Source organism: Suillus plorans (assembly GCF_016647745.1).
Source record: "Suillus plorans strain S12 chromosome Unknown HD556scaffold_54, whole genome shotgun sequence".
In the NCBI taxonomy this organism is placed as follows: domain Eukaryota; kingdom Fungi; phylum Basidiomycota; class Agaricomycetes; order Boletales; family Suillaceae; genus Suillus; species Suillus plorans.
In genome coordinates, this window is record NW_024537438.1 from 9,165 (window position 1) to 140,665 (window position 131,501).

A 131,501-nucleotide genomic window follows, 5' to 3' on the forward strand; every position below is an offset into this window, starting at 1 on the left:
CCGAGTTTCCGGAAGTTCCTCCGGAACTTTCCCGCGGTCCTCCGGACCTATTCTGCTTCGGACTTTGTCCTTGCAGCCTTTCCTCTGTTTCCTTCTACTCAGGACGAGTCCTGAGTAGCCATTATACATATCCCCGTCAGGACGAAACTCCATCGTAATTTCCGGAAGTTCCTCCGGAACTTTCCCGCGCTCATCCGGAAGTTTCTCGCACTCGTCCGGAAAGTCCTTCCGAAGTTTCCCACGCTCCTCCGGAAGTCCTTCGGACTTCACTGGACTTTCTCCGGACTTCATTCTGAAGTTAAGGGCACATACTCGGGTAAGGGGCGCAGCGCACGAGCTGAAGCCAAGCCCCTTGGAATCAGTCCTACCCTTTGTGCATGGTCTTAACACTTTCCTAGGATTCTGCAATTTCTACCGGACGTTCATCGCTCACTACTCGGATATCGCTCGACCCCTTATCGACCTCACGAAGAAAGACCACCCTTTCGTTTGGACTGACAAATGTCAGAACGCCTTTGACCACCTTAAAAACGCCTTTTTATCGCAACCAGTACTAAGAAACCCGGACCCAACTCGTCAGTTCGCAATTGCTACCGATGCATCATTAGCAGCAACCGGAGCAGTATTGCTGCAGACTGATGACAATGGAATGTACCACCCATGCGGTTACCTATCCCAATCTCTCAACCCCGCAGAACGAAACTATGAAATCTTTGACAGAGAATTGCTAGTGGTCATTCGGGCACTCTCGGAATGGCGCCATTATTTGGAAGGAAGCCCCCACACCGTGATAGTATTCACGGATCATATGAACCTCCTATACTTCCGCTCAGCCCAAAAGCTGACACGAAGACAGGCACGTTGGCAACTCGTCCTTTCCAATTATCAGTTGGAATTGCATCACGTCGCAGGAACCAAATTAGCCGCTCCTGATGCCCTATCTCGACGTCCGGACCATTCACTCGGAAAAGATGATAACGAGAATCGCGTTCTCCTCCCCGATACCATGTTCGTACGACTCATTGACAATGATTTGTCAGGAAGTATTGCACGCAACTCCGCCGAAGACCCTGTGTACCAGAAAGCCCTAGAAGCATTGGACGGAGTATGCCTTCCCCCAATGAAATCCGCCCTCTCCGACTGGACGTGCATCAATGGCGTCCTCTTTTATAAAAATAGAGCTTACGTGCCAGCAGCCCAATGGCATGATGTGTTATTTAAACACCATGATCATCCCATGGCGGGACATCCCGGCCGATTCAAGACGGAAGAACTCGTCAAACGAGATTTTTGGTGGCCAGCCATGGGGACTTACATCCGTAAATACGTCGACGGATGCGCTTTATGTCAGCAGATGAAGGCTGACACACACCCTGTCACCCCGCCATTGCGCCCGATCCCCTCCGTCGCCACTCGCCCCTTCTCCCAAGTCTCCGTCGACCTCATCACTGACCTGCCTGTGTCGGGAGGTTTTGACTCTATCATGATCGTGGTAGACCATGGGCTTACGAAGGGGGTAATTATTTCACCCTGTAACAAAAACATCACCTCTGAAGGAGTGGCTAAACTATTTCTCAAAAACGTATTCAAGAGATTCGGTCTCCACGAGAAAGTAATCTCAGATAGAGGACCACAGTTCATTTCGAAATTCTCTCGAGAACTTGCCCGGCTCCTCGGATATCAGATTGCCGCATCAACCGCTTACCACCCTCAAACAGACGGACAAACAGAACGACTCAACCAAGAACTAGAAACCTATCTACGGATCTATTGCAGGAATAACCCGTTAGAATGGTCTAACCATCTTCCTATTGCCGAATTCGTCCACAATCATCGGAAACATGACGCCAGGAACACATCCCCGTTCTTTCTCATGATGGGCTACGAACCACGTGGGATCCCTCACATCTTATCGGTATCAGACACGCCAGCAGCAGAAGAAAGACTCAGAAACCTCCAAAAGATACGTGAAGAAGCACTCGCCTGCCATAACATCGCTATGCAACGAATGGCGGAAAGATCTCGCCATGAGAAGTACCGACCATGGAAGATAGGAGATAAGGTATGGCTCACAGCCGCCAATCTCCTGACATCTTTACCTTCTAGGAAACTTGCGCCCAAACAATACGGCCCATTCGTTATCACCGCAGTCTTATCTCCCATCACGTTTACCCTGAAACTCCCAGATCAGTGGAAAGTTCACCCCACGTTCCATGCTTCTGAACTATCGTCCTATCGCGAAACAGAGATACACGGACCGAACTACACCGAACCTCTGCCTGACATTATCAATGGCGAAGAAGAATATGAAATAAAAGCTATTCTTAGCCATAAGGGCACGGGTAAACGAAGACGCTATCTGGTATCATGGATAGGCTACTCCTCCGGAAGCAACGAATGGATACCCGAGGAGAACTTGCGGAGTTCGAAAGAACTTCTGACAACATATAAAAAGAGGCACAAGCTGAACTGAACGAACCATTCCCCTGCAAACGAAACCCAAGTAACATGACTCCTCCATTGACACCTTCCCCTACTGGATCCTCTTCATCCTCGCACTCTCTCGGAAACTCCACGTATAAAAAGAATATCCTTGACCTTGACGACGACGCCATCGTCGAGACAACCTTGTTGTCCCTCCCCCACGCAGTTGAATTAGAGAAACAACTCGCTGAAGCACCCGCATTTGTTGCCGCCCCCATCATTTCCCAAATCCACGTCATACGCGCCACCGCCGCCCTTGAACTTAGGTTCAAAGAAATCGAAGACGATGCCCTCAGACTCGCCTGCCAACACCTTCAGAGACAGATACGCAGCCTTGAGATTCAGCTGCTTCCTTCTGCTTTTAGCACTGTCTGCAAATCAGTTATACGGACTGTTGAAGAGCGAAGCAAGACCGAAGTCGGTCGCCCGCCAAGCCCTTCTACTAGCGCTCCCCTCAGCAATGTACTTGTTACAGATACAGCTGGAGAAGAAGCTCAGCCTGCTGCTCAGCCAGCACCTGCTGAAGAACCACTCCCCATCCCCGAACCCGCCGTCGTCTTCAAACGAAAGACCCGCAGAGGAGCCACCGTGCACGGAGTGTCAAAGACTAGAGCTTCTAAGGGAAAGAAGCGTGAAGTCATTGACCTCACCGAAACCCCCGACGTCATCACAGTAAAACAACCCCAGTTTTCCGCAGACAACTTCGTTTGCCGAGTCTGCAAGAAACTCGGGCATCGTCACAAGAACTGCCCCGAATACTATTGCCGCGTATGCCAGGCCCAAAAGCCTGGCCATCTCTCTATCTACTGCCCTTACGCTGCGAAGAAAGAACTATTCCCATTGGTTTATACCGATGACGGCTTCTATGAAGCACTAGCGGCATGGGAAGCCAGGAAAGATGAAGAACTTCTGGAAGAAATAGAAAGGGCGAACCGGGATTACGCCACCAGGTATAATGAACCAGAGTTCTGCAACGCTGACGCGGATCCCATCCACTACGACTACATGAACGAATACTGCGACACCGAAGAATAATTGAAGTCGGAGACTTCAACCGTAACAGGGGGGTAATGTTACAGTAACATTTAAACCCCTATAACCATTTCTTTCTTTGTCCTACAAACGGGCCGTCCGTACCTTGCTTATCGCTTATCATGCTTATCTCTTATCTCCACCAAGCGGGCTGTCCGCCTTATCTCCATCCCTTATCACGCTTCCTTCTTGATAACACATTTACAAGCTCCGCTTGAATACTTGTATATAAACCTAGCTACCTACGGTTGTATTCTTTACTTTAATCTACTGGGTTTTACCTGGAACATTGTCCTTCAGCAAGGTCTCCAACCTTGCTGTCTAAGAACTACTATTCTAAGGGAGTCAGCGACACTCGCCTTAGCCAGAAACACTTGATCTCTCAATCGAGAGCAGACTTACGTCTATCTGGCATCCTGCCGATTGTCTACTCAGACAGAGATAGCTCGACTCATCCCAGTCGTAACACTTGCAGGGAAGCCGCTTCTGCGTGAATCATTCGAAGTTCGGATTCGGCTGCCATCCTGGGCTGGGAGAACTGACAATGACAGTAAGTACAGGACTAGTACTTGGGTATTTATATGCACACACCTGACCACCGCGATCCTATGTCCGCCAAGTTGGACAACTGATGTGGCCAATAGAATTTGCAAACGGACATTCTTTCAGGGCGAACCGATAGTCAGCTCTGAAAAAAAGAAGGCCTTATAAGAGCTAGCGCTGGTCCAACTTGAACGGGACGTAGTCCATGGCGAACACGATCCTGCCATGGCGAGTGAAAGCTGACGTTCATGGACATCCGGAAGTAACAGACATGTCTGTGAAGGTGGTTCGAGATGTTTACACGTAACTTAGTAGGTGGTGTATGTGGTGCATACGACTGCTATACTTAATCCTGTTAGGGCGTATGCTCGAGTGTTTTTATAGATTCAGATCAGACGTACTATACATATTGATGGCACTCAGATATGTGCCAAAGTGGGAGATATCTTGGTACTCATCACAAAGATACCTCACACATCACCACCACATATCGAATATGACTCGGAGGTCCGTGCTCTTGTGCTCCTGCCAGCGTGCGTTACTATACTTTCGGAATACCTAAATAGGGATACCAGGTGGAACTTGGAAATACTCCAACTAGGAAGTATGGGATACTCGCCACCTCCAATACTACTTTTGAGTCCGACATGTAGCTTGCGGAGAGCTGCTTGCATGAGTCGAAGTCCCTCAGTCCTGTCCGGTGCTTGAGGCATCAAACGTCAAATTGTGTGTGCAGTGATTTACACCTTGACGCCAAAGGTGGCGCTACAAGCAAGTGCCACGTCTCTCCGAGTGCCACACGGAAGTTGATGTGTCATGCTGGCTCGGTGCATTGATGTGAAATTGACAGGCTCGTCGAGTGATGGTGAAAATAAGTGTTGAAGCTGAAGTGCTGGTGAGGACCGTGGGGTGAGTGCAAGGTGTGTATAGAGTGCGAAAATTTAATAACAATAGCATCACCTGATCAATTAAATTTAAGCTTTAAGTTTTCAACAGCATCTCTGCGGAGGCTCAGCCTTGGCCTAATCAGGGGGAGGCCCAGCTGATTATCATTACTAAGCGGGACCACGTGATCCAAAAGTAGATATGATTCACTGATTGCACTTGTTCGTTTTCTCTTCTCGTGTTTGCTCGTTGTCATTTTTCTTAGTAGAGAACCCAACATACTTACCCCATTTTCCGTCGATTAGTATCTGTCAGTGCACGTAGCATCTAACACGTCGAGTTCTAGGCTGCCCGCCGGTATTGGGGAAGAAGACACCTCAATGTTGCCCAGTGAGATTTGAGAATTGGCTGTGCTCGAATAGGGCTTTCAGGAATATGTTCAACCGTTTTAGCACTGCCAGGGTTTTGTTCTGTAATGGGACAGATACTTGGCACAGCTTCTTTCGGTTGAAATCGATACCCGTCCATTGTAACACATTGTAATTGCATCTTTTGTTCTGTTCTGCTTTCTTGCTTGTCGGAACGAGATCTGATGATGTTGATCCACGCAGCGTCCCATGTTGCGGTCAACATGCCAGATGCTGTTGAGATTTCGGATGGGATGATAGAGACGCTAGTGATTGATGTAAGTACCTGTTCTGCGCTGCTTCTAGTTTTGACCTTTGTGCCTGTGGTGTCGGACGTTGATACGCTGGGTGAGAGTAATACTGACAGGTTTTTATGAAAGCATGAGGATTTTGAATACATCCGGGTCACTGAACGGTATCATACTCTCATCCTTCCCCTTGATACAGTGTTCACTCGACCGCTAGGCAGGGAAAAGTAGGACAGGACACGTGCAGCAAAATCTATCATTCGTGTTCCTGGATCACAGAAAGAGTCAGAGACGGGATGTGATTTGTGATGCATGTAGGAGCTGGCGGCGATAGTGGAGACAACATATTGTACAGCTGTGCTTTAGTACGAGACGAAGTGAACTGAATGAGCTCTGGCCAAGATGAACACGCATGGTACTAATCATGTGTAGTGCGTGGCGCGACATACAAGGGTATCATAACGAAGACAGGGCAGCCTGCTGTTCCCGACACGTGTGCCAAGACGTGCCATGCGCAAAACAACTCAAGTCGATTTGTGAGGGACTATCGTGTTGCCTGAGGCATACACCGCTGGGTGCAAAATGGGTGAGATCCAGAGAAGATGTCCGTCAGGACCTACAACCCATCCATCCTTGTTTGTAGCAACAGAGACTGGGGTTGAGAAATCCTGGAGAAAGGAGGAGGCGGAATGAAGAGCGTGGAATGGGTTATGTGAAAAGCACATCACAGCTGGCACTTTGGAAGGGTGGGGTTGGTTGAGAAATTCTATATCCCAGACCCGGATGGTTGTCTTCTGAACCAGATACAAGGTGCTTGCCGTCAGATGAGATTGTGACAGACAGAACGCATCCGGATTCCGGTGTGCCCTTGGAAAGTGGGACCCACTCCCTGGCCAGTCTTCATATCCCACACCCGGATCGACTTGTCATCTGAACCGGACACAATGTGGTGCCCATTTCGTGAGAATGCAGCAGAGCGAACATAGTCGGTGTGCCCTTGCAGAGGGGCACCTAGTGCCCTGCCACTGCCTATATCCCACACCTGGACGGTTGTGTCAGTTGAACCAGACACAATGTGTTTCCCGTCCTGAGAGATTGCAACACACAAAACCGAGGCAGAATGGCCTTTGAGAGGGTCACCCACTGCCTCGCTACTCTCCATATCCCACACCCTGGTTGTCCTATCACTTGAACCAGATACTATGCGATTGCCATCCAGCGAGATGGCAATGGACTGAACCCAGCCAGTATGACCTTTGAGAAGAGTACCGAATGCGTCACGAGGGTGTATATCCCGCACCCTAATGGTTCTGTCGTGTGAACCAAACACAACATGAGTTCCATCGGGGAGATTGCAGCAGAGTAGACCGACCGTGCTAGTGTGGCCTTGGAGGGGCGCACCCAAAACCTCGCCAGTGCCAATATCCCACACCCGAATGCTTTCATCAACTGAACCAGACACAAGGGCTGTTGAGGAGGTTATTGAGCATGACCGGATGGATGATAGCACCTAGCGATGAGCCTGTAACAAAGAACGTCATGATCAGTGTGCGCCTCTGTCGGAAGTGATGCGAGATGATAGCCACACTAGGAATATACAAGAGCCTCGTCGCGATACCCAACCCTAATCCTTGAGAGAGAAATATCTGACTGAGTCAGAAACAGAGATTTAAAAATTGGGGAATATTACCTGGTAGTACTGATCCGGTTTCGACAAAAATAACATGAATAGAGATAAACACTCCAGAAACGATCCGGCAATCATGAGATGGTAACTAGCGAAGCTTCCTGAGTATCGTCAAGAACTTCCAACAGAACTACATTCACAAATACCCTCGGTCGTGCAGTGAACCTGCCACGAGGCCCACAAGCATGAGTAAAGACGTGCTAGTGCTCCCGATCCATCTACAAGTCTTGAGGATACTCGCCATGAAAATGTAGATAGAAACTCACGATATAGCAGACGACGTCTCATTTGTCAGGTAATGTTGGGTATAGAAGTCTGGAGGGCAATATCTGCCATCCTGGGCTGGGAGAACTGACAATGACAGTAAGTACAGTACTAGTATTTGGGTATTTATATGCACACACCTGACCACCGTGACTCCATGTCTGCCGAGTCGAACAACTGATGTGGCAAATAGAATTTGCAGATGGAACATTCTTTCGGGCCGAACCGATGGTAAACTCTGAAGAAAAGAAGGCAATAAGAGCTGATCCAAAACGGGGACGTACTAGTCCATGGCGGCGAACACCGTGACGATCTTGCAAGATGATGAGTGCTAGTGAGAGCTGACGTTCATGGACATCCGGAAGTAAAGACATGTCTATGAAGGTGGTTCGAGGTGTTCACCGTGACACGTAACTTAGTAGATCTTAATCCTGTTAGGGTGTAGCTATTTTGACGCGCGCCTCATCAGCAAAAACAGCGCTTGCAATATCGAGCTATGGGGCCTACATTGCCCTTGTTGTCTGGTTGCAACCCCCCCCCTCAGTGTAGCACAACATACCCCCCATTGTTTAGTATTTTGCAGGATATTGCATCCCATATCTCACAGGCCATCCACGTTGCAATGCTATGTAGTTCACCATAGTACCATAGTTTACGGAGTGTCAATCAATAGGATCAATGCGGCAACAATGCCATGCCATTAACACGGAAAAACTCGCTGACTATTCTACTTGACCTCCATCATCTGATATCTCCCCATCAGGCTGCTCGTCACTCACATACCCTTGCTCACTATCATTGTCCTCGCTACCCCTCTGAAACTCCTCAATCGCATGTTGAATATCGTCATCGGATAAGCAGTCGTCATCTGCAACGTCAATCGGCTCTGCTTTGGCATGTCTACTGCAGAATCGGGTGAAAATTGAGTAAATAACATCAACAACGAGCAAGCCACTTACCGGCCAACATCATTGATCTCCTTCTGAATGGTGTCGAGTATTCCATGGTCCTTAGTACGCGAATTGAACTTGTTGAGGTTAGCAAGGTGTTTGGCGTAAACTTCCTTGTATTCGTCACCCGAAAAACTGATGTCGACACGTTCCCCATCAGCCCACTCATCGATACAGCATTCGGCCTGCAATACATGTTGTGAGGTGTAATCAGAACACAAATAGCAAAACTCACCGCTGTGTAGCATAAGGCTATGGCCGGAATGGCGAACGGAGTAAAATACTTTGCGAAGACGATACCTTCGTCCTTTTTGTTGCAGTACCAGACTAGATTGGCGGCCTTCTGGGTTAACTTGGTTTGAAACAGCCCGCTGCGAGGGAGGTTCTTCTTTTTATCCCCGAGGCTCTTCCATGAAGACATTAGGATATTTTAATAAACAGAACTTTGATTACTCACGCGGTAGCACAAGCCGAACTTGTGTTTGAGCTGTTGAGCGAGCTGGCGGTTACGAGATTTGACTGATTCTCTCGCACTTGACTCAAACCCGTAAATGCTCTCGACGAGCGGTCGGACCTTGGCTTTCACCTCGCTAGTGAGATGGGACGTGCGACGTGTGATCTTGAATAAAATAATAGCAGTGGTGCCCATACAACAATAGCAAAGATTTACGTACCATTTGTATAATGTCGTTGTTGAACGCCATCTCGGTCTCATGATATTCACATGCTTCCTTCCATGCTTCCTTCGCCCATGAGACTTGGGTGACACGATCAGGATAAGCATCATCCGATGCAAGTCGACTGCGAAAGTCACCGATCGTGTATTTAATCAGTTATTGCACCGCATCCTCGTAGTCATGGGCTGCAACTCGGCCCTTGCTGTCGCGAACCTTGCGGGGAAGTCGTTGGTCTCTTTGATGTGGGGATGGCTGATCGTCATGGCGGGCACGCTTATGATAGCGCGTGCCGTCGCTCTCTTCTAACGATGTTGAACGACTGTGTTTGAGAGAATCTATTAAAAAAATAAGAAGCAGCTTGGCTACATATATGAGACTTACACTTATTGTCAGAAAGGCACTCGACCTCATCGTCATCGGCCGCTTCATTGTCATGACTTACAAAGACTTGAGTGTCATTCTCGTGTCCATCAGCAAGAGCTTCATCGTCATAGGCATTCTGATCCTCATCTCCATTGTCCTTCTCGTCCAAGGTATTGTTGAGTGATGATCTCGCGTGTCGGAGCTCAACAAGTTCTTGGACCCGGCCTGCTGTCAGTCGATGCAAGGGTGATTTCGGCTGAAAGCACATTAGCATCCCAAACTAATAGTACTTGAAGAGCCCGCAAACTTACACTGTTCACAGGGACCTGCCACTGGTCACGTTTGACGGGTGCTTGCAACTGACTGCGTCGGGCATTGGTGGTGGTCTTATTGATGAACCCCGATTCCTCGAATATTGGTATATCAGCCCATGCAGCGTTGTGTATAACGAGACAAACAACATTACCTTACTGAGTCCATCTTCTTGCCAGCCATGAGATGGCCTCTGCGCATTGGGTGTATTTAACTTTCAGTCATATGGTAAGCCAGCGCTTTGAAACAAAAAAAAAACTTGCCGGTTGTGGTCCTCTAGTAGACCACGGTATTTGCTTCCTAGTCCCTTCAAGTGAACTGTCCGATGACCGAAGTTCTCTGATCGCTTCTCACGAGGTGGGATCTTGCTGAACCGGGCCTTTAAAGATCCATCAACAGCTGGCGCACTGAAAAGATTGATGTCCTCTGTAGTGAACTGTGAGTGCATGTCAGTCACACCATTCCTCCCATCTGAAAGAGGCGCATACCTGTGTTCCATCATCGCGCGCTAGATCAGATTTCTTGCGAGATGAGTTGCTTTTGGGTTGTCGTCGAACCTCTCGAACTTGTTCTTCCTCAGCTGAATGGTACAAAGCTGTGAGTCGCAGAACTGTGTATACAATAGACGCATACCTTGATATAAAGCTCTCTCAGACGGACGACGCTCACGGCGTTCACGCTGTGAGAGTCCAGCATGGCCTTGGTTGATAATCCTGTTGAGGGCTTCTCGAGTTGGTCCTTTGGATGACATGTTGAATAAAAAAGAAGTCAAGATAGTGGTCACGGTATTAAGTAGATAAGATCGCGAGAGACGCACCAGGTTTTATATGTTGGGTGAACGCAAACACGTCCACATGAGAAAACAAATCAACAAATCAACGAACGCCTGAAGACATAAACGCGTCCACCAAGTCAGCAGCTAACAAGAGAAAACAGATCAACAGAGATCGGACGTCAGATAAATGTGGTTGTCACGCCATCAAGTGCAAACGACTCATGAAAAAAATTTCTAACCCAGCCATGGCGGCACAAGGACAGTTGACGGCGTGACAGAAATTCGGACATGTCGGGTTCAATGCACGCACCTTCGAACACCACCGCAATCCAGTGATACATCAGTGAACACCATGTCCTATCGCTGTGATTTCTGCCTTAAGGGCAATTTCCGAACCACGCGAGCAGTCAGCGCTCACATAACAAACGCTCCTGAATGCAGGCACCAGATGGAAATGTTTCGTGAGCAAGTGAACGCGAGCCCAACCGATAACTCACGATATAAAGAAAACATCGATTTTGAGGCCTTCAATGCCTTTCAACAAGAAGCACCACAGCCATCGACGTCACCCACGCCTGATCGTGATCGGGCACGTGCTCAAGAAGTTGTAGAATCGGATCAGCGGGCCCGCGTTGAAGACGTTGAGGATGAGGAACAAGTCTGGATGTGATTCATTCAATCGTATCCAGGCCAAGTTGCCAAAACACTTGGCGAGGCTCAAACAATGTTCCATGGGATACGAGCTGAGCAAGAGGCCCTAGGGCTGGACCCATGGGCACCCTTCGCGGACGAAGAAGAATGGGCCCTTGTCAAGTGGTTGATATCACGGGTGGGACAGACCGCAATAGACGAGTTCCTCAAACTACCAATTGTGAGTTGTCCTGCTAGTGGCGCTTCAATCGTAGACTTACAATAGGAATCCGATGTCCTGCCAGGCACAACACATGCGCACTTCTTTCACCAGCAAATACACATTGATGAAATCTGTGGATAAGCTTCCACACGGCACTGAGTGGAAATTGAAGAGAATCAACGTCGAGGGGAACTTACTCAGAAATGGCCAGTGTGAGCGCGAGGAACTCGAGTTGTGGTTGCGCAATCCTGTCGACTGCATACGGGAGCTCATGGCGAATGCGGAGTTCAATGGTGTGGTGTCATACACACCAGAGAGGGTGTTTGCAGATGTGGAGGGCAAGGTACGACAGTTTGATGAAATGTGGACGGGAGACTGGTGGTGGGAGATGCAGGTAAGTGTCTACTTGTGCCGTAAGGGATCAGACGTACTAAGACCATTGCGCCAGGGAAGATTGCCTGAAGGGGCTACAGTTGCTCCAGTTATCCTCGCTTCAGACAAGACCTCACTGTCTCAATTCCGAGGTGATCAAGAAGTCTGGCCGGTCTATTTGACCCTCGGCAATATTTCCAAGGACATCCGTCGTCAGCCCTCCAAACACGCCTCGATACTCATTGCCTACCTACCTATATCGAAGCTGGAGTGTTTCTCGCGCGACACTCGATCTCTTGAACGCTATCGTCTTTTCCACTACTGTATGACCCAACTTCTCGAGCCACTCGTCAGTGCGGGCAAGGACGGTGTTGACGTGATTTGCCCTGATAGCCGTGTCAGGCGGATGCACCCGATTCTTGCAGCCTACGTCGCGGATTTCCCAGAACAATGCCTGGTATCGTGTTGTATGGAAAATAGATGCCCCAAATGTGTCGTCGGACGCAACGACCGTGGTGACATGAGGCGATCAGCTCCCCGCGAACGAGACTCAATTATGGAGTACCTACGCCAGCACTCGCAGGGTGAATTGAGCATTGAACGCTTCGAGGGAGAGTTAGGGCTGCAAGCCATATACAAACCTTTCTGGGCCACACTGCCCCACAACGACATATTCCTGGGTATGACTCCTGACATCCTGCACCAGTTGCACAAGGGGGTCTTCAAGGATCATCTCGTTAATTGGTGTACAGACATCATCGGCGAGGAGGCACTCGACACCCATTTCAAGTTGATGACTTCATACGCCGGCCTTCATCACTTCCACAAGGGTATTTCGAAGCGGAAGCAGTGGACTGGCGCTGATTATAGAGAACTCCAGCGTGTATTCCTCGGCGTTATTGCAGGAGCAGTTGAGAACAGGGTGATATCAGCAGTACGTGCTGTGTTGGATTTTATCTACTATGCTCAATACCAATCGCACACGGAAAATTCGCTGGCTCGCATGCAAGCTGCGCTCGCCTCGTTCCATGCCAACAAGAACGTCTTTATCGAACTTGAAGTCCGCGAGCACTTCAACATACCCAAGATTCATTCCATGGTCCACTATATCGACTCGATTCGTTTATTTGGGAGCGCAGACGGATTTAATACCGAGCTTCCAGAATGTCTTCACATCGATCTCGCCAAACGTGCTTACCGTGCAAGCAACTGCCGCGACTACGTCATTCAGATGACGACGTGGCTACGTCGGCAAGAGTCACTTTCCATTAAAGATGCATACCTACATTGGTGGGCTTCTCAACGTCTTATCGACAAACCGTCGGACTCTGCAGCTGCACTGGATCTTGTTGAACAAGATTCGGATATCAGCAAATCAGATTCCGACGATGATATTCCCGACCACTCGCGCCAGCTTCACATCATGCCTCGCCAGATCCACCGCTTCACAATGTTGTCTGCCACACGTGGCTACTTTGTCCCCAAGATCTGCTCATTCCCCAACATACCGATTCAACGTCTCATCGAAAACCACGGCACCTCTCAGTTCGTTCCTGCGCTTCAAGCATTCGTAAACGAGCACTTTCCAGGTCAGTTGCATAGGCAGCTAAATGCACAGGACCGTGTCGACGTCTTCAAATATTTGTCAGTGCTCTCGCCAGCTCGACCCCACATTACGAACTCCAAGTGTTTTTTCAAGATACGCGCATCACCAGTGGTGGCTTCGAGGGATCCGCGTAAACTGCCAGCACCTGCTCGGTTTGACACCGCGCTTTTCATCGAAAACCGAGAACTTTACACGGCGAAGGGCATATCAGGTCAGCAATCTTGTTTCGCACTTATCTATGTCGCCTCACTCACCTGTGAGTCAGGGCTGCGAGTTGGTGAGGTGAAGGTTGTTTTTAATCTGCCGTCACGTCTTGGCAAATTTTCGCATCCACTTCTGTATGTTCACTGGTTCAGACCTCTACAGACCTTCGACGATAATTTGCAGACCTTCCGACTTGCTCGGTCATCACGACAGCACGGACCTCATGCAGCCATAGTGCCTGCCACAGAAGTCATTCGTGTGTGTCACGTTATTCCGCGTTTTAGTCGACAGCACGTTGTTGATGAGGAGCAGTTCTATCTTAACAAGTATATCGACTTAGATTTATTCGAGCGCTTGGTGTTGTAGTAGTATATAGCTGATGTATTCATGTTATTATCTATGGAGTATACAGAACGAGGTAACAAGTACATGGTAAGAATTTGCAAGGGGGAGTGATATGGGTTGGTATAGTGTGCTATGGATCGTGGCCCAAAGCTCGGTGGTGCTACGGAGGCTACGGGTAGGTATATGATGTTGTAGGTGGCAACTGCCACCCGAGCTTTTTTCTGATGCTGCCGCGGTCGTGACCAGCTGTGATGCCGCATGACGCGCATGTGACACCTCACATCATGATTTTAATTCACCCCCTTTCTTGCTGCAGCCTGATGGATGGATGATGGAGCCCAATCATCCGCTCCTTTTATGGGTACCTCCAGCTTCCCGATATGCATTTTATCCTCCTGACACTGCACTGGTGATCCCGACGGGATGGGTCGAGCTTGACTTGAGCCGCATGGCGCATGGGCATCGCTGGTCGAGTTGCCGAAATGTGAGTTCTTAGTCTTTACAGATCATCCTCGTAGTTGCTAACATCAACCCTGCTAGCTCCATGTAATGATGATTTTATTGTTGCAATATCGAGTGTACCACTTCATTTTTTGATTCTTTGTCAATGTTATACCTAGCATCGAGCCTGAATTTCCGGTTGTCGGGTAAAGCGGTGCAAGTGGTACTGTCACAGAAGCTATCGATATTTCAGGTTTCAACTATACCACACTGTGGATAGTGATTCCAATCAAAATCATTGGAAAAAGTACTGATGCTGAAATTTTCATTGGAACTTCTACTGAAATCGCAGGTAGTTAATTTTATTGGAGTGCTGAATCCATTTCAGCACCAAATTTCAGCACCATTTTCCAATGAATCCAATTCAGCACCACTTTCAGCGCTATTTTCCAATGAATCCAATTCTCCAGCATAGTCTGGCTTAGGAAGAGTCGGAGCTGGTCCGAGTGTTAGCTTGGGGAGAGACACAAGCAGGTGGAGCCACTGGGAGGGCGGGAAACTTGCTTGTGAATCTGGTCATGCACTGACTCTTGTGCGGCATGAATCAAGATAAGCATCTTTACACATTCTAACAATTATGATAACACTGGAATACGCTCAGGCTGCAGTAACAGTCTGCCGAGATAAATAAGAGAGTGTGCTGGGTGGGGGCAAGGAAGAGGAAATAACGAACGTCAAATTTGAAGAACGAATGTCGTAGGTAGTAGGTCGAAAAATGTAGGAGAAGGGTGGTATATATTAGGGGTTATAGCTAAACCTACTAAAGATACCATGGCTTACTGGTAATGATGCTATGTACGATGGTCCAGGTCATCCATTCAATCCTTGCCCTTGGTGAATTCTCAATGGGTAATAAGTGACACAGTATGTCATGTCACTAGTGACATAATGTCACCATAGTCAGCACCATTTATTTTTGTCATTCTTGAGCAGAATTTCAGCGCATTATTTCAGAGTAAAAATTCAGCGCAATATCACTGAAATTTCAGAGTAAAAATCGGAACTTTCAGCACCTCGATTTCAGCACCTTGTACTGTGAATTTCATTACATTATCAACTGATTTGGCCTAATGAATTTCATTGGATTTACTACCCACAGTGACCAGATATCTAAAACCAATCGGGTCTCGAAGCTCATTGATATCCCTTACATCCTGTTCGTTCCTCTCAATCTACTGATTCAAATGCTTCAAATACAAATACATACCACCAAACATGCCTGTCGACACTTCATGTGCAGCGATGCGATTCAGATGTCATAGGAATAACGATGTATCGGGCTCCAGTTCGACGGCCATACATACCTAAGCGTCGTGAATAGTCAGCGAGAGCAAGAGATCGATGATGATGTCACTGACGATCCAAAAACATTGTTTGTCTGCCCCAGTGTGTCCACCAGAGTAATAGCAACGGCGCGCTTCGCAGGTTCTCTTGAGAAAGTGTCGCTGATCCACTTCAAGAGCAACAAGTATCGAGCGGTAACTCGAGCTGCATCAGGAACCTGTATATTTCTGAGTATAGGAGTGACGTATCTATGGACACTGGGATCTGTGCGGGAAGTCCATGCATCTTTCACGCTCTCAGCGACCAACTTTAAATGGGTGCGAGTGCCGGCGCAGCATGCAAAACATCGGAATTTGACTTCGGCAGCATTCCGAGGCTCGGAAGTACCATAAAAGCTGAAGTACGTTGACCCGCGATATCAAACAGTTGGTGCAGGCCATCGGCTACTGTGGGAAGAGCACCAACCCTTCTGATTCAGGGAAAGAAGGCTGAACTAAACTCCGGCAAATCAGACACGGCCTCTCTGATTCCAGTGGACGACGGTTAGTAAAGAGTAATGCGGGAGGGAACCACGCGGAATGTAGGACACGACCTTTGATATGAAACAACGTACATGCGTGATGCATCAGTATTGTAATTTTAATGTGCCATAGAATATTAGCATTTCGCTGAAGAAGATTTACACTGACGTACGGAATCGTAAACGTCTCTAGGGATCAGACTTGCTGAGGTGATTGCACAGTCATTCCTCTAGGGACTCCGAGTATTGGAAAATGCGATGCCATTTCTGTCATGCTATGTTCTACATTGTTATTGTGAGCTCCAGCGCATATCTAGTGTCAATAAGCAAGAATAGCTTCTAAATAATTCATACCAATCCGGGGTCTAAAGCTGAAGAAACTTGATGCGAGTGTGAAACTTCATACCAGATCGAAGAGACCATCTATCACAGCCAAACACCATATCTGGCAAATCACTTCAGGTCGCCTCTTCTCGCGTATCGGAATCCGAATCGGAAGAAATTGCACAACACGCCTCTTTATCATCCTGATAGCAATCAAGCGAGGGATGAACCTTGATGGAAAGGACCTGCTGCCGTTCCCTAGTGTTGTTGGCCAAGTACAAGAAGAGAGCTAAGTCTTCATCTCCGGAAGCCATGAACCAGATGAAGACCTACCTAGGACACGCGCCTTTTGAGAAACATGTGTCGCATTATGACAAATGTCATGGCACCAGCCAGTGAAACGATCTGTTATGTAGTCGATTTAATTGCACTCAGCATGAACTCTGGATAAAATGACTGTAAGGGTCGACTTACCCCGGAGAACAGACCCGGTATCCACCACGTATAATTAGATGTTAGCAGAGCGCCAGATATGGGTGTTCCTGGACAAAGAATTATAATCTGAAGCTAGAACCGACACCATTGCGCCCACCAATCAAACCTCCGATTCCTATACAGTGATCGCGACAAGTTTGAATAACATGGAAATAATAGTAATGATAATATTCACCAGCAGTAAAGAGACAGATGCCCATCCGTGCGCTACGATCCACGTCAGATGGTTCGTACGTTCAAACATAAATGATCACTTGCCCAAGCTCAGAGACGTCAGGCGTTAAAGTAGCCATGAGTGGAGTCAACATCGCAACGTCTACATGCAGCGATGAACCCGTGTTAATGATAGCTGAAAATTTACTTACTCAGCCCTGAAAGATAGCCATAAATCACGCCAAGCACAACGACGCTTGCCAAGCTACTCAGCCCAATCATGGCAAAAATGAGGACACTGCACAAAATTGCCGTCACTGTGGTTAAATTCACAACCCCCGTGAACCCTGCAATAAACCCTGACGTGAATCGCCCTAAGCAATTGGACCCATTCAAGATCACTAACTAGAGATTCTGTCAGCAGACGCCGCGGATGACTTGCACATTGCTGGAACCCACAGAGTAAAACGAAAAATGAACACTGATACCGTGCTTGATAGAGTCTAGTTGAAAGAAGAATAATGGGTAGTAGAAACCGATCTGGCAAAGAAAGCTCCTGCAGGATGGTTATTTGGAGAAAGTCAAGAATGTGCGTTGCAGGTCTCACCCTATGACCATGAGCATAAATGGTAGATCACGAATACATTTTCTAGCCGCCACGATATAGTTCACCGGTATCGCCGGCGGATCAAGGCGAGTTCGCATGCACAAACATGCAGTTAAGAGAAACAAGGTGATCAACCCTGCGCTTATACGGACGCCGTTGGCAAAACCAAGAGGGCCGTTGATGAGGTTGTTGAGCATGATCGGATGGATGATGGCACCTAGCGATGAGCCTGTAACGACGAACGTCATGACCAGCGTGCGCCTCTGTCGGAAGTGATGCGAGATGACAGCCACGCTAGGAATATACAAGAGCCCCGTCGCGATGCCCAAGCCTAATCCTTGAGAGAGAAATATCTGACTGAGTCAGAAACCGAGATTTGAAAATTGGGGAACATTACCTGGTAGTACTGATCCGGTTTCGACAAAGATAACATGAACAGAGATAAACACTCCAGAAACGATCCGACAATTAGGAGATGGTAACTAGTGAAGCTTGTTGAGTATCGTCGAGAACTTCCAATAGATCTACACTCACAAATACCCCCGGTCGTGCAGTGAACCTGCCACGAGGCCCACGAGCATGAGTAAAGATCCGCTAGTGCTCCCGATCAATCTACAAGTCTTGAGGATACCCGCCATGAAAACGTAAATAGAAACTCACGATATAGCAGACGACGTCTCATTTGTGAGGTAATGTTGGGTATAGAAGTCTGGAGGGCAATATATCAAATGGTCCATGCTCGCTTTTGTCTGCAGCAATACCTTGATAGACACCAAATGAAGTGATATAACTATTAAATTAAATCAGCCATAGAGCTATTTCCTGCCAACACCTCCACCAGACTCACCCGAACCCGCAAAACTGTACCAGAAACCTGTGTGAACTGAGTAGGAGCCAGCTCAAATATTTTGCCTTCTTACGCTCCAAAAGCAGTTGCCCAACCTGCCAAACCACCTTCGGAAAACTCGTGCGGGCTTGAGGGAGAGTCCCAACTCTTGGAGACTCGACATGCTTCCAATATCTCTGGGCCCTCTTTGTCGTCTTGCAGGGAAGCCACTTCTGCATGAACCATTCGAAGTTCTGATTCGGCTGCCATCCTGGGCTGGGGGAACTGACACGGACAGTAAGTACAGTACTTGAGTATTTATATGCATACACCTGACCACCACGACTCCATGTCCGCCGAGTCGGACAACTGATGCTGCAACTAGAATTTGCAAAAGGACATTCTTTCGGGCCGAACCGATGGTCAACGTTAACAACTCTGAAAAAAAGAAGGCCTGATAAGAGCTGATCCAAAATGGGACGTAGTACATGGCGAACACGGTCCTGCAATGGCGAGTGAGAGCTGACGTTCATGGACATCCGGAAGTAACAGACATGTTCGTGAAGGTGGTTCGAGGTGTTCACACGTAACTTAGTAGGTGATCTGTGTGGTGCAACTGTCGAAGGGACTGGCATCCGTCAAGTAGCAGGTTGAATAGGGCAAGCAGAATAAATATACATGAAGTGATGGAACGAGTCTGATATGAACGTTATGTAATGCAAATGTGTCGAACAGCATGCACATTGCAAAGTCAAGTTGCACGAGATCTTTCACCTACACGTATTGGAGCCGATGTCCGTGCAGGCTGGGAAGGAACTGATGCCTGTCTGCAGGCGGTTTGAGGTAGGCTGTTGATACCTACATACGTAGCTTAGGTGTTGTCTATTATAATTTTCATCTTTTTGGACTATGCTCGAGTGTTTTTACAGAGACGTACTATACATATACATATATGACATTGACGGCACTCAGATATGTGCCGAAGTGGGAGATATCTTGGTACTCATCACAAAGATACCTCACACATCAGCACATATCGAATATGACCTGGAGGTCCGTGCTCCTGTCCATCTGCCAGCGTGCATAGCTATACTCTCGAAATTCCTAAGTAAGCAGTGATACAGGTGGAACTTGGAAATACTCCAACTAGGAAGTATGGGACGCTCGCCACCTCCAAAACTACTTTTGAGTCCAACATGTAGCTTGCGGATGGCTGCTTGCATGGGCCGAAGCCCCTCAGTCCCGTCCGGTGCTTGAGGCATCAAATGGTGCGTGCGGCGATTTGCACATTGACGCTAATGGTGGCGTTACGAGTGCCACGTCTCTCTGAGGTGAACTTCAATGGCCGAATACCCAGCAAGAATCATGCATGGAGGCGTCGTCAAGGTCGTAGTTCCCGACGAATAGAAAAGACGACAGCCTGCTGAGCTTGAGCAAAGGCCGGAAAATTTGGGAGGGAAGTGGTATGGGGAGCACAGGACGGACCATCCCCATTGCGTTTCGTCGACCATGCAGATGTGTTCCAAGGATCCTCAGACACAGCCTCAGATTCCAATCCGCAAAAGTTGGGGAACAACACTGCAGGTGGGAACCACACCAAACTCTGAAGGATACGACCACTGTCATGTGTCTTTGGTGGACGCGTGTAATGGGCTTCACTGATGTCGTGAAGAATTCTTGACACGCTCCCACTCCGTGGGTAGCGGCTCCTTGGAAAATCTCTGCGATTTAGAGTGAGAATTGTCCTGTTAAGACACAAATGTCATATATAACTCACAATGCTATGATCCATCGCGACCTTCCAGGTAGACACATGATGAGGGGTGCCAGATTTGACTGTTCGGACCAGAGTGTATTGAGGGTGGGAGGTACCAGCGTGGAATATGTCATTGCGATGTTTATCAACTCTGCCGTCGAGGGACATTCCATCATTGAGCCGGGAGAGGCGTGATTTGAGTTGAAGCGGAAGAGATAATACAGGTACAGTGCTAAATGTCGTGGATGGCAATGTCCAAGTTTGTGATTTTCTTTCAGGCTCAGTAAGCCTAATTGCGATGCGCAACAGGACCTAGTTCGAATGGGAGTATGACAGGGAGTGATGGATCTTCAAAGATGAGTGATTGGAGTCGATTCACTGCGATTTTATAGGCGACGAGGACAAAGCCAGGAGTGGCTCATTTATTTGATACAAAGGGAAGTCTGTTGCCAGCGGAGTAGCACCCTTTACAAAGGCTGAATGTCATGAGGCGGAACGACCACGTTAGTGCACGGTGTGAATCTGAAGATGGTAATGTAGCCTTCCGGTGTTTTGGGACCACGACTCACCAGTATCCATATACAAACCACTCAACGATTCGGACAACAACAGCGCAGGCAACACAGGTACATATAATTGCAGCTAGGAGTCAGTTTACAGCCTAGTTGTCCGCTGTCAATGTCAATGTCAACACGTTGCCTTCTGAAAAGCACAAATCGCATGATCATAAACGTCTTACCAGCAGCCAGTGCAACGATCTATCATCATTTGGTTAAATCGACTCCACATTCTAGAGACAGCTGACTCACCCCAGGGGCCAGAGAACAGAGCCGGTATCCAGCAGGTAGAATTAGATGTTAGCAAGGCTGGGTATTCCTACATGAAATCTTAGATATTTGAAGAGAAACGACACCACTGCACACATCAATTAAACTTGCAAATCCTGTACAACAAGTTAGAACATAAAAGTAATCATGATACTCCGAGCCAACAAGAAGGAAGAGATCTCAGGCTCCCATCCGTGCACTGTGATCTAGATCAGATTGTGTGAAGTTCAACTTGAAACGATCACTCACCCAAACTGAGAGGTCGGGCATTGGGAAGAACCATCGGTGGAGCCGCTATCTGAGTCGCAATGTCTACTAGTAGTGTTCAAACTTCAAATGAGTTCATCGTAGCCTTACACATAGTGATGAAGTCATATGGAATTTGAACACCGTGGTGGAAAGACGACAATCACAGTGTGTATCATACTGCGTCGGATGACCAGCGATATCAACTGTCAAAGTCTACTGTGAAATAGTAAGCCTACGCTGCCAGAGAGGCAGTAAATAAAAACGGCTACCTTCAACTCGATTCGGGCATGTCGGAACCTTCCGGCAGAAATTTGAACTGCCGTAAGGGCTAGGTCTTGACCCACGCAGCGACGCTACCTAGTAAGTACGACCATTATGATCAATCAGAGTCAAGTCAGCTCGTCCTGTCTCTTTTCCCTTGCCTTTATCACTTTCTTCCGCATGATAGTCATGGCAAGATCGAGAGGTCAGAGACTCAACGATCCTAACACGTTACTACAGACTTACAGAATTTCAGGAACAGCTCGAGGAGAAAGATGAGGCTCTTTCGACGAGGCAGAAACTGTTCTCTGGACCCATGTCCAACAGAGTATAGGCCCGTCGAAGATGAGCACTAAATTGAACGAATAGATACAAACCACATGCATAAATATTGTAAGTTTAATGTGCTATAGAATGTTATGCAGCAGCACCGTCTGCAGTGATGATCGATACGGACTCGAGGAATTTGATATCTGATGTTGCTGTTGCAACCGTCGCCGCTGACCGCTCAGATAGAGTAAGCTTCTCAAGAGCATCCTCGAACGTGTCGACATCGCTATCATCACCGTCCTCCTCACTCTCTTCACTTTTCTCCGACGCAGACCCCTCGGAGTCATCTGGAGGTTCGTCTTCAAAATCAAGCTGCCGCTCTTGTTTGTACATTTCACTGAAGAAGATTCACATGACGTACCGGATCGTAGACAACTCTGATGATCAGACTGCAGCTCGGACACGTCGCGATATCTTCGTAGTTGGCAAGCTGCTTGCGAGAGATCTCGAAGCGGTCTCCGCAGGGACAGGGATAGTGGTAGACGCCTTTTACCTCATCCCATACCATATCTTCAATTTCAATCTCGTCGTAATAAGCCCCCATATTGTGAGAGAAGGATTCGTGGCTGGAAATAGTTGATCGGGATCAACTCGGGATGATCAAAAAAGGAAAAAATTAGTAGACAAATTGGCGGGCATGGAGTGACTCAAACGTTGACTACTACCATGAACTTCCTCTAGGCTAAATATGACTCGAACAACGACCAGTATACCCAGTCTTTTGAACGATCACATTTTCAACCTTTCAATTCGGAACCTAACTGAGTCAAGTATTCGTGAGGTGGGTTACACTTCAAGTTCCCATGAGCTCTCATCAACACTACAAGAAACATATCGTTTGCTACTTGAACAAGAACGTGACTTCGTTGAAGTTCAGGTGCGTCATTAACTAAGATCCAAGAATGTAGTGGAGGAGATGTGATTGACGTGAAAAGGGAAATCGGCCATTCAGTGCGTACGGTAGGAATGTGGAGACTCGGTACTCAGATCTCAGATGCGAAGGAGACTCAAAGCCTGATGTTGTGAGCGCCTTCTTCACACCTCTCGAACCAAAGACACAATGCTAGTACAATAGGGCGAAATAAAGGTCACAGCTCGACAAAGACCTTCAGGTGTCGTCCACATAAGAAAACAAAAGGTCTCGGATGGCCAAGGAGTGCCGACCGACCATGTCGAAACCACCGGCGAGCGAGATCACTAGCACCCTTCCACATATTTTACAGGCATTCGCACTGACACCCTTTGCAACAATGCAGGATCTCTAGATATGGATAGCTGGTGTAACAGTGGTGTTGTACCTAAGACCCGCTATGAGAAACTACAATAGAAAGGTGTGTTTGTTGTGGACTTGTGGTTTGCGAAGCACTGTAATTTAAATAGGGACGCGACAGTTGGCCGAACGCTAGAATATCTCCAACCTCCATTTCCAACGTCTCAACCTCCTTCAAGTTCGCGTTAATATGCAGACGTTCAACTCAAACGCTGATTCATCAGCAGTCTCTGATACTATCAGTGCTATGCAAAACATTGTAAGTATTGTGTTTTAGTTGACGTCTGAACATAATAATAAACATTCACTTCAGCAGTTGGATGTAGTCATGCATAAGGCCTCAAGCCAAAAAGGTGTCAACTATCGAAAGAAAGCCAAGGTTGTGCAGTCAAACAAGTCTCACAGCACACTTACATCGCCTGTTTGGCGCTTGCCCACGGAAATCCTCGCTCAGATTTTCCTGTACTGCATCCCAGAAGACGGAAACTCGATTCCCGCGCCAGATCTGGCCCCCATGCTGTTGACCACAGTATGTCGACGATGGCGGGAGGTTGCTGTGGATATGCCGGATTTATGGCGCAGGCTCCGACTGGAAGTTGGGCACGGTGACTGGCAACAGAGAGCTTTCTGCTATGACACCTACCTCAAGCGATCGCGAGGACGTCAACTGTCGTTGACACTCGAGTGTCATGACAATAACTGGACGGAGCTACGAAGCCTGCTCCAGCCATACGTCGATCAAGTATCGTCGTTGTCTGTTGGGTTTTTCTCCGGTGCCGGCTCCTTGGCGATGACGGACTTTCGGGGACTTTCGGAGCTGGTCATATACACGGGCGGTTCTGATACTTTAACAGCTGTCATGCACTCCATCGCGCAATTGCCTCCCAACATGCGTAGTCTCAAGTTAATGGACCTGTGGCTTAACCTTAGGGTCTTACCTCACCTCAATTCTCTCAGATGGGCCGGTCTCACAAATCTTGACATCGTGGTAGACGGACTGGATTCCTTTGTCCGCTTGCTCCACCTGTGTCCCAACCTCTCGTCTTTGACGATGATTGGGATATTCACGACTATCGAGACCTCGGAGACATTCGTGCACCCCAAACTTCAATCTTTGCGCATGTCCGGGCATTTGCTTTTGGACTCGACCGTAAACCTTGGGCTATTCAATACCATCACGCTCCCCAATCTACGCACGGTCGAAGTCCGCAATATGGGCCAATGGCCTCACGAAGAGTTCAAGGCGTTTGTGACACGGTCGCAGTGTCCCCTGGAAAGTCTGATCTTCGGCGGTGGAGTGAGGAAAACGGATCAACAGTTAGCAGAATATGCTACGCTTTTTCCTTCCCTTGAACTAGTGACAGATCCTACGCGTTCCAGATTTTACTTTTAACTTTATCATGTAGTATATACACGGTGACAGGATCACTATATATTGTTTCATGCCATGTACATATGGAGTATGCTTGAATTTCAAATGTTTCAACAGCTGGAACGGCACAAATGCCACTGGCACTGCTACTGAATACCGTCAGGCTCAAAGAACGAAGAACGTGTGAACTCTGACAACGCCGGACCAAGTTGAAGGGACTGCTGTATAATTCAAGTTGTTCAACTCTGGAGTAGACCGAGCTCTCTCGACTTTTCCTAAACAGCGTCTCTCAATACTTCATTGCACTTGTGATGCGCAGTGCACACACATGGGCCCGCCCGCCGGAACCCGGGCCGGTGTGAATTGTGTTAGCGCTCAAAGTCAACGTGCTGGTCATCCGAGTCATGCTTCGAACGTTCTTTGGAGTTCTGCCAAAGAGCGGGACGCCCATTCCCTTCTCACACTACTTCTCAGCGTACCACACCGTTTCTTTCACAACGATCTAAATCTACAACCACTCGCGATGACTGAAGATCATAGGCCAGATATCGATCCTTCTCCACGAACTCTCAGATCCAATCAGGTAAATGTTGCTGAAAGCTCGGTACGTGGTCTCTTGAAATCTATCGTCGTCCTTACCCATTATTCGTCCAGAACCAGCCTCGTAGAGGATCTTGTCAGTTCCTGCGCAAATTGAAGAATGGGTTAACCAAAAAGCTTCCTGTGCGTAGACGTGAATACTGTTTGTTCTGAATACGCCGGCTAATATTGTACAGAAATGCTCCAAGCGAACACGCAACCGCACCACTGCGGTCCACGACGTCGGAATTGAAGAGGCTTCATCGAGTCAGCAAGTCGAGGTAAGTGCTCGAACTTGCTATCCCAGTCCTTCGGTATTCTTAGAGGCGCTCAGGACACGTTGCATCTCCATCCTTCCAACGACAACAAGCATCCCACCACATCTGAGATTCCCAGTGACTCCGTGAACCAAGGGCTGTCCGGAGAGCCTGCTCCGCAGGTATTTCCATCAACCTGTGATGGTACACAAAACATGCGATCACTCGGGAAACATGCGACTTCTATGACATCCGCCGTCGAGAATGCCCCAGCGGATCTTACTGCCGCAGATAATTTTGAGATGAAGTATCTCCAACGCCTCAAGATTATCGATGGTGCCCTCAAGAAGATCGCAGACGTATGGGTCATTTCTTGTTGATTGGAAGCGAACTAATTAAGTTGTATAGGTTCATCCGTACACAAAGATGGCGCTGGGTATGCTATCTGCTGCATCCAAAGTATGTTTAGTTTGGAGTCCAGTCTCCTATTCAAAAGTTCTAATTCCATGAAGATTATAATTGCGCAGGCACAGCGCGACAAATCGATTCTTCGTCTTCTCAAGAAATTGGCTGAAGTTTACCGCTTCATGGCTCAAGATGACAGTCTTGGAAAAATTGAATCGATGCGCGATATCGTTGCAAAGGTCGTTCACCAGACTCTTGAGTGTGCCCGTTTTATCAGGGACTACTCGGAGACGAAGAGCTTTTGTGAGTTACCAAGATATCGTACCTTGTACATGAATCTTATACCATATTATAGGGGAGAGACTCACGAAAAGCGCTATCTCGAAAATGATCAAACAGTACAGCGATACTTTGGACGGCCTTATGCAACAATTCCGGGACCAAGTCGATCGGGACGTGGCTGTCTTCGTCCAGGGGACGGGTAGGGATCCTGATACACTTCTGTCTTGAAGTTCACTCACACCGTTTCAGGCGAAACCCTGGATCTCGGGGATATCGCTTATGCGAAGGGCGCAGGTCTAGATACCATGAAACAGTGCCTACCAGGGACGCGCATGGAGATTCTTTCCCAGATTACGGACTGGATCAACGGCAGTGGAGATGCTGCTAAACGTGTGCTATGGCTATCTGGTCCTGCGGGCAAGGGAAAATCAGCCATCGCCCACACGATCGCCAACTGGTTCAAGGAATCGGGAGGCCTTGGTTCATGTTTTTGTTTCGATCGGCACAGAGAAGCAGAACGTCGCCATGAAAAGATTTTCTCCACCATCGCGCGCGATCTTGCTGACTGTGATTCGGAGATGAAGCGAGCGTTAGCGGATGCGGTCAAGGATGCAAATTCGCTCAAGAATACGACGGATGTTATCCAGCAGTGACGCGACCTTCTCATGAAACCGCTAAAGAAGTTCTCTGCGTCAAGCGTAGGGCCTGTCTTGATCGTGATCGATGCACTAGATGAGAGCGGTGGAAAGGAGACGCGGCGCAACCTCCTTCGCATACTTGCCGGTAGACTGCAGGACAAAGGTCTTCCCCAAATCACAGAACTTCCATCTAACTTTCGGATTCTCGTTACCTCTCGCCCGCTCCATGACATCGAAGATGCATTTCACGGCGCTAAGCATATTCTACGGTTGTCCATGGACGAGATACCAGCAGCAGTGGCAAAGCGCGACATCCACGCGTTCGTATCTGAGGAGCTGAAGAAGCTACCAGATTTTCGCGACAAAGAGTTTGCAGAACTCGCTGCGAAAGCCGATGGACTTTTCGAGTGGGCACGTCTTGCTTGCGAATACATCAAAGATGCACCTCCAGGCGTACCACAAATGCCTCGCTTCAATGCTCTCGTTAACCGCAGGGCCGGAAAGCAAAAGAACCTGTTGTACGATATGTATCTAGTCATTTTGAAAGAAATCATGAAAAGGGATCAATATGACGACGACGAGTACAAAGAAGCACTGACAGGGTTTCGTTCTGTGATGGGACAGATACTTAGCACAGCTGAACCACTTCCTTTCAATTCCCTCAATATCATGCGGGACTACTTTCCAGACGAAAACAAGCCTGACAACATGGACATTATTAAACGCATGGGATCCCTCCTCAGCGGCACCACCAACTCACGTACTCCCATCCGACCCCTTCACGCATCTTTCCACGACTTCCTGACAGACAAGTCATCCAGCAGAGAATTTTTTGTTGAGGTGTCCAACGTACAACGCGACCTTGCATTCGCATCGCTACGAGTGATGGAACATGGCCTTCGCTTCAATATTTGTGATTTGAAGTCGTCATACCTCCCCAATTCCCAAAACGCAGGGCTGCCTCGACGAGTTAAAACATCCATCCCCCCACATCTCTCCTACTCTTGTCGATATTGGGCTGAGCATGTTCGAACAACTGACTTTGACGATAAGCTCGCAAAGGAAATAAGATCACTCTTTGACGACGAGCGACTGATGTTCTGGATCGAAGCACTCGGACTTCTCGATGTATTTAGCAGCGCAGTTACTGTGCTTCCATGCGTTGCCAAGTGGCTTATCCTTCATATCCCGTTCGTTCCTCTCAAACTGCTTATCCAAATACCTCAAATACCAATACATAGTACCAAACATGCCTACAACACTCCGAGTGCAGGGATGCAGATGGCATAGGCACAATAGTATGTCGTGCTTCCATTCGACGGTCATACATACCTATGCAAAAAGCGCAGTCGTGAATTGTCAGCGAGAGCAAGAAATTGATGACAACGTTACTGACGATCCAAGAACATTGCCTGTCTGGCCCAGTGCGTTCATCAGAGTAATATCAACGGCGCTTCGCAGGTTCTCTGAAGAAAGTGCTGCTTATCCAACCTAAGAGCACCAAGTATCCAGCTATAACTCGAGCCATCAGGAACCTGTACATTTCTGAGTACAAGAGTGACGACTCCCGACCGGCGATACCACTCACAGTGAATTATAGCGCGCAGCCTTGTCCATCATAAAGATCGACATGATGAATGCAAGGGTGTCGAGTGCATTGGAAATAATAAAGCATTTGTAACGCCTCTGCTTCGTGTCAGAGTACCTGATCTCCGCGAGATGCGATTTTCTGATAGAAATGATTCACTAACCATGTAAGAGCAAATACGATCATACCCGCGAATATCCATAGAGGAACGCAAAGCAGCAGCGTTACAGTTGTATCATATCCCAGTATCACGCACAGCGTTGGGACCGCATCTTCCAATCAGACACAGCATCTCGTAGTCCTTTCATGGTCGTCTGCTTCCTAAGCTTGTCAGCCTTACCATAACCATCTTCTACAAGGCGAGAGATAACAATTGCGCTTTCCTCTGGGGTGAACCACCTGGCGTTATGCGGGAAATCAGGAAGTATGAACATCGCGCAAACCGCGACCAAGATGGTGATACTGCCTTCAATGTAAAACAACCATCTACAAAGCATTCAGTTATAGAAACGCTCGTCACCTGCCTCCATGCAGCTTGCCTAAATGTGTCCTGTATGCCGCGGAGTATAGCAGATGCAAACAGGGATCCGAATGTAAAGTTGAGAAAACTTCCGCAAGAAACGAGAGCTAGTCTCAAGGCGACCTCGTCTCTCCTGTACCGTTTATATACAAGAAATACAATTCCGGGGAAGAAGGGAGCTTCGGCAAAGCCGAGAAAGAAGCGGGCGACGACAATGCCAGTATCACTTGAGTCAAACAATCAGAGACTAGATCTGAGCAATGCAAGACAAGGAAGTGTACTTCGTTGTGATTCTTGAGCACGATTAGCAGCCATCTTCATGAACGGTCAGTGTCGATAAACCTGACAATACTGATATCTTAAACATACAGCACAGAATGATGACAGGAGGCCTCTCTAGCCAGTGCAGGAACATGTTCCTGAAGAAAAGTTACGTTCAGCTGTTTCTCAATCGAGGACGAAATTCACCCTGGCACTTGCATGATAATGTATCCAACAAATAGAACGGACAAAATTGTGGCGTATTGTTCCCTATGCAAGTACAGGTCTTTCTCAAAACCTTGTAACCGAACGTTGCTGTAGGCGTCATTAGATTCATACGAGTACAGCGGTACTATTTGACACACCTAATATTAGTTCTGTCAATACTGACAATACAGCAAGTGTCAGAATAGAGTTCGCAAAGACCCTAACCCACCAGACTCAAGGTGTATAAGATCAGTATTATGGACATACGTAAATCAAGCTTCCTCAGTAATCCCTTTCAGGTCATTACGAGCATGACGGGGGACAACAGTGAGTAAGTCGGTGAAAACGTTACGTTGTTGGATCACAGAGAGTGGGTATCGTCAAGGGTGGGAAAACTAACATGCAGGCTTGGATATATTCTTGGCGACACGCAGTTGAGAAAATACTGCGAATTGATTACAGCTGAAAGCTATGGATCGTCTGAAAACGTCCTGAATCAATACTGATCGTACCACCGAGGATCACAAGAGAAACCAGGCTGCTCCACCAGGATCAACCTCTAGTCTACCTAGCGATGCACCGGATCAGCGACTCCGCCGATTGGCTTGGCCAAATAGTGGATCAAAGTGGATGATACAGTGTGAATGACAGAATTTCGCAACGAGAACGTAGCCATCATCCGGCAGAAGCCCCGGGCCAGGGCCAGCGGATATACACATCGGAATATGTAACTTATAGAACTATCAAAACAAATACACCCTGAAAGTAGTTGATGGGACTGATACCGACCTAGATCCATTTAGTTTAATAACGACCTGCAAGTTGCTGTAGAATCTTAGTCAAGACTCATCTGAGCTACTGGCAGATGTGCAACCATCGCTGTATCTCTTCTGTATAGCATAAGCCTAGGAGAGAGGTTATGGCTGAATAATGCATTAACTTTGCTGGTGAAAAAGGTTTAGTAATGTGCCAATGATGCTCCTGAGTACGAATCGTAGTGCATCACGAATGCTAACCATCAGACACACCAGCCAAGCTTGCCTATGGTACATAAGCTCCAGTGAGAGTTGCCAATGCAGCAGGCAACCCTTTACGACAAAAAAAAAGTGAATTGCAAGGATGATTTTACATGTATAGATAATATGGTACCAGTTGAACGTTGAATAGCGTTGAAGGGAATGCTGTGATAAAGCACTGGGCCGGATATTATGCGGAAATAGTGGAATGTGAAAATATTTGGGGCCGAAGTATACATGGCTGTAGGAAGCTGAAGACGAGGCACGGCATTGTAGTAGTAGCCGCTGGTTGACTATGATAGTCAGTCTGTTGAAAGTTCTGATCCGACCCGTAGTTCCCACACTTCAAAATGTGTCAGTCTTAGTAATTGCTATGTCCCGTTTAGCTCAGTTGGTAGAGCGCGTCACTAGTAATGACGAGGTCAGTCGTTCAAGTCGGCTAATGGGAAATCTTTTTGTTTTGTTTCTCAGAAGTATGCTGCAGCGATCGGTCTTCAACTACCACAAAACCCGGTGATCCGAATTCAAGTTGTCTGGATTCCTAGTATCCTGGTAGCTAGCCTCGTAACTGACCTACATGCATAGCTGTAGTATATAGTTCAGGGTATCAGGTAAGCGCGATGCACTGCTTACTAGTAGCACTGCCCCTGCAGTACTACTTCCTTGTTGCTTCCACTGTGACTTCAAGTTTCTGTACTTGATTTCATATAATTATACGTAAAACACTGGCAGTCGGTCAACGATGCATCTGCATACACAAGCGCTGGATGGTGTACTATATGTAGCGCCAACATCACCGTTATGCTCCACCAAAACCGCTACTCTTTGACCCATATTTCTTGAATATGTTCCTACTCTCAATTGATCCCAGTGGTTGGCCGGACGACGATACACATCAGGTTGCCACCTATGTTTTAGGTTCGTGAAGAGCAGGCCCGATGCTGTTTGACACTATTTATGACTGGTTTTGCAGTGGCGTCCTCGACTGCAATGCTCTATGATTGGGGTAAGCAACACAGTACTTGTCAAGGCGATTGTTGATGTCACTGTATCATTTAGCACTGACATTCCGACAAGAGGTAGGTTGATGAGTTGATGCCATTACCAGAACAGTCATCTCACTACACACAATGATTCATAGGTTGAACTGATCTGGGTGAGTAGAACTCTTATCGCATATTGACGCCAAAACGAGACAGCTAATTCGAGGCAGAAGCAACGCTGGTCTTTCATGACCCTTCTATATGTCATCGTATGTAGCCAATATCGTGCGCTGTGGCGCACTCGCCAAGTTATACATACTGACTGGAGAATATTCTAGGTGCGCTACGTTGGAATACTATACTCTATGTATGTTCGCAAGGCCAACAAGTTGGCACTGTACTAATAAGTCATCTCTCACTATCAGCAACAACCTACTGCGTATGTCTCCTTACTCTGTTGCCATTTCTTCTGACCAACAGTAAGCAGCGAGTCTCCCAGGAATTTCGATGACAGATGTGGTAATTATCTCGTGCCAGCGTCTGCCTGCCATGCCTGTCCAACTGACTACACTTCTACTTAGGGGTGAGTGAAATGCCTGTTTTAGGGATTCTATATAACATCTGAAATAGCTGTAAGTTTGACCAAAGTATTAAGCTCCGAGACTCTTCAGTAACTATGTTTTCCAGGTACCCTATTTTTCCTCGTACAAGCAGTGACATATTTCGTCATAAATACCATACTCGGCAGTGAGTTACTGCGTACTCCGCTGATATTCGACTGAAATATCTTGCAAGTCATCATGATTGCTCGATTATATGCCATGTATCAGGGATCAAAAAAAATCCTCGTCTTTCTCATTGTAGTCTTTCCAACTATCACAGCCGCCTGTGGAGTGCTGTTTGCATTAGCAATCCGCAGTTTTCCTTGGGGTATGTTTCGGTTATCATGAAAGACCTTGAATCATCAAGCTGATAGGATAGATTTCAGATCACCTCGTCCTCTCCGGCACCAATCAGTGTGTTTACGAGGTTCAGAGAAGCCAACAACTTGAACTTCTATTGGCCGGGGTTTGGATACTCCGCCTTGTGTGGGAGGGCATTGTACTCTGCCTTGCAGTCTGGATCGCTGTCAAACATTACCGTGAAATTCGGTGGCTACGTCCAAGATGGTCTAAAGGCTGTTTCACGGTGTTAATAAAAAGTCATGTGCTTTACTTTGCAAGGTGAACTCCTCACCTTAACGCGATTAATCTTCTTTCGCTCAAGTTCCGCATGTGCTAGCTTTGCTGCTGTTTCTTGTTTCAGCCTTGGTTGTTTGTCTCCTAATATAATAGTAGGTGTGCCAATCTCTGACTGACATCTTGCGTCTGACCACCATTTTGTCTATAGGACTCATATTCCGTGGGAGCTCAAATTTATTATGCCATACTTCAAATCGCCATATTCGTGCAATTATTCGTGCTGGGACCACGTCTCATCCTTAGCGTTCGAAAATATAATGCCAAGCTCGTTGATAGCGTCGACCTAGAAACTTGTATAAGTTCCATTGATTTCCAGGACTCCGAGTCGGAGCACGTATGCATGTCGACTAGCACTAGTAGTGTGTAGCACGAAAATGGACCGAATGTTTGCATACTCTGCCCGTGGACTCGTTAATGGTGCTAGTTTGGTACCAAAGTTAGAAGTGATAGTGTATTATGTAGCCAATACTTGATGTGTACCATCGGGCATCGCCCCAACGAACAATAAACAAATACTCAATGCACTGTATCACTACTGGAATTAGCTATCTACCGTTATTCGCATTATGCTTTCGTGCGAATGACTCCAAAATTCTTGACATGTTTTTTAGATAGTATACTGTCCACCCCGGAAAAGCGTGATTTTGAGAGGGTTGAAGTCGACGACGAGCTTCGTATCCTTATTCAGTGCATAAACAGCCTTGGCATTTTTCCCATCAATCGTCCCGAGAACATCATCACTCAACAAAGGGGCACCCACTGAGCAGCTTCGTTATATCGTTTCCTCAGTCCGTCTCCTTCGTCCATTCGCATGCACACGATGCCCTCCTCGTGTATGATAACATCAAGCACGAATTTGACGTTGGCATAGATGGACGAGTGAATGCTCACGGCGAACCCTGGATGATGAGGGCTAACTGTTCTGGAGGTTCGATTGAGCACGGGAAGCGCCGTGACGATGGGAGCGTGCTGCGAGAGCGTGTCCTCTGCGACAGAAACTGGACTGGGAGCATGTTTTGAAGTCAGGATGTTTGAGGGCGAGAGTTGTTGGGAGGAGGAGCTTCTTCCTTCTCAAAGATAACCAGTATTGATGCCACGAAATCGAGAGATTGCGAGACAAATACTCAATGGCTCCATCTCGCGTGTCACGGGATACAGAAATTTGACGAAACCTTCAAGTCAGCCTTTCTCATGCGCGACCAGCCGTTTTCGCTGATCGAAATCACACAAACGGATCTGTCTCGGCATTTCTTGCTGCCTGTGAAACCGTGGTCGGTACCTTTAGTACTCCCGCTGAAGTTATATACCTAGTGGTTGACCTGCAAATTAAGTGCGTTGTTGGGACATGAGGTCTTAGTGCCCATCGTCGACCTTGCTACGGAAAGTCAACGATTGCCACTAGCACCGCGCACCGCTCAGTCGAGGAACTCTACAAAAACGTTTGCGGGGATGGAGCAATAGATTCCAAACGAGCCACCCGAGCGGTCCAGCCATTGGCTTGTGAGATGGACATGCCTTAGACCAGCGCATAGTGTCCGTGAATATTAGCATACGATTAATTTCGTGCGTCCTCCCACCTAGTTGATTAAAGCATTCTTGACACAATCTGACGACTTCGCATGTAGCATCCACTTAAGGATTAAGTCTTGTGAGGGTTAGGAGCCAGACATGACTGGTTTAGGAGCACTGCTGAGGTTGAGGGTGTGTTTTAAGACTACAATTTTTGACGCTGCGTACCGTAAGGGTTAGATACGAGTCTTGTCTAGCGACGCTTAGCGTATGTTTGGCTCCCTTATGCAAACTACAACGACATTTGAGAATTCAGCATCCCTTTCATACTGTATTCTTACCGTAACGGTGATGGTAGCGTGGAGGCGAACAGCCTCAAGAAGTGTCCTGGACGTCTATTGAAATAAGACAGGTCAACACATAAAACGCACAATACACGCACCACTTGTAGAAAGACACCTCCCAAAATTCACTTCGACCGTAGTACTCAACACCATCCGCCTCCAGTGAAATGTCAGATTTCCTTCCAATCACTACACCCCTGCGAGAGTTCCAAAATCATGAAGACGGCATAACGGCAGTTACAGTATTTCCCCATAAACGACGGATGGTTACGGGCTCATGGGACCAGACGCTTCGGTTATGGGACTTGAAGCTTGACACACCGGCGGTTTTGGAATTTTGCACTATGCAAGATTTGTTTTGAAATGTTAATGATAAAGTTGGCATTCTTACTATACATTTTGACGTAGTAAAAATGAAAAAATTGGATGAGTGGATAAATCTTGGACGAAATTCTACATTTTATGAGTCATTTTGACATTGTAAAAGAAAGACATTTAACCGACAGCAAGATCTGAAGAAAAATGATCGAACATTTTGATTCAAATCTTACATGAGGTGAGATTTGAGGAAAATTTAAATAAAACACATTTTACCTATTGGAAAGGAATTTTACCCCGATATAAGATTTGAATCAAAATGTTCGATCATTTTTCTTCAGATCTTGCTGTCGGTTAAATGTCTTTCTTTTACAATGTCAAAATGACTCATAAAATGTAGAATTTCGTCCAAGATTTATCCACTCATCCAATTTTTTCATTTTTACTACGTCAAAATGTATAGTAAGAATGCCAACTTTATCATTAACATTTCAAAACAAATCTTGCATAGTGCAAAATTCCAAAACCGCCGGTGTGTGAAGACGGGTGTTGTCACTTGTGGGAATAGGCGGTGTCACGTGATGGACAATCTCATGGCATGGTGAATTACTACTCACCAAAATTTCAACCCACTTCAAAGGGACTACTTCACTGGACTTTTCTCAGTGCTGGTCACTGGTTCATATGACGGAACGACGAAGCTGTGGAACACCAGCACGTGGGAGCAACAAGGAGACTCGATTGAATGTGGTAGTGATGTCAACGGCGTATGGTATTCGCCTGGAGGACTTTTTGCCATCGCAACAAAAGACGATGTCCAAATTTATAATGCAGGAACGAGAAAACGCGTCGCATCCTTTGGGGCTCACACTGGAAACAAATTGTCACTCGCATGGACGCGCGATGGCACACGCCTTCTTACAGGTGGCGGTGATTCTGATCCTACCATACGCGAATGGGACACAACAACCTGGCAGCAGGTCGGTGATCCTGGACGGGCCACTCTAAGCAAGTCAATATCATTGTCGTTCATCCCGCTGGCACGCTCGTCGCATCCGCATCTGATGACAATCATGTCTGTCTCTGGTGGCTCTCAGACCGACAAACTGTTGTCATTTATCCTTCACAGAGTGCATCACTTTCTCGGTGGACGGCAACCACATCCTCAGCGGAGGTGGCAATAGCATAATATCGGAATGGGCAATACCTCAGGGTATTCAGTCAAAGGCATGTTTCCGTCCTTGACTCATATACCGCAATTCGAACATATATGCACAGATACTAGCCATCACGAGAGCCCGCGTTGCATGCATAGATAGGTACTTATCTACTGCCAAAGAACTACTTACGCAAGGTATTGACACCGATCCCGACGACCACACTCCAATCACCACACCCCTGCGAAAGTTTAAAGGCCATGGAGACGGCATATGGGCAATTGCAGTGTTTCCCGATAAACGACGGATGGTTACGGGTTCGGAAGACAAGACGCTTTGTCTGTGGGACTTGAAGACGGGCGTCGTGTTGAAGGATATGGAGGGGCATCAGTGATCACAGTGGCGTGTGGGCATTGGCTGCATCACGAGATGGGCAATTGATAGCAAGCGGTGATGAAGAAGGAGAGGCCATCATCTGGCACGGAGAAACTGGCGAATTACTCACCAAAATCGAAGCCCACTCCGGTTGTATCTACTCGCTGGATTTTTCTCCTGATGGGACAGTGCTGGCCACTAGTGTCCATGTAACGACAGAATAACAAAACTGTGGAACACCAAAACCTGGCAGCAACAAAAAGATCCAGTAGTAATTCTCGTTGGACACGGTATTCGCCCTCTGGAGAACTTCTTGCCATTGCAACAAAATACAATATCCAAATTCATAATCTAGGCACGAGGAAACACCTCGCATCCTTCAAGACTCACACTAGAAACAACTACTCACTCGCATGGACGCCTGATGGCTTTGGTGGTTCCAGAACAGGAGTATAGTCAGGAGCGATCGCATGTAGGAGCTCAGGTGGAGTACGTGCATGGGGATTTCTTTACTGCTACCTGGTGACCTTCCAACTGTCAGTCATTTAATGTCGTGAACGTGCTTTATAACGTGCTTTATAACGTTGTGCTTATGCATGCAAATCTAGCTGAACGGTTGAACGTTCAATATAGAGCCCTACTCTGATGGATACAAAAAACTGGCTAACTAATGTGCAATGTGTCCTCGCACCTTGGTCTCACGATACCATAGCACATTAGGTTCGTATAACTCTCACACAAAATCTACCAATGTGACCCGCCAAGTAGTCTTTCGACATCTCGGATCCTGCGTAAAGCGGCTTTGTATGCTTCTCATACAAAGTCTTCCAGAAAGCTCATCCCAATCCTGCACTATTCGAGTGCTCGCAGATGGAGCGGAGGTCTGAGTTTCCTGTAAGTCAATAAGTACACGGCCTTCACGATGGACATTCTCTGGGACTGCGCTCGTCTCGATAGTCGTTTGCCAAGGAGATGTCGTCCCTTTCTGGTTGTGCAGGGAAGAACGCCAGAATATCCGCTGGGCTGAGAACAAGCACGGCCACTGTGAGCTCTGTGAACGTGGGGGATCAAACTGCAATGGAGAGTGAGTCACTCCCCCGATGCGGTAATGCAGAGCAAAGCTTACATTGTACTTCTCAATGACGTAGGTATTGGGTTCCGAGGCATCGAGGTGAGGTCGTATGAATCGAATCTGGCCTTCGTACAAAGATACTATAGCTCCTTCATGGAACAATTTGACGAAGCGTCCGAAGGTCACAGCAGCAGGGCGAAGCTGCCAGAATGGCGTAAGCAACGGTGGTAGGTTTGCGTCGACGCTGTTGGGTACATTGGAGGGAATGTTGTACGCAGCCATCAATCGCGTGCTGACGAGTAAGATGCACGGAACTCGACCGGACAGGCGCAAGTCGTACCGTATCTGTACATAATCATCGGTATTCTCCAACTATAATATTTTCATCTTTGCACTTACGCGGAGTTTGCCGTCGTGTCCCTTAGGACAGTCAATTTCAACAGTCATATCCTTTCGAAAACCGTCATAATTATCGTTTAGCTGCATGATACGAAGGAAATGCCTCCTGTCGGCGGTAATCCAGCCATAAACGATATAGTCTCCTGACGCTGCATAGTTCCGCACAAACATATTTGTGCGAAAAGTGAGAGGTATCGTGATTGAGGGTATCTTTGTATTTAAATGCACAATTCCGAAGGCATTAGATCTAGTTGGAGTTCGTGAATATGGGGAATTAGGACCCGAAGGATACACCGCACCCGTCATTACACTTGGTTCGTAGTAGTATGAGATTGTCACCACGAGATGATTTATACGGACCGTCTTGGTCAAGGAAGGGGAGCCAGCACATCTCGCTCTGAAAGGTCGTGGATACAGCAGGGAATCCAGCTCCCGTGCTTGGTTTCATTAAGCATAAGTTGGAGTGTCGAGAAGGGTTGAGATTTCGACAATGGAAAAGTAACACTAGCCATGTCCCACCCGGAAGAAATTTGAGACCTTGAAATACACCAGGGAAATCCAGCGGAAACGTGTAAAGATGCTTAGGGACGATGCTAGACTGTGTCCATAGATGGTCCAGTCGGGCAGCGGTTTTCAGCTGGTGACGAATGTCTTCCGCAGTACATGAACGCAGATGGGGGTAACACTGGTCAAGAAAACGATGCTGAAAGAGGACGTCGCGCCAGACATGTCGTAATGAAGCAAATTCGTGTAATGTTCGACATGTCTGTGAATGAAGTATAAAAGGGGGGTTCAGGAAAGAGTAGTAATCTGTCGCAGACTCACACTTCCAAGTCTCACGATGTCCAGGACGGAAAGATACCTCATAATCACGAGCCATACGTCGACCACGAACTTGGAAGGACTGTGGACAGCATGTTGGCCATGTTGGCTGGCTGATACTACAAACATGGGTATCCAAATCAGCGTTGGTGAGTAAAGAACTCGAAATTGTGGAACACATGGTCCTGCTGGTCATTTTCAGGCTTATGCATTGCCTGAGCAGTGGGTAGTTGGCGATCACGACATATGGCGTCACAGGTCGCTTTATTACATAATAGTTGTGTATGTTTGCGCTAGCGCTGAACGAAAGTTTGATTCATCATTCGGAACACCTTCACTAAATTACTACTACACAGTACTACTCTTGCCAGTGTTCTTTCATGAGAGATCGACGCACTAGTTGACACTTCAGTGAGTCTGAGACATCTGCGCGCAGCCGTCGTTTCTAATCACACAGCAACTAATTTGCAGCTGTGTTGCAGGTTGCGACTGGCCGCTGATAGACTCGGAGATGTCGACTACTGACCAGACATCAAGTACTGATTCACTTCCACCTCAAGATTGTGTCCGTAGCTTGAAGTAATGACCTCCGGTATTTGATGAATGGATTTGAACAGTCTGCATCAAGTAAGTCGTCTATCAGTGTTCGTTCTTAATGTGACATAAGTAGTTATCTGTATGCGTAACCCACCTGGATAGCCCGTTTGGGAAGCCTTATTAGGCTTAGCAATAGCGTGCCTCGTCAACTATATTTAGGCTCGAAACTAGTAATATCCCAACACCAGCGTTAAATCACGCCCTAAATATTCTGATACCTTTGTACTGTAGCCTATAGCTAGGCTGGCACGTATCCCGCCTTATCCCGCCCTACGCCTGATACCGGCAGTTTCCGCAAATTGCCTGTCTTGGTCCATAGCGGTTTATCTGGCGGGTTCTCACGCCTCTGTCCTCCTACCCCCTGCACTGCTGCACACTGCACGCCGCCGCCGCCGCTTCTACAGCTCAGCAGCCATCACCCAGGCCACCACTACCCTCTACAACATCTGTCCCATCTTCCTCACCCAAAATCTCAGCGCCTCAGTGGTCTGTGCGCCCCCAGCTTGCAGCATCCTGCAGGCTGCCTCCCACCTCATTCTACAACGCTTGCGCCCAGCACCAAGTTGTCTCTGTGTCCCCAGAACGCTGCCTGCACCAACCTGCTTCCCACCTCATTATCCTTGCCCACCACTGCCCTCTACAACACCTGCCCAAGTGGTCCGTGCGCCCACTATCAAACCTGGTCTCAGCTAATTGCCTACGCCTACAGATTCACCACTTGCGGATCGCACCATTCAGATCCACCAACGCCTGGTGTGGTCTACTTGCCTACGCCTACAGAATCCTCACTTGGGGATCGCACTATTCAACTGTTTGTCCACCTGGTCCGTGCGCCCACTATCACCCGGTCTCAGCTAATCGCCTATGCCTACAGAATCCTCACTTGGGGATCGCACTATTCAACTGTTTGTCCACCTGGTCCGTGCGCCCACTATCACCCGGTCTCAGCTAATCGCCTATGCCTACAGAATCCTCACTTGGGGATCGCACTATTCAACTGTTTGTCCACCTGGTCCGTGCGCCCACTATCACCCGGTCTCAGCTAATCGCCTACGCCTACAGAATCCTCACTTGGGGATCGCACTATTCAGATGTTGACTGTCAGGCCACCTGGTCTGTGCGTCCCCCTTGCCTCTCACTTCATCAGCCTTGCAGTTCCCACTGACACCTCATTTTATCTATAAATTTTTAAGACACCACTGCTGCCGCCATTGCCATCCCGTCAGTTCGAAGACACCACTGCTACTGCCCTTGCCATCCTGTCAGTCCAGCACTTTCTCAAGCGTGCAGACTATCAACAATGCTTAGAGGGACCGAGACTTCGAGCTAGAGGGCCGCACAATCACATTATTGGTAGTACTTGACAACTGTGTACACAACAATATATTTTTTTTCACGACACACAACCTCCATTCTGATAGTAATGAGTGATGCCATACACGAAAGCTATGACTTGACACTAGGTAAGTATAAGTGAACCTCCCTCACTCCAACATTGGCGCGGGGCCAAATATTCGATCTAAGTCAGCCAATGCTTTATCACAGTCAAAGGGAATGAAGTCATCACCAGGAACAGGTGGCTCTGTATCACGAGCAGCTGGATCAGGTAACTCTTCATCACTGGCCTCGCTGTCCTCAATAGTCTCGGCACTCTTGTAATGTTTGCGATGAGTTGTTGCAGGTATTGCTGCACTGCGGCGCTTCGTCCCTTTGTCAGATCGAGTGCGGCGGCGGCAATCAATTATCGCGCCACTCTTGAGCTTCTCTTCATGCTCCAGACGGAGTTTCTCGAATTCTTCATCGCTCAAGGACTTCCAGTAAGTCGCACCATCATCCCACCTATTGCAAAGCATCTGGAGGTCCGGAAGCGCACTCGATACTTGACTAAGATTTGTAAACGGAATTTGATCCGGCCATCCTTCCACAACAACCTAGTACCGCTGAACAACGTTGCAGAAGTAATGCGCCCATTGCATTTTTGCGCCAGTGTCACCAGTACACTCCTCTATTAATGAAATAAGTAAATTAAATGTTGTAAATGCAAAAAAAAAAACTTATGAAGCTTTCGGTTGATGATGTCACGAATTTCTGCGCGTTTATCGGAGACACGCTTCTGGTGGTTTTTCGCAGATCCTGAATATAATTAGAACGATGTAGCAATAAGAACAAAGACACTAACCTTTCATCCCCTGGACAGCGAAGCCTTCCATTTTGCTGACTAAATCTTGATTATCGATACCCATTACGGTGTCCATGAAGTTGTCAACACCTTGAGTGGCAAACACGACACCTCGGAGGGGAACATCCGTAGAACCACGTGTAGTGTATAGAATGGATTCCGCGCCTGTATGACAATGGAGGCTCTTGAGCTAGAAGATGTGAGGAAATGTCAGAGACAAATTCAACAAAGAACATACCTCGTTTTCCACTGCCTTCAAGGTTTGCGTGATATCGTTGATTTTCGACTTGGCCGTAACACGAACACCAGTCTTCTTCGTCTCTTTCCATTCAGTGAACTCGGCGAGAAGTTCAACTTGTTCTTCATTTGAGAGTGCGAGGTATTCGGACTTGTGTTCTCGGACAAGTGTTTGGAGCACCGCTTTACCGTGGCTATCTAAAAAAAACAACGCTTGAGCACGACAGAACACGACAACACAATTATAATAAAAACTTACCGTTCTCTTTATCTTGGTTTTTCTTCCAGCAGAACGCATTCCATAAATTAGCCTTAGAGCGCTTTGAACGGAGAAGGCCACGACCTATGTATAAATCATTTTGAACTTGGCGGATACTTTTATGGTGTGAAGACGCAATCAATTTGGTAGCATCGTCGAGCTGCTTCCATGTGTCATCTAAAGGTCTTTGAACCAAAGAGATTTGGTGCGTCGCTCGAGCCTGAGAGCAGCACGGGCTTCTTTACTGAGCACAATGTTCGAACGTCGACGGGCAGGTGGCTGGATGAGTCTGGCATTTGAACTGCGCTTGTTGGCAAAGAACAACTGGGCAACCATTAGCTACAAGGAAGCAGCGGAGACTAGTCAACAACCTGCAATCATTTGTCCAGCTATTTAACGCACCGAAAAGAAAATTTTCACTCTGTCAACATTGTGGTTAGGCTCAGGTATCACATCATTCTGTACTAAACAAGGCAGGAACATCTGAGATCTACAGTAATAATAAACCGAAAAGGTAAAGTGCACATATGAAAACTAAGATGCCGAGGATCTTGAGGATGGTGGTAAGCACTGATGACCGATTCTACGGATTGAAATTAAAATTAAAATGCGAAGAATGGAGAATGACTAACCTTCAATTTGGCGGCCTCAGGGTTGACGTCCCTTATACCTACCTGTAGGTCCATGAGGAGGGCATTAGACAAGATGGAAGCTTGTTCGTAAGTCAAGTCCCATGACGGGGACCTAAACACTGCCTCCCACCGGCTGCTGCAAACTGCTGCTACTAATGTTCGGAGCTTCGGCAAATTCTCGTCACCCAGCTTCAACCGATCGAGTGCAGCATCTGTATATGGCCCAATACTAATAAGGGGCGACCCAACCATTGACAGATTGCAAGCGAATCCCTGAGATGGCGCCACAACAAGTGGGACAGCCTTGGTGAATACATCAGCCGGTCGGCGTTGACGCATCTCCGAGCATGGCGTCGATGGTGCAGTTCGGTTCGCAGATTCGGCAGCCAATTCCACACCACGACGAATAGCGGCAGAGTCCGAATGAAGGAGAGGGGACTGTAGATTGGTGGAAAAGGTGTCTGGGGCTTGCGCAGAGCATTGGATTTGAGCTCCTGTGGCAACCATAGGTGGAGGGATGTAGCGTGGTCCGGTAGTGCTGATATGAGTTGCAGGGACTTCACCTTGTGTTAGCAATGCGAAGAATACAATAAAAATTAATTTACTTACAGCGCCTGCTGGGTTTCACCTTTTCAATGGCACAGCGGGTAGCAAAACACTGCAAATGAGGTACTGCGAACTCTTGTGCGAATGCCTGTACTAAGACAGCAAGATCTCCACCAATTCGCTGCTGCGTTTCCTGCAACTCGCGCGGCGTGATATAGACATCAATAGGAATTTGTTCGGGGGAGAGATTCGGCGGAGGTTCGCTGCCAGCGCATCGAATGAGAAGGGATATCCCACCATCAAGACGGTCTTGCGTGGTGAGCTGAAAAATGTTGTGAGCTTTAAGAAAAAAAATCAAGGAAATGACTGACTGCGTCAAATACATCCTGGGTGGCTGCATCGAGTAGCTCGTTAGGTGTAAGGGACCGCTCTTTTGCCTCGTTCGAATTGCTTGACCAATTGAAGCTGATGTATGATGGGTGAAGGCCCCCCACTGTCCTAGTCTGATAATGGGAGCCGTCGATATGAGCATCATGCCTGAGTAAAGCCCGTGCGGCTGCTTGACGCTCGTTGTTGCTGAAACCCGGGGCAAAGGTAGAATTATGATACAGCACAGCAAGACCTGTCATGTTGAATTGGTCGAACCGTTTGCTATCCGGAGATGGTATAGATGCCATGGAGTGCAATGGCGAAGATTGCAATGGCTTCAAGGGTGGTGGAGATGGTGGATGCACGCTAGGTGCAGTGGAGTCGTGTTTGCGAGCTTAACAAGTGCGTGGTAAGTAGTAATTTTGACGGGCACACTATTATGTACACATAGATCTGTACTCAGATTCTCGAATACAATCATGCCTAGCGCTCTATAGATAATCTACACTGCCTGTATTAATAATGTAGCATACAGTTGTAGATTATCGCTTCGTAATTCAAATTCTATATAGGAGTGAGATGTAGACTACGGCGCCATAATGTAGCATGATTTAAGCACGGGTTTCGGTCTGACCAAAAGTGTTAATTGATCAATTAATGAGGGTCTTATTTCTCTACAAACGTTAAGAGTATACACAGTCCTATGGACTGTGTATACACGTTTGTAGAGAAATAAGACCCTCATTAATTGATCAATTAACACTTTTGGTCAGACCGAAACCCGTGCTTAAATCATGCTACATTATGGCGCCATAGTCTACATCTCACTCCTATATAGAATTTGAATTACGAAGCGATAATCTACAACTGTATGCTACATTATGGTGTACACTACTATACATATTCAGTATCACACATCTATTGCAATCATTTGTGGCAAATTTTTTCATTATGACGCGACAAACTAAAGGTACAAGTTGCGGTATGTATGTGGTGCCCAAGTTAATCAATAATTGACTGAAGAAAATCAGCCATGTCCTCTGTCAACGTGTTTATTTCTTCGCGATCAATGGCTTCTATGTCAGTATCCTCAGTATCAATGGTTGGCGAGATATCTGCAAGATCATTCGGTTGACCTATGAAAACATTAGCATAACATCCGAGTTTGCTATTCAAACATACCATGGTCAGCAGCGCGGTCAGCGCGGACACCAACACCCCTGACTCCAGAAAAGCCTGTGAGACTCTCGATGCGATTCAAGCGGTAGCAATGCATTGCATTGATAGCCGCACGTGAACGATGTTGGCATTGCAGCTCGCAGCCTAGGTGCGGATCTGAAACCTGAAGTTTCTGTATGACAGTAAGCATATGACGTTCTTCATCGTGAATGGCGGTGCGCAAGCGGCGGACTTCAACGTTGAGTCTAGTGATTTCTTCGCGCGCTTGACAAAGTTTGAAGAATTTAGTGGTTGCTTCTCGATGTCCTGGCTTTGACCAAGCGCTGCTTCGAATATCATTGCGAGAATATCGCAGAAGATCGAATTCGGCTACAAAACCATAATCAGCGATGTCCTTCCAAGAGATCTTGGAACGGGGTGGATTTAGGGCTGCGGCCTGTGTGTTGTAGCGATTAATAGCATTACGGATGGCATCCGAACGACGTTGTAGAGCCTTGCCTAGCTGCTGGCGTAGCTTGTACCCTAGAAAAAAACAGTCGTTAGTGTTGGTATTTCGGCATAAATGAACTTACCTGTGCCCGATAGTGAGAGTTTGGAGAGTTCAAATAACCTCATCACCACGAGACGCTCGAGCTCATCTAGGGCAGTGCGGTACTTACCCAGGGACGCCTCCTCCTTAAAATGTCGGTACTCTGGCCCACCAATCTCCCACCGCTGATCCACAGCCAATTGTGTCTCGATATGCGCGACAAGCCCTTCAGCATGCTGTAACTTCGCATAGGAAGAGTCAACACGAATCCGGGCTTGGGCGAGGGCATTGTTGATCTCCTGTAAACTACCGGTGGGAATGCTAGTCAGGGCGGTATTGCCGACTTCCCGAGCCACGTCCCAATCGGCTCTATATTAGTTAAATATCAGGTCCATAATAACGGTGTAGAAACAACAATACTGAGAGGAACAAATGAATGCTCCAAACTGTATCTATAATGTTGTGAGGTCGCGCGTTGCCTAGTCTGCTATTCTTGAGAAGACAAGTACGTTCGACCCTAAAGGGGAAGCGAGTGCAGCAAGGTTCTAGAAGTAGGGGCTACTGGTCGGCCAATGCGAAGCGCGAGAAAGCGCGCAGGTGCGCGCGAGGCGCGGGAAGCGCGCGTGAGCGGAGACAAGTGAGAGTAAGTGTGAGTTTGCTTAAGTGGTGATTAGATGAATAACAAGAGATACGAGCGCGAGGTGTCAAAGAATAGATTGCAACTATATTCTCTAGGTGGTAAGTGGGTGGTAAGTGGGAGGTAAAGTTCTTGTTGGAAAGTAAAGTGTCTAATAATATGTACTGCTGGCGCTTATATGGCGCCTAAGCGCTGTCATGCGGAGCCGAAGCGCTACCGAGTAGGTATGTAAAGATATATGTAAGTAAGGGTCCATGGTAAAAATAGAGGTGGAACGATATGTAAATAAGAGAAATGGGAATATACGCACTAGAGAGCTTGGTGGACAGTGGATGGATGCTTCTGGATGGCTGGCGCTATAGGGCGCTCAAGCGCGGGAAAGCGCGGGAAAGCGCGCGCGCGTATACATCGTAAAGCGCGGGAAGTCGTGCGCGCATGCTGCGCATTGCGTGGGAAAGCTGCGCCTCGTAAGGGAATAGCTGTGGATAGCACACAGAGTGATGCTGCAAGTCATGCTGTGTACTCCCTAGTGGAAAGTGCCATATCACACAATGCGAGGCATGAGTCTCTACATCTCCCAGGGACTTAAATTCTGAGTGTCCCCACTCAGCGCGCGTGTGGTGAGGATCTCAAGTGGTGGTATGCGAGTGCAATGCATGTGCAGTGCTTGGGTTGTTGGGCGATGAATGCGTGAGTGCAGGGATTTATCACATGGTATGCGTGAAGCGCGGGAAGTTGCACGTGGATGAGCGCGCGTTAGACACGAAGGCGTGGGAATGTGCGCGCATTTAGGCGCAGGGGTGCGGGAATATAGCATAGCATGACAAGTTGCGAGGGTGACTCTGATGTGAACAATGTGCCATGGGCACGAGGCGATGGTGCGAGAGTGATATGAATGTGGCACGCGAAGCGTGGGAGAGTGCGCGCGCACAAGGCGCGAGAACGCGCATGAGTGTCGCATGTGTTGTATTCTGTGGGGACACCATGAGCTGTCGCGCAATAATCTCAGAGTCCAATATGCGTGCATGGGCATGATGCGAAGTGGCGCGGTCCAAGAGCGATCCAATCCATGTCCAAACCAAGTCCTGCTAGGCGCGCTAAATATTAGGTGTTAAGGGTTTGAACAGTGTGAGTAAAACTATATGTGAAAATGCGAAGGAAAAACAGTAAACTTTGCGGATGTCCTATCCGACTTGTCTTCTTCGTGCGGCTGTCGACATCTACACCCTCCTATGAGCAAGGCGCGGGAAGTGCGTGCACGCGCGCATGAGGCGCATGGGCGCGGGAAGATTGCGCGCATATGGGCGCGTTCTAAGGTAAAAAGAGCATGGTGCTGCGTCATGCGTAAGAAGAGAAATAATATCCTATTGAGCTAGGCAGGCACAATCTAAGGTTGTTTTGTTGTTTTTCTTCTATGTTCTTCTAGGCGATTCCTATATGCATATATATCAGTGTTATTAGTCCTTTGGACAGTGTTATAATGAGAGAAAATAAAAATGAAAGAGCGCTGGACGAAACCCAGGGTAAAACGAACGATATCCTATGAAACAGTGTTGGTATATGTTTTTTCTTTAGTGCGCCGCTGAAGCGCTCGATCCTCCTCCTTGAGCGCGTGCGAGTGCGCGTGACTAGCGCACTACGCGTCTCTTGCGAGCTGACGCTTTACCCAAGGTAGGGTTGGAATGCGCTTGGGGGGGCTTGTAACTGGCAGAATGAATTCCTGCACAACGCGCTGCAGGTTAAAGGCGCGCCAGTGGGAGGCGCTGCGAGGGGTGTAGAGGTGCTCTACAAGCTGATAGGATGCGCGCGATGTGCGCGCCTTAGGGCGATTTCGCGCGAATTTGATTATATTGGCCGAACACGCGAGGAACGGCCATTTCTCTGCAAATGTGTTAGCGAGGGACATATATAGCGTGGAATTAGGCGCAAATGTTGCGCAAATGGGCTGTAAGGGTGGTTTATCAAGGCGCAATAGGCGCACAGGTGAAAAGGAATAGTGCACGTCAGGGTGTGCAGTAACAAAATCGACATGGTAAGCGAAAATGTGAAGAATGCAAATAAACGTGGAAAGTGCGAAGTTAAAGATGATGATAGGGGAGTTAGGCGCATATGTATGTGTCAGGCGCGCGCCTAAGTCGCGCCTGGATGACTGATTGGAATATATTTCGCGTGGAATGACAGAAATGTGATTTAAAAGGGGAGAAACGATAGAAATGCGATAGTGCAAAAACTCTGCTAAAATAATGAATGCGCGAGGCGCGGGAATTATCGCGCGATGCGCGCGATCATGGCGCGTGAACAAGGGGTGGTGCGAAGATGAAGTTAATGTGTTTGGAATTGTCATATAGCTCCTTAAGAGCTTTAAACATGAAAAAGACAAAAAGCGCGAAATGAGACGAGGGTAAATATACAATGCCTCTAGGTGCGCACACTGCGCGTCCTGAGGCGCGATGTGGTGCGCCTGAGTCACCCCAGGGTCGCCTGAGACATGCTCTGTTTGGTGGTTGGGCAGCGTGATGCACGGATGCTTCAATGGCAAGCGATAGTCGCTAGAAGCAAAAAGCGCGATGTGCGCGTGATCGTTAGTGACAGATTGAATTACCAGAGACAAACTCTGGTCGACGTGAGGTGTAACTTGAGCCTCTGATGCGTTAGAAGGCTCCTCTATAGGCGTGCTAAGGCGCAATAGATGTTTAGGGTCATCCCTGACCTCTGATGGTGCGAGCGGTGATAGCGGTGATGGTGATGGTGCGATTGGCGAGATTTCTTCCTTAAGCGATGCAATAGCGATAGGCGAGCGTGTTTCTGGTGGCGCGTTACTAACTTCCGCAATGGGCGCGTTATTGTGCAATAGATGTTTAGAGTCATCCCTGACTCCTGGCGATGCGATGGAGATGGGTGAGCGTGTTTCAAGTGGCGCGTTAGTGTGCAATAGATGTTTAGAGTCATCCCTGACTATAGGCGATGCGATTGGTGATGATGATGCAGATGGCGATGGAGATTGTGAAGGAGATGGTGTTGATAATAAAGGCAAAGAGGCGCCTACAATGCGCTTCTCGTTGCGCTTCGCGAGCGCGTGCTTGAGTTCGTGATCTAAAGCGATGCAGTCTGGTATGGCTTGGCGTGCTGGTGCGGTTGATGGTCCTGGTGCGCGTGAATCGCGCGAAGGCGCGGGAAAAGCGCGTGCATGAGGCGCGAGAGTAGGAACTGGTGGCCTTTTGTCAAGTACAACTTCTGAGGATGCGCGATAGAAGAGTCCAGTTGTCACATTAGCGCTAGTAGTCGTATCCTGCGTTGCGCGGCTCGCGTGATAGTGATCCTTGCACTTAGCCACCATGGCTTGCACTGGTGCTTGCGCTGAGACTAAGTTCACAATTGGCACTACTATGGGCGCGCTAACAAGCGCGCTTGGCGCGGGAAAAGCGCGCGCAGTTAATAGGAACTGCGCAGCTGCAAAGACGTCCATAAATGGGTATGGGTCGTATGGATGGTGGTCAGGGAACTTGATCATAAGGCGCAAGCGAATTTGCGCCTGAGTGTTGCTGGGGATTCCTTCCATGAATAAGCGGTCGCGTTCGGCCTTTCCAATACGGTCTTCATCCATGAGTGGCTGCATAACCTTCCTGAATGTGCGCAAGTAATTGCTGAGTTCTGTGCAAGAGGGCATTGGTTTGTTAGCATATTCGCGCGCGATGGCGCGCAAGTCTGCGAGCGCGTAGCGTCGTTTACCATCCCATCCAGGATACATTACCTTAACTTCTGCCATGAATGCATCATAATCATCTACTGCTGCTTCGGGCATGCCTTTCCATAGTTCTCGATCATCGCGTTCGAGGTAGCGGATAATACCTTTGATGCGATCAAGTCCTTGGAGTCCTGCTTCATCAGCGAGCTGCTCATAGGTGTCAATAAACTCGGCGAGGTTGTCTGTAGTGCCGTCGAACTTGGGCGCGTTTGCTGTGCTGCGGATGGGCATTCTAAAGGGCATTGAAGCGCGGGAAAGGCGCGCGCGCGAGGCGCGAGAATGCGCGACTAGAAATGGTTAGCTTGTGACAATGTAAAGGGATTGACCTATGTATATGCGCTAAATGGCGCTAAGTGCGAAAGTGCGTAGAAGTAGATCTTGCTGACTGTTCCCCTCGCGGTGGGCTCCAGTTGTAGAAACAACAATACTGTGAGGAACAAATGATGCTCCAGACTGTATCTGTAAATGTTGTGAGGTCGCGCGTTGCCTAGTCTGCTATACTTGAGACGACAAGTGCGTTCGACCCTAAAGGGGAAGCGAGTGCAGCAAGGATCTAGTAGTGCGCGCCGAAGGCGCTACTGGTTGGCTGATGCGAAGCGCGAGAAAGTGCGCAGGTGCGCACAAGGCGCGGGAAAGCGAAGGTACGCGCGCGTGAGCGGTAATGAGAGAGAGTAAGAGTGAGTTTGCTTAAGGGGTGATTAGATACTAGACAAGAGATACGAGCGCGAGGTGTCAAAGAATAGATTTCTACTATGTTCTCCTAGGTAGTATGTGGGTGGTAAGTGGGAGGTAAAGTAAGTATCCTCGTGGTCCGTGATGCTGGCGCTTATATGGCGCCTAAGCGCTGTCATGTGGAGCCGACTCGCTACCGAGTAAGGTATGTAAAGATATATGTATGTAAGTAAGGGTCCATGATAAAAATAGAGGTGGAACGATATGTAAATAAGAGAAATGGGAATATACGCACTAGAGAGCTTGGTGGACAGTGGATGGATGCTTCTGGATGGCTGGCGCTATAGGGCGCTCAAGCGCGGGAAAGCGCGCGCGCGTATACATCGCAAAGCGCGGGAATGGTGCGCGCATGGCGCGCGTTGTGCGGGAAAGCTGCGCCTCATATAGGAATAGCTGCAGGTAGCATACAGAGTGATGCTGCAAGTCGTGCTGTGTACTCCCTAGTGGAAAGTGCCATATCACACCATGCGAGGCACGAGTCTCTACAACGGCATGGAAATTTTACTTACTGTCGTTGAGTGAGCTCGTCGAGAACTTCAACATAGCGTATGCAGAGTTGGTCTCGGACAGGTGGCAGCTTCAATCCGTCAAGATAATCACGGTCTTTGAGAAATTGAACAAGATCGTCATCAGTAAGACTCAGCTCGGCTTTGATGACAGCTAGTTCAGCAGTAAGTGTCTGAATAGAGTTTAGCGCCTCGCGGTAGTGATTCCAAATGAAATTGCCTGACAGAATCAGTGATAAAGTAGTAAAACTTAAGTAATAATATTTACTCACTAAGGGTCGCGTACTTGTCAGTGTCCCAGAATAAGAAATGTTCTTCGATAGTCTGACGCCGGTGGAATGGACTTGCGTGTCTCGTACTACGAGCAAGCTCATTTGATGACGAGAAGATATGCTCGCACCCTTCGCCCTCGGTGTGTCCGGTTCCGAGAATGTACATGGGATGCCAGTCTAGCTGGCACTTACGGTTATGGGCGTGTCCGTGGAACGCGCCCACCATGAGACGAAAGTCTAACTCGCGCGCTCGCATACCCAAAGAACTGTTGGTCAGTGTCTTTGAAAATGTGCATCCAATATCATAAGCGCAGCCGCCGTTTTTCCCGTATACGGCGAGGAGCTTGTCAATTATGGCTAGCGGGTATTTTGCTCTGTTGTAAATCAGCGCTTGTCAAGATGAGCTAAGAAAGAACTTAACAATTCTCCGCTCCGTATCATGTCGCAAGCTAGAACGACAAATCTATGACGGCACGCTGCAATAAATATCCCGGATTCATCAAACACTGAAAACATTTTTTTTTGAGTCTCTGGACCAGCATTGCGCCATTGGTTGACACAACTGAATGCTGGGGTAGTGCCTTCAGCTGCGATCGTTTCGTCCTCCCAGTTATCGTCATTTGTGTCCCTCTGCATCATGTAGTCAGACTATTGTTGCATGAAGAGAGGCTCGTCTTACCTCACGTGTTTGGACTTCATCCTTGAACCTGTCTACGTCGCAGGTATCAATCCAATAATCAGAACGTGCCTTGCGAGAATCAATGCGTGGGTTTGAGCCGTAAATTGTAGAGTTCCAGCGCTTCAAACTATTGTTGCCGTCGATCGATACCAGCCAATCAAATTCAAGCACTGGCTCATCCTCTAATTTATAGAAGCAAGCTGGGCATGAATTGAGCATGCGCCAATTCAGTGTGTCATGATTGAGTGCTCCGCGATGACGCTGTTTCACGCGGTGAAGGATTTCTAAATAGATGTCATAAGCGGCTGAAAATTGTGCGTTAAGGTACGGTCGATAGGGTGTCTGTGCGGCATTTTTAGATCAGTCAAATGATGTAATATACACGTACATCATGCAGGAAACAAAGACTTTTCACTTGGGCTTGAATGCTGAATCGGGGACATGACCGATGGATTTGACGGTAGGCGGCAAGAGTGCGCAGCGATATGGCAGCTGTGGGATAAAGCGGTGCACACCCGATGTACCCATGGTAGATTAAGGTCTCGTTTGGGTATCTGTGGGAGGGCTGCGATTGCAGTGAAGAGTGGCTTCGCTCTAGAAATGAATTAGCGCACAGAGAATTGGAACTTTGTGAAACATACTGAAAAGGTCAATTAGTTCTATGTTAGTTAGCGAAACACTAGAAGAATCGTCTAGAAGTGGCTCCGCAGACATGTCGTCAAAGGTTGGTAAGCCGTCTCCAGAATCACGGAAACGATAGTCCAGGTAAGCGTCCACCAGCAGGTCTATTTGAAGTTGCCAGTGAGTCGTTTGGCTTTCTGTGCAGTCCTCCCGAGTGCGGTGATCGATACAGCGACTGGTTGATGGTATAAGCAACAATCGAGACAGACAAGAAAAAAAATACACACTAGCCACCAAGGTCCGCTATTTGACCAGCGAGTCCCTCAAATGCTTCGTACTCCCCACCAGCATGACTCAGTTCCATCCCCTCCTCTCCTGGAGGCGCGGTGTATGGTATTGATTCAACGTCCATTCCATAATCACTCATCATGTTCTCCACCAACTGGCGGTCCTCGCTCGACATCTCTGTGAGAGATCGCATTAGTTATATGTAAACAATAAGAATGTGAAGATATACCTTGGACTTGAGCCTGACGGCCTGCATCTGCTGCCTCATTGCGTTGAAGCTGATGGCTAGCTTTCAGGATATGAGTCTGGCGATGTCGCCCTCGAAAGTTGTGCGAGATGATAGACTTTGAGAGGCCCTTAAGCTTAGAATGACCCCCTGCACGAGGCATAAGGAGCCGGTGGGACGATTCTGTAGGCGTAGGCGATTAGCTGAGACCGGGTGATAGTGGGCGCACGGACCAGGTGGACAAACAGTTGAATAGTGCGATCCCCAAGTGAGGATTCTGTAGGCATAGGCGATTAGCTGAGACCGGGTGATAGTGGGCGCACGGACCAGGTGGACAAACAGTTGAATAGTGCGATCCCCAAGTGAGGATTCTGTAGGCGTAGGCAAGTAGACCACACCAGGCATTGGTGGATCTGAATGGTGCGATCCGCAAGTGGTGAATCTGTAGGTGTAGGCGATTAGCTGAGACCAGGTTTGATAGTGGGCGCACGGACCACTTGGGCAGGTGTTGTAGAGGGCAGTGGTGGGCAAGGATAATGAGGTGGGAAGCAGATTGGTGCAGGCAGCGTTCTGGGGACACAGAGACAACTTGGTGCTGGGCGCAAGCGTTGTAGAATGAGGTGGGAGGCAGCCTGCAGGATGCTGCAAGCTGGGGGCGCACAGACCACTGAGGCGCTGAGATTTTGGGTGAGGAAGATGGGACAGATGTTGTAGAGGGTAGTGGTGGCCTGGGTGATGGCTGCTGAGCTGTAGAAGCGGCGGCGGCGGCGTGCAGTGTGCAGCAGTGCAGGGGGTAGGAGGACAGAGGCGTGAGAACCCGCCAGATAAACCGCTATCATCACCAAAATTGCTCAAACCATACATGGCTAAACACGGTGGTATCCGACAATGGCTAGGGCGTCGAGCATGTCAGCGATGTCAGCCAAAACCCGGTCCTGTCTGACAATCCCTATGAACTGAATTGACGGTGTCAACCTCGTGTTGACGTCGTCTCTGTAGTTTAGATATTTTGTATCATGCAGACTAATAAAGATATTGAGTGCCGCTCAGACTTATTCAGACATTTTTTCTGGTTCAGATACAGCATGATATTGATTCCCTTCCAGCCAGTACAAGTTATTACAGTATGAGCAAGGTATTGTAAGTCGACAACGAGGCATGCAGTGCGAGAATGATGGAAACAACAGAGCAGCGGGAAAAAGTACAAATGAGAGTTCCAGATGTGAGGGTAGCGGTTATTTCTTCTGCTTCTTCTTAGCGGGCTGGGATCTAGTGGGAACAGCTGCCTTGCGCTTGCCTGAACGGGTCGGAAGTTCAGACTCGTCATCTGAAGCCTCGACTACCGGTCCCTTGGATTTGCCCTTGGCACGTTTGGCTGGTGCCGTCTTGCGCTTCTTCGGCTTCGGCTGGGGTTCTTCTTCCTCGTCGGAGGCCGTCAGTTCACTGCCAGGTGAGTTGCCGTTGGCTTGCGATACAGCCTTTGCTGGTGGAGACGCTGGCCGTGGAGCAGGAGCTGATGGTGGTGGTGGTGGTGGTGGAGGGGGTGCCGGTAAGTTCTCCCGAGCAGCCAATGGACTTGACACAGCTGGCCTCATGGAACGGGGGATAGGACGTGGACGTGGGATGCTGCGAACTAGTGAAGAAGGTGGAGGTGTCCCTGGAGGAGGGGGTGTACTCGGTGCAGCTGGCTTTGGGATGCCGGCAACTGGTGAAGAGGGTTGAGGTGTCCTTGGAGGAGGGGGTAAATTTTCTTGAGTGGGCAGTGGGCGATGTAGAGGTGCAGCTGGGCGCTCTGAGTCCGTAGCGTGAGTCTTCGCTGCAGCATTGCGAGCTGCCATTTGTGCGCGCAAGCGAGCCAAGTCGCTGCCACCCTTGCGAGCACCCGAGGGTCCAAGCTCGTCAGCATCATCTTTGGCCACGTCGCGTCCATCCTCATTCTTGAAGAGTTTGCTGTTTTTTTGTGATATTAGTACAATAAAAAATAACAAGGACAGCTTACAGGTTCCAGTGTTTCAACAATCGTTCCTTGTCATCGTCAGGTAAGTCATCGATAAGCTCGATGATGTAGCGATAGAAGTCGCGATAATTGAAATCACCGTCCTCCTCGGTCCATGTATTTCTGGAGCTGATTCCAAATCGGACCTGGGAGAAGTCAATGTGAGCTATGAGTGACGGCAGTGATGACGAACTTGTACACAGCCATAAGCAATGTGTGGAGGCTCGACAGTAGTCATAGCGTGCAACGCAGCATTGGATGGACGTGTCCCACGTGATTGCGCACCATACGCAGTAGAGGGGCCTGTAAATATGTGTTTCATGGTCTGGAAATAATGTGAGAAACATAAACAAGGGAGCGATAGTGATACTCACGCGCTTGAGGACGAAGCCATCAAGAAACCCGTCCATCATATTGTCCGGGTCGTAGTTGCCTCCAGGAAGATCACCATTCCAAAGAAACGCCGGGAATGCGTCTGCCTCCATGCGAATTTTGCCACTTTGTAACCGTTCAATTGTACTAGTAAAGTAAAGTAAAGTTAGCAGCGCAATTTAGAAACAAATGAACTTACCTTGTTGGGTCCTCATTAAAGTTTTCAATCTCACCAATCGGGCAGAGAAAGCGGGCCAAGACTGGGTGGTTTACACCTAAATGTGTGCGTCGACCACTACTGCCATCGTGGAGAGGAGGCACAACAGCCTTCTCTGCCGGATTCGGAGCCACGTAATCACAAATTGGTATCTTCAAACGTGTCGAATCATCCGAACAAGTACCTGAAATAACAGATTCCATCTAAAATCTAAGTTAGAAAGCACCGAGGTGTGTATATGCGCATATACTCACCTTGCGAATAATTTTCCTGAGTTGTGACGCTTTCTTCGGGTCCTTTGAGCCGGCTATGAGAGGTTTCAAGCCTGGTGCGAGCTCTAGTAAGCGCTTGTAGTTCTGCCGGTACCTATCCCATGTTTTCTGAGATCTATAGAAGGGAAAATTTAATTTATTAGTGTCAGTAGGATACTTAACATACAATTTTGATAGTTGCTTCTCTCTATGAGCCGCGTCATCGTCATCCTCAGACAAGTCTCCCGAATCAGCAAGTTCGCGCTGCTTCAGGAGGGTGCCAACGTCGATGACCTTATCGATTTTGCAGAACATGTCGACGCATCGGGTGATGCAGCGTGCAGCTGCGAGGTACTCTTCATGCAAATCCGATTTCGATTCTTTCTTCTCCGGCCTATAGCCAATGAGAAACAAGCACTCAAGATGGATAATGTAAGGACTTACTTTTGTTTCTCGTCATCGGACTTTGATGAACGTTGTTTCTTCTGCTTAGTAGGATGCTTGCGGGTGGGTTGGGAGTCTTCTGAGTCACTCGAGGAGGAGCTTGATAGTTCTGATGGACTTGGAGAACGCTTCCGACGCGCCATAATGGTTGAAGGTAAAGGAGGATACAGGGTTAAGGGGGAAGATCAGTGGGGAATGTCGTTTGCGGCAAGTCACATGAATCGTGACAACAGTGACTATATGTGCGACGCGACAAGAAATACAATTGAATGCTGCAAGTACTAATACTACACGAGAATATCCATGGAAAGTGATATAGCAACAGTGCGGAGACAGCAAGTACAGTAATATGATAACAATAATGATAGGACACGAGAACTTAATCTAACTTTAATGCCGCTACAGCAGCAGGTGTCGTCATGAAGGAACTAACACGAGTGAGTGGTTCCGCATCCATCCTCCTGAAGCCGCGTCGAGGGGGCCAAGTATGATCATTCTCCTGCGTGAACTTCTCCCGCATGCGAACAATTGAAGCACCTTCCTTGAATATGCCGTGTAGTTGCACAGGGTTTGCACTAACGTGCTGAGTTCCATCCCTATAGTAGGGTCAATTCAAAAATCAAATATACAAGCAAAAAAAACGCACTTGGAGGTGGCCTCACAGGCCATGGTAACATCCGGGTCCTCCTTGATGGCTGGTGGTGTGCATTCGACTTTCCCTGTTCCCTCCGCCTCGTCTGCACTATCATCATCGTCGGTGGACCGATAGCTTGAAGCATCCTTCAAGCGCAAAACAAGCTTCTGTATATAGATGTAAGCTGTATTGAGTAATTTGGACAATGAAAATAACTTACCAATGGTCCCGGACGCTCAGGTGTGAAATCAATAGTGTATGTAGGCCATCCGGCAAGAAGATTATCGACTTCCATGACAACAACGTTGTCATGAAAGAAAGTAGTTCGGTTAGACAAGTCGAGAGTTTCGTGGGTATCAATGAAATGCATTGGGAATATGTGGATAGAAAGAAAGGGGAGCTTGAAGACGCGTTTACTACTTGACCGGCAATTGCCGACTGACTTTGAATTGCAGCTCAAGCCGAGAACAATCACTTGCCTTAGCGCCTTGCAGTCTGGTTTGCTGCATCACTTGTGCGAACAGTTCAGGCCCTAGGGCAGATCTGCGTGAGATCTGGTGCACTACAAGACAGATCTGTGTGAGATCTTGTGCGCCCCGTATCTGTTTGCTGCAATGCACGCATATTGCGATGCACCGGTAGGGCACGACCCGCAACTTCAATGAATCGAGAGGGTGCACGGCTTATTCTTGTACTAGGCGAACGTCGGCTACACGCATCTTCCTTCACCTGCCCTTGCATCTTCACCCGCCCTCACATTTTCACCCGCCCTTGCATTCTCACCCGCCCTCACACCTTCACCCGCCCTCACATTCTCACCTGCCCTCGCATTCTCACCTGCCCTCGCATCTTCACCCCTCCTTTGCGCTATGTCCAGCTCTTCAGCTGGGATCTCAAGTCCTTGTTGCTAACTACACACCAGAGACGGTGCCAGGCATTCCTTTCGGCAGGTAAACTCGACAAAGCCCTCGAAGCACACAAATACATGATGGACGCCATCGACGACATCGCAAAGGCCAGCTGTCTCGATTGGTCCAACGGCAAGTCTTCCGTCGTGTCACCCACAACTATCACGCTCACCCGCATGCCACTCAGAGTTCAAGGAGAAATGCAGCGCGCTTGCTGCGGACAACGACCGTATTCTTGGTGTATGTGCCTCTTTCCTTACCTCAAGTGCGTGCAAGAGCGTATCCTTCTGTTCTCTCGCTCATAATTCATCATAGCATTCTCAGATTTCCAGGCCAAGACTTCAACAATGCCCTGGGCGCCTCAAAAGATTCAGGCTCGCTATGATGAGGAGGCCTCAGGAAGCTCCCGCACCTGCACCTGCACTGCCTATCACCTCACCACCAGTCGCTGTTACCACCGCCATCAAAACTCATTTACGACACCTATTCTCCCAGTCACCCCCCATCATGCAACGCCGCCCGTTGTCGATGTTCCATTCACGAAGGCTAAAGAGGTGGGTCAAGTCGACTCTTATCTCACCTGCCCTCGCATCTTCAGGTCAGTATATACTTCCCGCCTTAAAATGGCTCTCATGTTTTGGTGTGTTGCTCTCAAGCTCGTATGCTACAAGAAAGAATCTTCACCTGCCCTCGCATCTTCACCCAACCTCGCATTCTCGCCCTCACCCAACCTCGCATCTTCACTGCCTGTCACAGTGACACACTAGATCACTCCCGTAGCCTGACGTTTGTCATGAACTTCGTTGCGCCCATACATATGTATGTACTTACTTACCCGCACTTATCAATATCAAGCTTGTTACATGATGAACTATGCATGCTAAAGTTTCACTAGTGCTAGTGCGAATCACGTTCCATTACTTGAACGTGGCTGAGTTAAGGCTTGCATTCAACGGTATTCGGGCGCCTGTTATTTCAATTTTGGTTCTACCAAATACTCTCCCCTACCTCTAATTCTTGCATCCATTTTCCTCAGCATTCCAATTTTTGACTGTTTCTAACGTTTAGTGTTGCCCTTCTGTTCAGCAGTCATTGGCTCTATGCAGATTATTCTCGCTCAAACAGAACGCGACCAATCGGTCAGCTGGTCCCTGCAATCCTCCACTTTCTCGGTGTTAAATATTCCGGAGATTTGCAGGATACTCTGACGCCGACTGCGGAGGAATTCTGAGGTACGTTCTGGTGATTCTTGGTAGCCGTTCTGGCACTGATAAGTACCGCTTGTATATTAGGTACAGTTGAAATCGATAACCCTTTCCTCCCACTTTCTGTCTGATGCTGCTGCCACCCCCTCTCTGTTTTCCTGGCCATACCCTTACCATGGATGATGACCTTACCTGTCTAGGCTGCGACAAGTCATTTTCTACTCAGAAACGTCTGAGTAGTCACGAGGCTCGGTGTCCTGAACTGCGCGCATTCAAGACAAGAGCAAGCAAGTCGCAGCGGCACCTAGACAAGAGGAAGAGGAGAAGAATTCAAGATGACCAGATACATGACGACACTCAAATGATGACCGATGAACCGATGGACATTAGAGACGACATGCCAGTTGAAAACATGCAGGCAAGTCTCTGGCACTGTGTATCCAGGTCTTACTGACACGAATTTTCAAGGTTGATGACTACAACGTCGCTGGACCATCTGGCTTGTCACCCCGTCATTCTCCCCCCTTGCCAGAACCATTCCCTCCCAGCCCTGCTCCTGTTATACGTTCTGCTCGTTCAGGTCGCAGGATACGAATGCCAAATCGCTATGTTGACTACCTTCCGGGCTCTGCGACCCATCTTGAGCACATGCCTCAGGCTAGTGAGCCCATCGAAGAGCCTGAGGTTCCACGATTCAACGACGACAATGTTCTGCAGCACCCACCACTCATCCCTTTCCAGACAGAGCCTGATTCAATGGGGCTCTATCGCATCTACTCCGCACCTCCCACCTTAATTCCCAAGGGCGGTGGTGCTCTTGATAGTATTTGTGATGCTCCCACCCTGGATGCCGCAGGCAATGCAGTCGAACAGGCTTCGCAAAGTTTGACTGGTGTTCCTATACCACCACCTGAAATCACGCGCAAAAATCTATATGACGCCTTCAGCAGCCCAACAGCAGGTCTTCTCATGTGTTGGCAGTACTCGGGCTCGACCACCAAGTCAGCTGCAGAAACGCACCGCCTCACAATGTTCCTCGACGACGATGAGTATAAAAGAGAGGATGCTCGTATATTCAACATCCCACATGAGAAGAAGCTCGTTGAAGACTACCTTACAGATACCTCGAATCCATTCCGTGCGGACAATGGCTGGCACAAGTCATCAGTTAAGATATGTCTGCCGAAGGAGAAGATTAAATGGCCCTCTGAAGCAGATGCGCCCGAGCTCGAAATCGAGGGAGTGCACCACCGTTCTTTAACTAATATCATTACGTCGGTTTTTGAAGATAGTGTTTCATCAACTTTCCATATGACCCCCTTTCAGCAAATGTGGGAAACCTCCGACGGACGCAACATCGAAATATTTTCCGAAGCCTATTCATCCATTGCAATGCGAGAGGCCTATGCCGAAGTTAATTCTCTTCCTCACACAGCTGATGACAACCTTGAACGTGTCGTGGCTTCGCTGATGATGTGGTCCGACGCAACCCACCTTGCTAGTTTTGGTGACGCATCACTCTGGCCGTTCTACCTCTTCTTTGGAAATCAATCGAAGTACACCCATGGCAAGCCAACTGCCTCTGCATGTCACCATGTAGCTTATATTCCAACTGTGCATCATATTCTATTAATCCTACTGGTGCACTAATCAATCATTGGCTATGCACGCAGCTTCCAGATGATTTTCAAGACAAGTACAAGAAGGTCTTTGGTGACGCCTCAACAGCAGATATACATACCCATTGCAAGCGTGAATTAATGCACGCTATATGAGAGCTTCTTCTCGATGAGGAGTTCATGCGTGCATATGAGGATGGTATCGTCATTTGTTGTGGTGACGGAGTCACACGAAGGGTCTTTCCGCGTTTTTTCAGCTATTCTGCTGATTATCCAGAGAAGTAGGGTATCTGTTTATTTTTAAACACTGTCTCATGCTCCCTACCAGGATTCTTCTTGCGAACATCAAGTTCCTTGGCCAGTATCCATGTCCTCGATGTCTTGTCCGGAAAGTCGATGTTCCAAAGATGGGGACAAAGTCTGACATGACACATCGTGAGGTGACTGCACGTGTTGATGATGAAGCTCGCTGTCAGAAAATCAAAAAAGCCCGGAGGCTCATTTTTCGGAAGGGCGCAGGAATCGAAGGCAAGCATGTTAAAGATATTCTAGGCTTGCAATCACTTGTTCTGACCCGAGTAAGCTTTTCCCTTACTGCGTGTTGTATGCCTTAAGCTTACCAGTATCCCCCAGAATGCATTTTCAGTGCACCTTCTCAGGTTTCTATTCAACTTTTTTACGCTGTTTGTTGTCGACTTGCTGCACGAGTTCGAACTTGGCGTCTGGAAGGCAATATTTGCTCACCTGTTGAGGATCCTATTTGCCGCAGGAGGATCAGCAATCCAGGGTCTTAACTGGAGGTAAGTTTAAGTTCGTACTTCAGCTGTCAACAGTACTAATCTACATCACAGATATCGGAATGTACCTACATTTGGAAGGGGAACAATTCGACGTTTTCACAACAACGCATCAGCAATGAAGCGACTTGCTGCCCGCGACTTTGAAGATCTTCTACAGGTATATATTTGAGCTTATCTCGCAGAACTGCTCAATGAATCGGACGGTTTTGTAGTGCGCAATACCCGTATTCGAAAGCCTTCTTCAAGATGATACCTACAACAGAATAATCCTGGACCTTTTATTTGATCTAGCGACTTGGCATGCATATGCAAAGCTCCGCTTGCATACTGAGGATACACTATCGTTCTTTGACTTGGCGACTGTCGTGCTAGGCAAATCGGTCCGCAAATTCTCTCGTACAGTATGTGCCCACTATCATACTACTGAGCTCCCCCATGAACATGCAGCTCGTGGCCGTCGCGAGGCTGCACTTGCTGCTAAGCACCCTCAGACTGCTCAAGGAAGGTCCGCTGGTGCGAAGCGAAAGTCACTCAACCTTCAGACATACAAGTATCATGCCCTTGGTGATTATCCGAACACAATTCGGCGCATGGGGACCACAGACAGTTATAGTACCCAACCAGTAAGTGTTTTTCTGTCAAAGGAACTTTAACTGACACATTTCAACTTACTAGGGTGAACTGCAGCATCGACGCTCGAAACGACGGTACCCACGGACTCCAAAAACCAAGGAGACAACAATCACAAGTATCGCATCACAGGAAGTCATCGAACGCTTCTGTGAGAAGGTCATTGTTGCTCGTGAGCACTTTGCCAGCGAAAACCCAGCTCAGCCAAGACGTCAGCGTGAACGTACTTCACCATCAGACCATTACTTCATTGCAAAATATTCACGAGCAAGCCATGATCTCACGTCTTGGCTAGGTGACCTAGAAGATGATCCTGCAGTCAAGGTACTGAGTCATTCTTGTTCTATGTCATTGCAGCTCCCTCATGTTTTGTTTAGAATTTTATACCTCGACTCAAGGACCATTTACTTGCCCGCCTTCGTAATATTGCATACGACGGTGACGAACACAACTTCTCCGATGAAGATCGCCACTCAGTCCTTATTACGGACAACAAGATATTTGAACACAGTATTCTACGCGTCAATTATACTACATACGACCTGCGACGTGAGCAAGATACCATCAATCCTCGTACCCGCGCCGATATCATGGTACTCTCCCATGAAGATGAACGCACGCACCCATACTGGTATGCACGCGTCATTCAGATTTTCCACGTGAATGTAGAGTATCGCGAGCATTCTGTAGCACTGCGAACTCCCCCAACTCGTGTTGATGTCCTATTTGTTCGTTGGTTCCGTCGTGACAGCTCACCTGCAGGATGGGCCGCAAAACGCTTGCAGCGTCTCGAATTTTTCGATCGTGATAGCCTTCCGGATGCATTCGGATTCTTGGACCCTGACTCAGTGATTCGTGGTGTTCATTTAATTCCTGCATTCGCTTTCAGTACTACTGATGAGTTACTTGGACCGACATTTGCACGGCGGAAGGGTGACTCATGTGGGGATGATTCGGACTGGCGTTTTTACTACTTAAACATGTAAGTGTCTTGAAACTCATGATTAGACTCTTATCTAACTTTATTTATGTACAGGTTTGTAGATAGGGACATGTTCATGCGCTTTCGAGGTGGTGGAATAGGCCACAAGGCTACACGTGATTGGGACGAGTTCCTCCAGCGCGAAGGACATGGCCATGATAAAGCCGATTCAGATTCGGAAGAGGATGTGGAAGACAACTCGGACTTGGAGGCAGAAGACGATGATATTGGGCTCGAGCCTGTAGACAAGGAACATGAGGGCAAAGGTGAGGAGGACGAGGAGGACGAGGACAGAGTAATCGCTGATGATGGTGAGGAGCTTGACGATGATGTACTTGCAGCAGAAGGTTACGGGGCCCTATGAACACAAGTAGCACTAAATGTATTGCATGTATGCTACTATAATACATCTTATTACCTAGCAAATGTCTAATAGGTACACTACAGACAGGATGGTATCTATCCGACAGCGAGTCTGACAGACAGATGTCGTGCTGACACGCCAACATCGCTGGTGTATCTTACAATAGCTGACAGGTATCGCACAAGTGTTGAAATTTGCCACATATCACGTGCTGTCTGATTTCAGCAATTTTGGTGATGATGGACCAAGACAGGCAATTTGCGGAAACTGCCGGTATCAGGCGTAGGGCGGGATAAGGCGGGATACGTGCCAGCCTAGCTATAGGCTACAGTACAAAGGTATCAGAATATTTAGGGCGTGATTTAACGCTGGTGTTGGGATATTACTAGTTTCGAGCCTAAATATAGTTGACGAGGCACGCTATTGCTAAGCCTAATAAGGCTTCCCAAACGGGCTATCCAGGTGGCGTAACCACTAGCCAGTCACGGTGTCCCTGTGACAAAGCGAATATTCAATCGTCTCCGCTGTCAACCACATAATCCGAACAATCCACAATGTTGTCCTGTATATCCTTGATAAGACAGTTGTTATCATGTCATCAGATGTCTACTGTACCATCACGGGATGGACCCTGAGAGACCATACGGGCTCTTCTCAGGCTATAGGCTGTCAACGTGTTGTTGATGAGCCCGGCATCGGTGATGGAATACACCTCCTGTGGCCACGTAGCCCCTTTAGCATAAGGCGCTTTTGCAGGGTCAAGTTCAAGTATTGGTCTTAACCTGTAAGCCCAACACTTGCTAGTGCATAGCGCTTTACTCCCATTTACTTCAATGTCAATGAAGTCCACAGTCCATAATACGTTCTCGACGAACAAGAAAGAAGATGATCCGGAAGAGCTGGAACATATGCCGGCATCTAATTCCCAAACAGAAGCAAGCCCTCCGGATGGCGGATTTCGAGCCTGGGGGACTGTCTTTGGGTGGTAAGCCGTGTCTCGAATGATACCCGCATATTGCGTCTAACAATCATGATGCCTAGTTTCCTCATGCAATTTTGTGGTTTTGGGTTGGTTCGAATTCCGTTCGTTTCAAGACACGTATCAGTCAACAGCATTTGAACAGATACATATCATCTTTTGGAGTTTATCAAGGTACCCATCAGTCGCATGATACTTTATATCCAAAGCTGATAAACAATCTCGGAAGATTATTACACGCGAATTTATATGACCAACTATCCACCATCTGCAATATCGTAAGTGAATATGTATTTGCTCTGCAGTTTTACTTGGTGAGCAGCCCCACCAATTTTGTGATGGGCTACCTATACGTTGCGACCAGGCTTTTATGGTTCAAGGCGTCGTTTCTGGGTTTGGGATGGGCCTAACGTACGCTCCTAGCATTGCGGTCGTCTCTCAACACTTCTCCCCCAGAAAACGCACATTGGTGATGTCTCTCGTCACATCCGGTACACCACTTGGTTCCATGATTCATCCGATCATGCTCAATAACCTTTTGAATGGTACTGTCGGCTTTGCAAAAGGCGTTCGCGCCAGTGCAGGTTTTGTCAGTGCTCTGTTGTTGATTGCTTGTTTATCCGTGCGTACAAGAGAACTGCCAGCACCGACTATCGGTTATACTGTAGTGGCGCGAAAATGCTCTCGCGATGTTCTCTTCATCCTCATGACCGTTGGGTATGTATCTGGCATACCCCAAAAAATTCACAGTCTTGACAACTGATCACGCCTAGGTCAACACTATTTCAGATTGGGTTTTACTTCCCTCTGTTTTACTTGCAACTGGACTCTACCAAACATGGACTTGATATCAATTTCTCGTTTTACTCCGTACGCCCAGGATTATCCTCTTTATTATCAATCCTTAACTCGCTTTAGCTTGTGATCATGAATGCAGCCTGTTTTATCGGACGCTGCATGACAGGAACAATTGCGGCATATGCAGGGGTGTTGAACTCCACGATCGCATCCACTGTCGCATGCAGTGCCATCATAATATCCATGATAGCTCTGAGTGACATGGCCAGTGTGGTCGTCTTGGGACTTGCATATGGTTACTTTTCTGGAGTTTGTATGTTGTCACGCTGCAGCTTGTGTAATTCCTGGCGCTGACTTTCCAAGTCATCGCGCTGATAGTCCCATTGGTGGCTGTATTGACGCCTGATTTATCTGAGCTAGGGTTGGCTTCTTTTACATTTGCATTCTGGTGATGCTGACCCTCATAAATGCAGAGCGCGAATGGGCATATGTTTTGCCTTCACTTGTACGTATCATCTAGCTCTGTCTCGAAACTCCTGACAGAGCGCGAATGGTCAGCCTTTGGTGGATTACTTGGTGAGTAGTTGCTTTCCGGTCTTTACCTGCCATCGAACTGATATTTTCAGGGGGTCCAATATCAGGTGCTTTGCTCGGTTCTCAATATAAGTGGTGGATAGCGTCGCTCTTCAGTGGGGTGAGTGGTTCACATTGTTTCTGTACTCGCGCAAGCCGTGTTCTGAAAGTTGCATGTAGTTGATCTCCCTCGTGGGAAGTTTGATATTCGTGGTGATGCGCCTGATTATATACCGCCGAGGAATAAATGGGAGCCCATAGCTGGCGGGGATACGTGAACTAGTTGTTCCATTTGGATTCTATCGAGGTCGTTATTCACTCGTGCTAGATGATTGGAAACATGTGACGACCTTCGGTCGTTGCTTTTTATTGGCACACTTATGTCAATCCATTACACAAGCAGATATTCGTACCTATATTCGCGTTATCTTTCTCCTCATTTACTCCTGAAGATAAGCACACGTGGAACAACGCAGTATACACAACAACGAGCGAAAAAATCACTTCCGAGATCTACTCTAGAAGATGTCAATTCTGGTCGGTGTCGAGTGAGCTATTGGTTGACGACACAATAGGGGGTGATGCATAGGGATATTTGGCATGATAGAAGATCGCGAACTATTGTCAACAACTAGTAAAGCAAGGAACAAGATGACAAACGGAAGTGTTATGATTCGAGGTTGCAGCGTTGAAGGTCCACTAATCTTGAACCACACCAGGCCGCTCTTTTCATCAGTGATAGCCCAATGAACGAGAGTTCTTCTCGTCCGACCTTCCCTTCCAGCACTATATGGCAACAACCTGTACTTTTCGTGGATTGGTTAGTATTCAAAATGCATCTAGGTACCAATTATAATCAGGGATTTACTGTGAACAGAATGAAGGAATTAATATATAATGGGCAGTTGAAGAGTAGCGGGACGATGCGCAGTGGCAGCGTGGTAAGTGTGGAACCGGAACCGAGACAGCCTGAGTGTCTATATTAGTTGGTTATAAATGGGTCGAAATCCAACTCTACTCACGACACACAGGATCGATGACTACGGTAACGCTCCTCATCAACTTCATATGCTACTGACCGTTCATCCCCGTGTTTAGCGATATGCCAGGATTGCGCGATGTAGCAAAAAAAGTGTATCTTACTGCGAGAAGACGCCAGCCCCCGGCGCAGACAACCCAGCCTGAGCTAATAGAAATGGTGCGAGCGCACACGAGCTCAGTGGAGGCACTCGCGTTCTTCAAAGACGGCCGAAGGATCGTCACTGCTTCGATGGATAAAACATTGCGAATCTGGGACGTAGAGAAAAGAGCATTTATAGGATGGCCATTCAAGGGACACAGGGACATTGTGATGTCAGTTACCGTATCGCCAGACGATAGGCGAATTGCCAGCAGTGGAGAAGATAATACCATCATCATCTGGGATGTCGAAAGCAAGCAAATGGTATTCAAACCGCTGGTGGAGCATACACGTCGTGTGTCCTCGGTGTGTTTCTCCCCTGATGGAGAGAGACTTGCAAGTGGGTCATGGGATGATAGAGTTATTATAAGGGATGCAGAGACTGGCGCTGTCCTCTCAACACTCAAGGGTCAGGGCTCGCACGTTTTGTGTGTCGCCTTCAGCCCGGACGGGCTAAAATTAGCATGCGGCGGATCCCGTGGTAACATTTGGGTTTGGTGCACCGATAACGCCGAGCTTCTGTTCAAGATCGACGCTCATGGTGATTGGGTTAACAGCGTTGTGTGGTCGCCTGACGGCCAGCAACTTGTCTCCGCATCAGATGACAAAACAATCAAGTTTTGGGACTCCTCGAATGGTTTCCAGATCGGTCTACCTTGTACTGGTCACACTGGGATAATTTACTCCCTGGCCATCTCTTCTGATGATTCCTTCATTGCCACTGCCTCGCACGATACGACTGTACGCTTATGGAGTACAAAGTCACATCTCCAGATAGGACAGGCACTCAAACACACCACATATGTTGACTGCGTCACAATTTCTCCCAATGGAGAACTACTTGCGAGTGGAGACTGTGATGGGAATATTTGGCTCTGGTCGATCGAGAACACACTTTCTGCAACATTTGGGCTGGATTCCTTACACCATTTCTATTTTGCACATCGCAGTAAGAGGAAGCTTGAACGAAAGCTCTATGTGGAGGCCCTTTCGGATGCGAACAAGGTGCGGACGATATCTATCTTTGTTTCAATATTTGTGACCATGTTTGTAGGTTATTGAGCTCAACCCTTCGTCTTATCTCGGGTACGAACTGAAGTATGCAGCTCTTCGTGGAGCACGACACTATGATGATGCGTTTAAGGCCTTCAAGATAATGCTTTCCATGTTGGATGATGCACCCGACCCGCATATACGACGTAAGCTCAAAACAACTCAGGTGCCGACTTAAAGATGATATATATATTTGCAGAGCTCCGCCAGAAATACGTCAGTCCATCTGAAGTAGAGGATGCTATTCGACGAGCCATTCACGCCAAACTGGAAAACGCCCCCCTTCGGCTAATCAACACTTCTACTGGACGTTTGTGCAATCGAGATGTGCAAATCAACATATTCATTGGAAGCACAGGGTACAAAAAACTTTTGCATTCATTTGACATGCATGCGCCCCTCAAAACGGAGCCCGTCGAAGAAGCGGTCACGAAGTACTTCAGTTGGGTCATGTTATCCCATAGGTGGGCAAGGAAGGAGCCGCTATTGCACGACATTCAGGACAAGGTCATATATGAGTTGGATCCTGTCGGAACCATGATGAAGTTGCAGAAGTTCTGCAAAGTCGCTCGCAATGCGGGCTATAGCTGGGCATGGAGCGACACATGCTGCATCGACCAGGACAACAATGTTGAGCTCCAGCAATCAGTCAACTCCATGTTCGTCTGGTATCACCACTCAGCGCTCACCATCATCTACCTATCAGATGTTCCTCCTTCGTCAAAGTCAGGCGCGCTCGCAAACAGCATTTGGAACACGCGAGGATGGACTGTTCAGGAGTTCCTCGCTCCTAAAATTGTTCTCTTCTACCAAGCAGATTGGAGCCTATATCTCGGCAACCGCTCACGCAACCACAAGCAATCTTTCAGAATCATGAATGAGTTGGAGCGTTCAACTGGCATAGATGCGCGGGCACTCATCCACTTCCATCCTGGGACAAAAGATGCCCGAGAGAAACTTCGATGGGCATCGAACCGAGACACCACCAGGGAGGAAGACATCGCCTACTCTTTGTTTGGCATCTTTGATGTCAACCTTCCTGTTATCTATGGAGAAAAAAGACAAAAGGCGCTCGGACGACTCTTACAGGAGATCATAGCCCATTCGGGCGATATCACGGCCCTGGACTGGGTGGGACAATCGTCCAACTTCAACAGTTGTCTCCCGGCCGATATTTCCTCATACAAGGCTCTGCCATGCATGCTATCATATCTATCTGAACACGACATACAGGAGTCGGTCTCCGCGCTGCGAAACGACATTGTGGTTGTGGAGTCGGCTTCAAACCTGTATGCCACTCTGGAGAATATCAGCGTTCCTCGTTTCGCAAATGCCAGACTGCAATTGCCTTGCATCGCATTTACTCTCACAGAAGTTAGGCGGAGGCCGGGTCAAGATGGAGCTAGACGTTTCGCTTATGACATCAAGGCAAACGGCCTACAAGACCTGCTGGTCACGACGAAAGACAAACTAGTTGAATTCTGGCCTACAAGGCGTACTCGGCAGGCATTCATGCTCGTCCGTCCGTGGAATCGGTGTGATCTCGGGCTGATTAACTTTGCAGACGAGACGCAGACCATAGAAGATTGGCCTGAGCCTGGGTTTCCTGGATACAACGAGTCAACTACGCAAGAGTTGAGGTTGATCGTTCGCCTTGGACAGCCTTTTGGCGCGCTTTTGCTGGCGCAGCAGTGGGGTGGGGAGTATAAGAGAATCGCTTCGGATAACAATATCATTGCGCAAGTCAGAGACATGACTTCTGTTGACGACATGATGGACGTCAGGATGGTGGAGATATTGTAGCTTCGAAGAATCAGACGTTTTCATTTCACACCTTGACAGTACCTCTAGAATTTCAAATTTCGTATCGTATCGGTCTTGATTCGTGTCATATATTTTCTTGTATAAGTTTCACTAAGCTGATACTCTGAGCGTATAAGCAGTCCAAAAAAGGTCGTCGGACCGGCAATCAAGTGTGCCGTCTCTTGTTCTCTCGTGACTCAGTGACTCAGAGGTGGTCCACGCAGCTTGTTGTGTTGTAAATTGCATAGTACACAATTGGCGATACAAGTCTCAGGAAGGCATCATCTATCACTCTAGTCCGAGTTGACATGTCAGTGAGTCTGGGATCCTTGCGTGAAGCCGTCGTTTACGTTTCTGACCAAGCAGCAACTGTGACTTGCAGCGTTGGGTGCCATTGCGGGTTGCGACAGGCGACAGCTGATAGGTGCTGATTACTGATCGGGTGGGGGGGTCTCCGTGACCAGACCGTGATTCATCATTGATTTACTTCCATCGTTCATAGCCCTCGAAGTAATGGCCTACAGTCAAGGATACCAGAATCCGACTAGCAAACGGTCTCGAAGCATTATGCCTCTTCCTTTCAAGAACGCACGTACACCATACCTCTGTATCCCCTGGCAGTTTTGGTGAATAGATTTAGATCCTTCCTCAAACAATCTCTGCATTAAGTAAGTTATCTTTCCGTGTTTGCTCTTAGTGTGGCTTTGAGCTCTAAAGTAGTCATTTGCATGCGTACTACGTAGCCACTGTCCATGTGACAAAACAGATACTCAATCATCTCCGCTGTCAACCACACAATCCGAACAACCTGCTGTCCTAACAAGACAGTTGACATCATGTCATCCACCACGGGGATAGGCCCTGACGAACCCGTAGGGTTCGTCTATGGGCACATTCGATCGTCGTCAAGGTTTTGCCGATGTCCTGTCAGTGATGTAATGCGCCTCCTACCCCGTAGCCCCTTTATCACGAGGTGTCCTTGCAGGGTTAGGATTAAGTATTGGTCTTAATCTGTAAGCCTCACATTTGCTGGTGCATAGAGTTTGACCCCATTCACTTCCATGTCAATGAAGTCCGCAATCCATGATACGTTCACGAAGGACAAGAAAGAAGATAATCCAGAAGAACTAGTACAAGAATCAGGCCCTCCGGATGGCGGGTTTCGGGCCTGGAGGACTGTTTTTGGGTGGTAAGTCGTGTCTCAAATGATACCCGCATGCTGTGTCTAACAACCACGACGATTCCTAGTTTCCTCATGCAATTTTGTGGCTTTGGGTTGGTTCTAGCTCCATTCGTTCGAGACACATATCAGTCAACAGTACTTCAACAGATACACATCGTCTTTCGGAGTTTACCAAGGTACCCATCAGTCGCATGATACTCTATCCAAAGTTGATAAACGACCTCGGAAGATTATTACACACGAGTTTATATGACCAACTATCCACCATCTACAATATCGTAAGTGAATATGCGTTTGCTCTGAAGTTCTTGGTCTCACTCAGGGTCAGATGGATTGGTGCATTGGCCTCGTTCCTCGCAGTCATTGTCACGTCGATCTCAGGTCCACTGTACGACCGAGGGTGGTTGTGAGTTGCTATATCTTTATCCAAAGTCAGTCGTTAATTCCTGCACAAATTACGGATAGTTATCGATTGATGATCGTGGGGTCGCTGCTCCAATCACTGTCCTTATTCGCCTTGTCCTTCACGAAGCCTGGTCAGTTTTACTTGGTGAGCATCCCAACCAATCTTGTCGATGGTCTACCTATACATTGCGACCAGGCTTTTATGGTTCAAGGCGTCGTTTATGGGTTTGGGATGGGCTTAACATACGCTCCCAGCGTCGCTGTCGTCTCTCAACACTTCTCTTCCAGAAAACGCACATTGGTGATGTCTCTCGTCACGTGTGGTTCACCACTGGGTGGAATTATTCATCCGATCATGCTCAATCACCTTTTGAATGGTGCTGTTGGCTTTGAAAAAGGCGTTCGTGCCAGTGCGGGTTTTGTCAGTGTTCTGTTATTGATCGCCTGTTTATCCATGCGTACAAGAGAACTGCCGGTATCGACTGTTAGTTATACTGTAGTGGCGCGAAAATTCTCTCGCGATGTTCTCTTCATCCTCATGGCGGCTGGGTATGTTGTATCCGGCATACCCCAAAGGGATTCACAGTCTTGACAGCTGATCATGCATAGGGGAACACTATTCCAGATCGGGTTTTACTTCCCTCTGTTTTACTTGCAACTGGATTCTAACAAACATGGAATCAACGTCAATTTCTCGTTCTACTCCGTACGCCCATGATCACTCTCTTTATTGTCAATTCTCAACTCGCTTTAGCTTTCGATCTTAAGTGCTGCTTCATTTATCGGACGTTGCACGGCAGGAATAATTGCGGCGTATGCGGGAGTGTTGAACTTCACGATTGCGTCCACTCTCGCATGTAGTGCCGTCATAATATCCATGATGGCTCTGAGTGACATGGCCAGTGTGGTCGTCTTAGGACTTGCATATGGCTACTTTTCTGGAGTCTGTATGTGTCACTCTGTAGCTCGTGTGATTCTTGGCACTAACTTTCCTAGACATCGCGCTGTTAGTCCCATTGATGGCTGTACTGACGCCTGATTTGTCTGAGCTAGGGTTGGCTTCTTTTATATTTTCATTCCAGTGATGCTGACCCTCATATGCAGAGCGCGAATAGGCATATGTTTTACCTTCTCTTGTACGTGTATCATCTAGCTCTGTCTCGGAACTTTTGACAATGCGTGAATGGTCAGCCTTTGGTACATTACTTGGTGAGTAGTTACTTTCCGGTCTTCGCCTGCCTTTGAACCAATATTTTTAGGTGGCCCAATATCGGGTGATTTTCTCGGTTCTCAATATAAGTGGTGGATAGCGTCGCTCTTCAGTGGGGTCAGTAGTTCACGTTGCTTCTGCACTTGTGCGAGCCTTGTGCTGATATCTGCATCTAGTTGATCTCCCTTATGGGAAGTTTGATCTTCGTGGTGATGCGCCTGATTATATACCGCCGAGGAATAAACGGGAGCCCATAGCTACCGGGGATGCGTAGAGCAATTGTTCCGGTGGGTTCTATCGAGGCCGGCGTTCACTCGTGCTGTTATTGGAAATATGTGTATGAAACGTTAGTTGTATTGAACGCGTGTGCAGAAGCACGAATATTCTTGGACTGATCTATCACCAACCCCCGGCTTTAGATTGAACGGACAACAGCGGATAACGTCGAGTCTCTGATTCGCAGACGCTTCCATGGTGATGAAATCATTGACAACCGACGTACTCCGCTTTCATGCCAAGATAAAGAAACAGGACTAGATTGAATTCATCTCCATAGTGTCAACTATCATTCATCAAGCATCGCTTACTTCCTATCTCCAACAGTCTTTTATCCTCAGACAAAAAACCTTATGACAGGGTCAGATGGGTCATCTCCACGGAAAAATGACCGGGGAGCACCAAAGCCGAATATTACTCACCAATAACTCAACTTTCGCGTCATTAGGTAAGTCGTTGGCGTTCACTTCTAGTGCGGCTTATCATCCGATTCATTCCGTATGCGTAATAAGCAGTGGAACAGAGGTGAGCCGCCATCATGTGGCACGACGCCACGCACGTCGAGCAAGGTTTATTATCTCAGTGAATATCGCTGGCGTAGTGGCCTAAAACGGAAATAATGTTATCTGGAAAGCTTGTTTTCGGGGGCGTAAAGCAAAAATGAACAGTGTCATCGCGGCACGTCCCCCTAATGCGGTAAAATGGTAATCTATTCAACGTTTTTTCCCTGCGGAACGTCGTCCAGCCAAGGTCAACCCCGGTGTCAATCACGCAAGCCGAATAGTTGACTAAATTTCCCTGACGAGGCGACTTGTTATCATGTCATTAGGTATCCATCCTCCGATCACAAGGGCGCAAACCCTATAAGACCCTGCAGCCCAAGATTCTTATAAGTATATGGTACCCATCGAGATGACTCGCTAACACCTGTCAGCGATGTAATGCCAAGCAGTCCCTTTAGTATGAGGTTGCAGGGCATCCTGGCAGGGTCAAGGGTGTCAGCGTCCAAGCGCGCGTCACTGGCTAGACCACATGCTTTTTACTCACTACAGGTTGCATCCAGCCGTATCTCTGAGAATATATTCCTGTGAGCGCTATAGGCGGCGGTTTTAACGAGCAGACGAGAGCTTTAGGGGGATATCGCTACCAAGCTAGTCCGAGATTGCTCGTCCTGCCAGTATTCTTCTACCTTCGCCTATATTTAGAAAGAGTAGATAGATGATACGTGGATAACTAACTTTAGGCGAGTCTAGGCTAATGTTGCTGCCGTCCGGTCGAGCCGAACCACGGTTAGTTCCAGTGATGGTTGGGTTCGGGAGGGTCCAGAGGTGGCTAGTTGCACCCCAAATTATGGGGGATGGATTTATTATGTATAGCCACTAAAAATCGTTCCGACAGTTACCCATACTACGTACAGACTTGGAATAAATATGTAATTGGCATTCTTGAGAGGACGTCAATTGAGAGATGATACGCTCCAATTGTGAACCTATAGGATCAAAACGCGGCGTCGTTGTACTCGGGAAGCCACCATGCTGTGAAGTGATTCATTATGTGCACATAGGCGTGAGGCGATCACCGGTGGTGCAGGTAGAAAGGCAGGAGGGATACGCAATGTAATAATAATTGGAGGCATGGGGGCCTCAAGTGCAGCAGAACCCCGAGTGAGAGAGGTGTCCATACCGCCGACAATGGCAATATTCCTTCTCGGAGAAGACTCGGACGAGACACGACACGGTCAATGATTAGTACCCGTTCAGTCTTCCCTCATTCTCTTTCTTGCGACGTAGAGCTATCCAATACGCTGAATCAATTGGCGGTAAACTCCGAAGCCATGTCGATCATCGAAGTGGACTCAGCTTTTATCATGACCACTCGGAGTTCCACAACGGAGCTCCGATTCGAACCATTGCTGCGGTGCAATCAACTCGTCGTCTAGTACGTTTCTGATTCAGATGTGACTCCAGTTGGCGTGATTTAGCGTTCTCATCTGCGTCGATGCAGGACATATGGGGATCCTTTATGAAGGCAACTGGCACAGAAGTTCAAGTTCGACCAACTTCCGGTCACAATTACTACATGCGCCGGCAACAAGCCAATCTGACCCGATGGTCGTGATACAAAATCAGACGACGACCCCAAATTTAAGACGGCAGCAATATCTTACGTAGCTTTTTCCCGCTACACCCTACCATGACTCATCGGTTTACTGATCTTGTAAACCTCGTTTTCCAATATGTTTTACTTTTTCTAGATTTTGTCGAAATTTGGCAGCTGTGGTCTCTGGGAATGGCGGTGTCCTAGACTCGTAGATCGCTCTGGACATACTGGCTGCGCCAGCACACCCTAAACAACGAAGACGGCCTCAGAAGTTCAATGGTCCTTCTACCTCCCTGGCCAATCAATTTAGGTTGCACCAGCGCCACGATGACCACATAAGTTGGCGCATACAGACAATCTCGAAACATCGGACTCGGATAAGTCGATTGTTTCATATATCTGTCAGTATCTCTGGTAAATAGAACCAAGACTCATGCAGAGTGTTAGCCACGAATCAGTATTTACCTGAGGGCTGGGGCCCTTAGCACACCTGAAACACGAAGACGGCTCAACATTGGCTCCATCTGGTTCTTTCATTCCGGCTCGAGATTTCGTTGACAGCAAGACGAGCTTGGCTTATAACCCCCAAGCTCAGCGGTCGTCGTCATAATGTTTTACTCGCCCACCAGTTCCTTCGATGTTTATGACTCAGCCCAGAATTTGTGATACGCTCGTGGCACACGAGAAGTCGAATGCTCTGGAAGAGCTGGAACATGTGCATCCATCTAATTCCTCGCCACTTCCTTCAGAATATGACCCTCCAGATGGCGGGTTTTGGGCATGGGCAACTGTTTTCGGGTGGTAAGTCGTCTCAAACGATGCTCATGAGTTGCGTATATCACATTCACGACACTCAGTTTTTTGATACAGTTTTGTGGTTTTGGGTTCGTTCTGGCACCATTCCTCCGAGACGATATTTCACAGCACTTTGACAGATATGTATCATCATATGGAGTGTATCAAGGTGCGCAGAGGTGGCATGATTGATCATACACATGGTTGACAAAAGAACTAAGATTTTTACACGCGAATTTACCTGGCCAATCAACCACCGTCCGCAATATCGTAAGTGAATACACTTACACTCTGGAGTCTGTTGTCTCAGTCACTGTCAGATGGATTGGTGCATTGACCTCGTTCCTGGCAGATAGTGTCACCTTGATCTCAGGACCGCTGTACGACAGAGGATGGTTGTAAGTTGCCACATGTTGGTAGTTTTTTTGCCACTAACTTCTGATAGCTACCAATTGATGATTGTGGGCTCGGCCCTCCAGTCAATATCCTTGTTCGCGTTATCTCTCGCAAAGCCTGGTCAGTTCTACCTTGTGAGCAGCCATAGTGATTCTGTGAACGGGCTGTCTATATGTGGCGACTAGATTTTCATTGTTCAAGGTATCCTTTCGGGGATTGGGATGGGTATAACGTATGGTCCCTGCATGGCGGTTATCTCTCAGCACTTCTCCAAGAGACGCACGTTGGTGATGTCTCTTGTCGCGTCCGGTTCACCAATGGGTGCCGTTGTTCATCCGATCATGCTAAATCATCTTTTAAACGGCACTGTTGGCTTTGAGCGAGGTGTTCGTGCCAGTGCAGGTTTTGTCAGTGCTCTATTGTTGATATCTTGCCTATCCATGCGCACGAGAGCACTCTCAATGTCAAAACCGACTACAAGCTATAATGCAGCTGTGCGAAAATGCTCTCGAGATGTTTTCTTCATCCTCATAACCGCCGGGTAGGTCGCTTCTGGCGCTTGCGCGAGTTCAATCCGAAGTATTCACAGCTGAGTGTGTCTAGGTCAACAATATTTCAGATCGGGTATTACTTCCCTATATTTTACTTGCAACTTGACTCTATCAAACATGGGATTGACGTCCATTTCTCGTTCTATTCCGTATGTCTGATTATGTCTTCTTCGTAGTTGACTTCTAACACGTTTTAGCTTGTGATCATGAATGCCGCTTGTGTCGTCGGCCGCTGCACAGCAGGAATAATTGCAGCGTACACAGGGGCATTAAACTTCACGATGGTATCCACTCTCGCATGCAGTGCCCTGATCATTTGCATGATAGCGCTGAGCGACGTAGCAGGTGTGATTGTATTAGGGCTTGGATATGGTTACTTTTCTGGAGTTTGTATGTGCTGCACCACGGCTTGTGTAACTCCTGTCACTGACTTTCCAAGATGTTGCGTTGATGGTACCGTTGGTGACTGTGTTTACGCCCGACTTGTCCGAGCTAGGGTTAGCTTCTTCTACGTGTACAGACTGGTGATGTTGATCCTCATATGCAGAGCGCGATTTGGGATATGTTTTGCTTTCACTGGTGTGTAGCACCCAGCTGTGTCTCGGAACTGCTAACAATGCGCGAATGGTTAGCCTTTGGTGGATTACTCGGTGAGTAATTCCTTTCCGGTCTTTATTTGCCATTGAGCTAATATTTTAAGGCGGCCCAATATCAGGCGCTTTGCTTTCCTCTCAATACAGGTGGTGGATAGCATCGCTCTTCAGTGGGGTGAGTAGTTTTGCATTGTTCCCGCACCATGCTGAAATGTTTATCTACCGTGATAAGCTCATCTGTTTTGTCGGAAGCTCCATGTTTGTGGTGATGCGCTTGATGATATATCGCAGACGAAAAACGGAAGAGACACTTGCCACCCACAACGCGCTGAAATGAGGTAAATCACGTGTTCTATGAGCACTGTTCCTTCGGGTCAATATATGTGTTTGTCTGTTCAACATACTCGCCCTTGTGCTGTCGGTGGCACCAGGATGTTATAGTGTACACCTACGCGCATTTTTGATACATGGGTTGTATACGTATTTGCCACTGTATGCTAATAAGCTATTTGCCGTCATGCCGAGTGCGATTTTTCATAGTCCGCTATATTTATCGTTGTATATCCTAGAGCAACAATTGCAATTGCACTTCGACGTCCATGCACAAGTGAGCTATCATGAGATTCATCGTACGGCAAATGCAGATTTTCCTCTACCCTACACAGCCGGTAAGTGTTTATTCCAGATTCTATGTCACTCATATTTTTTTGTTGTAGACCACGCAGTTGCAACTTGGCGACCGATCACAATTCACCGCACCTCATGCCTACATTGTACAACAACTGACAAGCACACGCGCCAGATGACGATCAATACACCACTTGGCAGTACCCGTCACGGTAAGCTGAGATTAAGCCAAGCTGGGCAGAGGTAATCCCCCATCCGGCGGACGCAAGTTCTACGACTCTCAGGTCCACTTCAACTCCCCACAGCACCGCCACGCCAGTTATTATGATCAAGCTCTCACACTAGCCTGCGCCGTTCTCGACCTTCAGCGAACGGATCCCTTCGTATAAGGAAAATTGTATTTTGCACCTCCCACAACCCACACCGAGTCACATGAGACATTTTGTGCTTGTTTATACTACCGTAGACAATCTACGAGAATCTTTGGGGATGCTTTACCGCAACTCTGCAACGTGTGGACAGAACCGCCATTTTCATATCTATCTTGGGCTCACTACGTGTTCTGATGAAAAGTTTCATCCCTGACGTACCCGAACCCTCCCGTTTGCGTTACAATACTTTCCCGATACTAGTATCAACAAAACTGAACCGCATCAACCTGGCAAACTCTGATGGACACCATGTACTCCCAAGCACGTGTCGAACGTGTTCCCACACGTTTGCCAAACGCATGGGGCGTCAGTGCTCTCGGCGCTGGGCATGGCTAGTCCACAAAGAGGACCACCGGCTGTGAATCATAATAGTCGTCAAGAGATTCGTCTAGACTATCACTGTCGTCAGTCGGATCGTGTTCATCAGGTGAACCTTACCGTCGAAAGTGCAAGGTGTGCAAGACCAGTGTAGGTTTGTTTTTTTGGTCGTTTGTTCGTCAGTTGTATGCTCATGTGTTTTATAGCTGCAGGTTAAAGCATTAATCCGTAAGTTTGAAAACAGCGGTCACGTAGGCAGACTGGGACTCGTTTTATACAAATCACTCCGCATTGTGAGAATGCAGAATTTCTTCATAAATGAATACTTACTCTCTCTAGTTACGCCAACCTTTGAGTTCAATGCAACGGCCGCCACACCCTACCGGCCGGGTGATTGGATATCTCTATATCTACCCTTCTCCCGACTCCTCATTTCTGAGTTGAGTGATAAACTTTTGAGCGAGTTGTGGTATTACCTATCGCTTCACCTCAGGTGAGTGCATTCCCTTACGAGTATGAATGGCTCACAAATGATTCAAGGGCAGAAAATATGCTAATGCTAACTGTGGCTCAAGCGATGCTGGTGACCTCACCCCAGGGAAATCCTATCAAGGGCGTAGTTTCGATTTGATTTCTATATAGTTTCTTTCTGCATGTTTGTGTATCCCCTTGTGGTATTCAATGAGTATATTTCCTGGTTTCGGCATATATTCTCGATTGTTCTCTTCGTTATTTTTCTTCGGTAAGTTGTCGGCATTCATTCCTAGTATAACTGATCATTAGGTCACTCAGGGCAAGTATTGTATTTTATTTCCTTCGGGTCCGCCGTCGGCCATACAAGCCGTGGTAATTTTACTTCAAATGTTCCAGACAAGACAGCTGTTATAATGCCGTCAGGTATCTATGATCACAATGATGGACCCTGCGAGACTGGATGACTCTATGTCTACATTTAGACCGCCGTCAACGACTTGTTCACGATAACAAGTAACCCCTTTAGAATGAGGTTGCACAGCACTCTTGCAGGGTCACAATCAACATTGTCCTTATAAATCTGAATACCTGCATCTCCTGTGCATAGCACATTACTTACCCACCATTTTCTTCGATAGCAACTATGGCGCAGGACGAATTCCGTAATGAAGTCATGACGGACGAGAAGTCAGACGTTCTGGAAGAGCTGGGACGCAGACAGTCTTCTGACTCCCCAACACTGTGTTCGGAATCTGGCCCTCCGGATGGCGGGCGTCAAGCATGGGCAACTGCTTTTGGATCGTAAGATGTTCTTGAATGGTATTAACAAGTTGTGCATCTGACATTCGCCATGTTTCCTAGTTTTTTGATACAATTTTGTGGCTACGGGTCCGTCCTATATCTGTCCGATCGAGGCATCAACTGATAGCTCTCAAACAGATACTTAAACTCTTTTGGTGTCTACCAAGGTAAGTACACAGCAGTGGGATCAGCTGTATACGTGGTGGACAAACAAACTTGGAAGATTTTTACACACGAATTTATCTAACCAACCAACCACCGTCTACAATATCGTAAGTGAATGTACTTTTAATCTGATGTTTATGATCTCAGTCAGCGTTAGATGGATTGGCGCATTGGGCTTCTTCCTAACCGCCAGTGGCACCTTGATCTCTGGTCGACTATACGACAGGGGGTGGTTGTGAGTTTCATACATTCATAGTCGATTGTTTATCACGCTGATTGCTGATAGCTACCATTTGGTGATCGTGGGCTCGTTGCTCCAATCTCTGTCCCTGTTTGCGTTATCCTTCGCTAAGCCTGGTCAATTCTACATGGTGAGCAGCCCTGCTGATCTCATCGGTGGGCTACCTATATTTGTGACTAGATCTTTGTATTTCAAGGTGTCCTTACCGGGCTGGGGGTGGGTCTAACGTTTGGTCCCTCCATGGCGGTCATCTCTCAGCACTTCTCGAAAAGACGCACGTTGGTAATGACTGTTGTCGCGGCCGGTTCACCACTGGGTGGCATTAATCATTCGATCATGCTAAATCACCTTTTGAATGGTACTGTTGGCTTTGCGGGAGGTGTCCGTGCCAGTGCAGGTTTGGTTAGTGCCCTGTTATTGATCGCCTGCTTGTCCATGCGTACGAGAGCACTGCCGACACCGACTATCAGTTTTAGTAAAGTGGCACGAAAATGCTCTCGTGAGGTCCCCTTCATCCTCATGACCGTTGGGTAAGTTCTCTTTGGCATCCGCATGAAGTCTTTGGAGCTGATTACGCCTAGTACCACGCTGTCTCAGATAGGTTTTTTCTTCCCTACATACTACTTACAACTGGACTCTATCAAACATGGGATCGACGTACAATTCTCGTTCTACTTGGTACGTTCAATAATTCCTTATTCTCTGTCGACTCTTAACCCGATTTAGATTGCAATCTTGAACGCTGCCAGTGCCGTTGGACGTTGCACAGCAGGAATAATTGCAAGATACACGGGATTGTTAAACTTGACAATCGCATCTGTTACTGCATGCAGCGTCATCATCTTGTCTATGATAGCTCTGAATAACATATTCGGTGCGGTTGCGATAGGCGTTGCATATGGCTACGTTGCTGGAACTTGTATGTTTCACATTGCTGCTAGTGTAATTTCTGGCACTAATGATCCAAGACATCTCGCTGTTGATCCCACTGGTGGCTATTTTGACGCCCGACTTGTCGGAGCTAGGGTTAGTTTTATTATTACACACATTATTGTCTGGCCAATCTTGTCGACCTCCTATACAGGGCGCGGATGGGCATATGTTTTACTTTCACCGGTGTGTATCCGTCAGCTCTGTTTCGTAATTGCTGACAGACTGTGAATTTCAGCATTTGGTGCATTGCTCAGTGAGTAATTTTTTGCCGTCTTTATTTCCCATTGTATCAATGTTTTCAGGTGGCCCAGTAGCAGGCGCTTTACTTTCATCTCAATATAGATGGCTGATATCGTCGCTCTTCAGTGGGGTGAGTAGTCGTAATCGTTCTCGCCTTGCTCCTGCTGAGTGTCTTGTGGTGATAAGATCATATGTCTTGTTGGAAGTTTGGTATTAGTGGTAATGCGCTTGATAATGCACGGGGAAAGATAACCCATAGCTTGGCGCGGAACGAGGCGAACTATTTGTTCTACTAGTGAGGACTTTGGTCGGGGCCGGTATGTACTTATAAGCACTGACTATCTTGCGATATGTGATAGATGTATTGAAAACGTGTGCGGACATAGATGCCCATGGTCTACTTATATAACACGATGTTGAATCAACCCCTAGATCAATAAGCATCAATCTTATCTTGAATCTTGTCTTATCCGCAGTTGGACTTGGGATTCTCGTGGACAACATTAGCCTGGCTGAGAATAACTTGAACTTACTTTCGACCTCAAAACAGCACAGACACCACACCAATCGGAGCAGTTCCACGGAGCAACACCTCAACTATCGTTCGCCCGGCGACTTACTAGACTAGCTAGACTTAGCGTTTTGGCTGAGCACTATTCTTGTCAAACACCATCCAGACCGCGGCTCTGAGACGGTCCAAACTTTCAACCACGCTATTCATAGAGTAGCTGGAGGAGTTCCGAACTTCCGAGGTGTCTTCGTCTTCTGGAGCCGTTTTATCAACTTCGGACGGGAAAACTTTCTCATTATCGATGGTGGATTCTTATGCCACTGGTAACTAGCCGGAGCTCCTGAATGCAAGCGCCAACAGTTTCGGTAATCTGATGGAGTGGGAAGACCTGCCAGCGGCCATGGCACTTTCTCGCGTTGTTCCGCCCCTGGGTGCCAGATTCGGCGGAGCTACACACAATACCGCTTCACTCTTCTGCTAGGCTCACAGCCTTGCCTCGCGCTGTCGTAGCTCGAGGACGGACTTGATGAGCGTCGGAGAAGAGGCGTTCCATCGATTGAGCGCACGCTATATCAGGCGTTCACATAGAAGGAACGACTCGGACAGCATTGTCTTTCTTTTATTGGTCTACTACTCCAAGGGGATATCGAAGCACCCAGGTGCGTCCTTTGGGCCACATTATAGGTCTCTCAAGCCACTGGCTGTTGTTTTTTGCTTCATAATGATCGCTGGTGAGATCGGAGTCGCTGAGATGAATCGTGCGTACTGTTGATTGATCACGATCTGATGGTATTTGTTGATGGCCTAGCGATACAAGTGACATACTCGTATTGCTGACGATATCGATACGTCTGGTACCCAACTGATAATACCACTTGTATTGTCGACCTTGAATGTCGAGTGCACCGATCTTTGTTCAAGAAGAGATGATCAGATACTATCCAGTTGTAATCAACCAACATCATGACCAATCGATGCGTCTAGATTCCAGGATAAGAACAAACAACGACCAAGCGAGTCTAGCCTGCGCACTGCCAAGACCATGACCTGTAACCTGTGCTCGCATGTTCAAGCGATCCTCGGACTCCTCGTGCTCGCCAGATTGCGTTAGAACTGCGCCAGGTGATCATCACCCCCATGTCAGGTGGGCGAGGACGTACGAACGTGTTCAAGTCACGCCCTCACTGGCTGGGCCTCGGATGGACGTATATAAGAGCTTGTTCGTCGTTGAATTAATTGACATGTATCTTTCCGAGTATCGGTGCTCGTACTGCTCTTGATGTATTCTATCACATTCCCCACTTTTGTCTTTGCATTCTGATCGGTCACTGGCGTGCATACTCGACAGCGCTCTAGGCCTCACACCACGGAATATGTCTCACCACAACCTCAAGCTCAAGCTCCACACAAGACGCATAAAATCCCTTTTTATTGATATTGATACGACGCAGGTGATGCCAGTAGATACGACGATAGATAGATACTGACTCTGACTTGGCCTTGGTTTCGAAGAGAAATATATTGGTACATTTTCGGTGGAGGTTATGTGGGTAAATGGTAAGTGCTATGATATGATATGAGCACCGGGGAGGAAGGAAAGCGTTCACCAATTGAATCGAATTGGTGGGCGGATGAGCGGAATGGCGGGCGAAGAAATAAAATGGTGGGTGGATTGGTGGATGGAGGAACTGAAATGAAGAGAACTTCCAATAGATGATGGATATTGGAGGGAGGGAGTGGGTAGACGCGAAGGCATCGGCTTCAACGGTGTTGCAATGCAGATTTCAAAATAGCGTCATCGGGCCATGCTGCCCGATTGCGGTGGTGCTGGGTGGGTAAAACTAAAAGGCACTGTTCGGGGTAGAAATTCCATAAGACCCCTGTGCTCGTATAGGGCAAAGTTCAAGAGGTGGAGGCGTTATGTAGTCAAGAACGACGAAAAGACCCAATAAGGAGAAATAACACAGGAAACCAAAGCATGGCTATGAATGATACAGTGTGCATGGGAGGCAGGTGATAAAAGAGAGATAAAACGCGGGAAAAACACATGAAAGAAGATCGTGCAGGCATGAAGGGACGTGAGCATGAGCATGATGAAGTGAATGTGCCAGAGCGTATGGGTGTAGATCTGCGAGGCGTCTGTGATGTCGCCAGCTGATACCGTCATATCTCCATATTGCGCTCCTCCCCGTTAACCACATCATCCTCCCGTGTTTTTGTACCAACGTCCTCTTTCCTCGCACGCACGCGTCCCCGACCACGTTCCTCGTCCTCGCCCCGATCCTCAACGTCCATCTCCCATTTCCTCTCAGCTTCCCATGAGGGTGGCAGGGACGTTTGTGACGACACGAGGGAAAGTCTGGATGACTCTGCAGAGTTTGAGTTTGAGGCAGAGCGGGAGGAGGGGATGGGGGTTCCGCGGATTGCTGCCAATTCGCGCTCGAGGGTGCGGTTGCGCTCTTCGAGATCTCGGCCGCGTGAAGCTTGGACGCTGACGAGCTGTTGGAGATAACGGATGTATTCCACGGACTGGGAAGCAGAGTCAGTAATTGAATGATTTTCAGGTGAATCACCACGAGGAAAGGCGCATATGCAGTAAACAGATGCACGTATCTGGCAAGTGAGCGTATATAGTGCATCACAGGGAAATGGCGCATATAGGCAACACAAAGCACCGTCCAACCGCCAAGAAATAAAAACAAGAGAAATAGATAAATCAGGATGCACACCTTCCTCAAAATCATCCCCTTGTTTGCCTTGATCATTTGTGGTTCAGAGCCATTTGCGGTAGTGATCCCGTTCGTAGGAATACCGCCATTCACACCACCATTCGCATTACCTCGGCCTGTTCAGGAACGTCAGGATGTGCCTTCCACAGCACGCAAAAAACGCACCATCATCTCCATCTTCGCTTGGATCCTTTTTCACAGCATTCCCGTTGGGAGCGCCGGGTACCCCATGCTCAGGAACGTCAGCGAGACCCTCATCGGAGTTTGCTGCATCCGGGAGGAGGGGGAGTGAGAAGAGATCGCCGTTTTCCACTGCAGGTGAAGTTGCGCTGAGGAGTGTGGGGGATGTTGGAGCAATGAGTGGGGCTGTGGTGATGAGTTAGATCCGAGGATTCAAAACGAGAATGAAGAATTAAAATTAGGAAAGAGAGGCCGAGGACCGCGAAAAAGGAAGGAATACCCACCATCACATTCAAACAACACCCCTGGAATTAGCCCTGCTAGCTCGCCGATTCTTTCGTTGATGTTATCTCTCCGCCTTCTCTCAACAGCATTATGACTCTCCCGCCTTCTTCGTCTCTTTTCTGATAGACCATCGCCATCATGCTTTCCCTTGGTAGGGGGAGGGGGAGAAGTTGTGCTGCTCCCAAGCATGCCCAAAGTAGAAACTTCACTGGGACTGATTCCCATGCTGGGAGTTCCGGTACGGCCATTAAAACTACCATAATTTACAGCCACATTGTTTTGCGAAGCAAATGAACCGGGTTGCGTAGGGTATGAAGTGGTTGCCGCATTATATCCCTGGAACCCGCCAAAGGAATGAGTGAGACTATCGGGTGTGGGAAGCGAGTATTCGCCTTGACCGGGAACAAAAAAGCCGCCCATAGTTGAACCACCGCCCCTACCGGGGATAACTATGGCATGAGGACGGGGGGGAGGGGGTGGTGAAGTGCCGGATACATGTGAACTAATGCTATTAGCTCGGCGATCACGACGGGAGGTTCGGGTGGGGCCGATGCTTGGGGGGCGTGAACGGCTACGACTGGGCGAGTTGGGGTTGTGCGGGGATGGGGTGTGGCGGTACGCGAAATGTGATGGCGGATCTGGGTGTGGTTCGTACCGCATACTGCTATTTAAGGCAGGAAGGGTACTGTTAAAATGGAGATCATTGGTATGTTGTTGTTGACTGTTTGGATAGATATCGGTTGATGATGGAGGTCGGTAATGGCTGGTAGTTGTAGGAGCGCTGATATCAAAGATATTGTGACGGTACGGGTCTGCATCATATGTACTGCGTTCGTGCGATGCATGGTGAGGGTGCGAGTCGATGAGTGTTGCAAGATCGTCGGTGAAGTCGATGGCACTACTTGGTGTTGTAGGTTGATGATGAGAATGAGCTTGAGCAGCGCTTGGAAATTTACGAAATGAGTCAGGAAGAAAAGATAGGTTTGGTGGCATGAAAAGATTGTTGGGAGACGTTGGAGGGGGAGAGGTGGGCGTCTCTGACAGTGAGGAAACGGTGTGTGCAGGTGAAGGAAGCTGAAAACCTTCTTGTCTTACTGTTGTTGTACTATAGCTGGACATGAGAGGATGAGGATACAAAGTGGAAGATATGGATACTATGTGATTTCGATCTGTCAGTCTATAATACTTCACTTTATTATCACTTTGATCTATTTCTCGCTCAATTCGGGGTCTCGGTCCGAGTATGGGAACAGGTACAAAATATTAAAACAAATAAATAAAAACAATTCTTATTACATCTTCATTCTATCCTTAGGTTTCTCTCTCTCAGGCCCTACTGCCCCCGATCCCTCGTAGCCTCGGCACCGTCAATCTCTCCTCCCAACCCTACACCAATGTACATCACCATATCTTCTCCCGCGACTGTCCAAGATCGCCACATTACTCTAATCATTAATATTCCTTGACACACAACCTGCACTGTCCCCCATCGCGACACTTTAAGTTTACTACATCCTCCGACTCGTCAATCTCCGCGATGGCGCCCGCTATTTCACTTGACAGAACACAAAGCCAAATTTCACAACACTAGACCCACTCCTCGGACAGTTTTCATTCAACAAACAATAGGATTCCCGACTCAAGGTCCGTTTTTTTTGCTTAACCTCAGGCCCCCCTCGACTTCCTAGAACCACCTACTTATGTATACTCTCTAGATCATAATTTCGCCTAGTCCAGGACCTATCGGTACGAAGCTAAATCAGTCTTACGTGCGAGCGCAGTGCCACCTACACTACAAGTTCCTCACCCTCAAATCTGATCGAAACGTCATATAGAACCCACCACCTGCCAGATCAGGAAACAACAGTTATTCAGACGCAGATGAGTTTACCTTTGATCTCGCGAACAAGATAGAGGGGACAAGGCACATCTTCGGAATTATCTTGTTTACAGATCCCCCCCGGGACGCCGTTGCCAGTTTTTATTGTGTTAGCTCATTTCACTGGGCGATTATAATCGCCTCACGACCAGTCGACACCAGTGGAGTTTTTAGTCACTAATCGACCATGCTCTCTACTCCCAGGCTCCTGCCGCCACATAAGCCTAACTTTCTTTTTTTTGGTATCGAATTAACTCTGAACTCTATGTCGCATTAACCTACTATAGCTGCTTCTGTCGTATATAAGTGGGATTTATCGTAATATTTTATCACACAATACTAGACTCCATCGTAAGATATAACGCCTTTCTAGACAGGGGTGAGATATTGAGTTATGGCTGGGCGTCGAGAAATTGTGTAGGCATGGGCCGCGTTGGCGTCGGCGGCGGTGCCTCCCTTCTATCTCGGCACACTGGTGAAAGCGACTAATTCATTAAACATAATATGTATCTCCAAAAAGCTTAGCACAGGTTGTCAACCGCCCAGACGCTACTACTACATCGCACGCTGACAAATACGCTCTTCTTATTGACCGGGATACGTCCCGTCCTAGTAGATAAGCCTGCAAACGGAAAGCCGTTGGGGGAGTTACATACATAATCCGATTACTGATCACTGCGGCTGGGCAATCATTGATGCATGAGGTACGAGCGACCAACGGAGGCGGAGTAGCATGTGGAGCGCGCAGTGTGTCGATCCAATCTGAAACGCCAACCGACACAGCCTACATTCCAACGAAACGAGAATAATAGGCGGGAGGCTTTGAATCTATCAGAATGAATGGGCGGGAGTATGAGCGGATGCAAGGAACCCGCCTCCACTGGGGAAAATGGAAATAAATGTGACAGGGTGGGCAATGATGAAGGTCCACCGCTCAGTGTGGTACCCGTTAGTATTAATAACGACACGCCTGCACAAGCGGGCCAGGCGGACCGGGAATGTACAATTCGATTCAATTGAAGGCTGAAAGGTATGGCATATGTGAGATACGTCGTGTATAGGTATCGACGGGACTGGGAAACTCTTGGCAAACGATAATAATCGTATTTGGTATCGGTGCTCGCTGAGTGGCCTGGGTGCGTCGCATGTCTGTGCCAGGATTCTCAATGACGATGAACTGGGGGTGGGTGCCCCCGCGGGCGTAAGGTTATAATCCTAAGATTAGATGTGATGAGATCGCGGAAGCGTAGTGAGTGATAAGATTGGACGCACCTAGGTCTGGCCTGCCTTATCGTGTTCCAAATTAGCGCACAATGTTATGACTGTGGTAAATTGTTTCATCCTTGTTATATCATCATCGCTGAAATGATCAGTAGACGCTCGCGGACTAGTGTTCAGCCATCCGACACGTTTTTAGTAAGAAAGAACACCCTTCGACTGACAGATCATGGAAATAATGAACGGAAGAATAGGTACCAAGAAGGCGCATTGATGGAAAGCATCAGTTCTTAGGGGTATGGCCCCAATTCCCACATACACCATAAAATAACATACCATAAATGGCCCCACGTATCTCAGGCGTTCAGTTTCCCTTACGACGTAGGTTAAGAAATTGTCGCATCGCTAATGCGCGACAACGAAACGGCATCAAGCTTGGTTGCGCAAGGCACACTCTTTCTCCGCTGGTTACTGACGGAGCCTGACAGTGACAGGAGGGCAAGCGATCCGACTCAGATTCGGATAATCTGGGAAACTTATCAAAAACGATATTTAAATTTGTCAAACCATACGACCCTGAGAACGTGCTGTAGGGTCTTGAAGGGGCGAATCGAGTTTAATAGAAAAGAGACACAGCATTATGAACAGCAACTAGGCCGGGAGATCACCGGAAGCACTACCGCGGATGACGGAGGATAGCATCCGACTAAAGCCGACGTGTAGGAGCATAGTTGAACCATATCTTCAGGGAAGCATGCATTAGAGCACAATGGCATCATTGACATGGCGCCCTGCGGATAGGGACGGCAATAAATCGGAGACACTGGTTAAGTTGTGTAAGTACGGCAAGGGAACTTATCATAGAACACCACCGCGGACAACAGAGGCTTTTCACCGGTAGAAGGATGGAATAGTCGCAGCAGTGCATGGTGTTCAAGGGTTCGGCCGGCGTCAGGAAAGTGGGTCTGACAAAGTGAAGTTGCTGGGGGTTGACAGAACAGCACGGTACACGACACCGTGGGAACCTCACTGGATCTGGGGGCTGAGCCAGTACGGATTCGCACGACGAGAAGCAACAGTATCGTGAGCGGCCCGTACGTCGTGCCGTCCTTTGCGGATTCGAGTAAGCTGTGGCTGACTAAATCATAGTTCAATGAACATATGCATCCACAAGCGCCAATCCAAAAATGACAACACTGACCAATCTGAGCAAGCAAGAAGCGTAGATTCCAGGAATAGGGTCAATTATCCGGTCCTCAGTGCCGGTCAATGGGAATACCATGGACCGTTAACCATCTGCGAACAGGACGGATCCCGGTCGAAAAATAATCCTGGCCGTCATTAGATGGAACGCAACGAGTTGATTGTCGAAACTGTGTATCAATGCGGAGAGGGGAGCTGATACGTGGCAGATTGCTGTACGTTCAGTAGTGGTGGTAGTGTACATCGGGAGGAGCATACTCCGCAGTTTTGTTAGGGCAAGTGAGTGCGAAATATGTAACTTTTGGATTTTGATTGATACTCCACAGGCCGATACAACGGTACACGAAGCTTCCGTCGTTTGTTTGAACCAAACGTTCGTCCATAAACGTTGGCGCAAGAGACAATGCCCCTGACGAGAAGCTGTAGCTCACCTTGAATTCTCCGAAGAAATACCGCCGGCTAACAGTGTGCCTCATGCCATCGATGCATCAAGGTTGCTTTTGATGCACTGGCAACGCTCATATATCGACTTTCCCCTGAACTTGGATAATCCCCACCCGCTAAGGAAGATAACTGCAGGGGAAGATGTTCTCAGGTAGTGCTGCTGGCTTTCCATTAAACTTGTTCCACGGTGTCGTTACGGCAATCAGCGCGAACCAAGGAGCGCAACTCAGCTGAAGTTTGAAAATACATACACGTAAATCCAACAAGGGGCGCAACGTATGGTCCGGTACAGATGTGCGCTCCGCTTTTTGGAAGCATACTGTCGAACTAGGTCGACCCAATTGAGATCTCTTGACAACGGGCTATTACGCCATATGAATTTGACAGCGTCTTCTAGTCCTGTGTTGACCGTCGTCCGAACTAGGTGGCGACGAGTAAAAGGAGTTGGGGCAACCTATGGCCCGAATGGATAGATAGGTCAATACGGCATTTCATGCAAGGATACATACCGCGTAAAGTACTGCATCCTTTTCCTCACGACCGTGTTCCTCTCTTCTTCTTACGGTGTTTTATCATATTAACGAGGTTATTATAGCCTGGTTTGGTCAACGCTGTCTTGGAGACGATGAGCATCGAAGTCGAACAGTTGGATTAATGTTGATTGTCAGAAGCGACAAGTGTACTTGGCCCATGGGACGCGAAGTTGGTTGGCGGGACCTGTCCCAAAAGAGAAAGAGATGATAAAGCCGAAAAGGCCCAAGGGAGTTGTCGCACTTGTTTGACGTAACGACAGGCTGGCCAAGTGCAAATATGAAACGGACCTAGAGCGATTCTGAAAGAACTGGGGCGTTCGGGGGACGACGGCAAACTACCAGACTCTTCACCAGGGTCGAGGATAGAATTGGTACAGATATGCCAATCGGAGACATCGCATTAGAATCCGATGAGAGGCGCTGAGAATGTAGAACTGTCCAATCGAAAGAGTAGAACCATATGCAGACATGGATGCGGGGAAGATATACTTATTTGATGGCGGCGAACGGACCGCAAGTAGCACTAGTGTTATTAGTAATTAGTTTCACATATGTAACCTTGTTTTGTTCAGCTTGGCAACAACGCGACCCCAAAGACTCTGGGGAATTGGAAATCAAACTAAAACTTCCAGTAAACTCACTCGACGCATACTACCCTCACACGCCTTAGGATTGGTCCAGTGAACTCCAGGCTCTGTCGATCTAGCGGATTCGGTGGAGTATCGTAACTAGGACGTTGAATTTCGTTATCAGAATTGTCCAGTCGTAACTGGCCCGACTAGCACAAGCAGCTTGATGTCGCAGTGGAGATGAAGAAGTCGGGAGAGATGATAGTGTCGGCAGTCCAGTCAACTACTTATAGCTTATTTACTAGGCAACGACGCCTTGAGCCCACTAAGGCTATCGCGACCACCTGACTCGATCATCGGTTGTTAGTGGCAAATCAGCTGGTTCGCTTCTAGCCTCGATGACGACTGTTCGGTGTCTGGTGATGGCGCTCTATCAGATAGGCTTGATCGCTGATATGAGCCCTTCTAGGTAACATGCTTCAGACAAGAAGCCACTATCAGTGTCAGGCGCTGGTCATCTGCCGAGAATATTTCCAGGAACAGGTCACCTGCTTCGACTACCTTGCAAAATAGTACTCATCTGACTCTTTTCTAGGCGGTTATCGTATCGACGAGGAAGGAGTATGATTGCGGTGAGTCTGTGCATCATAAGTGACCTGTTTCGCGAGCTCATCTATGTCATCTTTATGACATCACTTCGCGTAATGTTTAAACATCATTCCAGCTAGTACTTTTCGGCGATGGTCCAATGAACAAAACACAATAGAGACAGCTCATCCCGATCGGACAGGCATTGACTATTGAATATTGGATAACTGCGCACGAGCGCCAAATTCTAAATATATGCTTGGAACTGTCGCGCAGTCCATTCGACATCAATGGTGGCGTAAATCCCTGCTTATGATTCCGTGGCTGACGGTAAAGTGGTGCTGCGGAAAGACACGATGCCCCTTTCCATGGCGGGTTCGATCGAAGATGAGATATTGCAAGGAGTATGATGTCATAGGTGCCTGTTCTGAATTTCTTCAACGGGACACACTGCAAATGATCAACGATGTCGCGTTTGGTAGGCAAGCGCCCCAGCTCACCTTCACTCATTAAGATACCGTCATCGGGGCGGGTACGCAGTATTCTTCCAAGGTCTAATTCGGGAGCTTGTAAGAGCAGCAACTCGCATCCTTCTACATATCAACCAAACAGTTCTGAACACCATCTCACTAGAGAGGTTCCCTATGATCCGCGATCAGGGAGGCCTGGCCCTTCTCCGCCATGTCCTCTCCCTCCTTCTCCTCCGCGATTCTTGCAGCCCTTAGGTCGTATGCGAATGTGAGTAGGTAAAAAGTAAACCCGAATCCAATGATCCACTCTAAAATTGCTCCGACTTCCGAAGCGTAAAATAGCGCAATACCAAAGGCAATAGCTAAAACAATAAGTACGCTTCCAATGACGGCCTTCACCAAGTACGCATACCGAAGCTTTATAATGTCAGGATGATTTTGAACTAACCAGCGATACTCAAACACAGTGAAGATTACGGAGAGAATGACACCAAGGGCGAAGAAGAACAGGCATACGTAGTGCGCGGTGTGGTAGCGTTTTGTATCGAAGCCAGATAGGAAAACGAGGCCCAACATTCCGATGATGGATCCTACGATGGCAAGAATCTCAAACACGCGCTCTTTTTTGCGCATGGAGGGAGGGAGCCTGCCTCTGTGCCGTAGAAGACGTTCTAGCACGAGAGAGAGCATGAAGCCCACTCCGGTGATGCAACATCCAACAATGAATAGTGGTTTGAGGAATGATGCGGCAACGTCTGATATGTATGCAACGTTTCCCTCTTGAGAGACGTACTTGGGACGTCCAGAGATAAGCCAGGTAAGAAGCATGGCGAGCAGTGTTGCAAACCAGAATAAGCCAGTGATTAGTGGCACACAAATAAGCAGCCGATGACTTTGCGTCGAAAGGTGTAAACCGGTCATCGTACTTGGTATTGTGACTGATGGAAAGACTATCGCAGGGAAGTTTGGAGCTGAGGCGAGGAGTTTGGAGCCAAGCTCAGGCTAAATAGTATAGGGCCATGCCAGATCCTGTGGAGTGAGACGCAGCGTGGGATTGTCATGCATTACGCACTACAAGACTCCATCGTTCGCCAAAACACGTGTATAAGCTTCCCTCAGAAGTTAATGTGATGCGCTGCACTACATGACGTCGTCTCTCACTGAGTTGTCTCAACCATCTCTATGTACGATCGCGACCCCGGGCTTTGTCAGGCCCCCTGCCACCTCTACCCCTTAATCTAAGTCACTCCCACTACACCTGTTCTGCCCAAAACCTGCACAAGAAAAATAAGGTCGTCGTGTCAAAATCGGGCTTTAACTCTACCTCATTCAGCAGCCAACCAACGACATAACTCGAGCTCGGAGTCGAAAACAGAGCCTATCTCGGTAACTAGCCAGAGAGCTCTTGAGCCGTAGTAAGCCCAACTTGAACACGTGGTACAGTTTCCAGCGCTCGCGCGGCGAGCTTTACTGATAATCGTGAACGTCAAAGTGCAAGACACACTTAAAGCTCCCTCCTACTTTCTACCAGTACTTTCGAGTTGTTTCTCGACAACGCTCTAGATGAACACTGTGAGAGAGGAAAAATTGCTCCAAGCGATTTTTCCAGTCACACCGTACGCATCTTTAAATCCGTTCTTGATTTTGCGGCGTCCAGATAGGCCGCATGCACACGATGAGCGCAGAATCACTGTGAAAGTGGAAAGTCTAGGGTCAAGTCAGATGCTGGGTACGTGAAAAACGCATAGTACTTACCACAGCTCGCTTGCGACTTTTGATTTGTCACAACAGCAGTGATTTTGTGGGTTACGCTGATAGCCCCCTCTCTTTTAAAGGATTTTGAGAACCGGTAAAGTAAGCAGTTTTGATGTAGTGGCTGTGCACGCTATTCTTATTGTTCATAGGCTAATTGGCGGTTTCAAACTTTGTTCCAATTATTTTGAACCCTGACTCTACCGAAACTTTATGCATCTTGATTCCTTCAATATCGGTTGATTCTGTATTGAATGAGACGATGCCATGCTGCTCCTCGGCGGAACCTTTCAAGTTGTCGACGGTGGAAGTTCCAATAAGTAGTATCTGAACGGGGTCGGACTGGTGTATCGAAGCATCCGCGTCACACCTTCAAGCTAGTCGTCACTACACATGTGGCGCTGGCTACTACATCAGTACGTAGTCCTTTCTCATTTATCTGACTTTCATAGTGCAATATTATCCACCACGGCGTCTCTTGCGACTGGCTCTCAGAGTCTCGCGACGGACTTGTTTACATATAGCTAGGGCAGAGGCCCATTAGAGAAGAAGTTCTAATAGGTGGGAAAGTCCCGCCTTCGTGCCATGCTTCACACTGACATGTCATACAGGCGAAACTCGCACTCCTTTATCCCATTTGATATCAGGATGAACATGTCTTCTCGATCCCCTACTCGATCACGTTCACTCCCGCCTATAATTGAACGTTTGAACGCTGAACACCTCTTTCCGATCACACGGGTATCGTAAAAATGCTGCGCTGCTGCTGCAGTGTTCTAAATGGCGACTGAGTATCAACTACGCCTACTGCTAGCCACTGGGACCTCCTCCTCCAAACGAGTCACGGAGTTGAGCATATGGCTCACAAAGACGTGCGATATCATCAAGATCCACACTCCTGCAAGTCATATCAGGTCCCCTATGTTCTATTTCAATGACTGTCTTCCTCGTCGAAACGATCTATCATATTACGCGGTAGTCTGATTAATTCGCTTACAATGCTATTTCTTCTAGACGAGTGGCTACGCAGTCGTGGTCAGTGCCACCTTTCTCGAAGGCGAAGCAAATGAATGGTGCAGGGGTTATCGTATTGTATACACCGTTCTGGGTGGTTAGTGCTAAATTTGATGATGGACCTGTTCTACACTTATGTTAAAATACTACGAGGACCGTGTCATGGTACACTGTTTTTCTCGAATACGTTCAGTATCAAACTTCGACACGATGAGAAAGGAACTGGGTACGCTGTTTGATCTGTGATATACGTCACTATGTGATATGGGAAACAAACAGTCGGAACCCAGGCTGAATGAAACCAAGGCTTCTATTCACAGGAAGTGCTTAGCAAGTCGCCATCCTGACCTCTGGCTCGGACCGCTTCGGCTTGCGAGCATGGTCCCCTCGGTCTGAGACTGAGTTATTTTACCTCCGATGTGACTCCCATGAATAAATCCTACGCATTCGCACACCTCCCACGCAACTCTCGCATGGCGAGGCAACTTCAGCCGCCAATGCATCGTCTGCATCTGGCGCTTCTTCAGCGCAGTCGTAACACAGGCTCACGCGACGACACTCCTTGCATTGGTTGATGGAGGAGCAAGTGATGCAGAACGGCCGGTTGCAACGCGGACATCGAACGAAGATTCCATGTACCCGTTCTGCACAGAGGTCGCAAGCCCACACTCTTTCGCACAAACACATCACGCCACAGCTCGCGCATTCCGGGCAGATCTGATTAGACCAACATGTAGTGTTGGCGCAAGTCCTCCAGCCGGGTAGTTTACATTCCTGGCAGGGCTTAGGTTTGGGAGGGTGAACGCGTTCGTGAGAGTAGTATGCCATCATGAGACGCGAACTGGGCTGGCGTCCCCGTAAGAAAGACTTGGACTCGATGCCAACGGGACGACCAGTACATGATAGCTGATCCTTGGCGCAGCACCATGAGTTGCACTCTGGACACTGTTCCAGCCGCTGAGAATCCTGATGCTCGAGGCATGGGAGACATAGCACTTTGTTTGGATGCGTGATGCACTGCGCGAGCGGGGGTTCGAAAGATCCGCGGCAATCATGCGACTCGCACGATGCAACCTGGCAGCTGTTGCAGTGGATAAGATCAGAGGCACATATAGAGCACTTCCAGAAGGCTGGTGGTAATCTGGTGTCTGTGCCACCAGGAACCTGTCGCTGTGAAACACGTTGATGGTATCTCTACCACAGTCAATTCGCATTATGATAGTAAGAACAAATCAGTGCTTACCTCCACCTGTAATTGTCTCCATATCCTACGTGCAAAGTAACTCTCCGTCATTGTATCCCACTGGTGAGAACACACATCGGACCTCGCGAGGGCAAACTCATAGATGTCCATAATGACCGGCGTGAGCTCACTAGGGACGGGAATGCAGACATTACGCCAATGGTCTCGGATCTGCATGTCTCGGAACAGGACAGAAAAGCGATTAACATGGATGACAAGGCTTGATAAGTCTGGGGGTCCTGGATTTTTTTCGGAGAATGTATAAGGGTTTGTGATGATATCTCGTCGATCGTAGAGGGCTCGTTTGATGGGTACAACATGTGGTAGGCAGTTTTCATGACCCGGAATACATTCATCTGCATTGGATGGGCATACTGTTTCTCATACTGAGAGAAGATTGTCCAGATAGGCATGCAGAGCAGTGTCACGAGAGACGAGGTACCGACAAGCAGAAATTACATAATAATACGATGAGAACAGCACGTGATTCTGCCATTTGCACTACTAGTCTACTACTAAGCCTCACATCGTTACAAGTCACTCAATCCAGGCAATTCAAAGTTACAGTAGGTCAATGCAATCAGGTGGACACCGTCTTCGAGTTGGATGTTACATGCGCCAAGCTCCCGATGCAGCAACGATGTTCTCCAACTCGAATAATGTTTTTGTGTGCTAATGGGCGCAAACAGTTCTGACCGTTTCCACCGGAAGGGCCTAATCGATCGCATCACGCTTACAGGTAACCCCATCATTTACTAGTACCCACCCTTACCTGGGATAATCTCTGTCCCCGAATGTGCCACGCATTATTCGTTGAGGATATACCGTATTACCGGAGTCTCGTCCATTCTGTTATCTCACGAGACAGTCTTTCTTTATTACGACTTTCAATCATCCTTCGACGATACCGGATTCTGGAATTCTTTACACCTCACAACAGCAACTGAACCAACTAAATAAAGCTCCATAGTTGAGTTACCGATTGGTGGGAAAGCACTAGTCAAGTGAGTACTGCGGACCATCTGATAGCTGATAAGTTGCTCACACCGTAGCCTTCTATTGCTCATGTACCATAGGGCAGCGTTAGCTGAGAGTTCTCTAGTCATTCCCAGCTTTAAGGACATCGGTTTCATCTATATTTCCACGCCTGCCTTATATTCACACTCGCTATCTCCTGCTGTACCGACATGACTTCTTCAGAAGACCTTTATGCAATCTCCGCTGACTGGCTCAGAAGCCTAGAGGTTGCATCATCTACCGGAGATTCTAAGTCATTCGTAAGCCATTTCCTTTCGGACGGGTGGTTCAGAGGTCGGTGCTTGTCTAAGGAACCGAAACGCACTCACAAGTGTTCTCTCTCAGATCTTCTATGTCTCTCTTGGGATTTTAGGACGCTATCAGGTTCGGAAAAAATACACGGATTCCTCTCGGAGGTGATTGATGGAAAGCCGCGACTTGAGCATTCTGGTCTTCGTGACTTCAAGATAGACGATCACACCGCCAATGCGCCTTCACCATTCACACTGCCAGGTCCACAAGACATTGAAGGAGTGCAAGGTGCTTTCACATTTACCATTGCGAAACCGGCTGCACTCGGACGAGGTTTCTTCCGTCTGACGCAAGATGCAAATGGGAAGTGGAAGGCTTTAACTCTTTTCACAAACATGCAGGACCTCGTTGGGCACGAGGAGTCTTTTGCAGATCAACATGGACTGTATGAGGGTCGAGAAATTACCTGGGAAGAGGATGTTGATACAAAATTCCGTGCTATAGAGGCGGACCCCACTGTTTTGATTGGTGCAGTACAGTTTCTCCAGTTAATAATGATAACTTGACAAGCACAAAAAGTTGGTGGTGGGCAATCTGGCCTTACGTCTGCAGCGAGGTTGCGTAGGTTGGGCATCCGTGCGCTTGTGATCGACAAAAATGCGCGCGTCGGAGACTCCTGGCGACAACGGTATGTGTAAACACAGTGTTAGTATGTTGTTTTTGATATAGGTGCGAACTACAGGTACCCGACCCTTAAGCTGCATACTCCTACATATCAAAGCTCCAGTACGTCGTATCACCCCTCTAAGAGGCTTTGGGTTAATCTATACATAGTGCTTTACAGTCCCTATCCGTATGTATCTTCCGCTGTTCAACGATATCATCTATCTCAGTGATGCTAGGACAAACTTCCCGAACTACATTCCTAAGGGGAAACTTGCTAATTTCATAGATTCGTATGCTATGAATCAGGAATTGTGTATCTGGCACTCGACTAGCCTAGTCTCAACTCCAGTGTACAATTCATCGTCCGCAAGATGGACCGTGGAAGTCCAACGTGGAGACCGGAAAGTAATCGTTAACCCGAAGTACCTGGTACTTGCTACCGGAAGCGGAAGTCCTTACACTCCTACTTGGAATGGAATGGATGAATTTCAAGGAGCCTTGTATCATTCCGACTTTCATAAAGACGCAGAGCAATTCAGAGGCAAACGCGTTGTCGTTGTGGGTGCAGTAAGTCGTGTCTCCATTTCGTATTTGCGTGCACACTCACGAGAGCGTCAGGGTAATGCTGGTGCAGATATATGTCAAGATTTTGTGGCGCATGGCGCTACTGAGGTGCGCCTATGGATTGAACTATATCAAAGTCGTTATTTCATAAGAAAGGAAAGGTAACAATGGTCCAAAGAAGCGCTACATGCGTTATAACTTCAACTACCGCAGAGAAAACCCACTTCAAGCTGCCTTTACCTGACAGTGCCCCTATTGAGGAAGTGGATTTCCACAATAATTCAATGCCTCTGGCCTTGCTCCTGCAACTGCACATCGCAGGTTGGACACAACACATGAAGATGCTCGATAAGGAATTCCACGACGGTTTGCGCAAGGCTGGATTCAACTTAACTTGGGAACTTTCGCCCGGCAGTGGCGAGGTTGGGCTGGACGGATTTCTGTTCACCCGCCAGGCGTCAGGAACCAGTGCGTTTGGATTTGTTCTTCAGACGAGTGTCATCTTAAACACCCTACAGTGATTGACATTGGCTGTGGCAAGCTAATCATCGAAGGCAAAGTCAAGGTAGGACTTGTATTCATTTTCCGAGGGCTGTCTAATTGTTGCGATACGCCCAGATCAAGCAAGGCCAGGAAATCAGTCACTTCGATAAAGATGGAATCATGTTTAAAGACGGCTCCAAGCTTTCAGCAGATGTTATCGTCCTAGCGTAAGGTCTGACTGGTAGTTTCTCGTCAATCTTTCTCACGCACGTTGCAGTACAGGAAATGAACCCATCATGAAGACTGCGAGAACTCTTCTTGGCAATGAGATCACCGATCGACTTCTTCCGCAGGAGGTAATGGGCCTTGACTCAGAGGGAGAACTTAATCAGACATATCGTCCCTCTGGACATCCGGGACTTTGGTTTGCCTCTGGTGCATTTTTATTCTCGCGTTTCTTCAGTAAACACCTGGTGGGCTACCTTCCTCTGTCTGTCTGTATATCTCTTGATGAATGCCACGATACAGGGTCTCCAGATCTTGGCAAGAGAGCTCGGTGTAGCATGACAAGAGGGCTGTTGCGCATGATATAACTGTATTGCAGGTCAGAATCACAGATACCGACGTTATGACTACCATGTAATATAAATGAGAGAAGACTAACCACGCAAAGCAATAGCTCTGTCTGTACCAATCTAACACGTTGTTCTCATTCCGGCGACTGATACAAGGTCATTTTGATGAGGCTTGCGCAATCTCACTGGCTGTACACGTCGACAGTCGAAAGGAATCTGAGTCATGATTGTCCACAACTGGCGGGTCTCCAGCGAAAAGTAGAAATATTCGAAGTCAGGGACGAGTATTTAGGGTTCACTCTGTGTAAGGAACGGTTATCTTTATTCTGCATATCAGAATTTCACGGATTCCGGCATGTGACGTCAGATATGAGATGGCCATGACCATGCAAGGAGGATCTTCAACCCATATGGTTGCCGCAGATCTCTCCAGTCACGGTACTTTTGGTACCAAGTCAACAGCCGGGTGAAAACGCGAATGTTCAGGAGCTCCTCACCTGCCGATAGACTTGCTGGCAATATGCTGGCGTTATAGGTATGCCTTCATTTGAAGGCACATCCACGCAACACGAATGCAAAAGAAAAATATAAAAGCCAGCCGTCTTCCGACGATCGTCTTCAGCATTACCTGATCCCATATCGCACGATTCACAAACAATGCGTTTCTCCTCTGCAATTGTCCTCGCCGTCATGACTACTTTAGCATCATCAATCTCTGCCATGCCTCTTACCAGTGACACGGATAGCGCCGATCATTGTGCCAAGGCTTGCTTTTGGGACTCACAATGCAACAGCAATCAATGCACTTTTAATGACTGCGTAAGTATCAGCATTTTTCTGGACTTGATAACACGACTCACCTGCATGGCAGACCTTTTTCGTCTGCACAGTGAGCCAACTTTCTGCTTTCACATCGGTGCAGTATGGCTGTTGATACTGACGCGCGAGTTACTAGTGATTTGCACTGCGAGTTGGTCGACCCTAGATATTGTCGAGTGTTGTTGAAAAGTTGAAAGTCGATTCCCTGACAAAATAAGATAATTGTTTCGGCAAGCCAAGTACACGTTCAATGATAAAGAATGGGACAACATTCTAAAAAGATTCATGTAGACTCTGAGTGAGTCTGATCTGGTGTCGCTTGCAGTCTCTTTTTCGGAGCTCCGGGATTTTCCTGTCGTTCCGGAGTCCGGACATGCAAGCCGAAGGAATGCTGAACCGTTTCGTTCGAGAATGGTAAGCATTGAGCAGAGTTTGATACTCAAATTGATATGTGTGAGCATTAACCTCCATATATAGAATGTCATGGTACCGAGCTGCCGACTGAATGTGTCCTCTTCTTCCATACCATCACCGACTTTGATTGAGTTTTTCGCTCGTAAATCACTCAATCACCCTAACTAGTGACCACAGGCGCACGCCCGGTCTATAGGCATACCTAATCATAGGGCCTAGGTGGGAGTCATAGGTGCGGTGGTGACCTTCAAGTCCGAGTCGCACCCTTTGTATGAGACTCGCTTTCTAACATCAAAACATTTTCTCGTAGGCTACAAGTGGGCTATGTTATAGAGACAGAAAGGGAATGTAACCTGGGACGTGTCAAGGAATCACCAGTGCTTTTAGTAAGTACCGGCCGAGTCGACTGCTAATGAACCTTCACTGGTAAGATCTGCTGGCACAATAAGAATTTCAAAGAACAACATCGAGCCCATAAAATCCAGGCGTCTTCCTACCATCTTCCTCAGAATTTTCTAAATCCCACCCACATCACAAGCAATGCGTTTCTCCTTTGCAACTGTCCTCGCCGTCATTGCTACTTCAGCATCATCAATCTCTGCCATGCCCGCTGACGCGGCTGGCGCCAGTAAATGTTCCGCATATTGTAACGTTGACTCAGAGCACGGCGCGGCGAGCTTTACTGATAATTGTGAACGTCAAAGTGGAAGACACACCTAAAGCTCCCTCCTACTTTCTACCAGTACTTTCGAGTTGTTTCTCGACAACGCTCTAGATGAACACTGTGAGAGAGGAAAAATTGCTCCAAGCGATTTTTCCAGTCACACCGTATGCATCTTTAAATCCGTTCTTGATTTTGCGGCGTCCAGGTAGGCCGCATCGACGAGCGCAGATTCACTGTGAAAGTGGAAAGTCTAGGGTCAAGTCAGATGCTGGGTACGTGAAAAACGCATAGTACTTACCACAGCTCGCTTGCGACTTTTGATTTGTCACAACAGCAGTGATTTTGTAGGTTACGCTGATAGCCCCCTCTCTTTTAAAGGATTTTGAGAACCGGTAAAGTAAGCAGTTTTGATGTAGTGGCTGTGCACGCTAGTCTTATTGTTCATAATTGGCGGTTTCAAACCTTGTTCCAATTGTTTTGAACCCTGACTCTACCGAGACTTTATGCACCTTGATTCTTCAATATCGGTTGATTCTGTATTGAATGAGACGATGCCATGCTGCTCCTCGGTGGAACCTTTCAAGTTGTCAACGGTGGAAGCTCCAATAAGATAAGTAGTATCTGAACGGGGTTGGACTGACTCAGGATTGACTGCCATGGTAACTTTTTCTCTCGAATACGTTCTGTTTCAAACTTCGATGCGATGAGAAAGAAACTGGGTACGCTGTTTCGTCGATCTTTCTCACGCACGTTGCAGTGCAGGAAATGAACCCGTCGCGAAGACCGCGAGAGCTCTTTGGCCTTGACTCAGAGGGAGAACATAATCAGACACATCGATCCTCTGGACATACGGAACTTTGGTTTGCCTCTGGTGCATTTGTATTCTCGTGTTTCTTCAGTCAACACTACCTTCCTCTGTCTGTCTATATATCTTTGGATGAATGCCACGATACAGGGTCTCCAGATCTTGGCAAGAGAGCTCGGTGTAGAATGACAAAAGGGGTATCGCTGTTACACATGATATAACCATATTGCGGGTCAGAATCACGGATACCGACGTTATGACTACCATGGAACACAAATGAGAGAAGACTAACCATGCAAAGCAATAGCTCTCCAGGCTGTACCAATCTAACACGTTTTCATTCAGGCGACTGATACAAGGCCATTTTGATGAGGCTTGCACACGGCATCTATCTCACTGGCTGTACACGTCGACAGTCGAAAGGATATGAGTCGTAATTGTGCACAGCTGGCAGATCTCCAGCGAACAGTAGAAGTCAGGGACAAGTACCCAGGGTTCACTCTGAAGGGATGATTATCTTCATTCTACATTTCACTGATCCTGGCATGTGGCGTCAGATATGAGATGGCCATGTAATGAGAATCTTCAACTCACACGCTGGTTGCATACGGAGATCACCTCCAGTACTTTGCTGACATTGCAGATATGCCTGGCACATCCACGCAACACGAATGCAAAAGAAAAATATAAAAGCCAGCCGTCTTCCGACGATCGTCTTCAGCATTACCTGATCCCATATCGCACGATTCACAAACAATGCGTTTCTCCTCTGCAATTGTCCTCGCCGTCATGACTACTTTAGCATCATCAATCTCTGCCATGCCTCTTACCAGTGACACGGATAGCACCGATCATTGTGCCAGGGCTTGCATTTCGGACTCACAATGCAACAGCGATCAATGCACTTTTAATCAATGCGCGAGTATCGGCATTTTTCTGGACTTGATAACACGACTCACCTGCATGGCAGACCTTTTTCGTCTGCACAGTGAGTCAAGTTTCTGCTTTCACATTGGTGCAGTATGGCTGTTGACACTGACATGCGAGTTACTAGTGATTTGAAGAGTTGATCAACGCGCATCAGGAAATTAGATGTCCACTTAGATACAGCTCTTTGCATATTAGAGTTAGTGCGAAAATTTCGTGAAATACAGTGAATGTTAGACAAAGATGAGACGTGCGAGGACACATGAATACAATCAAGAGGGCAGATCAGTCTACAGCGCAGCCTCACACTGTTGGTGTGACACAGACGGGCTCGAAGATCAAATCTAAGTATGTATGCGCGTGATGGACCTGATAAAAAGTTAAAAACACACCTAGGTCCTGTATACCGTACAGCCCCCTACTCCAATAGTTGATTCAAGATTCGTGATACTCACGATGTGATTGGAAAACACGGCTTGAAGCAGGTTTTTCGCTCATATATTGCATGCCTGCCTAGATATTGTCGAGTGTTGTTGAAAGGTTGTCCCTGGCAAAATAAGACGATTGTTTCGGCAAGCCAAGTACACGTTCAATGATAAGGAATGGGACAGAATTTTAAAAGGGTTAAGCTAACATCATGTAGAGAGTGAGTCTGACTGGTGCGGGCACGATGGCGCTTGCAGTCTCTTTTTCGGAGCTCCGGGATTTTCCCGTCGTTCCGGAATCCGGACTGAGACAAGCCGAAGGAATGCTGAACCGAGAATTGTAAGCATTCTATACAAATTCTATATATCATTGAGCTGAATTTGATACTCAAAGGCTGTCACAAATGCTCTTGAGCTGCCGACTGAAAGTGTCCTCTTCTTCCATACCGTAATCACCGACTTTGATTGAGTTTTTCGCTCGTAGATCATTAAATCACCCTCTAACTACATGCGCACACCTGGACCGACTACACTCTAATTATTAGGTGGGAGTCGATCACAGGTGCGGTGGTGATGAGGGGTCGCACCCTTTATAGATGACTTTCTAACATCAAAACATTTTATCGTAGGCTACAAGTGGGGCCTGGGCTGTGCTACGGAGACAGAAAGGGAGTGTAGGGACGTGTCAAGGGATCACCAGTGCTTTTAGTACCAGCCAAGTCGACTACTAATCAACCTCAACTACTAAGATCTGCTGGCACAACAAGAATTTCATTGAGCAGTGAACACATAAAAGCCAGCTGTCTTCCTACTATCTTCCTCAGAATTTTCTAATCTCACCCACATCACAAGCAATGCATTTCTCCTTTGCAACTGTCCTCGCCGTAATTGCTTTAGCATCATCAATCTCTGCCATGCCCACTGACGCGGCTGGCACCGGTGCATGTCCTGAATCTTGTTACACTAACTCAGATTGTCACGTATGCAACAAGGACCAATGCGTGAGTATCAATAGTTTACCTGGATTTGATGACATGACTCACCTGCATAACAGAACTTTTTCTTCTTCTGTTCGGTGAGTCATGTTTCTGCCTTCAAGTCGCTGCAGCATGGGCATTGGCACTGACACTGTCAACGTGCGAATTATTAGTGATTTGTCTAGTTGACCAACGCACCGTCAGGATAAGCATCGGTGGAGTTCGTGTAATTTTCGGTTGATGGTTCTAAATAAATAGTTTCATTTATTAAGGTGTAGCTTCGGGGGAAGTGAAGGAAAACGGAGAGATGGGTCCCATATCACATCCTAACTCACAATGTGTTTCTCCTCTGCAATTGTTCATGCCGTCATTGCTGCTTTAGCATCATTAATCTCTGCCACGCCTATCGATGTTGACGCTGAGAAATGCGGTTTCTTTTGCTAGTTTGATTCGGAATGCAACACCTGCCTGAAGCCTGAATATTTGTGCGTTTGCGTGAATATTAGTACTAGTTTCCCTGGATTGAATCGATTTGATAACCTGATTCACCTATATGGCAGATCCTTCTTTTCTGCCATGTGAGTCGTGTTCGTGTTTCTGCTTTCACAATGGGTCACGACGCTCACGCGCCAAGTCCCTGACTCCCATCTTTCCTAGAATTCATCATGCTCGGGTTACTGCTATGCAGAGCATGATGCATGAATGCATGACAGCTCGCAATCAAGCAATGCAAAATCGGATATGTCACGGACCACGGTGCGCGTATGTATTCCATATCAGGCATGTGAGGATCCGCTACCGCTGGACGGCTATATGCGGAAGGGAGCTCTCGCACATCTTGTTAGTGATCACTAATGGCCCAGAATCCGTTTGCGTTCGACAAGGCCCTCCCTCCACTAACGTGGGAGTTGAGGACGACACAGTATGACCGCTGGCACTGACACGCGAGTTACTATTACTAGTGATTGACCGAGTTGATCAAGGTGAATCAGCTCTTTGCATACTATTGGAGTTGACGCAGAACGTGTGTCCATAGATAAGTGTTGGACTACGAAGCCGAGACGTCCGAGACGAGAGAAGCCGAAGGATCCGAGATAAGGATGTCCGGGAGGTGATAGGTACGAGCTCAAGCCAAAATGGACATAGGCGAGCGGTGGAGTGACATCGGCTCGCATCCTAGATTATTTTCAGTCTCTCATTCATATATTCAAGTTCCTGACACACTTACTATAAGACCAGTACCAGTAGCGCAGGTGCATCTCAGTTTCGTTCAAGACACTGAGATGTACGTTCTAAAAGTCACCTAGAGTTGTTAACACGTCTAACGTTAGCTGTAGCTTTCTCGTTCTAGGTAGACGCACCGTTTGTAATAGAGTTTCGTTCAAGACACTGAGATCTTTCTCGTTCTAGACTCCTCGTTGTTCTCGCGCTCGTTATAAACGCCTTTAATAAGACGTGTAACAACACCAAAAGGACGCTGCAGGTTAGTCCACGGCGCCATCTAGTGCTGTCTGTGTGATACAGATGAGCTTGTAGATTGTACAAAAATAAAAGTATACTAGTAGCACTGTAAAGGACTGAAGTAGATATGCACAACTGACCTTATTCTCGCTCTCTGAAGGATCATAGCACAACAAGTCGACACTGGACATCCAGTCATGTCTATTAATACTGCAAAAGAGGGCCCAAGGGAGAACTACTACGTCCAAACCGTCAACATGGACCCCCCAGCACCCCCTGCACCACAGATGCAGCCCTTTCAGAGGACGTATGGTAACCCTGTATATCTTTCATGTTTTACTGTTACAATGTCAACAGCATGTAATTGGATTTCAGGCACCTTTTGGTATGCTGGCTTATGGTACCGTCTTCCTGTGCTCGTCAGTATTGACGCTCGCCTCCAAAAGCGTTGGTCGTCCCAACTTGGTCTTGGTTTTCGCCACCTTGTCAGTTTTCGTTACTCGCAAATGATCTGATTGTAACCTAGTCATTTTCAGCTACGGTGGCATCTCACAAACGCTTGTGGGCATGTGGGAGATGTTCCTTGGGTATGGTTCTGACCTTTGGATGGAGAGCTATCACTGAGATTTTTCCACAGCAACACGTTCAGTGCAACAGTCTTTACTACCTACGGAGGTTTCAATTTCACTTTTGGTGCTCTCTACCTCCCTCAAATCGGCCTCGCGTATGTTGTTTGCAAGCATTGATGCATGTCCTCTCTCACATACCTTTCAGGGCTGCATACACTGTTGACGGGGTTGTTGGGCAGGAGTTCTACAACGCCATCGGGATCTACCTCGCCATCTGGGACTTGATTATGTTCTTCTTCTTGTGAGTCTGAGGAAGTATGCTTTGCAGACACATCCTTAAAAATCTGACAGCCTTGGCGCACTTCGTACAACCGCCCCCATCGTTGTAACGCTCGGATTCACCATTTGCGCGCTCACTTGTCTTTCCATAAATGCTTTTACCGGTGCGTTTTTTTTGCCTTTCTAGTATTATGTGCTGTCTGACGTGCGATACGTAGGCAACCCACATTTTGCAACTGCAGGTGGTGCTCTTGGCATCATCGCTTCCTTCGGTGCATACTACAGCGCCCTCTCGCTCTTCTGGACCCAACAAACAACGTTCTCGTTTATTCGCCTCCCTCTCCTCATAACAGCCCCTTCTAATGTTTAAGTACTGTGGTAGTCTTCAGCCGATCGCTATTTCTTTTCTTTGATTTTCATTCTCAATTACGTTTCCATTAGCGCGTTTGTGTTAGATTCTACGGCGGGATGAGGTTCAGCGGTGATGTGGGGTAATTTACCATGCTTCGGTTCTGGTTTGATTAGTATAATAAATACAGTCAGCCGTGGCTCGAAGTCCTATCTGGGGCCTCGACGACGGCGCTTGGAGGGGACAGAACATATCATATCTGCGCTAGTGTATGCTCAGGCACATTCGAAAATACAATACCTGGATTGGATTGCTCGATTTCAAAAGCGACTGAAATTATTCACTGGACGCCTTAAGAAGGAAGGAAATATGAATCGCCAGGACGAGGACAGTAGATAGTCGTGTGCGACTCGTGGATCGCCCACCTCGTGATTACAGAACCTGAAGCGAGAGGGGGACGTAACTCACTGTTGCGATGTGCCAGTGACTCTGGCTGCAACTACTCTTCAGAGTTGTACTCGCAGGTTCCTTACGAGTGTGACAAATGGTGAGCCATGGTGTTGAATAAAACAAATGGTCCGTACTCACAAGAAGCTGGTTACACGCATAAACATCACTGCAACAATCCGCGGTGGAAAAACATGGCTAGTGTAGGCCGCCGCATGAACTGACACTGGCAGGCATAGATGCTGTCAAGGCGACAATAGGTGTGATCCTCGACGAAAGCTGTATTAGCTCCAGAGGTAAAAATGATGACGGCTAAGTCGTCGCCGTCATGCAAAGCAAGGTAACCGTCGTATTTCCAATAGTGTCTGATACCTCTACGCATTTTGAAAACCGACTAAGCCATGGAAAGTGTAGGTGGTTACCAGCCATGTACGGTTAATAGTGTCGTGAAACAAAATGGAGGAGCAACTTGCAAGTCAAAGGAAGGCACGCAAAGGATTGCAAATACGCAGCAGTCGCATGCCGGCATTGACACTGAGCCGGCGGTGTGAATGAAGGTGAGACTCGCTACTTGTACTATCTCTTGCAAGATAATTGCGCAAGTCAGAGATCAATGTGAACTTGAACCACCACCCAACAAGGGTCACTTTGTCTCATCCAGCATCTTCTATCCTCGTCAGACTCCGATCTAAATAGATGTCTCACCACAATTGGCTTCTTCACCCTTCCAGGCCGTGTTCAACAGCATGGGCCGTGACAGCATCCAGATACCCAAACAACCCTCGACGAAGACAAATCACAGGGAGCTCAGGTGTAAGCAACGGCTCGTGCGCAATCAACCTATCCTGAGCATATCAAAAAATACTTCGCTTGCGATGCGCTTTCACCGGGAGGATGGGCAGAAGAATAAGTATGCGATGGTGATCGGAAAATGTGGGGAAGAGGAGGCCACATGTGGAGGTTGGTGCTGAAAAAGGATGGTTACTGCTTAGAGTTTCATTCCTGAAATACTATGTTAGGGCGGGGTATAGAGCCATGAGATAAAACCAATCACCGTCACACAGATCTTTGACATAAAAAGGCTCTCTGTTATGATACTTAGCGGTGCCTTGCTACCAGTCTGTGAAGGTGAACGGGGTAGCAACGCCTCATGATTCAGTTCGCTTGAGAAGGCGTCCTCACACACAATGCGTCTCTCTTCTGTGACTGTCCTCTCCGTCGTTGCTGTTTTTGCATCATCAATCTCTGCCACGCCCATGGATGCGGGCACCGATAAATGTTCTTGGACTTGCCAGTATGACGAAGAATGCATGGAATGCTGTCTCGGGTATTGTGTGAGTATCAGTAGTTTTCCTGAATTTGATACACGACTCACCTGCACGGCAGGACTGGTTTCTCTGCAGAGTGAGTCATATTTCTGCTTTCATATCGATGCAGTATGGGACGCGCAAATTGCTAGTGATCGGTCGTGTTGATCAACGTGCATCAAGAAAGTATCGGCCTAATTACATACCAGAGCTGGCGTGAAATTTTCGTTCAACTAGGAAAAGTTCGAGTCTGTAGATAAGACATGTTACTTGAAGAATAGTAGGACTATAAAGGGAGGTGTAGATCAATTCACGGCGCAGCCTTGCGGTTGTCAGTGCCATGACTCTGGAAGTGACGCGTGACGATACTATATGCGGCGTGCGCACGACGGACCAAATAAAAACACACCTATAGGTCCCGGGACCTGTACCGTACATTTCCCTGGTTCGACTTTCGGCTCTGATCATTTCAACAGGATCATCTAGATACGTACTATGTGGACCGAAAACTTGCCCAGGCTGCGTTACATTATTTGCGGTGATCGTCTCGGCAGCCAAAGTATATGATAAGCGCAGGATCGCGTATATTCCTAGTAGGTGTGTTTGGCAGCTATCGTTTCATATCGTGTGCACATAATTACGAATGTACTACATTCTACAGGTGTATATCGATTCTGCACGTGTCACGCACTTGGTCTGCCGGGACAATCATATTGTTTTGCCAAGGAATCAATAGTTGATTCAAGGTTCATGATGCTCACAATGTGATTGGAAGATACGGCTTGAAGGAGGTCCTCCGTTCAGATATTGCATGTCTATCTGAATCCTTTCGAGTGTTGTTGAAAGGTTGAAAGTCGGAGTAGGGAGCTGTACGGTATTATGCATGACCTAGGTGTGTTTTTATCAGGTCCATCGTGCGCATACATACTTATATTTGATCTTCGAGTCCGTCTATATCACACCGACGATCGACACGCCCCCTGATAGTATTATTTTTGTGTCCTCGCACGTCTTATCTCAGTCCAACATTCCCTATATTTCACGAACATTTCACGCCAACTCCAATATGCGAAGAGCTGCATGAAGTGGACGTGTAATTTCCTTATGCGCATTGACCAACTCTGTAAATCACTAGTAATTCGCGCGTCGGTGTCAACTGCCATACTGGACCGATGTGAAAGCAAAAACACGACTCACTGTACACAGAAAGAAGATCTGTATGCAGGTGAGTCATGTTATCAAGTCCAGGAAGATGCCGATACTTACGCATACATTGTAATAGCAGTCCAAGCTGTCGCATTGTGAGAAAGAAGTGCACCATGTGCGACATTTATTGGCGCTAGCCTCATCACCGGTAATGGGGCCGGCAGAGGTTGATGATACTAGAGCAGTAATGACGGCGAGGACCATTGTAGAGGCGATACGCATTGTTTGCGACCCGTGAGATGGGATCAGGTAGTTCTGAAGGCGATCGTAGGAAGCCAGCTGGCTTTTATATTCTTTGGAATTCCTGTTGCGTGGATGTGCGTGCATTCAAAAAAATGAATTTCTACGGTGCCAGCATACTGCCAGCACTTAGGGTCTATTGGCTGATGTGGAACTGCTTGAGCACTCGCATTTCCAACCAGAGTCATCTCCATATGCAACTACATCACAGGATACAGGCAGAGAGAGATATCTTTATGTCTAATAATCCTCAAAGTCGGGTACATAGAGTCTCCCTGCCACCGAATAAATACAAGAATACGTCGCATTTCTTCCAACAAGAGCTGGCCCATCTCCTCCGACCACATATTACGACGTTCTCTGGCTTTACATCACTCATGATCTGCCTTCATATGTTTAGCATAGCTCCATTCGCCTTCATTCATCTCACACGGATCTCGTTCGAAACACCACATCATTTATTTGGGATGGACTTGCTGTAATCAAGAGCCGCTTGGGAGAGCGTTAATGAGCTTTGTCATACGATCCTCAATTGGTCAGAAATATCGTTCAACTTGATCCGTCAGTGGAGCACTGGCAGGAGGGACCAAAAATTCCGATCCAGAACAATTAATGCCCGATCTCGCTAATGAATGTCTGGTGATTCTCCGGCCCACTTATGCACCTTCGTGTACATCGTATATTCGAAATGCATTTTCCTCGGTACTGTATGTCTTGGCCTCCGTCGTTGAGGTTAGGATGCTATGTAAAGGGAGATAAGTCTATGCGTTTAAACCATGTTTTGTACAGAAAGCCGCTAGCCCAACGTTCCAAGTGCTGAATCCACAACCATTTTGCTTGATTATCCCATTGACTGTTTTTGTTGATAAGAAAATCCCGTATATTGGTCGCTTAAGTACAGCGCACGAGAGTCTTTAGAATCAACTAGAGTCTAGACCTTCGTCCAATCTACTGTATCCTGAATGAAAGTCAGTATACTAGACTTCTGATATCTGCTTCCATTTTGAAGACCAACAACGCCGTAAAATGAAGCAGACGTCGCCATAGTAGTGAGGAAAGAACTGTCAATAGGAGAAAGAACTATGAACGCGTAGGAACACACCACGACATCTTTATTGCTTCCTTGGCGTTGCATGCAAGGTGGCTGCACACAGCGAGGACCTGTGGGATGCAGCGAGATTAATGGGGTTCGGACGTTCAGATGAGGACGGAATGTGGGATCGATGTCTTCAAATTGGCAAAAGACCTTTCGCAATCTGCTGGCATTGCAGATTTTATGTGGCGTAATGTGCCATAACCACGCAAAATTTTCAGCAAAGCTTGGACATTCGCTTGACATGAAGGCAGTAAGCGGATTCCAGTCGATAGGTTCCTCATAATACAATAAACAACGTCAGTATATAAAAGCAAGTTGTCACTAACCCTTCAGATTTATTTGATCTCATATTCCATCCTCACACACAATGCGTTTCTCTTCTGTAATCATACTCGCTGTCGTCGCTGCTTTGGCATCATCAGTCTCTGCCACGTCCACTGACGTGGACTACGAGGACTGTCCTTGGTTTTGCGGGTCTGACGGAGAATGCGCAGACTGTTATTACGGGGTTTGTGTGAGTATCAGTAGTTTTCCTGGATGTGATACACGACTTACCTGCACGGTAGAGATTTTTTCTCTGCGTAGTAAGTCGTATCTCTGCTTTCACATCGATGCAGTATAGGACGCGCATACTAGTGAATGGTCAAGTCGATCAACACGCATCAAGAAAATATGGGTCCAATTACTAGATATTGGAGTCGGCGTGAAATTTTCGCTCAGCTAGGAAGCGTCTGTAGATAGGACATGTAACTTGAAAGACACAAAAAATAGTAGCATTATTAATGCCCGTAGATCGTACGATGCAACTAATAAAAACACACCTAGGTCCCAGACCATACAGCTCCCAACTCTGACTTTCGACCTAGACCGTTTCAGCATTGTTCGACAATCCATCTTTTCAAACTCCTTAGAGGGGGGTGCTGTACATCTGTGAAAGGTGCTGCGAGTGAATAACCATACCCACTGTGGGCTGCGAGCACCTCGATCCGATTCTGAATTATGCGACTAGGTGGTTGTAGTTGCAGTTGTGGTTGTCCAGGCGCCACCGAGTCATATCAGGCGCAGAATCTGTAGATCGTATTGTTACACGTTGACCGTACGTGCGTAGTAAGCTGTTTAGCATTCTTCTATAGTTCACACGGCCACAATATCGAATTCACTGATGACAGAGACGCTCTGAATGCAGACCGTAACACATCGCGCATATCTCGTTCAAGGTGACCTGCTACCAAGTCCATCCATTGCAAGTCCATGGTGGACATCCTTGATGCTGGGTTTGCAACAGTGATGCACAAACCCTATTCCTAGACTCGGAGGTGATGTGTCTTCGGTGACAGAGGCACTGGGAAATCTACTAGTACGTTTGAAAGTCATTTTGAATCTAGAGACCCTCTGAGATGTCCAGGTTAGAGTTTGGAACGAATAATCTTTGATTGACTGCTTCTCGGCACAAAAAGGTTCGGAAGTATATTTGAAGTCTTGAACGTTTCTAAATCCGACGCAAAGTCATCCAGTGAAACACCAAAACATCATCGTAGATAGCCAGTGTAAAAACGTGGCACGACTCGCGAGTGCTTGTGGTATCGGTCACACCAAATTAGTACTCTCAAGTTACTAGCTGGCAAGATCTGCTGGCATACTAGTATTGCAGGTATGCATGCACAACCACGTACACAAGAATAGCACATAAAAGCTAATCATCTATCTTCAGAATGATCATCGTCGCCCCATATCACACCAGTCACAAACAATGCGTTTCTCCTCTGCAATTGTCCTCGCCGTCATTACTGCTTTAACACCATCGATCTCTGCCATGCCCGCTCAGAACCCGGCAGGCGCCGATCATTGCCTCATGCTTTGCAACACTAATGAAGATTGCTCAAGTGCCTGCAACTTCAGGACATGCGTGAGTATCAATATTTTTCTTGGATTGGATAACATGACTCACCTGCATGGCAGATCGATTACACCTGCTTTTTAGTGAGTTGTGTTTCTGCTTTCACATCGGTGCAGTTGTGACACTTAGTATTAGTGATTTGTAGGGTTGATCAATCACCGTCGGAAGTTGGCATAATTTTCTGTCGATTTAGAGATGACTTGAAATACTACTAAATACTTTTATTTCCTAGCGTCGAGTGTGATTAGTAGTGTAGCAGAAACGTGACAGAATGAAAAGTTGTGTCAGAGCAAGCGTGTCAGAGACTGAGAGACAATACGAACTGTCGTCGTCGCGAACAAGAACAAAGAGACATCATACATTCAACAAAAGTGAAAGAACAAGAACAAGAACACAAAACAACTCAAAGACAGCAAACACAAAAATCGAAAACCGACTGCCACATAAGTCCTCGAAAACATCTCAACAGGAATCGGTCTCCTCAACCCCCCAGACGACTCCCACTATACGATCACCCAAAAGACATCGACAAGCGCGAGTCCTGGTGGCGGATGTATTTGGGTGTGGGTACACTGGGTGGGGAGGCATCATGGGGAACACCATTCGTTTTTCATTTTTACGGACTCTGCACGCGCGTTTGGGTCTGGGTGCTGGTCCGCATTTGTAAAGTTGGTGATGCACAAGAACAAGAGGGTGTAGACATGATCGGAAGTGGAAGACTGATCTTGATCCCAACTTCAACTTTGATTTTGACACAAACACCCTATGCAACGAATTCAGAATCGTGCATGGAGGATCAGCAACAAGTCAAAATACTGTGGAACAGCTTCGTCGACTGCGAAATTGGTGGTTTTCAGGTCTTGGCGTGAGAGGGAGAAAGTGGGATCGTGGCGCTTTCTTCAGACAAGCTTGAGGATGAAAAGGAGTAGGAGATCCCATATCAGATCTTTTCCTGGATGTGATACACGACTCACCTGCAGTGTAGAGATTTTTTTCTCTGCGTAGTAAGTCGTATCTCTGCTTTCACATCAATGCAGTATAGAACGTGCAAGTTACTAGTGAATGGTCGAGTTGCTCAATGTGCATCCATAAAATATCGGTCCGATTACATATTGGAGTTGACGCAGAATTTTCGCTCAACTAGGCAGTGTCTGTAGATAGGACATGTAACTTGCAGGACACAAAAAATAGTAGCACTATTGAGTAGTGCATAGATCCGAAGTCCACGGTGTAGCCATGCAATGTCAGTGACTCTTGCCCTTGTTGAATTGCCGAAGACAGGCCTGTAAATCGTACGATTATGAGTATACATGCGTACGATGGAACTAATAAAAACACACTTAGGTCCCGGACCATACAGCTCCCAACTCTGACTTTCGATTTAGACCGTTTCAGCATTGTTCGACAATCCATCTTTTCAAACTCCTTAGAGGGGGGTGCTGTACATCTGTGAAAGGTGCTGCGAGTAAATAACCATACCCACTGTGGGCTGCGAGCACCTCGATCCGATTCTGAATTATGCGACTAGGTGGTTGTAGTTGCAGTTGTGGTTGTCCAGGCGCTACCAAGTCATAGCAAGCGCAGAATCTGTAAGTCGTATCGTTATAAGTTGACCATATGTGCATACATGGGAATCAAAGGGTAAAAGTAAAGAGTTGAAAACACACCTATAGCTATGGCATGGCGGCCCTCATTGGTTACAACTCGCTCGCATTTCCTGTGACATTTTCCAATTTACACTTACACTGTGTTTAACTCTTCCAAAACATCAAATCCAGCATGATATTTTGGAGGATGAAACATACCACGAGTCCAGTATGAGAGCCACTAGGAAATCCACGTTTGAAAGTCATTTTGAATCTATATACCTCTGAGACGTCCAGGTTAGAGTTTGGAACGAATAATCTGCTTCTCGGCACAAAAAGGTTCGGAAGTATGTTTGAAGCTTGAACGTTTCTACTAAATCCCACGCAAAGTCATCCAGTGCTAACAAAGGCAGTGTAAAAATGTACGTGTCACAAGTGCTTTTGGTATCGGTCACACCAAGTTAAGTACTCTCAAGTTAGCTGGCAAGATCTGCTGGCATTGCAGGTATGCATGCACAACCACGTACGCAAGAATTTCGACAAACAGCACATAAAAGTTAATCATCTATCTTCAGAATGATCATCGTGGCCCCGTTTCACACCAGTCACAAACAATGCATTTCTCCTCTGCAATTCAAGTTGTCCTCGCCATCATTACTACTTCAACATCATCGATCTCTGCCATGCCCGCTCAGAACCCAGCAGGCGCCGATAATTGTCCCTTGCTTTGCGCCACTAATGCAAATTGCATAAACACCTGCGGCTTCAAGCTATGCGTAAGTATCGATATTTTTCCTGGATTGGATAATATGACTCACCTGCATGGCAGCTCGATAACGTCTGCTTTTTAGTGAGTCGTCTTTCTGCTTTCATGTCGGTGTAGTGTATGGTCGTTGTGACACTTATTGGTGATTTGTAGGGTAACTAGGGTTGATCGTCGATCGATGCACCGTCGGAAGTTGGCGTATTTTTCTGTCGATCGAGAAATGACTTAATTGTGGAGTCTGGACTTCGACGAACCGTCTGTGCAGTGCCGTGATCTGTACTCGTGCATTTCGTACCAAACCCTTACTGAAAATTAGCCAATGAGTTGACAGGTTGCCTCGGTTGCTTATTTATCAACGCAGTGGCAGCGTATGTTCTGGTAAACAATCATTATGCAACAAATGGAGAAGCACCTTATGAACATCCACACAGTGACGAAGATATTATGCGCACAAACGCTCCTCGTTTAAGTGCTTCAGGAGACATTTTGTCTTGAAACTCCGAGATAATATCCCGCTTCTCTTCAAAGGTGTGAATCAACGGAAATTCAACACCATCTGAAGCAGAATGAGCGTGCTCTCGATGACCTTCAGAATGTGAGTCTGCATCTCGAGCCAAAATCTCTAGGCGTTGTGTTTCACAAAGCCCTGCGCGAGTCTCACGATGTGCGGCCGCATTTGCCTGACAAGAACTGTGGCAAAAAGGCTCAAAAAGGGTTTGATTCGAAAAATCTCTCCGGGGAACCTTCAAGAGCTTAAAAACAAGTAGATTAGATATACAATGCACGTTACATACATGCACACGCAAAATATAATCCTTATGATGTATGGACATGACACGAACCGCATGTGCAAACGCAATCGAAACATATTGCTCCCTGGTAAAGATTGAAAAATTCTCCATGAGTTGCTGCAGACTTGCAACGGCAACAGGCAACAAAACACCCGCAGGATACTGTCTCGATGCCCATAGATGCGCTCGAGAAACCTCAAAAAAACCGTAAAACGCACGATGTCACTATAGAGTTCCTGTCGTCTGGAAATGCTTGATCGGAGACCACAAGCGAAGCAGGAGGAACCAAGAGAGAAGCCTCTGCAATCGACGAACTCGAAGCCATGCAAAAAACAGTGTTGTGTGCTGAGAATATATCACGGTCCACGGACTAGGCTCGTAACCAGCCTGGCCTAATACTACCACGGTTGCACAAGTGGTGTAGCCAGGCTGGTCGATGAATCTCCCAATGGACTTTACGAAGGCCCTCTCAACGACACAATCCGAACTGTCACACCTTTGAAATTGCTGCAGTGAGATCATGTACGCTAAAGATACAACACTTTTACTCACTCGAGGCATTAAATTTGTCTTTGTAAATAATAGGTTCAGGGGTTCGAGCAGTTTGTCCTAATCAATTATTAGTGCTCCGGCGTGATGTACTGTACATTTCACGGTAAGAGTTGTTGACAAGTAATGTTACCCAAAGCGGCGTACCAGCATCTGCCAAATTTCAAACTCCTCGCTTCGCCACTCCGAGTTCGACCAGTCTGACTACGTTAATAAATTGTCACCATCTCCTATAGTCAGACTGGTTACGAGTCTATCCACGGACGGCAAAAGCTCATGGTGAGAACAAAACGGATGATGACTGAGAACGGATCATAATTTGTTAGCTGGCAAGATCTGCTGGTAATAGTATTGCAGGTATGCATGCACAACCAGTGCGCACGTACGCAAGAATTTCGACAAACAGCACATAAAAGCTGTCTTCAGAATGATGTGGTCCCGTATCACACCAGTCACAAACAATGCGTTTCTCCTCTGCAATTCAAGTTGTCCTCGCCGTCATTACTGCTTTAACATCATCGATCTCTGCCACGCCCGCTCAGAACCCGGCAGGCGCCATAGTCTGTGATGTGTATTGCCTCGTTAATTCAGATTGCACAAACCCCTGCCCCGACTTCACGCTATGCGTAAGTATCAATAATTTTCCTGGATTGGATAACATGACTCACCTGCATGGCAGCTCAATAACATCTGCTATATAGTGAGTCGTGTTTCTGCTTTCACATCGGTGCAGTGTATGGTCGTTCTGACACTTATTGGTGATTTGTAGAATTGATCGATGCACCGTCAGAAGTTGGCATAATTTTTTGTCGATTGAGAGATGACTTGAAATACTACTAAATACTTTTATTGCCTAGCGTCGAGTGATTAGCAGTATAGCAGAAACATGACGGAATGAAAAGGTGTGTCAGAGCAAGCGTGTCAGAGACTGAGACACTGGAAAGACGATACGAATCGTCGTCATCGTGAACAAGAACAAAGAGACATCGTACATTCGACAAAAGTGAAAACAAAAACAAGAGCAAGAACAAGAAAATTAAAAAAACTCAAAGACAGCAAACACGAAAATCGAAACCCGCCCTCCATCAAGGCCTCGGAAACATATCAACAGGAATCGGCTCCCTCGACCCCCAGGCGACTCCCACTTTCCAGCCACTCAAAAGAATCGACAAGCGCGAGTCCTGGCGGCGGATGTATTTGGGTGTGGGTACACTGGGTGGGGAGGCGTTGGGGAACACCATTCGTGTTAGGGGCATGTTGTACGGACTCTGCACGCGCGTTTGGGTCTGGATGTTGGTGATGCGCAAGAACAAGAGGGTGTAGATATGATCGGAAGCGGAAGAGGCGCCACCGATCCTGATCCTAATCCCAGCTTCAACTTCGATTTCGACACAAACACCCTACGCAACGAATTCAGAATCGTGCATGGAGGACCAGCAGCGAGTCAGAATACCGTGGAACAGCTCCGTCGACTGCGAAATCGGTGGGTTTCAGGTCCTGGCGTGAGAGGGAGAAAGGTGGGTTCGCGGTGCTTTCTTCAGATAAGCTTGAGGATGAAAAGGAGGAGTGGGAGCTGCTTAAAAACGAGTCAAGAGATGACCGGGGGGCGTCAGAGTCAGTGCTTGCACGGAGGAGTTACATCTCGTTTCGGGTACTGCAGGTGAGATCGGGTGGACATCTCGGGCTGATGCGAAGGAAGGTTGGGGGTGGATCAATCATTGGCTGCGGAACAGTAGGGAGGCAAGTATGTAGTAGTGTATCAGCTTGTCCACATGTATCAATATCCCTTGGCGTTATGTGAAGATGGTTGCACACACCGAGCCGCTGGAAATACGTGTCTAGATTAGTGCATGGAAACGATGACTGCTAGTGCAGATGGAGTTTGAATGTTCGGATGGGGTCGGAGGGGGTGGATATTCTGGGATCGAGATGTCTTCGTTTCAGGGAGTTTCAAACGTTGTATCCATACCAAATTTCCAGAAGATACTCTGCTGGCATTGTAGACATTATGTGGTCGAATATGGGGATATTGAGAGGATTCTAGTGTATCAACGGTGGACGAGTTCTTCCTAGAATGTATTCAGCATATAAAAGTGAGGTTCCTTCGTACTAACCGTTAAGATTCATATCACATCCTCACACACGATGCGTTTCTCCTTTGCAATTGTCCTTGCCGTCACTGCTACTTTAACATCATCAATCTCTGCGACGTCCATTGAAGATAGTGCCCAGAAATGTCCCTGGTTTTGCTGGATTGACGTAAATTGCGAGGACTGCACTTGGGGGCTTTGCGTGAGTATCAGTGATTTCCCTGGGTGTGATAATGTGACTCACTTGCATGACAGGAATTTCCTTTCTGTACAGTGGGTTGTGTTTCTGCCTTCACATCGGCGCAGTATGGCTAACGCGCGAGTTACTAGTAATTTGTGGATTTGATCGATGCATCGTCAAGTGGAGTGGTCGTGATTTTTGTGAGATTGGTAGATACTAGATAAGACATGCAAAGACAATATTATTTCCGTACAGGTCAGTCCACGATGCAGCTTCGGTGACTGTTGCTCCTGCTGAAACGCCATAACGGACGTGAGCCGGTGGATCATACAATTATAAGTATCTGCGCCTGATAAAACACACCTAGATCCCTTGTGAAACCCCCTACTTCGACTTCTGATTCTAACTGTTTCCGAAAACGTTCGACAGGATCTATATAAGCACAATGTGAACGGAAACGCTGTTTCACGTCATGATCGCCTATGGTATGCCTCTGTAGAGTATACATTCGTAATGGCGGTTGTGCTTGTTCAGGCATGTCACACAATGATGGCCGCAATTCATAGGCAGAGACTAGGAGCTGTGGAACGGGTGGGACAGTTGTTGAATGCGGGGTAGGGAAAGGAAGGAGTAGGAAAGCTTTTGATGAACGACTCCGTCCGCATGGTTTTGGTGCTTGGGGTGCTACCTCGTGTGAGAGGATGATGGAGTCCGGGCGGGCAGGTGTTGATTCAGGGAGCATAGCGAGTATAGGGGAATGAAGTCCTCGAATTGGCGTATGTAGAAATCGTACTCATCTTCCAGTTCTTCTTGTACATGAGCATCTATGATCTCTGAGACATCCTCGTCATTGCGCAGGCGATAGAACGGGTCTTGATTATGGACAGATGCTGATGCGCTTGGGTCTCAGACGGGGAGTTTGGAGAGTGTTGGGAAGTGTGGCTTGGCAAAGTCGTCGTCGTCTGTCGCACCTGGGGCAGCAGGCATTTCGGAGTTACTGTCATCTGTGCAAGATGATGCAGAGTGTGTCGACGGTGAATGTCTTGGGTGAGCGAATGTTATTTTCTGAGCACTCTAGGATTATTTAGAGGGTTGAATGCGAATGGGATGGTGGACAGCTGACCAGTATCTGATATTGAATGCTTTCTGATGCGAGTACGAGAGCTGCGCTTCAGTGATGCGCGAACGAAAACTATATTAAGTTATTACTCAATTGGTCCTAAGTTAAGAGTGTTTAACTCACGTACATGTATTCATGTTAAGTATCTGAATCGAAGTGTGCATAAAAAGCTGCAACTACCCATGGCCAGGTCCAGGTCTATGTACAGTGCTAGTATTTTATGACGAAAACTCGAGGGCCAGGTGAAATTGACGCGGCCCTGCCGCGCCTGCCGCGGTCGTGACGCGCCTGTGACGCGGCACTGACGCAGCATATGTGACGCGGCACTGTAACAAATTCCAACGTACAGATCATGTTTACACAACTTCATATCACATTCCAAACACTTTGAATCATCGTTAATGATCAACATATGAGTGTCTGCCTGCGTACAGCCTCTATAGTGCTGTATTCACCTCTCACCAAATTTACAGTGCTTGTCCTCTGCGTTCATACTACTAGTATGCATCTTGCGCGTCAGTCCTATATTGTTGCATTACCTCTAATTCGTTCATCTATGTTGGTTTTCAGATGCAGTGTCAAATGTTGTCTCACTGCGTCAAGCCTCGACCTCACCCTGCCAAGTTTGATCCACTCTCTATACCCTGCACCACCACGTCAAGCCCCAACCATGGCATGTCAGAAGCCTCGTTTAGGCTGCGTCAAGCACTACTCACACCATGACAAGTTCTCCCAAATATCTTCGCAAGTCTCTGTACTAATATCAACATCCACACTCTATGCCGCGTCAAGGCCTACTACAGTGCCGCGTCAACCATAGCACATACCGCGTCAGTTGCCGCGTCACATGCGCGTCAGTGCCGCGTCAAACAAGTTGTGCCGCGTCAAACCTCCTCCATGCCGCGTCAGTGCCGCGTCACAGGCGCGTCACGCCGCGTCAAACTTCATTCATGCCGTGTCAGACCTCACCACCTCAACTGTCACACTGTCCGTATAACTTAGGTATATTTTATTTTAGATCTGTCATAATAATTGATATTCTAACAGTGTTCCTTTTCATCCTGACAGAATTAGACGTCGTACACTGTAATTGTCCATAGGCAGTAATAAATTTGTTTTACTAAGCATTCTTTCGTTTTGTCTCCTCTGGGCTCGAGAACTTCGACGAGAAGAAACCCTTATTATCACAGGCGATGGAATGTGTATCTCGGAATTCCTGATGAATGGGTTTCTGTAAGAGATTATAGCGAGAGTGAACTTCAAGTGAGGAAGACATTACCTGCTCCGTTCGATAGATATCTAACTTACTATGTGATTGACAGCGCGGCCCCTTATTCAGTGATAACTCTGATGCTACATCTTTGGAGTCTGCAGACGAGCTATCCGAAACTGTAGTTCCTTCTCTGCCGGCCGAAGAATGTCTGCCCGTTAAACGTCGATGTGCTCCACAGGCTCGAAGGGTCCAGAGAGGAAGGAAAAGAAAATAGTCATTGGCTTATGTATACCTAGTTGTACATGGCTCTGAGGCAAATAAAGTAACAAAGGAATGGTCGTAAACTCATCCAACTTGATCTGGAAGTGGAATATAGAATATAGGAATGGCGTGTCAGTGGCCGCGTCAAAGGCTGGTTAGTGCCGCGTCAAGCTTTCAAGGCTCGTCAGTGCCGCGTCACATCCGCGTCACGCCGCGTCACGGCCGCGTCACGACCGCGGCAGGCGCGGCAGGACCGCGTCAAAATAGCTACGCCCAAAACTCGAGCATGACAATTATGTAATTTGCCCAGAAGTCCAAAAACACTAGTCAATGCGCTGAGACCACCATGGCTTCCGAGTGACCGAGTCAAGTTGCATCTTTATCACAGCTCGTCTGCCTTGCTCTGGCTCTGGCCGTTGGCCCCTGTTCCAACGTGTAAAATTTGTAGTCTGCCAATGACTTCTTTGCCTATCCGACGGACTCACTCGTACAGGATGAAAGCTTACTGCAACACGATAGTATCTGGTAGTGCAATACATCACCATCACATTAAGCGCATGATGCATTGAATACAGTGCGTTCTGGATCAGATTCGCTCCATCCTTGTTCATATCTTTGTTCATGTTAGTGCGTAACACTGGTTCGGAAATCAAAATTTATTTTGATTCGATCAAGGGATCCCACCTGCTTTTTTCTTCATTTTGAACTGAGGCTGTTCCACCCAATCAAGGGTCATGCAAACAAACGCGTAGCAACATAGCATCATGTGCAGTGGATGCCATAGCCACCAAGCCTGCTGTTACTGAGGGATCAAGTGCCAGCATGCCATAGCTCATAGACAGTGTCGTCACCCTCTACTTGAAACCCTCAAACATGTATATGAAGACTGGAACTAAAGAGAAACAAATTTCCCGACGTCTTGTTCTGAAACATGGACAAAAACGGGTCACGGTTAAACGGCAAAGGTCGTATAATGTGAGTGGGACAATTATTTAGATATTTAATGGCTCATAGATATCATAAGCTCATGCTTGACTCTGCCTGCAAACATTTCCCAAACATTCCGAAAGATGTGGTCATATTTCAGACCAATCAGCTCGATATTTGCGATGGCTACTATGTGGACATCACGGCTGAGATATGGTCCGATGTCATTGACTTGCTTAACATCGTTGAAGTGACGCAGCGCGCGGAAATGACATTGCCCATCCCACTGCCACTTGATGCTTCGGCTATTTCACTGCCTGACAATCAATCGGCACCAAGTCAGGTTAACGAACAGGACAGCTCGTACGCACCTAAAATATTCTACAAGTGTTTCCAGTACTGAAGTTGAGACCACATAGCAGGAACAATGACAAAGTCACAATCAAACTTGTTTTTCCATCTGGCGAGATCCAGACTGCTAAAATCCCGAGGGAGATGAAGGTGGACAAACTTATTACTGATGCTAGTCGGATATTGGGCCATCATCCCACTGATGTCGGGGTAGTTTTGGGTAGGGTTTCCGATCCGCGGGGTAGTGATGCAAGCAAACCGGAGTATCGGATCATATCACATCAAGGATGGTGACTCCGTCAATCTTGAAGTCTATGATGATGAGCCGTATATTAAAAAGCCAGTCATTTATCTATACTCGCCCTCCGACATCGATGTTTGCGTCAAGCTTTCCCTCATTCCTGATTGGAGCTTTGCTGTCATCTATCCTGTTGTTACCACGGAAGAGCATGGACAACGTTTAGAATGGAACGTCTGCACCCATCAAGATGGGAGTCTGACTGAACATTATTCCGGTTTAGATGTGTCATACTTGTTCTGGGAGGCGCAGCAAGTCCCCTGATGATACATAAATCGCTCTTCTAACTTGTATTCCTCTTCGCAGGATAAATTTGCAAGCATTTCCCCGATCATCGGCATCCCGACCGCAACCAGTGGATACATTCAATCCAATATCCATCAGTCTCGATGATATGGATTCAATTGTCATTTCGGCGGACAAAGTAACAGTTTATCTCGATAAATCACTGAAGGTTTTGGGACTTCACACCGAAGCTAGAACATCATTTATAACGTGCGTACACATGCGCTACTACCTCGGGCTGTCAAATTGTGAACACGTTACTAAAACTGCCGTGGTAGCTACTGGCTACCAAATATCCTCAAGCACGAATATATTGCCCTCCGATTTGTTCCTCAAGCGGCATACGAACGCGCTGCTTCTTTATGCATATCTCCGCAGCCTAACGTCGTGACTCGCATATGCATGTTGTTCAAAGGTATCTGTAAGGAGCACTTGGCAAATTGTTGTTGTCGATAAGTTGACCGTGACCGGTACACGTCATCCTCAGCCGTCCCTCGGACTCTAAACCTGATTTGGCCGCGTCGGTTATGTAAACCTTTGCATGGGACGCGAACTTGAAGTTCGTGCCGTTCTCCGCGAGATTTGAAACAATCCCAGCTCCGCTCGTCTACAACTGTTCTGGCAACCTGTGGTCCTGCTCGCATTACTGCCGCTTATCGCGCCTCATCTGGTGGCCACTCCTACTTATTCTGATTGCTAAAGACACATTCTCATGCAGTAGATGCTTCGTATATATGATTCACTACCTCCTGGGACTGCAATTAATCTCGGACTGCAAACCTCGTCCAAAGGACCGTCATCAATGTTCCACATGAAGTAACCTTTCCGATGTAAGTCCGTGAAACCTCAGGTCTCAGGCTGGACTCGGACCGACCCTGACGATCACTAGAAGGCATGCTATACACGAACAGAGAATCTCTAGAAGCAGTCTGTAGTATGTACTTGCGCTCTCCTTTTCGATATATGCTAAAGTTTCAACCGCCCAGGCTGTGAACCATATAATATGATCATTTTGCGGGCACACCGCTTTGCGTGTTTGTACCATGACTGAATGTTCTGTAATAGTAGGCTGTCAGCTTCACAAGCTTGTGGTCCAACGGGAGGCCATAGGAACTGTGCTCGGCCCGATGCCCCCCATTTATCCTATTTTTCTTGAACGCCTAATGCTCGAGAACAGCTGTGGGAGGCTGTATGCTGCTGGTTTTTTCCTATGATACAGGTGCAGTTAAAATTCTCTGTCACATGTGACATGCGACAATTCAGGGTTGTTTTTAGAGCACATGCACTTTGCGCCAACCTGCTGCAAAATCCGCCGCGTGGATTGTAGGCAAGTCTCCACCGCAGGGCTTAAGACCCCTCGATCCCAGTCGTGCGAGGGCACGCATGAATTTGAAGAAGGGCCGTTTGCTGGCAAGTCTTGACCTGTCTGAACCTTGTAAAATTCATTTACCACTAGCTATAGTAGCAGCTGAAGATAAGATATGATCATTGATCTGCCATAGATGAACATCATAAGCAGAATCTGCCGGCATCAGTAAATTGGATTTCATTATGGACAGTCCCAGTGTAGGTTTACGACTAGCCCATTTTCTGGGACACTGTTCAATTTACTCGTTTCTGATGCAGATACAGTCAACGTCTATGGGGATACTATGGATATACATACTTTAGAGGTATACTTTTACAGACTGCCAGCCACATTCCTGGTCCACGGATACAAGAAACCACTAACTGACACCGATGTGAAGGCCGCCAGCTGGCTGCACGTTGCGGTCATAAAGGTCAAAACTACGGTGAGATGTTGCAACTCGGAGATGGCGCGCCCCATGACGCGCCTTATTACGCGCCTCCTCCGCGAGTGAGATTCCAATGATATGAGTTTGATCGGTAAGTTATCTCTATGTTTAAATGCTGGTAGCTATATGCTCATCGTGTAAACAGCACTGGGAGGCTATGTTGTACCTCCAAATGGTAGACCGTATCACTCCAATCAGATGCCGATGCTGTACAATATCATATAGGAGCTGCATGGAATGGTAGATGCCATTATGTTAATACCTCTTCCAGCGAAATTATCAGATCTGCCTGAGCAGATTTACGGCAAGTCCAGGGAGAAGGAGCGATGATGCCCTCTTTGTAACCGTGCGGTGCCTGGCCTGCCGGACACTCATATATCTAGTATGAATCGTGGTTGGGTTGAAGTCTTATCTCTTCCCTCCTACTCTTCTCGCTCACGAGCGCTCGCCACAATGGATACTGAAAAGACGGGCGCTGCTGCTTATCACACTAGCAGAGGCGAATTCTCTGACATCTCAAACCATGATGGAGAGTCTATTCAGGGGCCCTCGCGGAACATCCTGCAACGTAAACTCAAGAATCGTCACATCACCATGATTAGGTCTGTTATATTTTCTTCTTTCTTCTGACAAATTCTCACCTCCGTCAAGTATTGGCGGTGTTATCGGTACTGGTCTTTTTGTTGGAACTGCAAACTCCTTAACGCAAGGAGGCCCCATCGGTCTGTTGCTCGGTTACACAATCATGGGCTCCATCGTCTATTGCGTCATGATCACTTTAGGAGAAATGGTATGCTTGCTGCACGCCCTAGATCTAGATCACATACCTGATCTTTATGTCTCGTAGATTTCTTACCTGCCTATACCTGGTGGTCCCATCAAACTGGCCGAGCGCTTCGTCGACCCTGCGTTCTCTTTTGCCGTGGGTTGGAATTACTGGTACAACTGGACGATTACCTGTAAGTCCCATTCTTCCTCTTTCATTTCTCACAATTACTGACCTCTTACTCTTTAGCACCTGGTACTTGAGTTAAATACATTTTCTTAGCGTACCCACTGACATTTTATCATCTCAGCCGAGTTTTCTGCTGCTGTAGTGTTGATAAACTTTTGGAATCCCGCTGTCAATAATTCAGTGTGGGTCGTCATATGTCTTGTCGTCGTTCTCGCCATTAACATGCTCGGCGCTGGCGCTTACGGCGAGGCGGAATTCATATTTGCGTGCGTACCAAGTACTATATCCCAATCTTGTATTCTGAGATCACCACAGATCCATCAAGATCATCACAATCACTAGTCTTATTATCATCGGTATAATCATCGATTTAGGAGGTGGCCCAAACCATGACCGCATTGGATTCCGCTACTGGAAAAATCCTGGACCATTCGTTCAGTATAATGGCATCGAAGGTGTCAAAGGACAATTCCTTGGCTTTTGGGCTGTTTTGATTCAAGCTGCTTTCTCGTTCCTTGGAACCGAGATTGTTGCTGTACGTTATACTCTAAACTTGTTCAATAAATCCATTACTTACGAATCCCACCTAGATTGCTGCTGGAGAAGCGAAGAATCCTCGTCGTAACTTGCCCAAAGCCATCCGTCGAGTATACATCCGTATATTGCTTTTTTACATCGGCGGAACATTCATCATTGGTCTGCTTGTACCATCCAACGACCCACATCTCAAATTGGCTGGTGAAACAGCCGCCAAGTCTCCATTCGTCATTGCTATCGAAAAAGCGGGAATCAAATCACTTCCTTCGGTAAGCCGCATTTGGCCTTCCCTTGTTACCTAGAAATTTGTCATTGGTATTCAAAACAGATCATTAATGCTTGTTTGTTGACCTCGGCATGGTCCGCCGCATCTAGTGACTTGTACACTTCGTCTCGTGCGCTTTGTGCGTATACTGATCTGGGAGTCAACTCGTCGAAATAAACGATTTTCGTAGATGGTCTTGCAATCTCAGGAAATGCTCCCAAGGTCTTCCTTAAAACCTCACGCAACGGGCTGCCTTATGTCGCTATCCTCTTCTCCGCCTCTTTCTCCCTTCTTACCTTCATGGCTGTGTCCGCCAGTGCGGGCTCAGTATTTATCTGGTTTGCCAACATGACATCCGTCGCTGGCCTTATGACGTGGTTTGGTATCTCGGTGACGTACCTTCGCTTCTACAAGGGTACACAGGTCCAAGGCATCGACCGCAAGACGTTCCCTTACTACACAAATCTCCAGCCATACGCAGCGTGGTGGGGAGCAGTTTCAACGGTCACCATCTGTTTCGTATGCCAACTTTTCGTATCCACTAATGCTATTGAGACTAACTGTTCCTCTACTCTTTAGTTCAACGGATGGAACGTTTTCCTCAAAGGAGAGTGGGATATTGCAAATTTCATCACCAACTACATCCTTTTCATCACCTGGCCAATCATGTACTTTGGCGCTCGCTTCTACTATGGTACCAAGCCTGTTGCTCCAGAGGACATGGACTTCAAGACCGATATAGCTGAAATCGTGGCGGACATGTATGATGATCCCCCGCCAAAGAACAAGCTGGAAGCATTCTTGCAATGGCTGGTGAGCATAGCTGCTTCACTTTGCAATTTTTGACATCACTGACGTCACCTCAGTTGTAGATGTAGCAATACCTGCAATAACACCTGGGGCCCATTGATTGGCGTCAATCACATCACTTTTTTACAAGTCCTCGATTATCTGATATACTTGGCTGTTCGTTGATGTATGTCGTTACCAACTCTACTGATATAATAATATCCGATCAATTTCAAGTTTTATCATGGTCTTGTGTATCGCTTACGATGCTTATACTTGGACTTTTATTTTATTTTTCTCATCACTTGAACCACCATCATCTCGTATCTCGGACCTTAACTACCGTGAATACAACGTTTTGTTCCGTTGCAAGACCAGTTGTCTCGACAATGTATCTTGTCACACAACGAGTTTCCATCTTACTGAACCAAAATGGTCCTTACTTGTGGATGAAGCACATTGCACCTTGTATCCAGTGAACCTTGCAGAGAAACGGGTTTTCTTTTGAATTCCAACCTTGTAAAGACATGTCTGTGGGAAATTTACCGGGTCTCGCTCGTCACGAACATTGTTCACCAAACTTTACAATGGAACGTCAAAACATCGGATATCATTTCATCGTAGTATGAACTAGGCTACAAGTGGACCATGCTATAGAGACAGAGAGGGTGCGTAGAAACGTGATGGAATGCAAAGACATGCAAGAGTTCAGAGACAAAAAAAACGAAAGACATGTCAACGAGGAAATGCAAAGTGACGGAAAGATGCAGGTACATTATGGATATTAATATGCATGAATGAGCGAGCTGCGAGTGATGATGATGGATACAATAATCATAAATCGTCGTCGTTAACGAGAGCAAGGAGACATCGAAAAAGGTAAAACAAAACCTTTGAACAAAAGAACAACGGAAAAGACAATAGACAGGAAGATCGAAACCCCACCCACGCTCAGACAATTAAGCCCTCAAAAACATCTCAATAGGAATCGGTTTCCTTCTCAACCCCGCACTGCCTCCGCTCTCACAGCTCCCGCTTTCAGACGACTCAGAAGACGTCGACGAGTGTGATTGTTGACGGCGGATGTGCCTGCTGGGCGTGGGCGTTGTGGGCGGGGAGGGCGTCGTGGGGAATAACATTCGTGTTAGGGGCATTCTGTACGGACTCTGTGACCGGGTCTGATTCTGGGTGTTGCTCCGCGTTTGTAAAGGCGATGAGCTATGTGATGCACGAGATCGAGGAGGCGTAGACATAATCGGAAGCAGAGGAGGAGGCGCCCGCCTCGACCTTGAATTCAACTTCGATTTGGACACAAACACCCCACGCAAGGGACTCAAAATTGTGCGTGGAGGTTCAGTAACGTGTGAAGATATCGTGGAACAGCTCCATCGACTGCTGAGTTGGTGGGGTTCGGGTCCTGGAGTGGGAGGGAAGGAGAAGGGGGAGATGGGGGCGTTTTCTTCAGACGAGCTCGAGGATAAGAAGGAAGAGTGGGATTGACTGCTTGAAAATGAGTCCAGAGACGACCGGGGAGTGTCAGAGTCGGTGCTTGCGCGGGGAAGGCTGAGTATTTCCGGGACTGCTGGTGCAGTGGGGTGGATGTCTTGGCTTGGTACGAAGGAAGGCTGAGAATATATGGATTCTTCCTCATCGTCAAACCATATTTGTTCGATGACGATTGGGCAAACTGGCTGTTGCTCCTCTTGTTCGAGAACATCGAGCTCTTCGATGTCAGAGGGGACAGCCATACGAGGAGGGGGGCGGTTTTCAATTGGGGGTGGGGGTGGTGGGTAGACTGGCAAGGGTGGAAGGACACGTTTTTTCCGGATAGCTGAGATTGGTAGCTGCGGAACGGGTGGAATAGACGTAAGAGGTGGGGTAGGGAGAGGAAGGAGTGGGAGAGCCTTTGAGAAACGACTGCGTCCGCGTGGTTTTGGTGGCTGGGGTGCTACCTCGGGTGAGAGAATGATAGATTCTGGACGGGCTGGTGCTGGTGCAGAGGGCACAGGCGAGTATAGGGAGATAAAGTCCTCGAATTGGCGTGTGTAAAAATCGTACTCGTCTTCTTCTTCAGGAGGATTGGTGACGTCCTCGCAGACTATAGAACGGGTCTTGGTTATACACAGAGGACGAATGGTGATGCGCTTTGGTGTTAGACGGGGAGTTGGAAGAGGAAGATCTTCGTCATCTGATGCACATGGGGTAGCAGGCATGCTATCATCTGTGGAAGAGGATGCAGATAGAGTAGGTGAACGAGGGGTGTCATTGAGCATGACCAAGGCATCGTCGATCGAGAATGTGAATTCGGATAGAGTGAGGCGTGAGTCATTGTGAATTTCTAAGCACTCTGGTATTATTTCGAGGGTTGATGGACAGCCAGCGTCTGAGGGTTTTCTGGTACGAGTACGAGAGCTACGCTTCAATGAAGCACGATTGAAAACTGTAATGAGGTTAGTTACTTGGTAGTCAAAGACAAGAAGATATAACTCACGTGTATTCATGCTGTAGGTGAATGGATGAAAAGCCTTGAGTGCATGGCTGGTATATATCTAACTTTGAATAATAACATGTCTTTTGTGCTTCTAAACCATTGTCCTCTTTTCGTAGCATCAACAACACTTGCCTATTTCGAAGACCGCTGACTTTAAATTATTGTTTACATTCATTGTTTATATACCCACGTATCAGTACTAGTACTGTCCATATCTCCGAAACGACCTTCTTGATGTTTGCCAGCGCATAACCCACGCTTCATTGATAGGCTCCCAGTGTTATGTGCTCAAAGATTCCATTCCTGGTTACAAGCATCCCCGCTTCTCACCGCGTTCCACGTCTCGAGATGTGGGTCTCACATCTTTCGAGGTGCACATCACAGTGTCTGAACGACCTCAATGTAGCCCGCGTCAGTCCTATCGTCATCTCTCCAGGCCAAGTTTTTCCCGCTTTATGTCGTTGTGGAAGGCTCCAAGTAGCTCAGCTTGTCTTCCCACTGCATCGTCCTACCGGATGTTTTGGTGACTGTTTCACCCTTGGCGCCTGTGTTGTGTGCTCCGTAGGCTGACGATACGATGCTTGTTTCGGCATTTTACATTCTTTGTAGTAGCCTCTCTTGAAATACATCAACTTCTCACTGCGACATCGTACTGGTT

The 131,501-nt window shown here is 47.5% G+C and overlaps 36 protein-coding genes and 1 non-coding gene across 37 annotated transcripts; 20 read left to right on the top strand and 17 right to left on the bottom strand.

The window, feature by feature from the left end:
• Positions 1 to 6,037: 6,037 nt before the first annotated feature.
• Positions 6,038 to 9,204, bottom strand: HD556DRAFT_1491621 (WD40-repeat-containing domain protein; the record flags this gene model as incomplete). Its single annotated transcript, XM_041308807.1, has 7 exons — positions 6,038 to 6,393; positions 6,441 to 7,066; positions 8,344 to 8,450; positions 8,510 to 8,685; positions 8,736 to 8,906; positions 8,958 to 9,119; positions 9,175 to 9,204. The coding sequence occupies 7 exons, from the start codon at positions 9,202 to 9,204 to the stop codon at positions 6,124 to 6,126; spliced, it is 1,542 nt and encodes a 513-aa protein (XP_041156927.1). The 3' UTR covers positions 6,038 to 6,123.
• Positions 9,205 to 9,333: 129 nt separating this feature from the next.
• Positions 9,334 to 10,603, bottom strand: HD556DRAFT_1446498 (uncharacterized protein; the record flags this gene model as incomplete). Its single annotated transcript, XM_041307102.1, has 7 exons — positions 9,334 to 9,512; positions 9,559 to 9,796; positions 9,852 to 9,947; positions 10,007 to 10,045; positions 10,112 to 10,288; positions 10,341 to 10,432; positions 10,486 to 10,603. The coding sequence occupies 7 exons, from the start codon at positions 10,601 to 10,603 to the stop codon at positions 9,334 to 9,336; spliced, it is 939 nt and encodes a 312-aa protein (XP_041156928.1).
• Positions 10,604 to 11,351: 748 nt separating this feature from the next.
• On the top strand, positions 11,352 to 14,028 carry HD556DRAFT_1446500 (uncharacterized protein; the record flags this gene model as incomplete). Its single annotated transcript, XM_041307103.1, has 4 exons — positions 11,352 to 11,498; positions 11,563 to 11,874; positions 11,929 to 13,669; positions 13,724 to 14,028. 4 exons carry the CDS (start codon positions 11,352 to 11,354, stop codon positions 14,026 to 14,028), a joined length of 2,505 nt encoding a protein of 834 aa, XP_041156929.1.
• A 3,274-nt stretch (positions 14,029 to 17,302) lies between these two features.
• On the bottom strand, positions 17,303 to 18,987 carry HD556DRAFT_1446501 (major facilitator superfamily domain-containing protein; the record flags this gene model as incomplete). Its single annotated transcript, XM_041307104.1, has 11 exons — positions 17,303 to 17,338; positions 17,386 to 17,447; positions 17,497 to 17,689; positions 17,744 to 17,840; positions 17,892 to 18,244; positions 18,289 to 18,373; positions 18,426 to 18,503; positions 18,552 to 18,600; positions 18,653 to 18,681; positions 18,739 to 18,765; positions 18,812 to 18,987. The coding sequence occupies 11 exons, from the start codon at positions 18,985 to 18,987 to the stop codon at positions 17,303 to 17,305; spliced, it is 1,185 nt and encodes a 394-aa protein (XP_041156930.1).
• Positions 18,988 to 21,818: 2,831 nt separating this feature from the next.
• On the bottom strand, positions 21,819 to 22,799 carry HD556DRAFT_1394345 (zf-CSL-domain-containing protein). Its single transcript, XM_041303640.1, has 2 exons — positions 22,502 to 22,799; positions 21,819 to 22,452 (listed from the first exon to the last, which is right to left on the bottom strand). The coding sequence occupies exons 1-2, from the start codon at positions 22,682 to 22,684 to the stop codon at positions 22,228 to 22,230; spliced, it is 408 nt and encodes a 135-aa protein (XP_041156931.1). The 5' UTR covers positions 22,685 to 22,799; the 3' UTR covers positions 21,819 to 22,227.
• An 801-nt stretch (positions 22,800 to 23,600) lies between these two features.
• HD556DRAFT_1446504 (uncharacterized protein) lies at positions 23,601 to 24,803 on the top strand (the record flags this gene model as incomplete). Its single annotated transcript, XM_041307105.1, has 2 exons — positions 23,601 to 23,669; positions 23,724 to 24,803. 2 exons carry the CDS (start codon positions 23,601 to 23,603, stop codon positions 24,801 to 24,803), a joined length of 1,149 nt encoding a protein of 382 aa, XP_041156932.1.
• Positions 24,804 to 24,946: 143 nt separating this feature from the next.
• Positions 24,947 to 26,752, top strand: HD556DRAFT_750281 (uncharacterized protein). Its single transcript, XM_041311499.1, has 7 exons — positions 24,947 to 25,365; positions 25,437 to 25,505; positions 25,559 to 25,642; positions 25,696 to 25,977; positions 26,027 to 26,077; positions 26,131 to 26,326; positions 26,379 to 26,752. Exons 1-7 carry the CDS (start codon positions 25,111 to 25,113, stop codon positions 26,531 to 26,533), a joined length of 1,092 nt encoding a protein of 363 aa, XP_041156933.1. The 5' UTR covers positions 24,947 to 25,110; the 3' UTR covers positions 26,534 to 26,752.
• Positions 26,753 to 28,342: 1,590 nt separating this feature from the next.
• HD556DRAFT_750333 (uncharacterized protein) lies at positions 28,343 to 28,882 on the bottom strand. The gene is made up of 3 exons (XM_041311500.1): positions 28,695 to 28,882; positions 28,532 to 28,629; positions 28,343 to 28,478 (listed from the first exon to the last, which is right to left on the bottom strand). Exons 1-3 carry the CDS (start codon positions 28,731 to 28,733, stop codon positions 28,388 to 28,390), a joined length of 228 nt encoding a protein of 75 aa, XP_041156934.1. The 5' UTR covers positions 28,734 to 28,882; the 3' UTR covers positions 28,343 to 28,387.
• Positions 28,883 to 30,911: 2,029 nt separating this feature from the next.
• On the top strand, positions 30,912 to 30,984 carry HD556DRAFT_t90. Its single transcript has one exon. It is a non-coding gene; the product is annotated as a tRNA-Thr (tRNA).
• Positions 30,985 to 31,518: 534 nt separating this feature from the next.
• On the top strand, positions 31,519 to 33,278 carry HD556DRAFT_1394367 (uncharacterized protein). Its single transcript, XM_041303641.1, has 12 exons — positions 31,519 to 31,541; positions 31,595 to 31,614; positions 31,677 to 31,691; positions 31,749 to 31,787; positions 31,857 to 31,885; positions 31,944 to 31,957; positions 32,006 to 32,038; positions 32,206 to 32,265; positions 32,314 to 32,448; positions 32,507 to 32,741; positions 32,800 to 32,851; positions 32,908 to 33,278. Exons 1-12 carry the CDS (start codon positions 31,526 to 31,528, stop codon positions 33,124 to 33,126), a joined length of 867 nt encoding a protein of 288 aa, XP_041156935.1. The 5' UTR covers positions 31,519 to 31,525; the 3' UTR covers positions 33,127 to 33,278.
• Positions 33,279 to 36,749: 3,471 nt separating this feature from the next.
• HD556DRAFT_1394386 (uncharacterized protein) lies at positions 36,750 to 38,995 on the bottom strand. Its single transcript, XM_041303642.1, has 5 exons — positions 38,759 to 38,995; positions 38,233 to 38,699; positions 37,934 to 38,180; positions 37,589 to 37,879; positions 36,750 to 37,534 (listed from the first exon to the last, which is right to left on the bottom strand). Exons 1-5 carry the CDS (start codon positions 38,882 to 38,884, stop codon positions 37,196 to 37,198), a joined length of 1,470 nt encoding a protein of 489 aa, XP_041156936.1. The 5' UTR covers positions 38,885 to 38,995; the 3' UTR covers positions 36,750 to 37,195.
• Positions 38,996 to 39,266: 271 nt separating this feature from the next.
• On the top strand, positions 39,267 to 40,536 carry HD556DRAFT_1446508 (uncharacterized protein; the record flags this gene model as incomplete). Its single annotated transcript, XM_041307106.1, has 5 exons — positions 39,267 to 39,320; positions 39,584 to 40,009; positions 40,062 to 40,176; positions 40,227 to 40,364; positions 40,415 to 40,536. The coding sequence occupies 5 exons, from the start codon at positions 39,267 to 39,269 to the stop codon at positions 40,534 to 40,536; spliced, it is 855 nt and encodes a 284-aa protein (XP_041156937.1).
• A 300-nt stretch (positions 40,537 to 40,836) lies between these two features.
• On the bottom strand, positions 40,837 to 43,882 carry HD556DRAFT_1446509 (uncharacterized protein; the record flags this gene model as incomplete). The annotated part of the gene is made up of 11 exons (XM_041307107.1): positions 40,837 to 41,236; positions 41,407 to 41,485; positions 41,532 to 41,721; positions 41,770 to 41,966; positions 42,028 to 42,204; positions 42,261 to 42,366; positions 42,430 to 42,491; positions 42,553 to 42,610; positions 42,660 to 43,216; positions 43,269 to 43,527; positions 43,577 to 43,882. The coding sequence occupies 11 exons, from the start codon at positions 43,880 to 43,882 to the stop codon at positions 40,837 to 40,839; spliced, it is 2,391 nt and encodes a 796-aa protein (XP_041156938.1).
• Positions 43,883 to 44,576: 694 nt separating this feature from the next.
• HD556DRAFT_1310937 (uncharacterized protein) lies at positions 44,577 to 45,571 on the bottom strand (the record flags this gene model as incomplete). The annotated part of the gene is made up of 4 exons (XM_041300481.1): positions 44,577 to 44,710; positions 44,757 to 45,275; positions 45,326 to 45,518; positions 45,548 to 45,571. The coding sequence occupies 4 exons, from the start codon at positions 45,569 to 45,571 to the stop codon at positions 44,577 to 44,579; spliced, it is 870 nt and encodes a 289-aa protein (XP_041156939.1).
• Positions 45,572 to 51,166: 5,595 nt separating this feature from the next.
• Positions 51,167 to 52,567, bottom strand: HD556DRAFT_1243055 (uncharacterized protein; the record flags this gene model as incomplete). The annotated part of the gene is made up of 5 exons (XM_041298337.1): positions 51,167 to 51,548; positions 51,596 to 51,822; positions 51,854 to 52,195; positions 52,242 to 52,447; positions 52,495 to 52,567. The coding sequence occupies 5 exons, from the start codon at positions 52,565 to 52,567 to the stop codon at positions 51,167 to 51,169; spliced, it is 1,230 nt and encodes a 409-aa protein (XP_041156940.1).
• A 1,656-nt stretch (positions 52,568 to 54,223) lies between these two features.
• HD556DRAFT_1446512 (uncharacterized protein) lies at positions 54,224 to 56,411 on the bottom strand (the record flags this gene model as incomplete). The annotated part of the gene is made up of 8 exons (XM_041307108.1): positions 54,224 to 54,938; positions 54,988 to 55,130; positions 55,178 to 55,309; positions 55,359 to 55,503; positions 55,556 to 55,776; positions 55,828 to 55,960; positions 56,012 to 56,218; positions 56,269 to 56,411. The coding sequence occupies 8 exons, from the start codon at positions 56,409 to 56,411 to the stop codon at positions 54,224 to 54,226; spliced, it is 1,839 nt and encodes a 612-aa protein (XP_041156941.1).
• A 236-nt stretch (positions 56,412 to 56,647) lies between these two features.
• Positions 56,648 to 57,272, bottom strand: HD556DRAFT_1446513 (uncharacterized protein; the record flags this gene model as incomplete). The annotated part of the gene is made up of 3 exons (XM_041307109.1): positions 56,648 to 56,864; positions 56,915 to 57,069; positions 57,123 to 57,272. 3 exons carry the CDS (start codon positions 57,270 to 57,272, stop codon positions 56,648 to 56,650), a joined length of 522 nt encoding a protein of 173 aa, XP_041156942.1.
• A 244-nt stretch (positions 57,273 to 57,516) lies between these two features.
• Positions 57,517 to 58,577, top strand: HD556DRAFT_1491669 (uncharacterized protein; the record flags this gene model as incomplete). Its single annotated transcript, XM_041308808.1, has 5 exons — positions 57,517 to 57,540; positions 57,601 to 57,799; positions 57,853 to 58,075; positions 58,143 to 58,364; positions 58,409 to 58,577. 5 exons carry the CDS (start codon positions 57,517 to 57,519, stop codon positions 58,575 to 58,577), a joined length of 837 nt encoding a protein of 278 aa, XP_041156943.1.
• Positions 58,578 to 64,615: 6,038 nt separating this feature from the next.
• HD556DRAFT_1394392 (major facilitator superfamily domain-containing protein) lies at positions 64,616 to 66,276 on the top strand. Its single transcript, XM_041303643.1, has 8 exons — positions 64,616 to 65,106; positions 65,163 to 65,259; positions 65,308 to 65,500; positions 65,551 to 65,608; positions 65,661 to 65,692; positions 65,746 to 65,763; positions 65,814 to 65,881; positions 65,941 to 66,276. Exons 1-8 carry the CDS (start codon positions 64,760 to 64,762, stop codon positions 66,019 to 66,021), a joined length of 894 nt encoding a protein of 297 aa, XP_041156944.1. The 5' UTR covers positions 64,616 to 64,759; the 3' UTR covers positions 66,022 to 66,276.
• Positions 66,277 to 66,862: 586 nt separating this feature from the next.
• On the top strand, positions 66,863 to 69,936 carry HD556DRAFT_1537979 (uncharacterized protein; the record flags this gene model as incomplete). Its single annotated transcript, XM_041309675.1, has 5 exons — positions 66,863 to 67,108; positions 67,404 to 67,489; positions 67,891 to 67,945; positions 67,995 to 68,139; positions 68,193 to 69,936. 5 exons carry the CDS (start codon positions 66,863 to 66,865, stop codon positions 69,794 to 69,796), a joined length of 2,136 nt encoding a protein of 711 aa, XP_041156945.1. The 3' UTR covers positions 69,797 to 69,936.
• Positions 69,937 to 70,857: 921 nt separating this feature from the next.
• Positions 70,858 to 72,868, top strand: HD556DRAFT_1446517 (major facilitator superfamily domain-containing protein; the record flags this gene model as incomplete). The annotated part of the gene is made up of 12 exons (XM_041307110.1): positions 70,858 to 70,985; positions 71,045 to 71,071; positions 71,302 to 71,385; positions 71,445 to 71,529; positions 71,581 to 71,933; positions 71,994 to 72,090; positions 72,139 to 72,331; positions 72,381 to 72,438; positions 72,489 to 72,520; positions 72,576 to 72,593; positions 72,644 to 72,715; positions 72,771 to 72,868. The coding sequence occupies 12 exons, from the start codon at positions 70,858 to 70,860 to the stop codon at positions 72,866 to 72,868; spliced, it is 1,245 nt and encodes a 414-aa protein (XP_041156946.1).
• A 2,745-nt stretch (positions 72,869 to 75,613) lies between these two features.
• Positions 75,614 to 77,642, top strand: HD556DRAFT_1242988 (major facilitator superfamily domain-containing protein; the record flags this gene model as incomplete). The annotated part of the gene is given in 13 exon segments (XM_041298329.1): positions 75,614 to 75,771; positions 75,828 to 75,854; positions 75,906 to 75,934; positions 75,987 to 76,023; positions 76,041 to 76,163; positions 76,211 to 76,295; positions 76,347 to 76,702; positions 76,765 to 76,861; positions 76,910 to 77,102; positions 77,152 to 77,209; positions 77,260 to 77,291; positions 77,345 to 77,362; positions 77,413 to 77,642. The coding sequence occupies 13 exon segments, from the start codon at positions 75,614 to 75,616 to the stop codon at positions 77,640 to 77,642; spliced, it is 1,443 nt and encodes a 480-aa protein (XP_041156947.1).
• Positions 77,643 to 79,686: 2,044 nt separating this feature from the next.
• On the top strand, positions 79,687 to 81,978 carry HD556DRAFT_1394512 (major facilitator superfamily domain-containing protein). The gene is made up of 14 exons (XM_041303644.1): positions 79,687 to 79,956; positions 80,017 to 80,043; positions 80,095 to 80,123; positions 80,180 to 80,228; positions 80,279 to 80,356; positions 80,408 to 80,492; positions 80,543 to 80,892; positions 80,944 to 81,040; positions 81,089 to 81,281; positions 81,331 to 81,388; positions 81,447 to 81,478; positions 81,531 to 81,548; positions 81,598 to 81,665; positions 81,722 to 81,978. The coding sequence occupies exons 1-14, from the start codon at positions 79,799 to 79,801 to the stop codon at positions 81,785 to 81,787; spliced, it is 1,308 nt and encodes a 435-aa protein (XP_041156948.1). The 5' UTR covers positions 79,687 to 79,798; the 3' UTR covers positions 81,788 to 81,978.
• Positions 81,979 to 83,797: 1,819 nt separating this feature from the next.
• On the bottom strand, positions 83,798 to 86,410 carry HD556DRAFT_752277 (uncharacterized protein). The gene is made up of 4 exons (XM_041311503.1): positions 85,240 to 86,410; positions 84,941 to 85,141; positions 84,776 to 84,891; positions 83,798 to 84,659 (listed from the first exon to the last, which is right to left on the bottom strand). The coding sequence occupies exons 1-4, from the start codon at positions 86,357 to 86,359 to the stop codon at positions 84,210 to 84,212; spliced, it is 1,887 nt and encodes a 628-aa protein (XP_041156949.1). The 5' UTR covers positions 86,360 to 86,410; the 3' UTR covers positions 83,798 to 84,209.
• A 5,693-nt stretch (positions 86,411 to 92,103) lies between these two features.
• Positions 92,104 to 93,302, bottom strand: HD556DRAFT_1394531 (Frag1/DRAM/Sfk1 family-domain-containing protein). The gene is made up of 2 exons (XM_041303645.1): positions 92,308 to 93,302; positions 92,104 to 92,243 (listed from the first exon to the last, which is right to left on the bottom strand). The coding sequence occupies exons 1-2, from the start codon at positions 93,063 to 93,065 to the stop codon at positions 92,195 to 92,197; spliced, it is 807 nt and encodes a 268-aa protein (XP_041156950.1). The 5' UTR covers positions 93,066 to 93,302; the 3' UTR covers positions 92,104 to 92,194.
• Positions 93,303 to 95,099: 1,797 nt separating this feature from the next.
• HD556DRAFT_752468 (uncharacterized protein) lies at positions 95,100 to 96,589 on the bottom strand. The gene is made up of 2 exons (XM_041311504.1): positions 96,154 to 96,589; positions 95,100 to 96,104 (listed from the first exon to the last, which is right to left on the bottom strand). The coding sequence occupies exons 1-2, from the start codon at positions 96,328 to 96,330 to the stop codon at positions 95,319 to 95,321; spliced, it is 963 nt and encodes a 320-aa protein (XP_041156951.1). The 5' UTR covers positions 96,331 to 96,589; the 3' UTR covers positions 95,100 to 95,318.
• A 751-nt stretch (positions 96,590 to 97,340) lies between these two features.
• On the top strand, positions 97,341 to 99,702 carry HD556DRAFT_1446522 (FAD/NAD(P)-binding domain-containing protein; the record flags this gene model as incomplete). The annotated part of the gene is made up of 11 exons (XM_041307111.1): positions 97,341 to 97,464; positions 97,516 to 97,950; positions 98,002 to 98,110; positions 98,165 to 98,208; positions 98,267 to 98,655; positions 98,707 to 98,760; positions 98,814 to 99,120; positions 99,171 to 99,217; positions 99,271 to 99,362; positions 99,413 to 99,608; positions 99,664 to 99,702. The coding sequence occupies 11 exons, from the start codon at positions 97,341 to 97,343 to the stop codon at positions 99,700 to 99,702; spliced, it is 1,836 nt and encodes a 611-aa protein (XP_041156952.1).
• A 664-nt stretch (positions 99,703 to 100,366) lies between these two features.
• Positions 100,367 to 100,775, top strand: HD556DRAFT_1394556 (uncharacterized protein; the record flags this gene model as incomplete). Its single annotated transcript, XM_041303646.1, has 1 exon — positions 100,367 to 100,775. A coding segment is annotated over one exon (349 nt), but the record flags the coding sequence as incomplete, so codon positions are not given.
• A 2,392-nt stretch (positions 100,776 to 103,167) lies between these two features.
• HD556DRAFT_1394565 (uncharacterized protein) lies at positions 103,168 to 103,927 on the top strand (the record flags this gene model as incomplete). Its single annotated transcript, XM_041303647.1, is given in 5 exon segments — positions 103,168 to 103,334; positions 103,383 to 103,465; positions 103,619 to 103,649; positions 103,857 to 103,876; positions 103,884 to 103,927. Coding segments are annotated over 4 exon segments (301 nt in total), but the record flags the coding sequence as incomplete, so codon positions are not given.
• A 2,472-nt stretch (positions 103,928 to 106,399) lies between these two features.
• Positions 106,400 to 107,420, top strand: HD556DRAFT_1242981 (GPR1/FUN34/yaaH family-domain-containing protein; the record flags this gene model as incomplete). Its single annotated transcript, XM_041298328.1, has 7 exons — positions 106,400 to 106,522; positions 106,578 to 106,687; positions 106,739 to 106,789; positions 106,840 to 106,926; positions 106,977 to 107,072; positions 107,123 to 107,214; positions 107,269 to 107,420. The coding sequence occupies 7 exons, from the start codon at positions 106,400 to 106,402 to the stop codon at positions 107,418 to 107,420; spliced, it is 711 nt and encodes a 236-aa protein (XP_041156955.1).
• Positions 107,421 to 110,142: 2,722 nt separating this feature from the next.
• Positions 110,143 to 110,581, bottom strand: HD556DRAFT_1310949 (uncharacterized protein; the record flags this gene model as incomplete). Its single annotated transcript, XM_041300482.1, has 3 exons — positions 110,143 to 110,274; positions 110,351 to 110,368; positions 110,420 to 110,581. The coding sequence occupies 3 exons, from the start codon at positions 110,579 to 110,581 to the stop codon at positions 110,143 to 110,145; spliced, it is 312 nt and encodes a 103-aa protein (XP_041156956.1).
• Positions 110,582 to 118,369: 7,788 nt separating this feature from the next.
• On the bottom strand, positions 118,370 to 120,297 carry HD556DRAFT_1310950 (uncharacterized protein; the record flags this gene model as incomplete). Its single annotated transcript, XM_041300483.1, has 7 exons — positions 118,370 to 118,684; positions 118,719 to 118,830; positions 118,924 to 119,006; positions 119,102 to 119,122; positions 119,429 to 119,570; positions 119,619 to 119,640; positions 119,919 to 120,297. 7 exons carry the CDS (start codon positions 120,295 to 120,297, stop codon positions 118,370 to 118,372), a joined length of 1,074 nt encoding a protein of 357 aa, XP_041156957.1.
• An 813-nt stretch (positions 120,298 to 121,110) lies between these two features.
• On the top strand, positions 121,111 to 121,630 carry HD556DRAFT_1394623 (uncharacterized protein; the record flags this gene model as incomplete). Its single annotated transcript, XM_041303648.1, is given in 5 exon segments — positions 121,111 to 121,183; positions 121,210 to 121,216; positions 121,250 to 121,534; positions 121,554 to 121,585; positions 121,607 to 121,630. Coding segments are annotated over 3 exon segments (270 nt in total), but the record flags the coding sequence as incomplete, so codon positions are not given.
• A 1,267-nt stretch (positions 121,631 to 122,897) lies between these two features.
• Positions 122,898 to 123,577, top strand: HD556DRAFT_753596 (uncharacterized protein). Its single transcript, XM_041311505.1, has 2 exons — positions 122,898 to 123,124; positions 123,174 to 123,577. Exons 1-2 carry the CDS (start codon positions 123,023 to 123,025, stop codon positions 123,477 to 123,479), a joined length of 408 nt encoding a protein of 135 aa, XP_041156959.1. The 5' UTR covers positions 122,898 to 123,022; the 3' UTR covers positions 123,480 to 123,577.
• Positions 123,578 to 124,665, top strand: HD556DRAFT_753610 (uncharacterized protein). Its single transcript, XM_041311506.1, has 3 exons — positions 123,578 to 123,976; positions 124,032 to 124,220; positions 124,289 to 124,665. Exons 1-3 carry the CDS (start codon positions 123,675 to 123,677, stop codon positions 124,464 to 124,466), a joined length of 669 nt encoding a protein of 222 aa, XP_041156960.1. The 5' UTR covers positions 123,578 to 123,674; the 3' UTR covers positions 124,467 to 124,665.
• A 1,702-nt stretch (positions 124,666 to 126,367) lies between these two features.
• On the top strand, positions 126,368 to 128,758 carry HD556DRAFT_1296294 (amino acid permease/ SLC12A domain-containing protein). The gene is made up of 11 exons (XM_041299433.1): positions 126,368 to 126,408; positions 126,458 to 126,596; positions 126,654 to 126,765; positions 126,822 to 126,827; positions 126,883 to 127,027; positions 127,077 to 127,296; positions 127,352 to 127,567; positions 127,627 to 127,702; positions 127,754 to 128,082; positions 128,143 to 128,376; positions 128,430 to 128,758. The coding sequence occupies exons 1-11, from the start codon at positions 126,401 to 126,403 to the stop codon at positions 128,433 to 128,435; spliced, it is 1,491 nt and encodes a 496-aa protein (XP_041156961.1). The 5' UTR covers positions 126,368 to 126,400; the 3' UTR covers positions 128,436 to 128,758.
• A 156-nt stretch (positions 128,759 to 128,914) lies between these two features.
• On the bottom strand, positions 128,915 to 130,935 carry HD556DRAFT_1394636 (uncharacterized protein). Its single transcript, XM_041303649.1, has 2 exons — positions 130,844 to 130,935; positions 128,915 to 130,792 (listed from the first exon to the last, which is right to left on the bottom strand). The coding sequence occupies exons 1-2, from the start codon at positions 130,851 to 130,853 to the stop codon at positions 129,312 to 129,314; spliced, it is 1,491 nt and encodes a 496-aa protein (XP_041156962.1). The 5' UTR covers positions 130,854 to 130,935; the 3' UTR covers positions 128,915 to 129,311.
• Positions 130,936 to 131,501: the final 566 nt, after the last annotated feature.

What these genes read in the sequence shown, in the direction of transcription:
- HD556DRAFT_1394531 (XM_041303645.1), bottom strand. Translation starts at nt 93,065, where the DNA reads ATGACCGGTTTACACCTTTCGACGCAAAGTCATCGGCTGCTTATTTGT. An exon ending in GCGGATCATAGGGAACCTCT is followed by an intron (nt 92,244 to 92,307) that starts CTAGTGAGATGG and finishes TGCTGCTCTTAC; the next exon opens with AAGCTCCCGAATTAGACCTT.
- HD556DRAFT_1296294 (XM_041299433.1), top strand. An exon ending in TGATCACTTTAGGAGAAATG is followed by an intron (nt 126,597 to 126,653) that starts GTATGCTTGCTG and finishes TATGTCTCGTAG; the next exon opens with ATTTCTTACCTGCCTATACC. An exon ending in TTGGAACCGAGATTGTTGCT is followed by an intron (nt 127,297 to 127,351) that starts GTACGTTATACT and finishes AATCCCACCTAG; the next exon opens with ATTGCTGCTGGAGAAGCGAA.
- HD556DRAFT_1394512 (XM_041303644.1), top strand. Translation starts at nt 79,799, where the DNA reads ATGGCGCAGGACGAATTCCGTAATGAAGTCATGACGGACGAGAAGTCA. An exon ending in CTCTTTTGGTGTCTACCAAG is followed by an intron (nt 80,124 to 80,179) that starts GTAAGTACACAG and finishes CAAACTTGGAAG; the next exon opens with ATTTTTACACACGAATTTAT. An exon ending in TTCATCCTCATGACCGTTGG is followed by an intron (nt 80,893 to 80,943) that starts GTAAGTTCTCTT and finishes GATTACGCCTAG; the next exon opens with TACCACGCTGTCTCAGATAG.
- HD556DRAFT_753596 (XM_041311505.1), top strand. Translation starts at nt 123,023, where the DNA reads ATGTATATGAAGACTGGAACTAAAGAGAAACAAATTTCCCGACGTCTT. An exon ending in AACGGCAAAGGTCGTATAAT is followed by an intron (nt 123,125 to 123,173) that starts GTGAGTGGGACA and finishes AGATATCATAAG; the next exon opens with CTCATGCTTGACTCTGCCTG.
- HD556DRAFT_750281 (XM_041311499.1), top strand. Translation starts at nt 25,111, where the DNA reads ATGGGCCCGCCCGCCGGAACCCGGGCCGGTGTGAATTGTGTTAGCGCT. An exon ending in GGTTAACCAAAAAGCTTCCT is followed by an intron (nt 25,506 to 25,558) that starts GTGCGTAGACGT and finishes AATATTGTACAG; the next exon opens with AAATGCTCCAAGCGAACACG. An exon ending in CATCGAGTCAGCAAGTCGAG is followed by an intron (nt 25,643 to 25,695) that starts GTAAGTGCTCGA and finishes AGAGGCGCTCAG; the next exon opens with GACACGTTGCATCTCCATCC.
- HD556DRAFT_1394386 (XM_041303642.1), bottom strand. Translation starts at nt 38,884, where the DNA reads ATGTTTGTAGTATCAGCCAGCCAACATGGCCAACATGCTGTCCACAGT. An exon ending in ACATCGTGAGACTTGGAAGT is followed by an intron (nt 38,700 to 38,758) that starts GTGAGTCTGCGA and finishes CTTCATTCACAG; the next exon opens with ACATGTCGAACATTACACGA. An exon ending in CGAACCAAGTGTAATGACGG is followed by an intron (nt 38,181 to 38,232) that starts GTGCGGTGTATC and finishes AACTCCAACTAG; the next exon opens with ATCTAATGCCTTCGGAATTG.
- HD556DRAFT_1394367 (XM_041303641.1), top strand. An exon ending in TGACCCTTCTATATGTCATC is followed by an intron (nt 31,788 to 31,856) that starts GTATGTAGCCAA and finishes AGAATATTCTAG; the next exon opens with GTGCGCTACGTTGGAATACT. An exon ending in AATCCGCAGTTTTCCTTGGG is followed by an intron (nt 32,449 to 32,506) that starts GTATGTTTCGGT and finishes GATAGATTTCAG; the next exon opens with ATCACCTCGTCCTCTCCGGC.
- HD556DRAFT_752468 (XM_041311504.1), bottom strand. Translation starts at nt 96,330, where the DNA reads ATGCAGATCCGAGACCATTGGCGTAATGTCTGCATTCCCGTCCCTAGT. An exon ending in GGAGACAATTACAGGTGGAG is followed by an intron (nt 96,105 to 96,153) that starts GTAAGCACTGAT and finishes TGACTGTGGTAG; the next exon opens with AGATACCATCAACGTGTTTC.
- HD556DRAFT_750333 (XM_041311500.1), bottom strand. Translation starts at nt 28,733, where the DNA reads ATGGATATTCGCGGGTATGATCGTATTTGCTCTTACATG. An exon ending in ATCGTATTTGCTCTTACATG is followed by an intron (nt 28,630 to 28,694) that starts GTTAGTGAATCA and finishes GACACGAAGCAG; the next exon opens with AGGCGTTACAAATGCTTTAT. An exon ending in GCTGCGCGCTATAATTCACT is followed by an intron (nt 28,479 to 28,531) that starts GTGAGTGGTATC and finishes AGAAATGTACAG; the next exon opens with GTTCCTGATGGCTCGAGTTA.
- HD556DRAFT_752277 (XM_041311503.1), bottom strand. Translation starts at nt 86,359, where the DNA reads ATGTCCAGCTATAGTACAACAACAGTAAGACAAGAAGGTTTTCAGCTT. An exon ending in AAGCGAAGATGGAGATGATG is followed by an intron (nt 84,892 to 84,940) that starts GTGCGTTTTTTG and finishes GTTCCTGAACAG; the next exon opens with GCCGAGGTAATGCGAATGGT. An exon ending in AGGGGATGATTTTGAGGAAG is followed by an intron (nt 84,660 to 84,775) that starts GTGTGCATCCTG and finishes CTCACTTGCCAG; the next exon opens with ATACGTGCATCTGTTTACTG.
- HD556DRAFT_1394345 (XM_041303640.1), bottom strand. Translation starts at nt 22,684, where the DNA reads ATGGGGGCTTATTACGACGAGATTGAAATTGAAGATATGGTATGGGAT. An exon ending in TCAGAGTTGTCTACGATCCG is followed by an intron (nt 22,453 to 22,501) that starts GTACGTCATGTG and finishes CAAGAGCGGCAG; the next exon opens with CTTGATTTTGAAGACGAACC.
- HD556DRAFT_1394392 (XM_041303643.1), top strand. Translation starts at nt 64,760, where the DNA reads ATGGTTCAAGGCGTCGTTTCTGGGTTTGGGATGGGCCTAACGTACGCT. An exon ending in CCTGATTTATCTGAGCTAGG is followed by an intron (nt 65,609 to 65,660) that starts GTTGGCTTCTTT and finishes TCATAAATGCAG; the next exon opens with AGCGCGAATGGGCATATGTT. An exon ending in TAGCGTCGCTCTTCAGTGGG is followed by an intron (nt 65,882 to 65,940) that starts GTGAGTGGTTCA and finishes AGTTGCATGTAG; the next exon opens with TTGATCTCCCTCGTGGGAAG.
- HD556DRAFT_753610 (XM_041311506.1), top strand. Translation starts at nt 123,675, where the DNA reads ATGCAAGCAAACCGGAGTATCGGATCATATCACATCAAGGATGGTGAC. An exon ending in TACTTGTTCTGGGAGGCGCA is followed by an intron (nt 123,977 to 124,031) that starts GCAAGTCCCCTG and finishes TCCTCTTCGCAG; the next exon opens with GATAAATTTGCAAGCATTTC. An exon ending in GCTAGAACATCATTTATAAC is followed by an intron (nt 124,221 to 124,288) that starts GTGCGTACACAT and finishes CTGCCGTGGTAG; the next exon opens with CTACTGGCTACCAAATATCC.